General features: G+C 36.1%; 1 protein-coding gene and 1 pseudogene across 4 annotated transcripts; both read left to right on the plus strand.

Moving 5' to 3' along the window:
- Positions 1-1,980: 1,980 nt before the first annotated feature.
- ABCA6 (ATP binding cassette subfamily A member 6) lies at positions 1,981-66,167 on the plus strand. 4 transcript variants are annotated; one of them, XM_012453823.3, is made up of 39 exons: positions 1,981-2,221; positions 4,802-4,902; positions 6,188-6,392; positions 7,435-7,596; positions 8,929-9,032; positions 9,764-9,990; positions 14,157-14,298; positions 15,102-15,287; positions 18,881-19,028; positions 20,532-20,700; positions 28,444-28,502; positions 30,880-30,990; positions 31,372-31,547; positions 31,759-31,878; positions 32,131-32,269; positions 33,215-33,305; positions 34,844-34,983; positions 37,907-38,023; positions 39,515-39,698; positions 40,098-40,264; positions 42,453-42,586; positions 44,756-44,893; positions 47,469-47,576; positions 48,664-48,837; positions 49,061-49,174; positions 52,915-53,034; positions 54,577-54,654; positions 55,851-55,942; positions 56,633-56,753; positions 57,384-57,501; positions 58,387-58,478; positions 58,902-59,092; positions 59,618-59,693; positions 59,769-59,863; positions 60,789-60,908; positions 61,105-61,245; positions 63,156-63,235; positions 65,026-65,081; positions 65,218-66,167. In XM_012453823.3, the coding sequence occupies exons 2-39, from the start codon at positions 4,807-4,809 to the stop codon at positions 65,317-65,319; spliced, it is 4,893 nt and encodes a 1,630-aa protein (XP_012309246.2). In that variant the 5' UTR covers positions 1,981-2,221; positions 4,802-4,806; the 3' UTR covers positions 65,320-66,167. The 4 variants fall into 4 exon arrangements, with proteins under 4 accessions (XP_012309246.2, XP_012309244.2, XP_012309245.2 ...); XM_012453821.3 differs by lacking the exon at positions 1,981-2,221 and adding an exon at positions 3,548-3,767 and having other exon boundaries at positions 4,762-4,902; XM_012453822.3 differs by lacking the exon at positions 1,981-2,221 and adding an exon at positions 3,548-3,767.
- A 17,497-nt stretch (positions 66,168-83,664) lies between these two features.
- Positions 83,665-118,174, plus strand: LOC105718283 (ATP-binding cassette sub-family A member 9-like; annotated as a pseudogene).
- The last annotated feature ends 1,732 nt before the right edge of the window (positions 118,175-119,906 follow it).

Raw genomic sequence — 119,906 nt, forward strand, 5'->3', positions numbered from 1 at the left:
AGAATGTCTGAGTCATTGTGTGGAGTTGTACCAATGCATTCTATCCCTAGTTTTCCAGAAATTTACTCAGAGGGGAAGGAATTAGAAACTGTTGGCAATAATGCCAAGTGAAGTGTTCATTTCCATAAACAAAAAATGATGGCAGAAATATACAGCTAAAATGGAACTAAGGAAGGTCCCAGGCTCTTACTATAATCCCCAGATAATAACACATACCCCTCCAATCTGTGATTAGATTGGGAAAGGTGGAAAGTGAAGAGAAATTTGAAAGCCTGTCATATTATGTTCTTCTACCTTGGCTGGGGGAGTTATAAATCATGATCCAACTAAGGGAAAGCCTGTTATATCACTGAACAGAACAGAGAAGTTAGTCAAGGAAGAAAATGCTCAGTCTAATGATCATTCTACCATATGGTTTCATTTTGTTGTTGTGTTTATTTTTTCACTTGCAACCAGCCCAGGGTGGGTCACACAGAAAGAAAAAAGTCTTACCAAGAACCTTGGCTACTCAGCCAAAACGATCTCCAGGCTGTGGTAGTAACTGAAGTGAAGAGCACCTTTGTTTCTGAGGAATCCTGTATCTCTTACAGAGGGAAATGAAAGAGAATGAAAAAAAGAGGTTAGCTTGTCAGAAAAAACAAAAGGAAAAAGAAGAAAGAAAAAGTATCACTGACCTAATCAGTTGCCAACAGAGTCCAACCACCATGCTGATGAATCTAGACTTCTTTAGTTTAAGTCACTAATGGGAGAAAAGTTATTGGCCAGATGAGAAAAATTAGACTACAGAATAATGAAATCCAAGTGCAATTATCAACAAAGTTCTCCAAAGAAACACACATAATTATTTAATAAGGAGAAGATCTTAAAAATAATACTACTTAGAATTTTGTATGAGTCACATTTGGAAGAGGTAATTTCCTCCTTAGTTTCTAATAGTCTAATTTGTTTGGTCTGCTGATTTGTTTTCATGATAGGCTTTTGATTATGAGTTTATCTTCTGGGAAGAATATTTCTTTTAACTCTGTTTCTTTGTGTTTTGAAATTTGGATGTATCTTTAAGGATTTTTTTGTGTTTACTCTGTGACACTCCAGGATAGTAAGAGGAGGAGGAGGAGGGAGGAGGAGGAGGGGAAGTATCAGCCGTAAGTAACATTTTTTGAACTTTTACAATTTTCCCTAATTGTTCTATGTACTTTAGTTACATAGATGAATTTAATCCCTATAATAAACTTATATATGTTAATACTGTTATTTCTCCACTTTTGGGGGGTAAAAAAACCTGAGGAGGTAAGAGTTAAATGGATTGGGCAAGGTCACACCGCTGGTACATGGTAGAGCCAGAATTTGAATACAAATTTGGCTCCAGAGTATATACACTAACTGCTATGATATATCTCTGGACATGTTATTATGCTAGGAGAATAAATTCAGATTCCTCTCCTGTCTCTTTTACCTGACACAGGCTCTATGTGCTTTGGGATTTCATTTTCTATGGGCGATCTCTCTCTCTCTCTCTCTTCTCTCTCTCTCTCTCTTTCTCTCTCTCTCTCTTTCTCTCTCTCTCTCTCTCTCTCCTCCTCTCTCTCTCTCTCTCTCTCTCTCTCTCTCTCTCTCTCTCTCTCACTATCTGTCTGTCTGTCTTCGAGAATTTGGGCAGAGAATACAGCTATATCTTCCCTGAGATTGTAGGTGAAATTTTCCTAGTTATTCGTTTGTTATTTTAAGCACTGGACAGTCCTATAAACCCTCTAGATTCCTGCAGGAATATGCACTCCAGCTTTCCAAACTTTCAAGGAACAAGTTCAGGTCAGAGGGTCATTAAAACACCTGAGGGCTGGTTTTCAGTTCAATATATCCTTGAACTGCTAGAGCATATGAAATGCCACTCACAGCTTAAGGGAAACTTTAAATTCCTTTTCAGTTTTAATACCTGGAAACATGTCTTTCTGTCTTTTTTGGTCTCTTCCAGTGTTGTTTACATTCTTTATCTTTTTTTCTTCCTTTTTTGAATTTGACTATATATTTGAAATTCAATTTGGAGGTATATTTTACTCACCATTTCCATGCCCTTCTAGCTGGAGACTGGGCACTTCAGTGTATTAGGTCACCATTTGTGGGGAAATTGTCACATTACATAAGGAAAATGGCCTCCCCAAAATGAAAATAAATGAAAGACAACAGGTCAAGAAAACGGAAGAGAAAGCATACACAGGAAACAATGGTAAGAAATTTAAGTAATATATATATATATTTAATCTAAATAATTATCATTGATATTATAGCTGTGAATTTTAACACAATTATAAGAGTGGCAGAATGAAAATAATTCCTAAAATAAAGTACAAAGGGTCTAAAACAATAACAAACAATGATAACACAAAAATTCATTAAAACCTTAACTGTATTCCAGTTGGTTTAAAAGTAACTATGAATTTTGTTGTATTACTAATACAAAATGTTAAGAGTGTTTATGACTTACCTTCCCACAGCCCATGAGAACTTTAGAACACTTTTATCAACTGTGTTTGTGCCAATTTTCAGTGTAAAAAAAGTGGCATTTTACTGTTGACTATTTTTAAAAACAGAAGTAATTTTCAAGGAGAGAAATTTTATATGTGTGTATATATGTATATACGCATATACATATATGCATATATATGTATATATGTGTGTGTATATATATATTTATATGTATATATATGTGTGTGGGGGGGGTGTGTGTATAAATTTTATATGTATATATGTGTGTGTGTGTGTGTGTGTGTGTGGTGTGTGTGGCTGTAGTAGATGTTGTTTAAATTATCTGCTTTACTCCAGAAAGTTTCTCAGCTTTATGATTATTAACATCTGTGGATTGGGAGCCATGTCAAATATTTGAGATTTCCCAATTCATGGACTTTGGTTTCCTGTTTTGCCATTTACTGTGGCAGGTCAAAAAAAGTTTGCAACTCTTTACAGAGCAAAGAGAGACAGACTATGCTATATGAATTGAGCATGTTTCAGTTTGTTCTAGTCTTCATGCACAAAAATTTATCTGAATATTTTTATATGTTTTGTAGACCTTGGCAATACACTGACTTATTTTGTTCTTACATATTATGAAATCCTGCATCCACTATGATGAGGGTGGGAGAAATAAATTTGTTAAAAATTCTTCATTTGTCTATCATAGGAGTTTCTCCAAGGCATACTATGGATTGCTTAGCTTTATTAGGAAAAAAAAATCAGCTCCAGAATATTCTGCTAATGTAGTCTGAATTAGTTAAATATACAACTAACTGGCAACTATGTTTATTCATCAGTAGTGAAAAGAAAATAGATACAGATTTATCACACAAATTTAACTGCTTTGTTTGGTTAGTTATTGTCTTTACTCTTTCCTGTTCCTGCCTCCCTCTGGGTCTCGTATTTTTGAAGAACTAGTTCCATTTTCCTTGTTTACCATTTTCCCCCTTATCCCTGTAGTTGAAAGGCCAATTGAACAAACACAGAATTTGTTTTAGTCCCAACCAACCACGGAGCAGTCATTTCCTTGCAGAATAATTGGCTTAGGGAGAAAGAGACACAGAAAAAAAGAGTTCATCATGTGCAGCTTGGTCTGGCTACACCCCTTTCCAGAAACCAGCCTGTGTAAGAGCTGCTGGAGTAGGCACCCATTTAAAGAATAAATGAAGAAGCAGCAATAAAGAAGTTGTAATCGTAACCTAGACAAAAGAGAACTGGGTTTTCACAGTGTTTCTAGAGTGCTTTTTATTATTTTCCTGACAGTAAGTAAAGCTCTATTTTGTTGTACTGTGCCAAATATGTGGGTGGACACTGCTAAAATCAATCTATTTTTCAGATGTTTCCCAATTCTTATGTGTTTTATGTTAAAGACCTAAGACTAAATTTTTCTGTTTTTTTTCAACCATTTTTTGTGTAGATTGTAACATAGAAAAATGGAAAAAAAATTGCTTCTGTGCTAGCTGAGGGAGAATTATCTGAATATTTTGATGTGAAAATATGAAAGAATTTCATTTTGAGGTTACAGAAACTAAAACAAATTGTTTATGTTTCTTTATTTGCAAAACTTTGGGCAAAATTACTTTCCCATGTGATTCTTTTTGCTTATTTTTAAACTAATTTTGTGGTTTCCTGAGTTATTCAGAGACTTCTGAATTCAGAAGAGTAAGAAAAATTGCTTTATTTTTCCTGTATCTCAGATCAAGTTTCAAGTAGTTTGAGCCTGGTTTATGATTTACAACCTAACGCTTTTGATAAAAGTTGATTCAATCTGAAGGTAAAACTACAAGAAAATGCTTTATTGAGGTTGTATCTAATGGATGTAATTTATTATTCAGACAAATTTAAGTAATCAGACTCTTGATGTTAATTTGATTAGCACTGTGATTTCTATTTAAATGTAAAGAACAAGAAATGGCTCCTAACAGGATGAAATTAATTTAATTACTCTATTCATGTACCTAAAATTCTGTCATAGAAGGCCAAAAATGTGAAATTATCTTATAGGTTCTGAACTTGAATTACAGCTTTTCCATGTTGGTATTCCAAGTTATTGCAAAATTGTGGTAATAATCACTCTGTCTTCCCACTATCACCCACTTCCCTAAAAAGCTTAAAGCAAATATATTTGAGTTGAAATTTTATAGTCAAAAATTATTAAAATAATATTTTAAATTTATGTTTATACTTTTTAAAGGTAGTAAATATTTTTCTCAAGAGTATCATCAAGGTTTTTCTTATTATACTTATTTTTTCTAGGTTGTGTTTCACCATGATTACTTTCTCCTTCAATAAATAGGCTAAATGAATATGAAACAGAGAAGTGTGTATCAGCAAACTAAAGCACTTCTGTGCAGGAATTTTCTTATGAAATGGAGGATGAAAAGAGAGAGCTTATTGGTAGGTTCAAAAATTTGTCTCTTTCCACAGTTAGCGCTCTTACAGTGTCTCATTACCTATTGATTCTCTTATGCGCTTTTTTAATTAGCAGACTGGATTTATCGATTTTACAGTTCTCTCTAGTTGTATTTGTTGAATTGAGACACAACAGTCTCTGAAGAATAACATAAAATTATTAAAGACTAAAAGAATTACTCATATGAAAAGAGATTAAGTGAACATTTAATTATATGGTAAATTACAGCAACTGCTAGAGCTACTATCACATTATACACTTAGAGCCAAGAAGTAAAAAAAAAATGTTGCCAGAAGAAATGGAGAAATTTTAATTTTGTGGATTTATTTTCAAGGACATGAATTTTCTACACAAAGATTGTTTTTAAGAATTATGACCAACTAACAACACTGATAGTTTGTATCAAGCAGGTGGGCTAACTACAGATGACTAGCCCAAATCTCAGTGGCTTAACATAGCAAATACTTGTTTTTAACTCCTCATGGTCTAATGAAAGTTAGTGGAAGAAAAGTAGGTTGGGTGGGTGAAGAAATCTTCTCCACACAAGTCATTCAGGGACCTATGCTACATCCAGGGCCTCCACCGTCACACTGGGCCTTGGAGACCTCTAGAGTATCCACTGCATCCAGTCAGAAGATCAGGAAACAGTGGGACCAAGACTGTGAGAATATAGAAAGTTGTGTATATTCACAAACCAGGTCTGGAAGTGTCACTTCTGCCCATATCCTGTGGGCCAGGAAATCATTTAGTTCCACTTAATTTCAGTAGGCTAAAAATGTAGTCTAGCATGGTGTCAAGGAGGAAAGGAAAGGTGATTGACACTGGTGAACAGCAATAGTAGTAGCCTCCACCAGCCAGTTCCTTTTCATGTTCTTTAGTTTATAATACAAATATATAACAACTGGCAAAAACATTGCTATTTGCCACCATGAACTCTATCTAGAATACTCCACTTCTTATAAATTTTATAGTCAACTGCCCATGCATATAGAGATTGTCATTTTTTATTCACTCCATTAGTTTCTAAGAGGGCTTCTGCAGGAGTTCGTGATTTAATGCATAAGTTGTGTTCTAGTATTAGAGAATGATAAATGTGGCTACTGTCTCAGTATTTATCTTTCATTCGATTCTCCATGCTCTGAGGCATGGAGAGCAGAAAGAACGTAATTGTATAGCACAACTGGAATTTGTTTTCAGCAGTATTTGATATTAACTGAGATCTTTAAGTGAATGCAACCTAAATTTATTCTTTTTTTTAATGCATTACAGGAATGGGGCCTCTCAATACTTCTAGGACTGAATGTTGCTCTGTTTTCCAGTGGCATGAGAAATGTCCAGTTTCCTGGAATGGCTCCTCAGGATCTGGGAAGGGTAGATCAATTTAATAGTTCTTCTTTAATGATTGTGTATACACCAATATCTAATTTAACCCAACAGATAATGAATAAAACAGCACATACTCCTTTTTTGAAAGGTAGGTGTACTCATGGCAAAAAAAAGAATTACTGATATGTTTATATACTTTTGATAAGATGTCTACACATTAATTTGAAGTTACAGTCATTTATTACACTAATAATTTAAGTATGTAAATAGCATACAAATCTGTTTAGGTTTTTGCTTTCTCTCACAACAATTAGCCTTTGAAATACTTTCAGCTTGATGGGAGTCCAGTTTAGGGAGGTCCATATCTCTATTGGACTATAACTAAATGCAGATTTATACTTTTAGATCTGCAGGATAGTATCTAGAAGGAATGTAGTCATTGAAAGTTGTGTGTGTTTTTAACATGGAATACAATGATTAAGATTTATATCTCAGGAAAAAACATGTAAATAAATACAATAGGTCATGGTTATTGAACAATAATTTCATAACTTTGAAAAGTAAAAATGAATAATCTGATGATTATTCTGTTCTGAATATAGTACAATCAGTAAACATCTTTAAAGGTCTTTATTCTAAATGAGATAATTACGTAACCAAAATAAGCAAAATGCATATTTCATTAATGGGCAAATTGGATGCAATTTGACTATTTACTCTTTAATCCTCCATTCCTGACAAGTGAAATTCCTGGCTATTAAAAGTAGAGTCACTTTTTTAAACTATTGTTTTCTACATAAGGCAAAGGTCACGTAAATTGTCTTTGCTTCAGTAAGTCTGAAATAAGGAATCCATGACTGTATAGTAACTACAGCAATTACTTGTTTTTGTACTCTGATTCTCTTATGCATATTTAATCTGGCACGTTTTTTTATGTACCTAAAACTTGTCCTGATGCTTGTCATTATGAAAAGAAAACATGTACTTCTCATGCATGTCTTCTGATTGTAGAATCTAAACCATTAAAAGAAAATTTCCCCCCTAGCATTTGGGTTCAAGTTTGATTTAAATGGAAAATGATTTTAATTTAAGTCTAATTAAATTATACAGGGAAACAGTTCAATATCACATTCTTTTTGGTAAAACTCTGTTACAATTTTCTATGTCTATTTTTACCTTGTAATTCACAGGAAGCAATATCATTGGGGCACCAAATAAAACATTCATGGAAGAAATACTTCTGGAAAATTTACCATTTGCTATGGGAATCATCTTTAATGAAACTTTCTCTTATAAGTTAAGAGTTTTTCAGGGATATAGCATTCCACTTTGGAAAGAAGAAGATTTCTCAGGTGACTTTCCATATCAAATATCATTATGGCATTTTTCATGTTTTCAACATAAAGAACAGATGAGAGTGGGCAACAGAGATGCTTTCAATGACACATGAAAAAATAGAGAAAGCCATTTCATTGCTGAACTTATTTCAAGGTCAATCGTATGTTCTTACTACAGGATGACTGCAAAAATTGTAGAGTCATCCAACATATATGTGTTGAGCACGTAGATGCATATGTCAAAGGACACATGAGTAACCAAGACTGACCCAGCTTCAGGTGAGATTCCAGTTTAGCAGCAAAGAAAGACATTGAACTATTAATGACAAGTACAAGAAAAAGTGTTTCATGGGCGCTTAGATCAGGGGTTCCTAATAGTGGGTTTAGAGAAGTCCTACCTGGGGAAATAATGTTTAAAGGGAAACCAGAATGAATAGCAGGTGTGAGGTGTAGAGGCCTTGTGTTTCAGATAGAAGAAAGGTAATTGTGAAGGCCCTGAGGTGAGAAAGGACATCTGTTCGTAAATCTGGAAGAAGAGCAGTTAACTGAACAAGAAACATGAAAAGGAATGTAATGGGAGAGTGAAACTGAAGTCACTCAAGTGCTACATCCTGTGGCATCTTGTAAATCTAGGCAAGGAATAGCCACCAAGTCACTTTAATCAGTGCAAAATGTAATTTGGTTTCCAAGATTAGGGGAGCACTCTGGATATAGCCCAGAAAACAGATTGCAGAGAGTCTATGGAGAATGTCAAGAAACAAGGAGTACATTATGGCTGGAGCAGAGTGTTTGCTTTCATCTCGTTTTTATTTTCGAAGACTTTCTAAGCATGCTGTGGTCTGCAAGAATAAAGTTGCTGTATTAAAAACTTTCATTTGCTCCCTTTTTCTATGTGGTTAAAAGTCTCCTTGTGGGCTGGGTATGGTGGCCCATGCCTGTAATCCCAGCATTTTGAGAGGCCAAGGTGCACGGACCACCTGAGGTCAGGAGTTCGAGACCAGCCTGGCCAACATAGTGAAACTCTGTTTCTACTAAAAGTACAAAAATTAGCTGGGTGATGTGGCCTGTACCTGTAATCCCAGCTACTCAGGAGGCTGAGGTAGGAGAATCGCTTGAACCCAGGAGGTGGAGGTTGCAGTGAGCTGAGATCACATCACTGCACTCCAGCCTGGGCAACAGAGTGAGACTCCATCTCAAAAAAAAAAAAAAAAAAAAAAAAAAAGAAGAAGACAACAAACAAAAACAAAACAAAAAAAAGTCTACTGGTAGAGTCTCCTCTATATTGTTTCATATTCTCCAACTGCCCTCATCCCATAATGTTGGCTATGCTTTTCTTTGTGTTTACAGCTCATTGCTGGGATGGATATGGTGAGCTTTGGTGTACATTGACCAAATACTGGAATGAAGGATTTGTGGCTTTACAAACAGCTATTAATACTGCCATTATAGAAGTAAGTTCTTGATTGAAAAATTCTACTAATTAATGTCAGCTACTTCCAGAGACCTCAAGATTTTGATGAAAGATAATCGTCTTAGTCTGTTTGTACCGTTACAATATAGCTCAGGCTGAGTAATTCGTAAAGGACAGAAATTTATTTCTCACAGCTCTGGAGGCTGAGAAGTACAAGATCAAGGTGTTGGCAGGCTCAAAGTCTGGTGAAGGTCCATTCCTCATAGTGTCTAAGTGTCCTCACGTGATGGAAGAACGGAGAGCAAAAACTGCCTCAGCTACTTCCCTTTAGTCTTTTATAAGACACTAATCCGTTCCTGAGGGCTCCACCCTCATGACCCAAACACTGCCCCAAAGGCCCTGCCTCCTAATACCATCACAATGGGAATTAAGTTTCAACAGGAATTTAGGAGCAAACCATAGCGATGCTATATAATCAGGTTTTCCTGTGGTTATAAAATGAAGCAGATATTCAGACCAAGGAACACATTGCATATCTATTTTAAAACTTTAAAACCAGTTTCGAAATGGTTGTAGAGTTACAGGAGGCTGCAAATATAATGCACAGGGAAGTTCATGTACTCTTCATCCAGTTGCCTTTACTTACCTAACTACAGTACAGTAAAAAAAAAAAATCAGAGAACTGACATTAGTAAATATACAGAGCTTACTCATAGTTCACCAGTTTCTATCCTTTAAATAATAATAATGTTTGTTTAAACTCTACTGTAGATCACAACCAATCAACCTGTGATGGAGGAGTTGATGTCAGTTACTGCTATAACTATGAAGACATTACCTTTCATAACTAAAGATTTCCTTCACAATGAGATATTTATTTTATTCTCCTTGCTTTGTTTCTCCCCACTTGTATATTTTGTATCACTCAATGTAACAAAAGAGAGAAAAAAGTGTAAGAATTTGATGAAAATGATGGGTCTCCAAGATTCAGCATTCTGGTGAGTGACTAAGTCAAGTAGTGCAAATTAATAAACAGGAAAACTAAGAAGCCATGAAAAAGTGTTATTGTTTCAGAGCATCATGGTTTAAACTTGATGCATTGGCTACTTTTTCTTTTGTTCTGAGATTTGTATTTAGTCTGTTAAATTTTTCCATGCAAAATAGTGCTTATAATGTGCTGAGCACGTTTTCTGTGTTATAAATGTCTTAAGCCAACTCAACCCTGACATAGAGGAACTGTCATTCATTTTATAAGCAAGGAAAATGAAGTTCAAAGAGAGTAAGAGAATTGCCCAATGTCAGATGGAGGGTAAGTGCTGGAGCTGAAACTCCAACCCAAGTTCCCTGACTGCAGCTTGTTTGCTTGCCTTGTCTCCTTACAGTTAACAGTTGATTTCTTCAGACTTTCTCATGTTGAAGAGCATATAATTATATAAAAGTTGACTTGTGTTCAGGGGTTTGGCCACAAGGCATAGATTTTTTTGGAGCAAGTAAATACTATAATGTTGGAATTAAATGAGAGAACCCACATAATATACCCAGGACATACAACACATAGGCTGGCATGTACAAAGGCCTTAGTAAGGTCATTTGCTTTATATATTGATATTTATGTCTTACCCCCCACTCCACATATACTTTTAAGTGAAATAATGAGTGTGTACACATATATATGTAATATATATACATATATACATACATTACATATGTATACATACTTGAGTGTGTGTACATACACACACACACATATATATGTACACACATATATATGTGTATATATGTAGGTAGATATAGGTATTTGTATTATAATAAAGACAAATAATTAGGAGTAGAAATAAAGACCTAACAAATAGGCCAGTTACGCTGGCTCACACCTGTAATCCTAGCACTTTGGGAGGCCGAGGCAGGTGGATCACCTGAGGTCAGGAGTTTGAGACCAGCCTGGCCAACATGGTGAAACCTTGTCTTTACTAAAAATACAAAAATTAGCCAGGTGTGGTGACACATGCCTGTAAGCCCGGCTACCTGGCAGGCTGAGGCAGGAGAATTGCTGGAATCTGGGAGGTAGAGGCTGCAGTGAGCTGAGATTGTGCCACTGCACTCCAGTCTGGGTGACCAAGCGAGACTTCATCTCAAAAAACAAAAAAAGACCTAGCAAATAATCAGTAGGTAAGATTAGCAGATAAGAATGCAAAGCATACAAGCTCCAAGCTTCCAAAAGGCCAAAGCAGAGAATTTTGAAATACTATCAGTGACAAAATCCATACTGGCTAGAAAAAGTAAAACAGGAAAAAAAAGTCTGCTAATTTTACCCCAAAAGAAATATAACATTTGTTATATTAAATCCTGGGAGATGTTTTTCTGTCTACTCCCTGTATCAAGCAAATACTCTTTATGGTTTTGGAACTACCTGGAATGAATGATAAATTACATATTGAACAATTCCTTGTGAGCCACGTGTTACCTGAAATAAAACTATGGTCCAGCAAATTTTTAATTTTCTAAAAAATATATTTTATTAATGGAGAGAATCTTAATTCTAATATGCATAAATTGTAAGATAGAAAAAGAGGAACCTATGTCTTCAAATAAAGAAGAGAGAAGGAGAAGTTTTTGCAGTAGAACTTTGGGAAGTACCAAAGAATGGACTTAGAGCCTCCCATGGAGTCTGTAGGAGGGAACCCCTGTAAAAGGGGCCTCTTTACTGATCAGGGAATGTCCTATGGGACAGTGTCCCTGCAGTCACCTGAGACCAGGGAGGCATGAGTCAACTCTATATTAAAGTGAGGAAGGTATGGGACATTTGGGTGTGAATTCATTCTCAGGATAATTGATTCTTAGCATGTATGCAATCTAAATACTTAGCAAAATAAATTCATATATACATCCTTTAAACTAAAAAGAAAGCACTTTGGGAGGCCGAGGCGGGTGGATCACGAGGTCAAGAGATCAAGACCATCCTGGTCAACATGGTGAAACCCCGTCTCTACTAAAAATACAAAAAAATTAGCTGGGCACGGTGGCGTGTGCCTGTAATCCCAGCTACTCAGGAGGCTGAGGCAGGAGAATTGCCTGAACCCAGGAGGCGGAGGTTGCAGTGGGCCGAGATCGCGCCATTGCACTCCAGCCTGGGTAACAAAAACGAAACTCCGTCTCCAAAAAATAAAAATAAAAAAATAAAATAAAAAATAAAAAAATAAAAAGAAAAAAGATTCTGAAATGTTTCTACTAAGTGCAGGGTATCTAGTGAAAATAAACTTTATGACAATTTTTTTTACTAATGTAATAAATGTGAAATGTAATCAGTATTTATTCTTTAAGCATAATGTCTGAATTGCTTTGTTTTTAGCAAAATGGTTTTTATGTACTTATTAACATCTGTCTTTGAACTCCACGCCTGCAAGTGGTTCCTTTTTCTAAGTAGTGGTAATTTCTAGGTAATTTCTTTCATTTGTAATTTTCATATCCTGTGGTTTTTCAATTCCTACCTAAAGTAGTTCCCTCCTGAATTGAGGAAGTGGGTTCTGCAGAATGTGATATGCTTTTTAAAAATGCTGATGTTTCTAACACAGGCTTAAACATTGTAATGGCATGAAATTTAAAAAGAAGTCAAATAAGCAGTAAATTCAGTGTAAACATGTTTTACTGGGACATATTGGCACAAGGTCCTGGTTTTAATAGTTGTGCTATATGCTTCAGCTTTTGAATTCTCATTTAATTAGTCAATGACAAGTAGAGGAAAGCTCTCTGGACAGAGATAAGGCCTGCAACTTCATGAACTTTGTGACAAATTTATTTTGTGACCTTGGGTTTAACCCCTTAACTAATAATAGGGATTGCAGTTTCCTTATTTTTAAAATGAGACACAGGCTAAATCACACTACAGTCTTGTTAGATCTAAGATTGAATACTCTTTCTTAATAACCACTTCATAAAAATATCAACTCTAGCCCATTGAAAGCAAAATAGTGCAAATATTTAAAGGTGAAGCTACTTTATACAAGTTTAAGTGAAGAAATCATGACTAGGAATAGAGAGAATAGAATGGGCTTAGTAGAATTGTGAAATTTCGATTTTCCGCTACGAAAGAGACTGGAGGTGCTACCTGCTGGGATCCTCATGAATAGTCAGATTATTAACTGCCACAGTATTCATAGAGTTACTTGATTGATCAGAGGTTTAAGTTGCTTCCAATTCTACAATTAGAACGGTATCGCAATATCTAACAAAACTGAAGATACAAAATGCTTAGAAACACTCTTGTACATTTTTCTCAAAAAAGACAAGTATGAGAATGTTCTTGGCATTGTAATAGAAAAAAAATGGAAACAACCTAAATTTCCACAGGCAGCAGAATTTTGGGTCATATTCTAATAATGAAATATTATACAGCGGTGTATAATATTGTTAATGTTGATTGATAAAGACAATGTGCAGAAGAATACATACATATGATATTTTCGGTACTGTTTAATACAATAGTCATACTATTTATACAATACATGCACACAGAGCTGTTGCCTAATGCATAATTACCAACAAGGCACAAGGACCCAGCTGTGCTAATAGTCATTTAATTGATTTTGGCATCCTTTTTTTTTGAGATAGAGTCTTGCTCTGTTGCCCAGGCTGGAGTGCCATAGCACTATCTCGGCTTACTGCAGCTTCTGCCTCTCAAGTTCAAGTGATTCTCCTGCCTCAGCCTCCTGAGTAGCTAGGACTACAAGCATGCACCACCACGCCCTGCTAACTTTTTTTTGTATTTTTAGTAGAGATGGGTTTTACCATGTTGGTGAGGCTGGTCTGGAACTCCTGGCCTCAAATGATCCACCCGCCTCGGCTTTCTAAAGTGCTAGGATTAAAGACATGAGCCATCATGCCTGGCCTTGGCACCCTTTTTTATTGGTTGGTACCTTTACCAGTGTTCAGTATCTATCACCTCTGTGTGCATTTGTGGTTAAGGTAATGAAAATGAATGGCAATTATGAAGGAGAATTGCCATTGAAAAAATGTATGCAATGAACTTCTGCTGTCAGATTAACAGTAGAGTTATTAATTGAAGGTGCAAGCGTAGTCGTTACATTGTTCTTTAGATGCTTTTGTATATATTAAATATTTTGTAAATAAGTTAACATAATTTGCATAACTTTTTGTTTTTATTTAGGTTATCCTGGGGTTTAATCTATGCTGGCTTCATCTTTATTATTTCCATATTCATTACAATGATCATAACACTCACCCAAATTGTAATCATGACTGGCTTCATGGTCATATTTATACTGTTTTTCTTATATGGCTTATCTTTGGTAAGTTCATACATTTATTACCACTTTCTCTGCTTTAGATCTTAGCTATATGTAGCTAATATTAATGCCCTAATAGGTTACTACAATCACTACTTTTATGTTCGTCATGTGTATGCAAAAGTGTGTATGCCCTTGCATGTACTTGAGATAGTTTCTATGGAGTGAAAAAATTATGTAATCCAAATAAAATTTGACCTGTTTTTGCATAAGGGTCTGAACTAATGAAATTACATATCAAAAAGAAAAAAATGATGCTGACTCTAAAAATATCAAAGGCTTTTCTGTATGATTATTGAGGTTATTTTTGAGGGGTGGACCCATTTTTTTTCCCATAAGGGTGCCCATCACATGGTTGCTGATCACAATATCTCTTCTCCCTCTAATATTCTGTTTCATACTCCTCATTTCACTCCCCTCTCCCTTCTCTGAATAAGGGCTTCTAATTTCCACCCTCCAGGATGTTTTCTACAGAGTGTGTAGAGGCCTCCTCTTACATTAATTTAGCTTCATTACATTAATTTAGCTCCAAGTCTGCATTTCTACTCCATCCTCGGCTCTTATTCCAGCTTTTTCCCCACCCTTTCCTCAACAACAAAAGCCCAGCATTTGAGTAGAACGAATAAGGATCCTCTTTAAAAAGAGGTTGAGGAAAGAACAGACTCATTCTACCATAATATTTTCACCATTTTCTCACTGATAAATATTTATGTTATGATATAAAAATCATTATTTGATTAGGCTGCCAATGATTCTCAGTGAGCTAAATACATATATAACAGCTGAATGTCTTTTCTCTCTTGCAGGTAGCTTTGGTGTTCCTGATGAGTGTGTTGTTGAAGAAAGCTGTCCTCACCAATTTGGTTGTGTTTCTCCTTAACCTCTGTTGGGGATGTATGGGGTTCACTGTATTGTATGAACAACTTCCTTCATCTCTGGAGTGGATTTTGAGTATTTGTAGCCCTTTTGCCTTTACTGCTGGAATGACTCAGGTAGTTAATTGGTTTATTACTGAAATTTCAAAAGAATTAGATACTTTATACCCTCCAGGATCAGCACTACTCAAACTAAGAGCTTCTATTCTAAGCAATTTTTCTAAAGTTAAACTTTAAAATGTTACTATTACATTGTAGAAAAATTGTCATCTCACAAAGAAACTTAAATTTTTAAAAAATCCTCCAGATTTCACCTCTCAGATGTATTTTCATTTTGAAGTATTTTCTTCCAGGTTTTTTCCCCGATATACAAATATTTACTTTTATTGCTATTCATTTAACATAATAAAAAATCTGCTAGTTTATTAAAAATTGTTACATAAACCTACTTTTAAAATATTTTATTGTGTGACCTGTGAATATGAAGAACTTTCCAAACACAAGTATAGTTTAACAGATAATTATAAAGTAAATCAAAATATCCATGAAATAGAATGTTGCCACCAGTCACAAACCCCTCAGAACACTCCTTCTTCCTAAAGGTAAAAATTCTATGATATTCACTTCTTTGCTTTTCATTACCACCTAAGTATGTGTTTTTAAATAGAAGTTTTGGTTTTGCATGTTTTAAACTCCATAAAAGTGATGTTGCACAAAGTTTATTTTTGAAAATCTCTCTTTTCTGCACTCAACATGATGTTTTTAGGTGGCAGCATAGTTTTTGTGTCACTGTAGTGTGGTGTTATTAGCATTGTGTTATTAGCATTAGCATACTATCAATTTTCTTATTGATAGATGATGATAATATTTAGTTTTTGACTATATCTAATAAAACTGCCACAAATATTTGAGTACACATTTTCTACTGAATATGGACATTCCATTCTGTTCATTATGTTAATGTAACAACAGAATAGTGTGGTTGAATATACAAATATTAATCTTCGTAGCTACCACCAAATATTTTTCCAAAGTGGTTGCATCAATTTAGTTTTACACCTACAGTGTTTCAGAATTCCAGTTTTTCCAATGCTTCACCAGGATTTGGTATTGCCAGTCTCTCAAATTTCAGTCATTCTGATAGTTAGGCAATAATATATCCTTTATCATTAAGTTGTGTTTCCCCGACTATTGATGAAGCTGAATACCTTTGTATATGCTTAGTGGATTATGAATTTTCTTTTTTTGTAAATTACCTATCCAGGTCTTTGGCCCGTTTTTCCTCTGAGTTTTCTATCTTCCTGTTATTGCTTTGTAAGAATTCCTTACACATGCTGAACATTCGACATTTTTTCGTTATTTATTTGCTAGCTTTTTTCCTCTCTTAATGGTACCTGTGATGAACAGAGATAAATAATTTTTATAAGGTCCAATTTTTCAAGTTTCTCTTTTCTCTAGAGAAAAAAATCAGTTTTTTCTTTTCAAAAAACTCAGTTTAAGGAATCATTGCCTACATCAAGTTTACAAAGATATTTTCTGGCTGTTTTTCTAGAGTATTGACTGGTTTAGCTTTTACATTAAGATATAAAATCCATATCAATATAACTTTTGTATGTGTATAGGCAGAGGCAATATAATTTTGCTACACAAATATCCAATTTCTCCAGCTCAATTTATCAAATAGACTATCTTCCCCTTGAATGAATTGCAATCTTTCTTTTATCGTAACTCAATCAATCATGTATTGGCCAAAATGCCTGTCCTTGCACTGTGGCCACACTGTCCTAATTGTTTTGCTTTATCATATGTCTTGATATCTTGCAGTAGCAATTTTACCTATTTAATCTCCTTTTCAAGAGAGTTTTGTCTAGTCTAATTTCTTTGCAATGATGTAAATTTTAGAATTAGCTTATCAAGTTACATAATCACACACATATATGCCTGTACAAAGGTATTAAGAATGTGATGCAGTTGAATATTTTAATCAATTTGAAGAAAATTGTCATCTTTTCTTCAGCATGAACATAATATATCTTTGCATTCATTTAAGTGATCTTCAATTTTCTTTAATAATTATTTTATTTTTATTTTTATTTTGAGACAAAGTCTTTCTCTGTCACCCCAGCTGGAGTGTGCAAACACAGCTCACTGCAGCATCGGCTTCCTGGGCTTAAGTGATCTTCCCTTCTCAGCCTCACAAGTAACTAGGACTATAGGCACACACCACCACACCTGACTAATTTTTAATTTTTGTAGAGAGTTGGTCTCACTGTGTTGCTTAGGCTAGTCTCAACCTCCTGGGTTCAAAAAAACGATCCTCCCAACTCAGCCTACCAAAGTGCTGGGATTACAGGTATAATGAATGTACCTGGCCTGTTTTAGTTTTCCTTGTAAAGGTCTCACTCATTTTTATTAGATTTGTTCCAATGCTTTTGATATTTTTCATGCTATTATAAATAGCATCTATGTCTAAATTCTTCTTTTTAAATATTTTTTGTTAATGTAGAGAGATGAAACTAATTTCTGTACATTGGCATTATAGCCAGCATACTTGTTATATTCTCTCATTAAACCCAATATTTTTCTGAGTTTTATGCTGGGATTATGTATAATCGTGTCATCTGCAGATAATGATGGCTTATATTTTTCCCATCACAATCCTTATGCTTTTTATTTCTTTTTCCTACTTTCCTGCACAGGCCCAGACCTCTATTAAAGTAAAGAATAGAAATGCAGGCAAAATAAAAGCTTTTGACATTGTAACATTAAGCATGACACTTATTGTTAATCTCAGTACATGTAATTCACCAAATTAAGGAATATTCATCTTCTTAGTTTGTGAAGATACTTTCTTTATTATGAATAGATACTGAATTTTACCAAACGGTTTTTCTGTGTCTATTATATGGATCACATTATTTTCCTATTTTGTCTGTTTTATGTTGAATTACATTGATAGATTTTCAAATATTGACCCAATTTGGGATTCCTAGAATAAATTCAACTTTATCGTGAAAATGTTAACGTTTTAACATAGACTGAGAGGGTATATAGTGTGCAGGGTAAGGAAATGGACTTAGGAGTAAGACTTTCTCTGTTCTAATTTCACTTAGCCACTTTTGGTTACTCGACTTCGCTGTGCCTTAGTTTCATCATAAGTGAAATGAAGATTAAAAGCTCATTATTTTTATATGCCTTATTGCTTATCTGATAGGGTTTTGAGCAAGATTGAATGGGATAATATACAAAACATGTAGAACAGTGCCTAGAACATAATCATTGTTATTATATGGCAAAATTCTAAATACAAACTTTTATTTGAAATAATAACTAGAAAAAGAGGTAAGTTCTCTTTTTATCTAATTAGAGGCTTCCAAGAATTTCTCATATTCTTTCCAAACTTTGTATTTCCTTTGTTGCCCAGAATAGATATTTGTGTTATTGCAATGATTTTTATAAAAACAAATGAATTATAATTTAAATTCTTATACTTAGAACATTGTATTTATTAAATAAATGTTTCCTTCTAGTTTTTTTCACTATAAAATAGAAATATTTTGATCAGTACCTTTATTTACTTATTTATGTATTTAAGTAGTAACTACTAAGTGCCTCTTGAAAAAGCTAGCTAATAAATTAATACTTTTTGCTACTTTGTCAAATTATTTACTTATTTAATTTAAACATTTATTATTATTTTTGAATCTTAGGTGATCAAACTGGATTATAACTTGAATGATCTAAGTTTTCCTGACTCTTCAGGAGACTCATATACAATGATAGCAACTTTTTCCATATTGCTTTTGGATGGTCTCATCTACTTGCTATTGACATTATACTTTGACAAAATTTTACCCTGTAAGTAATAGTGAGTTTTTCTCTGACCGCTACAGTTATTAATTACATTAAACATATATTTTTAAGATTATATAGACTTTTTAAATGAATATTTCCCATTTCAAACTAATTATTTATTTCTACTTCATAATTTTAATGGTCTGATGACATTTTTATGTAAAAACAATTATTCTTATGACTTTACTATAACAATATATTATATTTATGTGACAACAATAATTATAATATATCTTGTAATTATGCAATAATTAAGTAATATTAGGTTTTCATGTATCCCTGAAAGCGTTTTGAAAGGGTCATTTTAGGATTTGTGTCAGAACAAGATAAAATAAATTAATTCTTATGATGGTTAGCATGGCAGAAGGCCATTATACTATGGAAGTGCTTCCTAGTGAATATTTGTTCAGCATTATTCTCAAAATGTTTTATATACTGTTTATATTTACAGAAGTATATTAATTTCCCAGTTGGATTACCTTGCAAACAACAAAAAGTTTCACCTAAACCAGAATTTTTTCACACATACTAGAATCAGAAAGCTTTTTTCTTGGCACAATTTTCCTGTTTATCCTCTTATTTTATATGTACCTTCCACTTTGACTATATTTAAGGTTGTCTTGTAGGTTTTCTATGTATTTACTGGTACATATTCCTGTCTTCCTGTGACTTCTGGTTGATACGTGAAGGCCCTTGATAATAAATTCAACTTCATTTTTTAAACTGGAAAAATATATTTAAAATATCACTATACATTTATTCTAAACAAATACATTTTCTCCATGTAGTCATGCCTAAGCAGGAATATATAGATTTCAATATTATATTCAATTATATTGCTGTGGTCAAATTACTTAAGTTCACAAACATGTCTACAGTTATTTTTATGCACCATATTGAGGCTTCGTGTTTTCCCAAATATTTGGTTTCATTCCATCTCCTAAATTCCTTTTAGATCACATTTTTAAAAATTTTTAATAAATATGTTTATTGGGTGATGCAAATCTGTTTTTCATAAGCCTATCATCAAGGCTACTGCAACCTATTGTTAGGACTGGAAAAAAAAGGACATATGTTGGTTTCCTTGATGGGTGTCCGTTTCTACAGATGTAGATGACAGAGGCTCTAAGATCTGTGCTAAGGTCTTGATCAGGGAAAAGCTGGAACCCAGCTCAGCTGGTCATACACGTGATATTTTATTTGAACCTCATTTTCCTATTGACTTTCTTTTTTTCTTTTAGATCACATTTTATTCAAACATTTTATTTATACTTTGTTGAAAGCTCTATTATATTGTCTAACTTTTGTAATATGTTATTTCCTTTGAATTCTCATTGTTTATGTCATCATCAAGTTGTCTTCTTAATAATAAATAGGATTTTAGAAGAAAAAATTTCTCTATGATGCTTAAAAGTTCAAGACATTCTGCATTGTTGTGAGCAAGGCATCTTTGCTCATTGTTTTGCTATTACTGTTCTCATATTTTGTTGCTTCTTGGTTAATTAGATGGAGATGAGCGCCATTATTCGCCATTATTTTTCTTGAATTCCTCATCTCATTTCCAACACCAAAGGACTGATAATAAGGTTATTGAGAAAGAAGTAGAACTGGAGCATCCCTCTGATGATTATTTTGAACCAGTAGCTCCTGAATTTCAAGGAAAAGAAGCCATCAGGTAATCACACTTATAATTAATACTAACACATGAGCACAAGGCTACAGAATTATTAACCAAGAGCAGCAGGGTGAGCTTGAGGCAAAATATTGAAGGAGAAGACATTTGTTTTTGTCAGTGTCACTTCGAACTGCTCCATTTCCATGACCATCAATTTTTTGTTACTTGAAAGGAAAATTCTCCTTGATTATCAGTTCCATATTATATTATCCAGCCACACTTCATCTTGCCCCTCTTTCTTCTTCTTTCTCTTGTCCCCACCTCTCTTTTATACTTGCTCCTTTCATTCTGTGAACCCCTCTCTCCCTAGTTTCATCTGGCTTATATGGTAAGTTGGAAGAAGTAAGAAATTCTGAATCAGAAATTCTTAGATCCTAATACTCTTGTCTCTTATTTGATGTGTAATCTTGGAAAAACGAAATCTTATGAGTCTCAGTGTCTTCTATGAAACAAGAGTAATACTGACTTTGTAGAGTTGTTGTGGGATTTGGTATATAACAGAATTGTATGAGGAGCACTTAGAGTATATTCTTAGCCAGGGATTCTAACTCAGCAGTTTTGGGATTGAACCCAAGTATCATGGATTTCAAAACAGCTCTGTAGATTTTTCTACAAAGTTTGGTACAAAGTTAATGAATCAGAGCTTTAAATAGCAATCGTTTATTTATTAACAGACATTTACTTAGTGCTAAGTACCTGACTTGCATATAATTCCCACAAAAAGTTTACAAGGCAGGTATCTTTATTTAACCCATTTTGAGAATATGAAAAGTGAAGTAATGAAAGCTTAAGTCTTTTAGCCAATATCACACAACTTGTATATGGGGAACTGGAATTGTAATCCAGTCTGGCTCTACAGTCTATGCTCTTAACATACTGTTGAGATGTCAGGAGGCAAAGGAGAATTAATAAATAGGGAACCATAGCTAGCAAGTGAAATATTTCCAAGACAAAGAGGTCTAATCCATATACCTAAGCTTCTTCCATCTAATTCTTAATCAATTTTTTGTTTAAGTTTCCTGAGGGGGGCAACAGGCATTCCTCTGCTCCAGCTAGGAATATACCAGCTATATAGAAAATATCTATCCAAGCGAGAAAGGCCAAGTGAGGAATAATTCCGTAAAACTCAGTTCCGGTGTCATCAATCCTTCTTTGCCAGTTGAGGGCACAAAATAATATTATATATATATTATTATTCAAATTATGGTAATTCTCAGATCCAATATTCTAACAAAATCTATTACTTACAAAGTTCCGAAATTTTTCTTTGTTCTTCTACTGCTACCTAGTGGACAAAAAAAAGAAAGTAAAATGTACTCCATCCTCACCTTCCCCCTACTTTCCCCTCTCCTCCCACACCCCCACTATGCCTCCAACCCTAGCCAATGTATATATTGTTGACTGGGCATACCTGTCACTTGTTCTGTATTCTTAGCTCAGGTGGAGATCTGAGGCTACTGACAAACCAGGGAAAGAAAGTCATTTGATGCAAGGCCTACTCACTAAAACTTTTGGCTCCATGGTGGGGCACCTCACCCCATATCCACACCAAAGCAGGAAAGTAGGTGTAGGAGTCCAATGTTGTAGCTCTTTAGTGACAAGGTGGTACATAGTCACTCACTGTTAAAGCAGGTCTGGGGCTGCAAAGCAGTCTAAGACTGCCTTTCGACCACCCAACAGTAGATACAGTTTCCAATCCACAAATTTTATCTCTTTCTTCTTCACAGTGATTGTTTCTTAGTAGCATCATTGCCCTTCCCCATCTCTAGACAATGTCAAATCTTTTTCAATCAATTCCAACCTGTGAATTCTGTTTTGTATGGATATAAAAGGCACTAAGGTATTGATTTCTTTCTTCCTAGGTGATCTCAGCTTTATATAAAAATGAACTCTTCCCCTTATGTACAAATGCTTTATATACAAAGGAATTCTTCCCCTAAGATACATAGAGCTTACAGGATATGAAACCTTTAAGCTCTATGTATCAGGGATATGGATGAAAGCTTGTAGAATTCTAACCAGATCATGATTCTGGATTTGTCAAAATATACATTTTTTAAATTCACAACTGGCTTTTCCTCATTTATAACCCCTAAGTCACATTCTCTCTGGGGGCAATTGTGTACACATACGTACATTCTTGTAACTATAGACCATTCAGGCAATATTCCCAGAACACAGATAGGATGTCTGCCCAAAATGTAAATGACTGATTTCATGTCTAAAGTCTGGAAATGCCAGATACTCCTAAATGGAATTTTCTTTATTAAAATAAAACATTAAAGTTTCACTTCAACAGCCATTCCATTTTACAAAGAAATGCTGAAATAAAATACCTCGTCATACTCATCACCTTTTAACTTTGCTTAATTTATTCAGTCATTCAATAAACATATTGTAGCATTTGCTAGGTTCTTTACTAATCTTTAGGGCTACAAAGATGAACAATAAACTGTCTTTCAAGGAACACACAGCCTAGGGAAGAAGATAAATAGGTACATGAAATTCAATCTGATAAATGTAGGGATAGAGATAGTAACTGTTATGTAAACAATAGGAGTCTTAACTACCCTAGTTTAGGGAAATCAAAGAAGAGAACATATATTTTCTTTTTTTTATTATTATTTTTTATTGCATTTTAGGGTACATGTGAAGAACATGCAAGATTGTTGCATAGGTACACACATGGCAGCATGATTTGCCGCCTTCCTCCCCATCACCTATATCTGGCATTTCTCCCCAACTCCCCACCCCTCACTGTCCCTCTCCTATTTCCCCCTGACAGACCCCAGTGTGTGATGCTCCCCTCCCTGTGTCCATGTGTTCTCATTGTTCAATACCCAGCTATGAGTGAGAACATGCAGTGTTTGATTTTCTGTTCTTGTGTCAGTTTGCTGAGAATGATAGTTTCCAGGTTCATCCATGTCCCTACAGAGGACATGAACTCATTGTTTTTGATGGCTGCATAATATTCCATGGTGTATATGTGCCACATTTTCCCTGTCAAGTCTATCATCCATGGGCATTTGGGTTGGTTCTAGGTCTTTGCTATTGTAAATGGTGCTGCAGTGAACATTCGTGTGCATGTGTCCTTATAGTAGAACGATTTATAATCCTTTGGATATACACCCAGTAATGGAATTGCTGGGTCAAATGGAATTTCTATTTCTAGGTCAAATGGAATTTCTATTTCTAGGTCCTTGTGGAATCGCCACACTGTCTTCCACAATAGTCGAACTAATTTACACTCTCACCAACAGTGTAAAAGTGTTCCTATTTCTCCACAGTCTCTCCAGCATCTGTTGTCTCCAGATTTTTTAATGATCGCCATTCTAACTGGTGTGAGATGGTATCTCAAGGTAGTTTTGATTTGCATTTCTCTAATGACCAGTGATGATGAGCATTTTTTCATATGTTTGTTGGCCTCATGTATGTCTTCTTTTGTAAAGTGTCTGTTCATATCCTTTGCCCACTTTTGAATGGCTTGTTTGTTTTTTTCTTGTAAATCTGTTTTAGTTCTTTGTAGATTCTGGATATCAGCCCTTTGTCAGATGGGTAGACTGAAAAAATTTTTTCCATTCTGTTGGTTGCTGATTCACTCTAATGACTGTTTCTTTTGCCGTGCAGAAGCTGTGGAGTTTGATTAGGTCCCATTTGTCTATTTTGGCTTTTGTTGCCAGTGCTTTTGGTGTTTTGGTCATGAAGTCCTTGCCTATGCCTATGTCCTGAATGGTTTTGCCTAGATTTTCTTCTAGGGTTTTTATGGTGTTAGGCCTTATATTTAAATCTTTAATCCATCTGGAGTTAATTTTAGTGTAAGGTGTCAGGAAGGGGTCCAGTTTCTGCTTTCTGCACATGGCTAGCCAGTTTTCCCAATACCATTTATTAAACAGGGAATCCTTTCCCCATTGCTTGTTTTTGTCAGCTTTGTCAAAGATCGGATGGTTGTAGATGTGTTGCGTTGCCTCCAAGGCATCTGTTCTGTTCCATTAGTCTATATGTCTGTTTTGGTACCAGTACCATGCTGTTTTGATTACTGTAGCCTTGTAGTAGAGTTTGAAGTCCGGTAGTGTGATGCCTCCAGCTTTGTTCTTTTCACTTAGAATTGACTTGGCTATGTGGGCTCTCTTTTGGTTCCATATGAAGTTTAAGGTGTTTTTTTCCAGTTCTGTGAAGAAGGTCATTGGTAGCTTGATGGGGATAGCATTGAATCTGTAAATTACTTTGAGCAGTATGGCCGTTTTCATGATATTGATTCTTCCTAACCATGAACATGGAATGTTTCTCCATCTGTTTGTGTCCTCTCTTATTTCGTTGAGCAGTGGTTTATAGTTCTCCTTGAAGAGATCCTTTACGTTCCTTGTTAGTTGTATTCCTAGGTATTTTATTCTCTTTGTAGCAATTGTGAATGGCAGTTCATTCTTGATTTGGCTCTCTTTAAGTCTGTTATTGGTGTATAGGAATGCTTGTGATTTTTGCACATTGATTTTGTATCCTGAGACTTTGCTGAAGGTGCTTATCAGTTTCAGGAGATTTTGGACTGAGATGATGGGGTCTTGTTGATATACAATCATGTCATCTGCAAATAGAGACAATTTGACTTACTCCTTTCCTAATTGAATACCCTTTTTTTTTTCTTGCCTGATTGCTCTGGCTAGAACTTCCAGTACTATATTGCATAGGAGTGGTGAGAGAGGGCATCCTTGTCTAGTGCCAGATTTCAAAGGGAATGCTTCCAGTTTTTGCCCATTCAGTATGATATTAGCTGTGGGTTTGTTGTAAATAGCTTTTATTACTTTGAGATACATTCCATCAATACCTAGTGTATTGATAGTTTTTAGCATAAAATGCTGTTGAATTTTGTCAAAGGCCTTCTCTGCATCTATTGAGATAATCATGTGGTTTTTGTCTTTGGTTCTGTTTATGTGGTGAGTTATGTTTATAGACTTGTGTATGTTGAACCAGCCTTGCATCCCCAGGATGAAGCCTACTTGATCATGATGGATACGCTTTTTGATGTGCTGTTACAATTGGTTTGCCTGTTTTTTATTGAAGATTTTGGCATCTATGCTCATCATGGATATTGGCCTGAAGTTTTCTTTTCTTGCTGAGTCTTTGCTGGGTTTTGGTATCAGGATGATGTTTGTCTCATAAAATGATTTGGGAAGGATTCCCTCTTTTTGGATTGTTTGGAATAGTTTCATTAGGAGCGGTACCAGCTCCTCTTTTTATGTCTGGTAGAATTTGGCTGTGAACCCATCTGGACCTGGGCTTTTTTTGGGTGGTAGGCTCTTAACTGCTGCCTCAACTTCAGACGTTGTTATTGGTCTATTCAGGGTTTCAACTTCTTCCTGGTTTAGGCTTGGAAGGATGCAAGTGTCCAGGAATTTATTAATTTCTTCCAGGTTTACTAGTTTATGTGCATCGAGTTGCTTATAATAATCTCTGATGATGGTTTGTATTTCTGTGGAATCTGTGGTGATATCCCCTTTATCATTTTTTATTGCATCTATTTTATTATTCTCTCTTTTCTTTTTTATAATCTGGCTAGTAGTCTGTCTATTTTGTTGATCTTTTCGAAACCAGCTCCTGGATTTACTGATTTTTCGGAAGTTTTTTTGTGTCTTTATCTCCTTCAGTTCTGCTCTGATCTTAGTTATGTCTTGTCTTCTGCTAGGTTTTGAGGTTTTTGGATCTTGCTCCTCTAGCTCTTTCAATTTTCACGATAGGGTGTCAATTTTAGATATCTCCTTGCTTCTCATGTGGGCACTTATTGCTATATATTTTCCTCTAGAGACTGCTTTAAATGTGTCCCAGAGATTCTGGTATGTTGTGTCTTAATTCTTGTTGGTTTCGAAGAACATCTTTATTTCTGCCTTCATTTCATTGTTTATCCAGTCAACATTCAAGAGCCAGTTCTTCAGTTTCCATGAAGCTGTGCAGTTCTGAGTGGACATACATGTGCATGTGTCTTTATAATAGAAAGATTTATAATCCTTTGGGTATATACCCAGTAATGAGATTGCTGAAACTGGACCCATTCCTTACACCTTATACAAAAATTAACTCCAGGTGGATTAAAGATTTAAATGTAAGACCTAACACCATAAAAACCCTAGAAGAAAACCTAAGCAATACCATTCAGGACACAGGCATAGGCAAGAGCTTCATGACTAAAACACCAAAAGCAATGGCAACAAAAGCCAAAATAGACAAATGGGATCTAATTAAACTTAAGAGCTTCTGCACAACAAAAGAAACTATCATTAGAGTGAACCAACAACCAACAGAATGGGCAAAAAATTTTTACAATCTACCCATCTGACAAAGGGCTAATATCCAGAATCTACAAAGAACTTAAACAAATTTACAAGAAAAAAACAACCCCATCAAAAAGTGGGCAAAGGATATGCAGTTTTAGAACAGTTAATTATCAAACCTGGCTTCATATTAGACTCATTTGGAAGAACATTTAAAATATCCCAATCCTCAGCCTTCACTGCTAAGAAAAAGTCATCACCCCAGATCAATTAATGTCAATCTTTTTTGTGTGTGAAATCTGCAGAGAAGTAATTAATATGAATCTAATATGAATCGCTGAGGGTCGTTTGCAGGCATCAGTTCCTTTTGGAATTCTAATGTGTATTCACCACAGATAACCACTGATTAAGAGCAGAGAGAGAGAGAGAGAGAGAGAGAATGTGTGTGTGTGTGTGTGTGTGTGTGTGTGGGTGTGGGTGTAACAGAGAGAGAGAAAAAAAGAGAAAGAGAAAGACTATCTAGCAAATCATTAGATGTGTGAGTCTAAAGATCAATGAAAAGGGTGGGATCAACATTAGGTTGATGCTAAAACAAAAAATCCAATGAGAAAACTTCTGGAGAGAGTCTCAAATGAGAAGATCCATCATATACATGAAGAACCCTGTGGAACACCAAGATGATGTATCTGATGAAAGAAGAGAACTTTATTAGGAAACAGAGAAGGAACATTTAGAAAAATAGGAAGCAAAGCAAGTAAGTCTGGAAGGCAGACACCAGTAACAAAGAGAAAGTCATCAACAGTGACTTAAAATCCAATATGTAAGAATGGAAAAGTATTTGTTGTATTTTATAATTAGGAGATCACTAATGATTTCATTATGAAGTGGTTTACTGGAGTGGTGAGTTCAGAAATCAGAGTGCAATTGAAGAGGAATTAAAGGTCAGGAAGTGAAAATGGCAAGTTTACAAAGGCAGGTTTACTTTGAGAATTTCGTAAAATACAGGGAGAGAGAAATTAAATTGTGTTAAAGCAGAAGTGAGCTCAAAGAGGAGCTATTAGAGAGGACACTATAAAAGATGCAGGTAACAGAGTATCTGACTAATAAATAAATAAGCAAGACTTGGAAAGGCTGCAGGATGCCAATTCAAGAACCCCTGGTAAATGAGCTGATCTTCAAGAGGGTGAAGAACCAACTATTCTAAAGCTAGAGGAAGAAAGTCAGGATAATTACACAGCGATCTTCTCTTCTAGGCAAAATACTAGTAGTTTAATTGTAACTTTTGAGAGAGACTCCTTTATTTTCTTTCTCAGTGAAAATGATTAATCAAAAATAGGTCTTTTTCTTTCTGAACAGACTTTATGCCATCCTTTATTTCACATAAAGTGGTTGGCTGTGGATATCACTATGACTAGGGCTACTAATGGCCTATGATATTTTCACTTCTGTGTTGGCTAAATAAGCACCCTTTCTGTTATTTCAGAATCAGAAATGTTAAGAAAGAATATAAAGGAAAGTCTGGAAAAGTGGAAGCATTGAAAGGTAAAGAAAAATATTTACACATTTCATTATTTCACTGACTTCTTTATTACAAAAAACAGAAAACAATTCAATGTGAAAAAATTTGAAATACATAGATAAGCAAAAGAAAAAAGAATACAAATGACCTAACACTATCACTTGGACATTAATCATGATTAAGAATATGCTGTAAAATTATTCCAGATATTTCATGGATCTATTAATTTACAAAAATGGTATCATACAATGAAGGATGCAATTTCACCTTGTTTTTAAAGATTAATCTACTATGAACAATATTTTACATATTGTCACTGTGAGGAAAGACCATCTAGACTTAAATCTGATAAAGGTTTTATACTAGCCACTGAATTTACATAGTTTATATGTACTGGTGAGGTTAACTAAAGCAAGATGAGTAAACCTTCTTTCACAAGTCAATATCCTATAACAAACGTAATTTATAATTTGAAATGAAAAAACACATTTTGATACAAAACATTCTAACAGATACAGTTTCTATAATGGACATTTAGGCAAACATCAAAGTGAGTAGCAACATTTCATGGAGGACAATTTACTTTTATTAAAAATAACTTTTAGGGGAAATAAACATGATTTTTATGAGAGACCAAAGCCTTAAAAGCTAAAAAAGAAGAGCCATGAACCTTCCAGAAGTGGTGAATTCTCCCACCATTGTGTTTATATTGCATATATTTTCTAATAAATGCAGCATCCTTTAATTCAATCTTATTTGTTGCTTTAAGATTAGGTCTTTGAGCAACTTTATTCTCTCTCTAGGTTTCTCTCATCAAATACCATCTAGATCTGTGATTTCTTTTCTCTAATTTTTAGCTCAGGATAGATTGAAGTAATTTTAAATTGATTACTTTTTTGGAGCACATTTTGGACTACCTTTGCACTCATCAAGTCATGAACTTCTTTTCGTCTAACAAAAAACTTCTTTAAGAATTTTGTTCATCTTAAAAATAGCAGCACCTTAAAAAAATTAAAAGCATTGGACATCAATACATTAAAAACATGAATATGAATTCAAACAAGTGTAGCTGCTCTTTGGGAAATCAGGGAAGAAGTTGCATTCCCTCAGCCTCATCTTCCTTCCTCATGGAGTTAGTCCCTGGAGCACATCTGCAACACCTTTGGGACACACTTCTGAAATCTCTTATCTACGGCCTATTTTTCGGAAGCAAAATAGTATTCCATTATATGGATACCATGATTAACTTATTAACACACCAGTGTATGGGATTCAGTTTGTTTCCAATTCTTAGTGTAATAAAAAATACTAGAATGAACAGCCTTGTTCAATCTTTGTAAATATCACAAATTGTTTCTTGAATATAAATTTCTAGAAGCAGAATTATTCAAATGAAACATACTTTCAAGATTCTTGATTCATATTTCAAGTTATTTCCCTCTAAAATTATAAAAATTTATACTCCCACAGCAATACATAATGAATAATAATGACAATGACAATAATAGCAACAAACATTTAGATTTCATTGAGGACTTGGTGTGTGCTGTGAACTATGCTAAGTGATTTACATGTACCATTTTACATTTAGGCCTGTGAAAGACATATTAATATATCTCTCACTTCGCAGATGAAGAAACTGGGGCTTCTATTTCATTTTTCCAGTTACTAAGGGTCAGTCCCAACAGCCAGTATCACTTCCCTCTTACTCTGGAAAACACTGTATACTTTCCATTTAAAAATTACAGACCAGGCATGGTGGCTCACACCTGTAAATCCCAAAGTGGGTGGATTACTTGAACTCAGGAGTTGGAGACCAGCCTGGGCAACATGACAAAACCCTGTCTCTACTAAAAATACAAAAATTAGCCAAGTGTGGTGGCGTGGGCCCATAGTCTCAGCTACAAGGGCCTGAGGTGGGAGGATTTCTTAAGCGTGGGAGATTGAGGCTGCAGTGAGCTGTGATCGCTCCATTGCACTCCAGTCTAGGTGGCAGAGCAAGATCTTTTCTCAAAAAAAAAAAAAAAAAAAATTACAAACATAAAATTTGTTAATGTATTTCTTTAGTTGTCCCAATATTATTTATTAAATACACCATCTTTTTAATAAATTTGAAAGGTCATTTTATTAATCTTTATTTTTATATTCACTTTGGCCCATATTAGACTTCTACTCTGTTCCATTGGTCACTATATCCTACCCAAGTAACATATTATTTTAATTATTATAGTTCTAACATGTATTATTTTGGCAATTAGGAAAATATTGAACATTGTGTATTTTAAAGTATTGAAATGCTAAGAAACACACCACTAAACTAAATAGCCTTGTTCTATGTTGAGACCAGACCTGTCTAATGCCCTTTCTGTTTATAATGTTAATAATTTGTTCTAAAAATAGACTTGCACTTTGACATATATGAAGGTCAAATCACAGCCATTCTGGGTCACGATGGAGCTGGCAAATCTTCACTGCTAAATATTCTTAATGGATTGTCTGTTCCAACAGAAGGTGAGTAAAAAGAAATTTCTCAAAGGCAAGATGTCTTATAATATAGAATGAAGTCAAGCGTATGCCTCTCATTTTAAATTTTAAATTTGATGGCTTAAGAGAAATAATGTCTATCTAAAGTTGTTTCCAAGAGCTACATAATTTTGAATATACTTTATATTTCTGTAATTTTTATAAAAATTATTATCTTTATTCCATTGTGTGACATTTAAAGGGAAATGTGCAGTTCTATAAGCATGTGTTTATGTCAAGAATACTTAGTAGTTGTTCACCAATCATTTTAGACATTTGTGAATATATGCCAATTTTTTCTTAAATGAGATCTATGAATATCAATAAAATGCATTATCTGCCAATTTTATTTTTAACTTCTATTCTTAGGATCTGTTATGATCTATAATAAAAATCTTTTTGAAATGCAAGACTTGGAGGAAATCAGAAAGATAACTGGTGTCTGTCCTCAATTAAATGTTCAATTTGACACACTTACTGTGAAGGAAAACCTCAGCCTGTTTGCTAAAATAAAAGGGATTCATCCACAGGAAGTGGAACAAGAGGTAGGAGGGCATGCTTGGATTAACTGGTCTGCCAACCACTTACCAAGTTAAATAATGACCACAGAATTCTCTTCAATGATTTATCTGCCCTGTTATGAATAAAATTTAGGCAAAGATGTCCCATAATAAATATGTACTGCTTTAATGAGCAGTTAAAATTGCATAATATGAATCATGTTGGATTTTAAAAGTTGTAAATTTTCTTATATAGGTACAACGAATATTATTGGAATTGGACATGCAAATCATTCAAGATAGCCTTGCTAAACATTTAAGTGAAGGACAGAAAAGAAAGCTGACTTTTGGGATTGCCATTTTAGGAGATCCTCAAGTAAGTGAGATTATGCATGAGGAAGGAAGCAAGTTGAATGTCTGTAAAACGTCAAGTTCTTTTACCACTAAAAGTGGCAGAGCTTTCATTGTAATGTGTCAAGAGAGAACCTGATATGTTAAACTATAAATAGAAGTATATCGGAGGAAAATGGCTGGTTATTATTATTTTATGGTATTTACTCTTTTTCATGCTATCATCTGGATACAGTTAATATGAAAGACATATTTTATCTGTCTTCATTCTCTGTAGGTTTTGCTCTTAGATGAACCAACTACTGGATTGGATCCCTTTTCCAGAGATCAAGTGTGGAGCCTCCTGAGAGAGCGTAGAGCAAATCGTGTGATCCTTTTCAGTACCCAGTCCATGGATGAGGCTGACATCCTGGCTGGTAATTGTTGGTTTTATCTCAGTTTCACCATGATGCGATTGGGGAATTTAGAAGCAAGGTCTAGTCCCAGGGCAAAAGCCCTGTTCTCATTACAGTAATGTTTCTACATTCCATAGCAGTCAGGAGGATGACAAAAGGCTAGTTTCCACTATGGAATTCCTTTCTGGTTGTATGTTTGCTAGGTTGTGACTGCTAATAAAAAATTCTGAGTGCCTTTTCTTTTAAGATCAGCTATCAATTAATTTAAACATTCAAATCTTCTTTTATACAAATTTAGTTGAAAAATAGCCACTCATTCTTTAGCATCAGAGTATACAGTACACCATGTAATTTATGTTTTTTCTTTCCAGGAAGTATTGGAAGGTGCAGATAGACTGGGGTTCATGAGCTTATTTTATTTTTAATTTAACTTATTTGTATAAATTTAATGAGTACAAGTACAGTTTTGTTACATGGATATATTAGGTAGTGGCAACGTCTGGGCTTTTGGCGTATTCATCACCAGATAATGTACATTGTACCCATTAAATAATTTCTCATTCCCCATTCCCATCTGACTCTCCCACCCTTCTGAGTCTTCAGTATCTATTATTCCACAGTGTATGTCCATGTGTACCCATTATTTAGCTCCCACTTATAAATGAGAACATGCTGTATTTGACTTTTTGTTTCTGTGTTGTTTCACTTAGGATAATGAACTCAGGTTCCATCCACATTGCTGCAAAAGACATGGCCTCATTCTTTTTTGTGGCTGAATAGTATGAGTTCATTTTAAATGCATTGATTTTAATGTGTATTTCAAATATTAAAATGCACACTAGATTTAGTTACACCCCACTGAATACTTCTCCTTTGCATTTCTGAGCTTTGGCTCCTCATCTTTCTTTTCTAGAGAGGGAAGAAATGACCCCCAATATCCTTTCTCACTTGATTTCTTTTATTCAGATAGAAAAGTGATCATGTCCAATGGGAGACTGAAGTGTGCAGGTTCTTCTATCTTTTTGAAAAGAAGATGGGGTCTTGGATATCACCTAAGGTAAAGACATTGGGAATAGACTGGATTTATGTGTTTTCAATACTGGTATATGAAAAAGATGGGCAATTATGAAAGAGAACTGGCCTCATGCTTCATTTCTACCATACTGGATTGATCAGTGTTTCCTGAATACTTTTCCTACTTTCCTTCCTCCTGTGTCTTTACAATGTTAATCGTTGGCAACATTTCAACATGATAAAACAAACCTGACTTTTCACAGCAGGACTACTTCATGTGCCACTTTTCCAAGTAGCTGTTCTGTGCAGCCTAAACCTCTACCTTCTTGCCATGCTCATTTTCCTCCGCTGATCCATAAAATTCTGGAATATGTTTTCATTCTTCATAGGGCAAAAAGGCAATTAATTTCAGAAGCCATTATGAACAAGGAGAAAAATCTAGGGGCAGAGAGTAACAATAACTGTGGCTAATAAGAAAGTGTATATATTAGTTTGTTCTCATGCTGCTAATGAAGACATGGACCCAAGACTGGGTAATTTATAAAGGAAAGAGGTTTAATTGACTCACAGTTCAGTGTGGCTGGGGAGGCCTCAGGAAACTTAAAATCATGGCAGAAGGGAAAGCAGACACATCCTTCTTCACATGGTGGCAACAAGGAGAAATGCAGAGTGAAGGCAGGGAAAAGCCCCTTATAAAACCATCAGATCTTGTGAGAACTCATTATCATGAGAACAGCATGAAGGTAACCACCCCTATGATTCAATTACCTTCCACCAGGTCCCTTCCACAACATGTGGGAATTATGGGAACTACAACTCAAAATGACATTTGGGTGGGGACACAGCCAAACCATATCAGTGTATATCCAGGCTAATATATATATATATTTTTGAGACAGAGTGTCACTTTGTTGCCTAGGCTGAAGTGCAATGGTGCTATCTTGGCTCACTGAAACCTCCACCTCCCAGGTCAAGGGATTCTCCTGCCTCAGCCTTCTGAGTAGCTGGGATTACAGGCACATACCACCACACCCGGCTAATTTTTGTATTTTTGGTAGAGACCAGGTTTCGCCATGTTGGTCAGGCTGGTCTTGAACTCCTGATCTTGTGATCCACCCACCTCAGCCTCCCAAAGTGCTGGGATTACAGGCATGAGCCACCACATCTGGCCTAATAATTGTTTTAAAAAACCCTATAGCCTAACAAAATATGCATGTGGGCCAAATTTTCTCTACTAGCTAATGGTATGGTCTGGCATACAAATTATTTTCCCTAAGAAGTCTCTTCTTCCTAACATTCTCACCTTCCTCTGTTTATCTATAACTATACATATAAAACTAGGTATATAGTTGCAATTACATTATGTATTTGTTTGTATATTTGTAATTGTTCTGAGTTTATACATTTCTATGTATAGATTGCAAGATTTTCAAACTGATAGATTACTATCATGTTGTTATTTACTCATTTTGTTGTTCCATAAAGCCAAGTAGAGTAGGTCTCAACAGTTCAATAAAAGCTCTTCTTTTGTGGTAGCAGTGAAGAAAATGCAAATGACTTATCTTTTCTTTTAAATATTAGTTTGTATAGGAATGAAATATGTAATCCAGAACAAATAACATCCTTCATTACTCATCACATCCCCGATGCTAAATTAAAAACAGAAAACAGAAAAAAGCTTGTATATACTTTGCCATTGGAAAGGACAAATACATTTCCAGGTAACTTATGTATGATTACAATGAAGTGAAATTTGGGAAAAAATGTTCACATTATTATTATAATAATTTTCTTTGCCTAATGAATTTAGACTTTGTCTTAGGTTTGGCCACCTGAGAAGCAGAACTCAAGATGAAAGATTCAGTGCCATTAATTTATTGGGTAGTTGCTTTTTGGAAGCACCAGCAGATAATGGGGACAAGAGAGAGGGAAGGGAAGGCAGCTAGGGATGTCTGAATTCTGGAGGAGATTACTGTGGTAGGCAGTTGAGGTGCAATGCCCACTGGAGGGAAATAAATGAAGTAAGTGGGCTCAGGGTTTTGTCACCAGAGGGGTGAGTAAGCTGCGGTTCTTACCCACTGTTTCCTCCCCATTGTTGATTAAGGGATGCCTACAAGAGCATTAATGTCCTCATCCTTCTGGTTTACTCTGAACATGAGCTTAGAATACTTCCAAGTCCAGAAAAAGGACCTCAGGCAGGTGTTTTCAATAAGCACATTTACTGTTACAGGGGAATGCAGAAGAGATGTTGGTGGGGCATAAAGGTTTCTGCTACAGGTTTCTCTTTGTAAGGTAGTCCCCCATTATTCATGGGAGATATATGGTTCCATGACCTCCAGTTCATGCCTGAAACTGTGCATAGAACCAAACTAATTGCCATCAATCAGAAGACATTTCTGTTCATGTCTTCCACCTACACATTGAATGCCTTTTCCATCTTAACTAAGCACTTACCATGCACTGTGGCTGCAACTTTTGCAGTTTGAGGTGCGACAAAAGTAGCATGAATTTCTTTTGCCTTCTTCACAATTTCAGAGACAGAAGATTCATTCTTACCATAGATCTTAGCATCAGCATACGATTTTTTTTCTTCCTTGTTGAGAAATTTCACCTTTTCACTTACAGGAAGCATTTTATGGCTTTTCTTTGGCATATCCAAATTGCCAGCATCATTACTCTTGCACTTTGGGGCCATTATTAAGTAAAATAGGGGTGACTTGAACCATAATACCATGCCAGTTGCTCTGATTTCCCAGAGGGCTACTAAGTGACAGGCAAGTATAATATAGTTCTGCTAGACAGGGGATGATTCACGTCCTGAATCTAAGAAAGATGGAGTGAGATAGCGAAGGATTTCATCACACTACTTACAAAGACACTCAACTGAAAGCTTATGAATTCTTTATGGAATTTTCCATTTTAAGTTTTCAGACATCAGTTGATGGTGGGTAATTGAAGCTGTGGAAAATGAAACTGGATAAGGCAGGATTACTCTATTTTAATTGTGCATCTATTATATTGCAGAGGAAAACAACTTATACAGTCTACAAAAGTGTTCAATCATGGCTTCCCTGCCAACTGGGTAGCAGTACCCACTCAGACTTCGTTTGATAAGCAATCCTAAAGATTACTAACTCTTTGTGCAATGCTTTCTACATGTTAGGCACTGTTCTAATGGTTGCATATATATCAACTCATTTAGTTCTCACAACTGTTCTTTCTATGAGGTGGGTGCTATAATTCGCCCTATCTTACAAATGAGGAAATTTGATTTCAGTCTCTTCTGATTTAAACAGTTTCCCTTTTGTTTAAACATTTAGTTTGTTAAAGTTGTAACTCCCTATAGGCCTACCTTAAATAAGCTCTTTTGAATGATTCGGTTTCATTAGGCAAACACTCAGGAATTCAGATTTTAGCTTCACCCCCGAATATGGCAGCTCTCTATGTCCTTGCAGTAGCATAGAAGATAGTGTTCTTCTCAGATCAAGTGGACTATGCTATGTTATTTTGTTCTTGGACTAAGGCCCTGTGAGGTGCAACTGGTCCACTTTCTTTTTTGGTCAGAGAAGGAGAATAAGGAATTGTATATTGGTGCCACCACTGGAATATGTTACTTTGCCAGAGTCTCTGGTGTTGACATCTTGGCTCATGGCAGCCTCTTTACACAGATCCTAGACTCTGCTAGTCTAATGGCATGCTTATGTCCATTTCAGGACATGGGACTCCTAGGTCCTTTGCTGCCATGTGCAGGTCATAGGGAAACACAGTGTTTGCTGCAGTCTCATCCACCTAGTTCCTCTCAATAATGTCCTTGGTCTATCTTCCCACCCAAAGTAGAAAGTAGCATGTAAGAGTCTTCTCCTAGAATCCTGCAGTCTCATCCAAGTATCGCCATGGAAGTTACCCAATAAATGTGTATTGAGAAATATTATATAAAAGGCACTGCTCTAGGGACTAGAAATACTGCATTAAATAAGATATATGTGTCTCTACTCTCATGGAGCCTACATCTAACTAGATAGGGAAAAGCAGACACACAAAATAAACAAAATTTTTCTGCAATCGTACACTAAAATAATAAACAAAGCCAGGTGAATTAGAGTGTTGTCTGGTGTCTGGCTGAGGTTTATATAGAGTGGTCACTGGAGGCCACAAGAAGAAAATGGTTAAGAGCACTCCAAGTAGAGGGGAGAGGAGGATGTCTGGAGGAAAATGAGCGAGGGAGCAGAATGGCAAATGGGGGTGGGTAATGTTGTGTGGATAGATGGAGATGGGCTCTTATGGAGCCTCAGAGGCTATGTTTTTTATTTTAAATGCATTGAGAAACCATTGAAAGACTCATATACAAAGAAGACCCAGAATATAGGTAGAGATACATGTGGGTTTACAGTATGGAGGTGAGAAGATAATGGTCTTTCTGATTGTTCATATTTCTGCAGAGAAGTCTGAGGATAGAGGAAGAGGTCTTCCTTAGTCATTTCAGAGGAGAGTATTCTAATGAAATTTTGCTTTTGACTACTGTGATACCCCAAAGACATAATTTTATTAACAATATTATATATCGTCTTTTAAATAAGTACTAATTTACTTGGTTTAATCCTTGATGTGGTTTTTCAAAGTATCTATCCATATTTTTTGCCTTAGATCTTTTCAGTGATCTGGATAAGTGTTGTGGCCAGGGAGTGACAGGTTATGACATTTCCATGTCAACTCTGAATGAAGTCTTTATGAAACTGGAAGGACAGACAACTATCGAACAAGGTAAAGCCATTTGTATAATTCACAGAAAACCAATTCTCAAATGATCATGTGTCAATTTAGTATTTATAATTTCTTATGGGTGATTCAAACTAAGAATTCAAAGTAAGAATTTCATTCCAAATTTGGCTCTGCTATTTGAGATGGGCTGTCATTTCTTACCATCATTACTAAGATAGATCGCAGATCCCTTCATGGAGTCTACCAAGTTTCCTTTTGGAATCTATTTCCTATCCTCAGATGTTCCCTGCTTCTTAGATACCACCAGGCTGTGAAAGGCTCTTAATTACAGAATGAGGTCTGAACGGATTTTTTAAAAATAAAAATTGCTCTTAACTTGTTAATATACAAAATTCCACTAAGGTCTTAGTGGAGAGAATTCTCAGTATCCACTTTTGTATATTTTAATGGGTGAAAGTCATCATTGTCATTAGGGAGCTCCTCTTATGCCAGACACTTAGATTAATGTATGGATATACATTGATATATATGCCTTCAACATTATCTTCCTATAATAACCTTTCTAAGATGCTTCATTGGCACCAGTTTACAAATAAGAAAATAATACCCAAGAGCAGTTAAGTGATCTTCCCCAATCACGCCACTTGTAAGTCACAGATGTTGGATTTATGTACAGATCTGGTAGTTCAGCACTGATGATCTTTCCCCTACACTACTAAATGATTGATACCTTAGTAGTAGATATTTAGGTGGTAGTGATTGGCAATTTTTACGTAGAAGATTTCTTAAAATCCCTTAGAGTAATGATACTCTTGGGAATTTCTTTGCTTTTTAAAGATTGGGCATAATGAGATCACCATTTTTGTGAATTCTTTTGGTATGAATTCAGTGTATTTTCTCACTGACTATGGAATATGGACATCATAACATGTTTCTTATATTGTTTGTACTGTAACCACAAGCATTCTAAAACTTTGTTTTATTTAAAATTTTAATTTTTTATCACCATTGGCAATTATAAAACTTAACTATAGAAAGAAAACATAGATGGCAGTGGTGAAGTATAAACTTAAGAAATACTGAAAAATGTTGTCTAAATAATTCCTTTGAATTGGTTATAAAAATAAAAACAAATGTAAAACTATTTTTTTTTTTTGAGATGGAGTCTTGCTCTGTCTCCTAGGCTGGAGTACAGTGGCACCCTCTCGGCTCACAGCAACCTCTGCCTCGCGGGTTCATGTGATTCTCTTACCTCAGCCTTCCGAGGAGCTGGGATTACAGGCATCTGTCACCACGCCCGGCTAAGTTTTGTATTTTTAGTAGAGATATGGTTTTGCCATGTTGGCCAGGCTGGTCTTAAAATTCTGATCTCAGGTGATCTGCCAGCCTCGGCCTCCCAGAGTGCTGGGATTATAGGCATAAGCCACCGTGCCTGACCATGTAATACTATTTTTAATATTACTAAGGAAAATCTGTGATGCCCCCAGTATGGCATTAATATTATAACATGTATGTTTGTGTATGTGTGTATAGATTTCGAACAAGTGGAGATGATAAGAGACTCAGAAAGCCTCAATGAAATGGAGCTGGCTCACTCTTCCTTCTCTGAAATGCAGACAGCTGTGAGTGACATGGGCCTCTGGAGAATGCAAGTCCGTGCCATGGCACGGCTCCGTTTCTTAAAGTTAAAACGTCAGACCAAAGTATTATTGACCCTGTAAGTAGCAGAGTAATGTGGTTTTGTTAGATCATGAGTTTCAAAAGAGGTTCAAACCAGAAGATAATTTAAAACCGGAACACAATATCTGGCATTCCTGCCTCGGGATGGATAAATTCAGCATTTAATTTTTCAGACAGTGGGAATACCTGTATGTTAACACTTGATTAGGCTTATACATGCAGATGTGTTTTGTTTTCATGGTTTGATAACCTGGTGTTTATATAGTAATGCCTTTTGGTACCGTGTAGCATGCCAGGGTATTACCTTCAGAATTTTAGCACCTAGAATCATGATTGGCATAAGGCAGGCTTGGTACTCAACAAATACTTGTGGAATGTCTTACTAAATAAATAAAATTGCTAGAGAGTCATATGCTAATTTTTCTTTATTGTTTAGATTATTGGTATTTGGAATTGCAACATTCCCTTTGATTGTGGAAAATATAATTTATGCTATGTTAAATGAAAAGAGTGATCGGGAATTTAAAACCGAATTGTATTTTCTCTCTCCTGGACAACTTCCCCAGGAATCCCGTACCAGCCTGTTGATCATCAATAACACAGGTGAAAAGAAAAATAAAATTTAAATCCAGAAATAAGTTATGTTTATTGTTGAATAGCACAGGACTGGGGGAAAGTAAATCATAAGAGAAGAAAATGTGTATTTAGACTTCATTTATAGAAAACACCTATGAGGAACAGTGCATATTTACTCTGATTTTGGAGATGAGAGGGATGACGAGGACAAGAGAAAGGGAACTTGGGTCACTGTATAACCTGGGAGAGTAAAGGCGTCTATCTACCTGACTACCCTAAGCTATTACGTGACAAATAAACTTCTCTATTGGCAGACCCACTGTATTTTGAGATCCCTTTGTTATACAGAAGACTATCCTATATCACAAATATAATACACACTGGTTACTATGTGAAGATGGCATATCTATCCTCCATGCCACTTCATTAAGTACAAGATACAGGAAGATGCTTTATTTTGTTATTCCCAAACAATGGGTAGTTGGTTTTCTGTTTTGTTTTGTTTTGAGACAGAGTCTTGCTCTGTTACCCAGGTTGGAATGCAGTGGTGCGATCTCGGTTCAAAGCAACCTCTGTCTCCCAGGTTCAAGCAATTCTCCTGCCTCAGCCTCCTGAGTAGCTGGGATTACAGGCATGTGCCACCATGCCTGGCTAATTTTTTTTTTTTTTTTTTTTTTTTTTTTAGTAGAAATGGAATTTTGCCGTGTTGGCCAGGCTGGTCTTGAATTCCTGGCCTCAAGTGATTTGTCCTCTTTGGCCTCCCAAAGTGCTGGGATTATAGGTGTGAGTCACAGTGCCTGGCCAGTAATTGCTTTTTTTCTAACTGCTTAATTAACTTTGAAGAAGCAATTTTATGTTAGCACCTCAGATGTTTTTTAAAAAATCACAGTAAGAGTCTTTTCTTGCAGAGTTCCTCACTCATTTGATTTTTCCCATGGATTTGCAATTCAGGACTGCGGTGTATGCTCTTTAAACAAAGATGGTCTTTTTCTTTCGTTTCTCATTCTTCTTGTTTTCCATTTGGGTTTTGGAAAGTAAAGTTTATTCACCTTGCTACCTTAAATGCTAATTGTAAGCTTAATTTCTGAGATCTAGAAAGGTGTCTTTACTTATAAGCTCATAAGATAAGTAAATGAGGTCTGTCTTTTTCTCTTCAGTCACTCTTGAGGACAATGGGCTTGTGTTAATTAATTTATTTTTGTCTCTGTACTTAGGTATTTTGTGGTTCTGTGCCGTTTTGTTCCTCTTTTCTCAAATGTGAGCATCCCTATCTGCCTAGGTGAATGTGGGTCACCATATGGCATTCTACCTCAAGTGACTGTGGAGGTGGAGTGGGGTGTGTGGCTGTTCAAGGTGCATGGAAAGCTTATTTTCTGTGTGCATGTCCCTGTATCACTTGGTGATAGGATCCTAATTCATCTAGGGTTTGGCCTTATTTTTCCAATCCCAGAGCCCACTATAAACTCCCACTTCAAGGGAAAAAAAATCCTTCCTTTCCTCTTATTCATTCCATCATTCACTCTGAGTTGAGGTATCCTGGAAACTGGTTTTACCTTAGTTGTTTGCTCCTATGTGCTCTAGGCTGTGGATTTTTCTCAGCTCGTATTTATTTCCCTGTCAGACATTCTCATCTGCTTTCTTCTTTAGGGCCATATCCAAAAGTTTGATCTGATGATGGCATCCTTTTCCATTTCCTAAGAAAGATTATATTTATATAATATATATGTATGTAATATGTATGTAAACATTTAAAATAAAGTAAACATATGTTATGTGTTATACAGACACATACATATTTACTTGTCTATTATTTGAAAGAATAAGGGAGAGAGAAAAGTGTTATCATTGGCTGTTTTAGGCTGGACAATCTGAAGTACTCCTCATAAAATTATTGTATCACCTCAGATTATTCAATTCAAATATTGTTGTTTTTTATCAAAAGTCATACAATAGAATTAGCTTATTTTTATGATCACATGTTAATTTTCATTAAACAGATTTATAAAGCTAATTAATTGTGACATAAGATTTGTTAAATAGGAGGTGGTAGAGTGATTTTTCTTTCATAGGTCAATGTTATTGTGATACCCAAAGAAGGACACTTATATATAGTATTCCATAAATATTAACTTGAATTATGTATAGGATTTATTTTAAAAGTTTAACATGTATTTTCTTGCTTTTTTATGACCTTCTCTTATTAACTTCATTTTAGAATCAAATATTGAAGATTTTATAAAGTCACTGAAGCATCAAAATATACTTTTAGAAGTAGATGACTTTGAAAACAGAAATGGTACTGATAGCATCTCATACAATGGAGCTATCATAGTTTCTGGTAAACAAAAGGTATGTTTGCCTTTTTGCTTTTATGAAAAAAAAAGTACTACATTTGAACTGTTTTAAAATTGCAGAAAGTTAAAGCTAGTATAAAGCAACCAGACTCAGCAAAACATTCTGGGTTGTTATTTAACAAATTGTGAGGTTTACCCTAGTTTTTATAAAACATTTTCTATCTTAGCTTTGTTTTGAATTAGGTAATTTTTACATTTGAAAGAATCTAAATTTAATTGTATTATTTAGACTCAATAAAAATATAGCTTATAATTATTAACTAATATAATTATGTATTTAAAGAATTTTATTCAGTAGCTAACTACCTGAATAATGTTTTTATATATTGAGAAAATGTATTAAATACTATAATATGTACATGAAATCCCTGAGAAAAAAGTATTCTCAGTCTGCCAGCTTAGTATATGTCAATTTGGGTAAAAGAGTCAAGCCATAGAGATTCATCAGAGAACAAGACTATTGAAAATACTTCTTTTTTTTTTTTTTGAGACAGAGTCTTGCCCTGTCACCCAGGCTGGAGTGCAGTGGCATGATCTCAGCTCACTACAACCTCTGCCTCCCAGGTTCAAGTGATTCTCCTGCCTCAGCCATCAAAGTAGCTGGGATCACAGGCAGGTGCCACAATCCCCAGCTAATTATTGTATATTTGGTAGAGACGGGGGTTTTATCATCTTGGCCAGGCTGGGCTTGAACTCCTGACATCAGGTGATCCTCCCGCCGTGGCCTCTCAAAAATGCTGGGTTTACAGGCATAAGCCATGGCGCTTGGGCTAAAAATACATCTTAATTTTAAGAACTCTTCAGTCTTATTTGCATTCTAATAAAAGCAAGGGTCTAATTAAGTGAAGCTACCTCTTTATTTCTTGCTACAAAGTAAATTTTTTTAGAAAAGAAAAGCCTTTGAAGATGTATTATTGAATTCAGTTCTACCTAAACTAGATAAACTATAAAAAATGTAATCCTTTTGTACCAAGTTTGGGAAACTACTTTGTCAGCTACTGTGTTACCTATTTCACATATTTACTATATGAACTAGTGGCAAGATTTAAACAATAAACCTCCTGATAGATGCATGCATATTTTCCTAAACATGAAGTACGTAGATACTGCTTTAGGAAGTGGGGGAATGCTTCTTTGGCAGTGTAAGCATGAATATTTAATGAATTCCATGCTTATCTCCTGTCCAGAAGACCAGCATTTCTTTTGCTGCTTTTTTTTAAGACAGAGTCTCACTCTGTCACCCAGGCTGGAGTGCAGTTGTGTGATCTCAGCTCACTACAACCTCCGCCTTCTGAATTCAGAGGATTCTTCTGCCTCAGTCTCCCAAGTAGCTGGGATTACAGCTACTTGTACCACCACACCTGGCTAATTTTTGTATTTTTTAATAAAGATGGGGTTTCCAGGTTCATCCATGTCCCTACAAACCCCATCTTTATTAAAAAATACAAAAATTAGCCAGGACACAGGGAGAGGAGCACTATACACTGGGGTCTGTTGGGGGGAAATAGGGGAGGGACAGCAGGGGGTGGGGAGGTAGGGAGAGATAGCATGGGGAGAAATGCCAGATATAGGTGAAGGGGAGAAAGGCAGCAAATCACACTGCCATGTGTGTACCTATACAACAAATTTGCATGTTCTCCACATGTACCCCAAAACCTAAAATGCAATAAAATAAAATAAAGATGGGGTTTTGCTATGTTGGCCAGGCTGGTCTTGAACTCCTGACCTCATGTGATCTGCCTGCCTCAGCCTCCCAAACTGCTGGAATTATAGGTGTGAGCCACCATGCCCTATCTTCCTTTGCTTCTTTATCATAAGCTTACCGTGTCTCCTTGTCAAGGAGACTTTTAAACTCCACTAACTGAAATTTTCCCATCAGCAAAATAGAGACAAAATTATCCAAAATTAGTAATATTAATAAAAATTCGTATTAGTGTATGCGGACTCTGTGCTAGGGCCTAATGTACATGAATATAGTCTCATTTAAACCCTATAACAAGTATCTGCTTTTCAGAGATGAGGAAAGTAAAACTCAGAAAGTTTAGTTAACTTGAAGATGGACACATGGCAAGCATATGGCACTGTTAGGATATTTTATGCATAAACCTTGTCTTTGTTTTTTAAGAATTTAGCATTAACATTATTTATTTGTTTCTGTTTTAAGGATTATAGATTTTCAATTGTGTGTAATACCAAGAGATTGCACTGTTTTCCGATCCTTATGAATATTATCAGCAACGGGTTACTTCGAATGTTTAATCACACACAACATATTCGAATTGAGTCAAGCCCATTTGCTGTTGTAAGTATTAAATTTGCTAAGTCTAAAAAATTAAGAATTGGACAAGTAGCCTATTTTTTCTCTTTAGCTTTTAAATATCTGTAAGTGATTGTTAAGCCTGAAAATTATTATTTTGTCCTAATGTTTTGAATGGGTTATAGAAACACAACAGGATTTTTTTTCTTGCCAAGTTATCAGATAATTCTCATGAGGGAATACTTTTCAGTATTTTTTCAGTCTTCTAGGGAATGTTTTGAAAAGCTTGATTGTGGAAATATATGAGAGAGAGAAACAGAAGAAAGAAAACACTGACTTAGAAATCAGGAACACTTGTAACCCTGGTTACATATAAATCTAATATAATTTGTTAGTGGACCCTCCATTGACTAAATGTGTAGTAGACAGACTAATATGAAGGAGAATCTGCCAGTTCTGGGTCTGTTGATTTATTTCTTCACCTACTCATAGTTGCTCTATGTTGGGAGGGTGTCTAACACACACCAGCTGCATTGGATTCTGTGTCAGTTGTCTGTAGTCTGGCTTCAGACAGTTTAGGCATTAGAAAGCAGTGATGGGAGACAGAAGAGCAGGGGACTCCCTACTTTGGGCTGCAGTCACATCACCTCTTTCTGTTGTTTCTGCGGCCCAGAAGCAACAGTGGCTTGCTTCTCACTTCATCATCCTTGTGGAATGTTCATCACCCATCTAATCATGTCATAAAGAATTGCAATCTATTTTAAGCACTTAAGGTAGTCACGGTTTTCTGGTTAGACCCTGCGTGATACCAACAGGGGTCTCTCAAAACTGACTCCAACTGAACTTCACACCAGAAGTCTGAAACATCAGTAAGCAGGATTAGAAATGAAACCATCCAAAGGGAAGTCCATTTTGTGACAAAAGTGTGAAGTTCAGTCTTAACTTCACTGAATCAGGGGTGCTGGGAGTATATGCAAGTGCAGATTTTCTGCAAGCCATGGGGACAACAGGGAAGAAATATACAGTACTTGAGATATTCGTGACAGACATATACCTCCGTGAGTGGAGGATGACCAACTGACCATGTAAACAGGTCTGATGCACAGGATGACTTGAGGGAAGGGGCGTCTAAAGGGAATTCTCCATAAAGTGGAAGCAGAAAGAGACAGTGATTACCACTCCTCTCTGTTCCTTAGTTTCCTAATGTCATTGTGTTTGCTTAGGATGCAAATGGACTGAGGCCCATAGTTACTCTACAAGGCAGCCTGTTCCCCACTCCCACTTCCCCCTGGCTCACACCTTTCCTCCCTCATTCCTATGATGAAAAACGGAATTTATAGACATAGCCCTTAAAGCTCTAAATAAAGTTAAAGAATTGCGGAATTCTTTTGAGACAGGCTCATGCTGCTGTCCTCTAATTATATCCATGAGGTGGTCCTAGACGCTGCTTAGGTGTCCACTTGGCCTAGCCTCAAGTGGATGCTGATTTGGGGGTAGTGATTTAACGTTCCTTTCCCTGAAGGTAAGATCAGCAGCAACAAGTTTTCTTCTTAGTTCTGTGCTTCAGAACACATCCACTCAGCTACTGAGGTTTCCATTTCTGGGTTTGCTGAGAAAGACATGTTGCTCAGGCCTGAATTATATGTTCCTCAAAGGTCCTAACTTCTGAATTATTATTTTTTTGTTGTGGTAAAAATGCATGATATAAAATTGACCATTTTAGCTGTTTGCAAGTGTACAGTTGAGTAGTATTAAGTATATTCACATTGTTGTGAAATGGATCTCCAGAACTTTTCCGTCTTGCAGAATTGAAACTTGATGACCATTAAACATTTCCCCCTCCCTCATCCTAGAAACCACCATCCTACTTTCTGTTTCTATGAATATTACTAGTTTAGATACCTTATATAAGTGGAATATTTGTCTTTTTGTAACTGGTTTATTTCACTTAGCATGTTTTTCAGGTTCATCCATGTTGTAGTATGTGACAGAATTTTCTTCCTTTTTTGTTGAGATGAAGTTTTGCTGTTGTCACTCAGACTGGAGTGCAATGGCTTGATCTCAGCTCACTGCAACATCTGTCTCCTGGATTCAAGCAATTCTCCTGCCTCAGCCTTCCAAGTAGTTGGGATTACAGGCGTCCACCACCACGCCTGAATGATTTTGTATTTTTAGTGGGGACGGGGTTTCACCATGCTGGTCAGGCTGGTTCAAACTCCTGACCTCAAGTGATCCGTTTCAAGGTTGAATACTATTCCATTGTTTGTATATACATACACATTTTGTTTATCCATTAATTTGGACTTTTGTGTTGCTTCCACTTGTGAGTATTGTTGGTATGATTATGAATGTGCGGGTGTCTCTTTGAGAGCTTGCTTTCAATTCTTTTGGAAATATCCTCAGAAGTAGGTCCTAAATGACTTTTGACTCCTCTTTGTTCTCTGAGTTAAAGATCAGAAGTCATTTTCCCTCCCACCTCTGTGCATAGATGACGATGAGCTACACCTTTACTTTGATTTTGATTTTTCAACATTTCAAAAATAAATACATTTTTGTGGCTATAATTATTTGTTTCATTTAACAAATATTCACTACTTTAAGCTACTCTTTATATTTTCAGAGCCATGTAAGATTTGCAACAGGGCTGCCAGATGGTTCCATTTTCTTAATTTTGGTTCTATGTAGCACTTCTCCTTACATCACCATGGGCAGCATCAGTGATTACAAGGTAAGAAAAAGAGGGGGAAAGAAGTTTCGGGAATTTCAGTATCTGTATTTTGAATGCCATGTATTCAAAATGTTTTCTTTTGAGAAAAACATTGGAATGTACGTTTAATTTAGATATTGCAGTTAAACCTTATTCTTAGCAAGTCAGAAAATTTACTTCTAAAAACTCAAAATGCTTTTTATTCCAAAGTCACCTGAAAAGTACAATGATTTTTTCAGAGACTCCAGTTAATCTAAACCTTCAAAGGGAAATATTATAAACCTTTTGACCATGTTATTTCCCAACTAAAAGAAGGAAATCATTGATGTTGAAATTGAAGGCCAAATTTAAGACTTGAATTTCTTTTCCACTCTGGAAATTGCAATTCTGTATTTGTACTTGATTATGCCCATTATCCAGACAAAACAGTTAAATCTATCAGTGTCCACCATCCTGAGCTAGTAACTCTCCGAGATGTTTAGACAAAGGTAAATGTTTTATGTCCTCCACGTCACAAAATAATACTTTTTTTTTTGAGACAGAGTCTCGCTCTGTCACCAGGCTGGAGTGCAGGGGTGCAATCTTGGCTCATTGCAACCTCTGCTTCCCGGGTTCAAGCACTTCTCTTGCCTCAGCCTCCCAAGTGGATGGGATTACAGGCACCCACCCTCACACCTGGCTAATTTTTGTATTTTTAATATTCATCATGTTAGCCAGGATGGTCTTGATCTCCTGACCTTGTGATCTGCCCGCCTCAGCCTCCCAAAGTGCTGGGATTAAAGGTGTGAGCCACCAGCCCTGGCCAATAATTCTTTTCATAGAATTTAATGACATGAACATTATGAGGTCTATTTTTCTATTCATGAGCTGAGTAGTGTTGCAAGTCAAGCCTATCACAATATACATTTTTAAAAAAATAGACAGCTTATAAACCATGAAACTGGCTCTATAAGCCTCAGGTTACAAAACAGTATATGCATACTTTTTTTATTATTAGAAGATTAGATTATATTTATCTTAAAAAATTCTTCCAATGTGTTTGTGTTTATTTTGGAGTTGCATTTTAATTAAATCTATATACACTTCTGTTGTTGTTTTTTTTAATCAGAAAAAAGCAAAGTCCCAGCTATGGATTTCGGGCCTCTACACTTCTGCTTACTGGTGTGGGCAGGCACTAGTGGACGTTAATGTCTTCATTTTAATTCTCCTTTCAATGTATTTAATTGTCTACATAGAAAACATGCAGTACCTTTATATTACAAGCGAAATTGTGTTTGCTTTGGTAAGTAGCACAGTACATAAACCAAATTCCATAAAGTAATTAATAATAAATTTAAAATTGTTATTTTATGTAGTTAAGATGTTCTAATTCATATTTTGTAATAAACCAAAACATAAAACATGCAAAGTGCATGTATGATAAGATGGTTTTTAAAATTTGTAATCAATTTTTCCCTTAGTAATATTTTATTTTCTGACTATATTATTATTTGTATTATCCTCAGGCTATAGTTACTCCTGGTTATGCAGCTTCTCTTGTCTTCTTGATGTATGTGATATCATTTATTTTTCGCAGAAGGAGAAAAAACAGTGGCCTTTGGTCATTTTGCTTCTTTTTTGTAAGTACATATACATACATACAAATAGAGAAATAGAGTTATTTTTTAAACTTTCAATGTAATCTTAAATACAGATGTTTGCCTTAAGAAGTAGGAAAAATTAATAATACTTTAAAATTACAGCATAGAAAAGAGAGAGAAGCATGATGCTGTTACTGAATCAATAATATTTCTGAAGAAAACAGGTGCTATGCTTTGAACAGAATTTATGGAGACTCTTACAGAAGACCTCATGTCTAAAATATCCTGTTAATATAGGGCTTCCTGCAACACTAGAACAAAAACTGGCTTCCTAACATTTGACAGTACAATCCATCTCTACAGTCTTCAAGGTGGTCTTTCTTAACGTTAGCTGCTAATAGCTTCAGATACCAAAGATGTTTTATACTTATGCCAGGTTACTTATTAGTATAAAAGTAAAGAGCTTGTCCAAAATCAAGGAATACTTTGCTGGAAATGTTTACTGAAACTCTAGAGACACCAGAGTACCTTGGGTCCTATACTTCAGGCCTCCATTAACTGATATCCTCAACTGGTGATTGAATGTCTGTCTGGAAAACAGCTTTCAACTCTTGGAATGGGAATCTTGAACCCAAGCAAAGATCAGATATAAGAACTGATATATTTAATATTAGATGGCTGCAAAAGTAATTGTGGTTTTTGCTATTTAAAATAAGGGCAAAACCCCAATTACTTTTGCACCAACTTATACCACCCACTGGCTTCTACAAAAAATTAGTCTGGGACTCTTTTGGCCAGCAGGTAGCTATTGTTCCTTCTCAGTGGACTGAACTTAGGTTTGACTTGTCTGGGTTGTATTTCTTTGTATTCTGCAAAAGTGTCTGTATCTAGATCTTTTACTACCATTAGCACAATCCAGTTGAAGTATAGAAGCTACAGAAAGAACATTAGGGTTACCTCACTCAGAAAACTGAGTGAGATGCTCCTTCAGCAGCTTGTCCTTCAGTCTTAAGTAAACAGCATCATGGAATCGTGGTTCCTTTGGTGGCTTTTCCTACTCTTTGTGTTGACACTTATTACACAGAAATCATTCCAAAATTCACATCTAGATGGACAAATTTTTGCTATGTGTCACATGAAATAGTTGCCCCTGGTTTACCATATACTCACAACTTACCCCAGTTTGTATAGAGTTGGAAATTTCTCAGACAAGGTAGCATTCAATATCAGTGGTAGAAACATACCTCAGCCCTTGCCCTTTAGCTTTTAGTGGAAAAGCTGAGTAGGAATGATTTCCTCATGGCTGCTGGCTCCGTAGTGATGCTTTAGTTTGGAAAACAATATAGACAAGATTTTCTTAACCAGGTTCCAGGAGTTCAAATCTGTGCATCAATTCCATAGACTGTGACAGATCTTCTATAACTTAATATGTCAGAATCTTTCAAAACAATGCACTTCATCTCTAGGCTTAAAGAGCAGAGACCATTTTCCCATTGCAGGGTAAGGAGTGAGAGTCCAATGAAAGCAACCTTCCTTCAAAACATGGCAGAAGACAGAATCTGCATTATCATATTATGAATTCCCCTTGTTTATATAGCAGCAGTTGAATAGATGGACAGGAGAAGAAATTTGACTTTGTTCTTTCTAAGAAAAGTCATGATAATGCAGAATAGCTTCTTTCTTAGGCTTGTGGACTAACGTGGCGATTTAGGTGTTCTCACTGTGATTTGAAAAAAATGGTCACAAATAAAAGATCACAGAAGAAAATCAAACATGACACTGAGAAACACTGTATTTTAAAAATCAAAACACATATACTTAGGATTGCATGCCTTTTATCCTTCGCTGCCAATTATGCTTAAGTTGTTATGGATTCAAATAAGGCAAGACCATATCCCAGAGGCAGGTACATTTTGCAAAATAAAGACTATTCAAAATGTAAAAACAAAATTACACCACAGTGTAGTAGTACAATACATATTTGCATATTTGTAATATCTGATTAGTTTTCCTTTGCCTTATTTATTTCAGTGTTTTTATTTACTGTATTTTTCTATCATTGAACGGAGTCTACAAATTTCTAGAATGGTGGAATGTCAGACTTGAAATAAAATCAAAATTGTCTAGTATGATTCACCTAATTTTATAGAGGAAAAAATTTAAGTAACTTACTCAGGAAAACATGAAGAATAGTGACAGGCTCAGGAATAAACATGAAGTCTTTCAAGTTTATTCAGTCAACCTTATGTCAGTGTCATTCCTCATGTTAAAAAATATGAGACAGTAGCATGGTTGGTGATACTGATTCATAACTTGTGCTGAATAACACATCTTGATTTCAGTAGGCTAAAAGGTTTCAAAATTATACATTTTCACAAAGATCTCAAGCAATTTGCACTAAAATTTGCATTTGCATACAAATAACATAATTTATTTATAAATATATATTGAAAATGTATGTTGTGAGAATTTATCTTTCATTATGCAGCTAGTATCAACTTAAACCATGCTAATCCTAGGACTAAGGTAATTTGTTTACTCCTCACAGGATTGTATGTCAGAAGGTATTGTATATTGATATTCAGTGCAGTTGTTCTTTGGTGATTTGGGCTCCATTCAGAAGGACAGTGTAGGCAATGTCTCTCCATCACTGAGTGAAGTCACAGTCAGCAGTTAATTTGCTTCTAGAGTCCAGTGGACTTCTGTACCCCCAGGGTTGTGGTACTTCATGGGTACCCTAGACCCTGGTCTGATAAAGAAGTACCTGTTCAGCCTATTATGCTGGGTGGTGGAGGTATAGTAGCACATCTTAGCACATAGAGTTCTGGAGTATCCTCTGGCACTGTTAAAGTTTAGACTCCTCTCTTGTCCCAGTGGATGAGAAGAGAGGAAAGAAATTGTAGAAATTTGGAGGTCTAGTAGAGTAAGAGGAGTCAGCTAAATGAATTAAAGGACTTAGAGTGAACCATAGATTTCTCACATGTAAGGGGAGAGATAATAAAAGTAGCTACATTATGGAGTTGTGAGGAGTAAAGTAAATAATTCATACTAAATTATTAATACCTGGCATTTATGTAATATTTAGTGAATTTAGCAATTATGATTCTATTTTTATTATAATCAGTACATTAATAAGATCTGGCAAAGGGTAGTGCTCAATACATATTTGATTGACCAATTGATCCTTAAAACAGAAAAATAAACAATGATCTTTATTCCTTCCAATTTGCCAATAAAAAAATTCTGAAATAAGGCAAGTCCATCACAATAAAAACATACAATCTCAGAAAAGTCATTTGTTTGGTATGGGAAAGAAATGGAGCAGGAAGGACAATGAGAAAGCTCCACAGTAGTCTAGCTGAGAGACAGTATGGATTGTTTGTTTTTGTATAATTGCTATGTAACTTTCAACATATATAGGTTTTTATTCATTAGCAATATTGTTACTTTAGCTATAAAAAGGTAACTCCTCTATCTTCTTGTCTTGGCTTGAATTTAATAATACACTGGCTTAAGAAGCCTATTTGGTCATTTTAGCTTTCACCTTAGTTACCAGTCTTTATCCATTAAGAGTTTTCTATTGGGGATCATATATATTCTTGTTAACAAAAGCTCCTTTTCTACTCCCTCTAAAAGGAGAAATTATCATGACTAAATGGGTATATCTGCATATGGGAACATTATGATATACATCATGAGAACACCTGTATCTTAAATGTTTTACAGAATATCAATGGGTTGAGTATGTCTGAAACAACATATTTGAATTTGCCTTGTAGGCCTCCGTCACCATGTTTTCCATCACTTTAATCAATTATTTTGACCTAAGTGTATTGATTTCCACCATAGTATTGGTTCCTTCGTATACTTTGCTTGGATTTCAAACATTTTTGGAAATGGTAAGAAATGTTAGCAACTGTGTCATTAATTTTGAATATGAAGCATATTAAAGTGCTTTTCCCAGATCAAGAGAGACAGAAAGTAGTGGAACTGGGGAGTGACAGCAAATGGGCATAAGGGATTTTGGGGGAGATGATGAAAATGTTCAAAAGGTGAATTGTGATGATTCTTGCACAACTCTGTAAGCTTGCTAAACATCCTTCAATTCTACTCTTAAAATGAGTGAATTTTATCACAGGCAAAATGAAATCTCAATAAAACATCTAAAATTTTTCCCTATTCACTTTGCAAAATATAGGCATTGTCAAATGCTATTCAAATCTAATGCCAGATTGGGAGAAAAAGTGTACCTGATTTGACAGGTATTTGTTAGCCACTGAGGATAAACTCATATGCAATTCCATTCAATCATTCAAAAATATATAGAAATACTATTTTATATTAGTCACCGTGCTAGTAATTGAGGACATCTGATGAGCAAGATAGCACAGTCCTGACTTTCCCAAAGCTTACTGGAGGCAAAAACAGACCAAACTTACTCAAGTCAATGCAAGGAACTTAAAAGTTACAAAGGACAAGGGCAAAGTGCCAATGGAGGACACACAATGTACAGCTGGTATGTTCTAGCAAGTCAGATAATTCTTCTGGGGAAGTTATATTTAAGTACATTGCTAAAGGCTGAATAAGAATTAATTAATAGGACAGGAAAGTAAGCATGTTCTGCAGAGGAAAGCAAAGGCATTGAAGCAGGAAATGCCAGGAAGCATTAAAGAAACTGAATGTGATTTAAGTGGAGAAAAGTATACGATGATGCCAGGGCAAGATAGTTCAGTGGAGAACACACTTTTTGGAGCTCTGTACCATCCTGGAGGAAATGGCTTTAAGGAAAGTAAAGAGGACATCCATAATCAGGGGTGTCCTTGGCAAACTGAAAAAGCCTTCCATCTGCAAAAATATATCTCCATTAGCTGAGCAATGCCTGAAATTCTTGATTAGAAACTAATCCCTTTGCTTAAAGCATTTTCCTCCTAAGTAGACCTACAAGGTGAGATACATTCATCTAGATCTGTCATGTGTTATTTATGAGGAATGAGTAACTTTCTGAATGAATTGATTGACGAAGAAAGAATAACATGCTGGAACTAATTATTATGATGAGAAAATAGTCACCATTGAGTTAAGAAGGGACTCTGAAAAGTCTTGTCTGGGGCACTTAAAAAAAATACCGTCAACTCCCAGAAATTTTACCAGTGCTAACACTTCTCTCTGCTATGCTTTCAGTAGACTTTCTGCAAATGTTAAAACCAATTAAAAAAAAAATTGGAAGAGAGGAACAGACATAGGTTACTTGCTTATTGAGAGACAGTAAGAGTAGAGTAGGAGGTTCTCCTTCTCTATGGAGAATTATTTTGTCACTTGTGGACACAGAGAAATTGAGCTTGATGAGGGAAAAGTCAATATATAAATTTTATATTATTTAAATGCAGATCATAAAGCAGATAAATTGTCATTTGTGTGTGTGTCTTGTTTTGTCTTTTCAGAGAGACCAGCCGCACCAGAGAGAATTTCCAGAGGCACATTTTGAATTGAGTGCCACCGATTTTCTAGTCAGCTTTATAGTAAGAAGACCTTTCCACCTCGGCACACATTCTTTTGGATGACTGTCAATCACTATAACAATTTGGTCTTGTCCCAAGTGTGCCACTATAAAAGTGTTTTTAAGATGATCTTAGATAAAGCAATTACATTCAGACATGTTTCTGAACCTTAGAGTTACCTTTTACATGCTTGGATGGGCTGTAGTATCCAAAATTTAATATTAAATTTTTTTTGTTTGCTTATCCTATTTACTGTTCCTTCTCTAAATTTGAGAGAGCTTGTGAAAAATAGAGATGCAATATAATTTAATTCTTTTGAATAATAGATAAAAAGGCAAGAATTGAATAAAAGTGAAAGGGAAAATGATTGTTTTGGTGTATTCAGGCTGAAGAGAACTACTGTCTTTGAATCCTATGTGTCAGTACTTTTCTAGGCACAGGAGAAATATAGACAGAAGTCTCTGCCCTTGTGGAGCTTATATTCTGGTGGAAGGAGACAAATAATAAATTAAATAGATAATATATATGGTGTCAGATGGGTGGTCAGGAAAGGCTTCGAGACGAGCACTTCAGTCGTAAGTGACAAGAGTGACCCTGGCTCAATCCAGGGTCAGTCAGGCCAAGGTGGTTGTGACTGAATGACCAAGGAAGAGAGTGATAGGAAAGATGGCCACAGAAGTCATGGGATAAAGGGTGAGGCCAGGAGAAAGGGTTATACAGGGTAATCTAGATTACTCTAAAGGCTTTGACTATTCTGAGTGATGGAAGAGGAGTAATTGGAGGGTTTTAAGCACTGTGATAAGTTCAAACTTAAGTATTTAAAAAGTAGCTCTGGATACTGTGTTGAGAACAGATGTTTAGAGAAAGAGGGGCAGAGATAGTCTAGGTAGGAAGGGGTTACAACAATCCAGGTGAGACAAAATAATGACTTAGGCCTAGATGGGAGTAGCATGAGTAGGGGTGAGAAATAATTGGGTTATGGATAATTTTGAAGATAGAGCAGATAGAATTTACTTACAAACTTAATATGGGTGGTGAGAAGAAAGGAGAGAGGTTTCACTAACCTGGATTGTGAATGTATAGCTACATTTCTTCCCCAATGTATGAGAATGATTCACAACTATTTACCTAAGGACAAAATACCACCAACTTAATTCAAATATTTAAATAATATTTGTGAACTTATACCTAAATGTAACTGTATTTTTTGCTTGTAGCCCTACTTTCAGGCTTTGCTATTCATTTTTGTTCTAAGATGCATGGAACTAAAATATGGAAAGAAAAGAATGCGAAAAGATCCTGTTTTCAGGTTGGGATGAAATTTAACTTTATACTTAATATCATATTTTAACATTCCTAGATGGTGTCTATGTTATTATCCTGTTAATACAGATTTATATTTACAATGGAAGCACATGTTGATTGTCATTAGAGAAGGTGGATTGCTGCCTTATTGCCAAGAAATAGAACTCCCAGGCAGAGTTCTGGCTATAAGCATCTGTAAGAAACCTTCACTCCATCAAAAATGTAATAAAGACCCAAATATGCCATTCTCTCATCAGAGATAATTGTGCATCCTTGAAAAGAAAAGATGGGAAGGAATTGATTTTGCAACATAGTTGAGTGTTTTAAAAATGGAGGGCTGTAGAAAGGATGAGCAGCGAATGATGCTGAAAAAAAAATCTGATGTTATGAAGATGGGTTCAGACTGAGTAGAGAAAATGAGAGTGACACGAATTTTAAAGAGAACGAAGCAGTACTTGCTGACAGATCTGAAAGGGTCAAAGATTCTTACTGGAAGAATGGCAACAACACCAAGAAAGGGATTCTGGCTAGTGGGGCAGGAGTTCTTGGCAAAAGCAGAAGCAATGTTGACAGTCATCATCACATCATCACCTGCACATTAAAGATGACAATAGTAAAATCACAGGAATGCTAATTTTAACACATCTTTTAACAGCTAGAATGCCACATGTAACACATTTCATTTTCTCCATAGAATTTCCCCCCAGATTAGAAATGCTAAACCAAATCCAGAAGAACCCATAGATGAAGATGAAGATGTTCAAGTAGAAAGAATAAGAACAGCAGCTGCTCTGACCACTTCAAATGTGGATGAGGTAAAAAAAAAAAAAAAAAAGCCAAGGACAAAATGGATGTTAATGGATACATTCAAGAACTGTCAAGAACATAATTTGATACACTGGGTTTCATTCTGGAAGTTTGGTGTTCGGTGCATTTTTATATTATGAGTCCAGGACACTCCAAAGAAGTGCCTGCATAATCAAGGCAATTCTTTGGAGTGTCCTGAAGCTAAAAAGAGCATGAAGTCTAATGGTTTTATTTTTCTTTTGAGAAAAGTGGGCTTTTTAAATTAGGGCTATAATTTCAAGACCAATAAAGACCTCATGAGTTAAAGAACTTAAGTTAGATTTGTTGAAGAATGCTAAAAAGCAATTAAAACGTTAAGAGTTACTCTATTTGACTTAGATGTGATAGTTTCATGATGTTAGCCACTCCTCTTCTGACAAGACAATGAGCTGCTTCCATGAAACTAGGCTTCTGTGAAACTCAGTCCATTTAGAAGCAAGAGATATTTTCTACATCAATGAATGCATAATACATTTAGCAGCATGAATTACTCGCAACTCAAAATGCAGTTTGGTTTATGACAGAGGGCATGAAAGGTTCCAGCAGGGACCTAAAGTCTCTGAAATTTAAGAGGAAAACCATGCTGTCATCTCTTCTAGAAACCTGTTATAATTGCCAGCTGTCTACACAAAGAATATGCAGGCCAGAAGAAAAGTTGCTTTTTAAAGAGGAAGAAGAAAATAGCAGCAAGAAATATCTCTTTCTGTGTTCAAGAAGGTCTGTAATCATCACTTTTGAAACTCACCATTATTTTTAGCACTACCTACTAAACTTCCGTGTCATAGGCATAATTTTACTTGTTGAAACATTCATTCGTTTATTCAACATATATATTTTTTAGTGTGCTAGGGAGTGTTTGAGACTCTGGAAATGCAATTATGAAGGAACTAGACAAAGAATATCCAGGTAGAGGAAACAGTGAGGGCAAAGGCTCAGACACATTTAGAAAGGTTGACTCTCTAACCCAGAGGCCAGTGGGTGCATCCACAAATGGAAGGAATAAAGCTATAGAGCTGAGCAGAGCCAGATTAGGTACAGCTTTTGAAAACAGCAATGAGTTTGTGTTTTATACAAGTTAGTGGAATGTCATTGGAGAAATTTTAGTGGACTTGTGTCATATTTAATTTATATTTTGAAAAGATTATAGACTAGCTATTGTTTGTCAGTTTGGGTTGGTGGGGGCAAGTTCAGAGGCTTTTATATCAGTTGAGATGAAAGATGATGGTAACTTGGACACAGGTGGTTGAATTTGGGATGAAGAAAATATCTCTAACTTCTCACATTTGAAAATCATTCATACACATACTCAGTGCATCAGCCATCTATTATGGAAAACAATTGGGCACATTTCCAAATAAAACAAGTAATCTGGGGGGGAAAGACAGATGTATTGACATCAAATTCACAAGCTTTGCAGTAACATTTGGTATAATTACAGAAAATAAAGGACATGCTTTGGTGACGTGGATTGCATATATGTTATAAATCTCAAAATGGTACTAACTGAAGGGTGTAGAGATCTCAGAAGATTTCATCGGAGCAAAAGGTTTATGTTGTTCAGTATTTCACTTCCAATATTCATAGTCCTATTCTTTCTTTCAGGTGAAATTTTGGGATTGCTAGGACCCAATGGTGCTGGAAAAAGCTCATCTATTAGAATGATATCTGGGATCACAAAGCCAACTGCTGGAGAGGTAGTAAGGAAATGGTTTCATTTCCAAAATAGAAATTTCATGATACATATAGATTATGTATTTGTAAAACTATACTTTTTTTTTTTTGCCTTCGGATAAATTTTGTTCTTTTTCCTCTTTAAATTTTTACTGGGCATCAGGTGTTTATAAAAGGACTTGGAATATTACCGGAAACCAATACCTTTCCTTATCAGTTTCTCAGGAACCACCTGAGCTTATTAGGTCTCTTTTCTCCTTTGCACGCAAAACTATATTTTTATATTAGTACTTTAAATCATTTTCTGTAATAAATATATGAAGTAATTTTTATAGTATTTATTTTATGCCTAAACAATTTAGGCACTTATATATGTCAGTTTCTGGAATAATTGCACTATTGGAAAAAAGGCTGCATGTCTTTCTAAAGCTCTTTTGTTTTTTTAGGTGGAACTGAAAGGCTGCAGTTCAGTTTTGGATAAACAGGGGGATGGTGGGGACAGCAAGTTTGTCAAGTTCCTGGGGTACTGCCCTCAGGAGAATGTGCTGTGGCCCATGTTGACTGTGAGGGAGCACCTGGAGGTATATGCTGCTGTGAAGGGGCTCAGGAAAGGGGACGCGAGGCTCGCCATTGCAAGGTACAGATGGGACCTGTGATTCCTTTGTTTCAGAAGGCAGGGAGGTTGTAGCACTGATGATGAATTCACTAATAAAGAATGAGAAGCGGATATGGTATCTCCACCTTTCCAGGGTGTCAGTGGCAGAGCAGGGATGAGGAACAAAATGTGACTTCCTGCATCCCTGAATGAGAGATCTTTAAAAAATGATTGTATAAAATAATTGACAAGGAATAAGTGAACAAAACGCCGTGAATCATCATCCATTTCAGTTTTCTAATTTAAAAAACCTGGAAATGAAATACATCCATTTTCAGTTTCTCATTCAGAATTCTAGTTTTCCTTAAAACTGTTTATGAGGCAAAAAAAAAAACAAAAAAAAACTTTCATGTTCCAAAATAAGCCAATCTCTTTTTTCTTTAATCATGAGTTAGGATTTTGACAATAATATTGCTAAACTTCCCTCCAATACTGGTACTGTTCTGTGTGCTTGGATTTTCCAAAAACCTTCTCTTGACCAGATATTCTCAATCTGTCTTCTATCAGATTGGCAAGTGCTTTCAAATTGCATGAGAAGCTGAATGTTCCAGTGCAGAAATTAGCAGCAGGAACCACGAGAAAGGTATGTGTGGTGTGTGATGCTCTCTGGAGTGCTGGTGTGGTGTGGCAGCAAACAGGGTGTTTTTCTGCATTACAGTTGTGTTTTGTGCTGAGCCTCCTGGGAAACTCACCTGTCTTGCTCCTGGATGAACCGTCTACTGGCATAGACCCTACAGGGCAGCAGCAAATGTGGTGAGCATCATTACAGCCCAGAGCTGCGAGCATGTGCATTAGGGAAGGTTGCATATTTTAACTGATCTTGGAAAATGGTCCTCAAACCCACTGGTTCCTGATTCAGGGATGTAATTTATATTGTCAGGAAAACAAATATTTAATCAATAGATGATCTAATCTGCACATATTCATGTGATATTCAGGTTAAAAAAAACCCAACATATTATTGGAGTTTTAGATTTTTAACGTGGACTGTTAAAATACAAAAATATTTTGCCTTTTAATTATTGAGATGTCTATAACTGTTTCCTACTTTTTTTCTTCTACTTTGTTTCCTTGGAGACTATTAACTTCCTGACACAATTTTCCGATTTTTTTTTTCCTTTTTAATGTGACTTGTCAAATTTGTTCCTCCAGTTTTTCTTGGGTTTATTCTTCTTCTTACTTTCTTATCTAGGATTTACCCTTCGGAATAATAAAATCTTCAATCTAGTTTCATATTTTGTCTGTCCAATACTTTTCCAACTTTAACAAAAACTTTGTTATGGCAATTTTATACAAATGTAGAGAATCGCTGATGAATCCATTATTCCCATCAACCCGTTTAAGCAGGTATCAATAGAACCAATCTCCTTTCATCTCCACCCACTTCCTTTCTCCATCCTATAATTATTTTGAAGGAAATACAAAGTTGCATATTCTTTAATTTATAAATATTTCAGTTAGTACCTCCAGAAGATAAGGAGTCTTCACTTTATTAATTCAACTACAATGTGATTAGCACATCTAAAAATATTTAAAAATTTTCTTTGTTATCAGAAGTCTAGCCAGTATTTACATTGCACTATTTTTTGCATTTGGATCCGAATATGATTCATATATTGTATTTTATCTTTCTACACTTTGTTATTTTAAATACTGTTAATTTTTTTGCTCACTTTAGGCAGGCAATCAAGGCAGTTGTTAAAAACACAGAGAGGAGTGTCCTCCTGACCACCCATAACCTGGCTGAGGCAGAGGCCTTGTGTGACCGTGTGGCCATCATGGTGTCTGGAAGGCTTAGGTAGGTGTCTCTCGAAAGCCTGCATCTGATGCTCAGAATGAGATTTCTCATAGAAAGGGCAAAATCTCTGTGTATGGCTGGAGGCCTTCTGTTTGGTTTCCTTGGTGACACCTTTTCTTCTACATTTAAAATTTAAGAATAACATTAAAAAATTAGGGGAGTATTTTTTCCAACATATTCTCTTTCTTGCCCATAGATGCATTGGATCCATCCAACACCTGAAAAGCAAACTTGGCAAGAATTACACTCTAGAGCTAAAAGTGAAGGAACCTTCTGAAGTGACTTTGGTCCACACTGAGATTCTGAAGCTTTTCCCACAGGCTGCAAGACAGGAAAGGTGAGACTTTTTTTGTTTTTTTGTTTTTTTTGAGACAGTTTCACTCTTGTTGCCCAGGCTGGAGTGCAATGGCACAATCTCGACTCACTGCAACCTCCACCTCCTGGGTTCAAGCGATTCTCCTACCTCAGCCTCCTGAGTAGCTGGGATTACAGGCATGCACCACCATGCCAAAACAGGTTTTTGATTATAGAGAAATACATAGGCTTTATCCACTCACTGGTTTCCTTTTTGCTGTGTGAGAACTTCATGGTGATTTGACTTTATAATAAAAGTTAGGGACCTCAGAAACTGATTTGTTCAGTAACAGATTCTAAGAGATTGAGACCTACTCAGGAAGCTGTGTCACCTGAGGCAGCCCAGGTACACCCTCCTCGGCCATCCCAGGTACACCCTCCTTGGCCATCCCAGGATGATTCCCAGCTCCAGAGGGGGACTTGGAAAGACTTGGGAGAAGGAACTGCTGATGACCCGAACCCACACAGGACCACAATGGCATCCTTCCCGGGCCTCCTCAGAAATGCTTAACATATATAAATATTTAAAATTTAAAAGATGTAAATATTGAGGGTGAATTTTCCCCATAGGAAACAAATGGCAATTGAGATAATCAAAGAGTCTCTCTTTAATGGAATTTTCATACCTTTCCAATGGAGACTGGAAAGGAGTGTGTGTGTGTGTGTGTGTGTGTGTGTGTGTGGTGTGGTGTATGTGCGTGCATGTGCACATATCTGTATGTGTGTGTTTTTGTGTATGTCTGAATGTTATTTGGCAGAGGGCAAGAAGGTGGGGTGGAAACTGAATTTGAAATTCCCATGGAGATATTAGCACATCAAAAAATAGGACATAAAAACTACTATTTTATTTTAGCACAGTGTAAATGTAATTAAATTTTCTAAAATAGTTATCAGGACATGTAACTTAGTCCCATTTCCAGATATTTGTGTCACAAATCAGAGAAGTGGTTTTGATATTGGTGAGAAGATCAAAAATGATAAGACAGAAGGAGCAGAGGAAGATCTGAAGAGGGCCAATCCTGGATGTCTGGTCAACCTTAGTGCCACCTGGGAGCACAAAACCCCTGTTTGGGAATAAGCTGGGAATAGGGCGTGAGGGTTTATAGCCAAAAGTAGCACACAGAAACTAGATGCCCAAAATCAATTCCGGCTCTTCCTTAGAGGTCAGGGAAGTATTTAGTTAAAGTGTTTTATGTCCTTCCTCTACTGTTATCTCCCACTCTCTGAACCTCATATTATTCTTTACAAGTTAGACTTCTGGGAGGAGAAGAAATCAAGATTTGAGGTTTTCTGATTGGCAGCCCCAGCTCTATTGATTTCCTTACTTCTGGATGGCCTTATGGCCTAGAAAGAGTCTTCAAAATAAAAATGTCTTCCCTACAGATCTTTCACCAATATCAACCTCCATCTCCAAGACTTGACACTATTTATGGTTTTACAAAATATTCCTGAATTTATTTTTGTCTAAGTGTTCATATTTTCCATTATAAATATAATGCAAATTACTGGAAATACAAGAAATAAAGAAAAAATTCATTCATTAAAAAAATGAATTAGCTTTCTGATGACAAAGATGAACATTTATTTTGAGGCTAATTCCCAACCTAATTTGAACTAATCAAAGGGAACAGTTTAGAATATCTGGTTTTCAACATGCAAATTTTGCATAAGCTGAGCACATAAATAATTACACTGAGTTATTACCAGAAGAGTTGTCTGCAACAACCAGATACCAAAAATTATTTTTTAAAAATGCTGTGATTTCATATTTAAGCCATACCTTAATCTGCATTACTTTTAAGAAGAAAATTGTTGGTAATATCAATATTTACTTTGATGCTCATTTTCTCCCCTTGAAACTCAGAGTTGAATATGACATTTTCCTATTTTCAGGCATTCCTCCTTGTTAATCTATAAGCTGCCCATGGCAGACGTTTACCCTCTATCACAGACCTTTCACAAATTAGAGTCAGGTAAGAGTGACCACATTCAAATAAATCTTTTGAAGAATCAACTAATACTAAAATAATAATTTAATGGAAGCTAATTATATAACAATTTTTAAAAATAGGCCTGTAGGGCATGATTTTTAATAATTCTAATGGTAGGTAATGGTGGGATTTAATCCCAATTTAGGTTAATCTGACTATGAAAAGAAGTTAATCTGCAGTGCAGGAACTGAAGCTGCAGGAAACGCATGTGCATGACTGTTCTTACTGTGAAGCCATGACATTCCCCTCTAAAAGCCCCTTAGTGTGGCCTGCTTTGTCTACATGTATATAATCCATTCATACCAAGTGTCCCAAATTATTACTTTACTCCCTTTCTTTCCTTGCATATCCACCTCCTTCCCACTTTCTCCCTCAGTTGATTCCCTTGCTTTATATTTCACTAATAAAACAAAAGCAACAGAGAAAGTTTCCATCCATCCATCAACCTCCTTGTGTCTGTGCAGGTGTATTTGACCTTCCTCTATGAATGATAGCTTCGACCGTCCCCTGCATTGTGTGTAACTCCTCTTGGTGAATTGAAATTGTCTACACTCTCTCTTCTGTCATCATATTCTCTGCTTTCAACTGAATCATTTACAACAGCAAAACATCGCAATGTAATTTCTAAGCACAACATAATGGCAAAGAGCTCAAACTCTAGAGCCTGTCTTTCTGGGTTCTCAGCCCAGGACTGCTGCTTACCAGCTGTGACATTGGGTGAGGTACTCATTTCCTGCATATCTAAATGGTTCATCTCTACAACGATGGATACTATTAGGGCCCACTTGACCAAGTTATTAGGATTAAATGAGTAAATATTTTAAGTGCCTAGAACAGTACCTGGCTAATTGTGTTTGACATAATATACACCTCTGCTTTGTTCCATGCTAGACAGATGACTTTCTAGTTCTTCCTAAATGCTGCCAGACATGTAAGCTCCTGCCTCAGGACTTTGTACTTACTAATCCTTCTTCCTGAAATTCTTCCTCCCAAACATCCAGGCTTCTTCCTCACATTTTCAGGTGTCAGTTCAATGATTAATTTACTACTGTGGCCTTTTCTGACCATCTGGTAAAAAAGAGTGCCTAGTGCTCCGTATTTATTTTTACCAGCTTTATTTTTATTCAAAGCCCCTGCCATCAACTTTATTGTATATTTAAGTGTTTCTGTATTTAATGTTACTAGTTCATTTCACTAAAATGCAAACTACATCAAGGCAGGAGTATTTGCCTGTTTTCTTTACTGTTCTATTTCTGACATCTAAGAGTGTCTCACACATAGCAGATTCTTAGTATATAAATGGTGGAAATTAGTGTATAAATGGCTATGTGAATCTGGTGACAAGTGTCATGCAGACTTTTTGGTGGGGAAGTCCAGCAGAGAGATGATATAACAGATGAACTGGCTGAAGGGAGTATTGAGTTCTCTTAAAAAGGATGGGATAGGATCTTCCTCATGTGTAAGAATATTTTAATCAGTGATGTAGTTCTTCAAGGAACTTTTATATCTTCCAAAGACATGCACTCAATACCAAAACAAATATTATTGAAATATAATATGAGAAAATTATAATATCAATGTTAATATAGTATGTATTTCTATTAAATCTGTATGGCTTTCCTTGTTTCATCCTTACCTCAAGCACTTGCTTATTCAGCCTTATCTTCTATTTATATTTATGATTTACATTTTTATTCTTTATGATTTTGAAAAAATTCTTAGTAATAAATTGTAAGCATCTACTATTAATACTAGTCTTATTTATTCTTCAGTGAAGCATAACTTTAACTTGGAAGAATACAGCCTCTCTCAGTGCACATTGGAGAAGGTAAGTCAACTGGTTTGACTTTGTATCATCCTGGTAAATTTCACATGAAAGAAACATGCATTTTCCTGTTCATTTGGAAGACCAACAACTTGATAATCTCTCCTTTTTCTTTCCTTCTTCTCTATCTCCTATTTAGGTATTCTTAGAGCTTTCTAAAGAGCAGGAAGTGGAAAATTTTGATGAAGAAGTTGATACAACTATGAGATGGAAACTCCTCCCTCATTCAGATGAACCTTAAAACCTCAAACCTAATAATTTTTTGTTGATGTTTTATGTTTTATGTTATAATTAATAGTATGTTAGTATGTATAATTTTAAAGATCATTTAATATTAACATCAGGAATAGTTTGTATATTTAGTTAATAAATAAATAAATTTTAAAATTATTCTTTCTCTAAAGCATAGGGGTGATAGCAAACCTGTGATAAAGGCAATGCAAAATATTAGTAAAGTCACCTAAAGAGCCAGGCACTGAGTATTGTGGGAATAAAACTATAAACTTAGAATTTTACAAAATATGACTTTTTTATCTTTTACTAAAACATTCTCTCGTTGAAATATGTGGAGGGTATGTTCAGTAGCCAAGAACTCCAATGGCTACTTCATACCAGTTCATGATACAACAGGTATACAGGTTTTCTTTTATATACAAGTACAACTCAAGAGTCTTCTGAAAATGTTCCAGAAATTGCTTTAAAACTCACAAGTATTAGGAGGTCCTTGGACATACAAATAGACACACACATTGAAAAGTAGATCAAATATACTTTTCAAAAATAAAGGGAGTCAAGGTAGTATTTATTCAGATTTTTAAAAATTTGAATACTCTTAACAATATTAACTTACTATTTTCAGGGGGTGCTAATTTTCCTTGTCATCTTTGAATAGTTTTCTGGGATTTGATATTATTTTAAAATAATTTCTCTCTTATGTAAGTGTATGTGCATGTATGTATATCTATATATTTCCACATCTTTTATATTATTTAATTTAAAAATATCTGTCAATTTGACATATAACTTTGTTCTTTCCCTTAAAAATAGTTATTTCATTCTGAATATTACCAAAAACTTTTCAAAGACCAAGAGTACTCCTACTGTGATTTTTTGGTGTTCACTTATTGTACACAATGATAAGGGGTTCAATTCAACAAGAAGAGTTAACTGTCCTAAATATATATGCACCCAATATTAGAGCACCCAGATTCATAAAACAATGATTTCTAGACCTATGAAAAGACTTAGAGAGCCAAACAATAGTAGGAAACTTCAACACCCCACTGACAGTGTTAAACTTACCGTTGAGGTAGGAAACTAACAAAGAAATTTTGGACTTCAATTTGATACTTGACCAATTGGAATTAATAGACATCTAGAGAACACTCCACTGATCACCACAGAATATACATTCTTCTCGTCTGCACACAATACTCCAAGATTGGCCACATGCTCACATAAAGCAAGTCTCAATACGTTTTAAAAAATTGAAATCATACCACCCATATTATCAGACCACAGTGGAGTAAAAGTAGAAATCAATACCAAGAAGATCTCCCCAAATCATGGAATTACATGGAAATTTAAAACTTTCTCCTGAATGACTTTTGGGTAAATGATGAAATTAAGACAGAAAAAAATTTTTTTTTAAATAAATGAAAACAGAGACACAACATACCAAAATTTCTGAAATGCAGCAAAAGCAGTGTTAAGAGGGAAGTTTATATCACTAAATACCTACCTCAAAATATTAGAAAGATAGCAGATTAACAGTCTAACATAACACCCGGTGGAACAGAAGAACAAGAACAAAATAACCCCAAAACTAGCAGAAGAAAATGAATAACTAAAATCAGTGCAGAACTAAAAAAAATTGAGGCCCAAAAATCCACACGAAGAATAAATGAAACGAAAAATTGGTTTTTTGAAAGGATAAACAAGATCGATAGACAACTAGCTAGACTGAAAAAGAAAAAAAAGAGAAGATCCAAATAAGCACAATCAGAAATGACAAAGGTGACATTACAGCTCATAGAAATACAAAAGATCCTCTGAGACTATTATGAACACCCCAATGCACACAAACTAAAAAATCTAGAGGAAATGGATAAATTTCTGGAAACACGCAATCTCCCAAAATCCAACCAGGAATAAATTGAAACCCTGACAGACCAATACCAAGTTCCAGAATTGAACTAGTAATGAAAAACCTACTAACCAAGAAAAGCCCCAGACCAGATGGATTCACAACTGAATTCTATCAGACTTACAAAAGAGAGCTGAGAAATGTTACCGAAACTATTCTAAAAATTCAAAGATGAGTGACTAGTCCCTAACACATGTTATGAAGCCAGCATCACCCTAATAACAGAACCTGGCAAAGAAACAACAACAAAGAAAACTGCAGAATAATATGCCTGATGAATATAGATGCAAATATCCTCAGCAAAATATAAGCAAACTGAATTTAACAGCAAATCAAGAAGTTAATTTACCGTGATCAAGTTGCCTTAATTCCTAGGATGCAAGGTTGGTTCAACATATACAAACCAATAAATGTTATTTGCCACATAAAGGGAATTAAAAATAAAACCATATGAGTATATCTTTAGATGTGGGAAAAGCCTATGATTAAATCCAACATCCCTTCATGTTAAAAACCCTCAACAAAATAGAAATTGAAGGAACCTAACTCAAAATAATAGGAGCTATTAAGGACAAACCCATAGCCAACATCATACTGAATGGGCAAAAGATGGAATCATTCCCCTTGAGAATGAAACAAGACAAGGATGCCCACTTTCCTATTCAAAATAGTACTGAAGTCTTTGCCAGAGTAATGAGGCAAGAAAAAGAAATAAAAAGCATCCAAATAGATGGCCATACAAAAAATAAATACCTAGGAATACATCTAACCTATCTAACGAAGGAGGTGAAAGATCTCTGTAAGGAGAATTACAAAACACTGCTGAAAGAAATCATAGATGATGGCCAGGCACAGTGGCTCACACCTATAATCCCAGCACTTTGGGAGGCTGAGGTGGGTGGATCATTTGAGGTCAGGAGTTCAAGACCAGCCTGGCCAATATGGTGAAACCTCATCTCTACTAAAAATACAAAAATTACCTGGGTGAGGTATTGTGTCTGTAGTCCCAGCTACTCAGGAGGCTAAGAAAGAAGAATGGCTTGAACCCTGGAGGCAGAGGTGGCAGTGAGCACTCCAGCCTGAGTGACAGAGGAAGGTTCCATCTCAAAAAAAAGAAAAGAAATCACAGATGACATAGAAAAATATGACTTGCTTATGGATTGAAATAATAAATATAGTTAAAATGGCCATACTCCCCAAAGCAATCTACAGATTTGACACTATTTCTACCAAACTATTAATGCCATTTTCCATGGAACTAGAAAAAGTACTTTAAAATTTATATAAAAAGCCTGAATGGCCAAAACAACTCTAAGCAAAAAAGAACAAAGCCAGAAACATCACATTACTTGATTTCAAACAATATTATAAAGCTACAGTCATCAAAACAACATGATACTTGTACAAAAACAGAGATATAAACCAATGGAACAGAATAGAGAACCCAGAAATAAAAACATACACCAACAACCATCTGTTCTTTGACAAATAGACAAAAATAAGCAATTAGGAAAGGACTCCTTATTTAATAAATGGTGCTGGGATAGTTGGCTAGTAATATGCAAAATAATGAAAGTGGACTCCCGCCTTTCACCATATGCAAAATATAACTTAAGATAAATCAAAGATTTAAATGTAAGGCTTCAAACTATAAGAATCCTATGAGAAAATCTAGGAAACAACATTTTAGAATCTGCCTTAGGAAAGAATTTATGGCTAAGTCCTCAAAAGCAATTGCAGCAAAAATAATAATGGACCAGTGGGACCTAAGTAAACTAAAGAGCTTCTGCACAGCAAAATAAACTATCAACAGCATAAACATACAACCTAGAGAATGTGAGAAAATATTAACAATCTATTCATCTGACAAAACTCTAATATCAAGAATCTATAAGGAACTTAGTAAGCAAAAAACAAATAATCCCATTAAAAAGCAGGCAAAAACCAACAGACACTTCTCAAAGGATGACATACAAGCAGCTGACAAACATGAAAAAGTGCTCAACACTGCTAATCACCAGAGAAATGCAAATCAAATCCACAATGAGATACCATATTATACCAGGCAAAATTGTTCTTATTAAGAAGTTAAAAAACAGCAGATGCTGGCAAGGCTGTGGAGAAAGGGGAACACTGTCACTGTGGAAAGCAGTTTAGAGATTTCTTAAAGAACTTAAAATAGAACTACCATTTGACCCAGCAATCTTATTATTGAGTATATAACCAAAGGAAAATAAATCATTCTACCCAAAAAACACATGAATTCGTATGTTCATCACAGCAGTATTCACAATAACAAAGACATGGAATCAACCTAGATGCCCATTGGTGGTGGACTGGATAAAGAAAATGTAGTACATTTATACCATGGAATAAAAAGGAACACCCACCCATAAAATACACTCGGCCATGAAAAGGAACAAAATCATGTTCTTTACAACAACATGGATGCAGCTAGAAGCCATTATCCTAAGCAAAGTAATGCAGGAACAGAAAACCAAATGTCACATGTTCTCACTTTTAAGTGGGAGCTAAATGTTGAGTATTTATGGACATAAAGATGGCAACAATAGTCCCCCAGGAGACTAATAGACAGGGGAGAGAAGCAAGAGTTGAGAAACTAACCGTTGCATACTATACTTTTATACTTATTATAATTTAGGTTCTGGGATACATGTGCAGAACGTGCAGGTTTGTTACATAAGTATACACATGCCGTGGTGGTTTGCTGAACTCATGAACCCATCATCTACATTAGGTATTTCTCCAGATGCTATCCCTCACATTGCCCCCCAAAACCCAACAGGCCCTGGTGTATGATGTTCCCCTCCCTGTACCCATATATTCTCATTGTTCAACTCCCATTTATGAGTGAGAGCATTCAGTGTTTGGTTTTCTGTTCCTGTGTTAGTTTGCTGAGAATGATGGTTTCCAGCTTCATTCATGTCCCTACAATGGACATAAACTCATCATTTTTTATGGCTGCATGGTATTCCATGGTGTATATGTGCCACATTTTCTTTATCCAGTCTATCACTGCTGGGCATTTGGGTTGGTTCCAGGTCTTTGCTATTGTGAATAATGCTGCAATAAACATATGTTTGCATGTGTCTTTATAGTAGAATGATTTATAATCCTTGGGTATATACCCAATAATGGAATTGCGGGGTCAAGTGGTATTTCTAGTTCTAGATCCTCGAGGAATCACCACACTCTCTTCCACAATGGTTGAACTAATTTACACTCCCACCAACAATGTAAAAGTGTTTCTATTTCCCCACACCCTCTCCAGCATCTGTTGTTTCCTGATTTTTTTTTTTTTTTTTTTGAGACGGAGTTTCGCTCTTGTTACCCAGGCTGGAGTGCAATGGCGCGATCTCGGCTCACCACAACCTCTGCCTCCTGGGTTCAGGCAATTCTTCTGCCTCAGCCTCCCGAGTAGCTGGGACTACAGGCACGCGCCACCATGCCCAGCTAATTTTTTGTATTTTTAGTAGAGACGGGGTTTCACCATGTTGACCAGGATGGTCTCGATCTCTTGACCTTGTGATCCACCCGCCTTGGCCTCCCAATGTGTCCTGATGTTTTAATGATCACCATTCTAGCTGGTGTGAGATGGTATCTCATTGTGATTTTATTTTGCATTTCTCTAATGACCAGTGATGATGAGCTTTTTTTCATGTTTTTTGGCTGCATAAATGTCTTCTTTTGAGAAGTGTCTGTTCATATCCTTTGCCCACTTTTTGATGAGGTTGTTTGTTTTTTCTTGTAAATTTGTTTAAGTTCCTTGTAGATTCTGGATATTAGGCCTTTGTCAGATGGATAGACTACAAACATTTCTCTCATTCTGCAAGTTGCCTGTTCATTCTGATGATAGTTATTTTTGTTGTGCAGAAGCTTTTTAGTTTAATTAGATCCCATTTGTCAATTTTGGCTTCTTTTGCAATTGCTTTCAGTGTTTTAGTTATGAAGTCTTTGCCCATGCCTATGTCCTGAATGGTATTGTCTAGGTTTTCTTCTAAAATTTTTATGGTTTTAGGTGTTATGTTTAAATCTTTAATCCTTCTTTAGTTAATTTTTGTATAAGGTGTAAGGAAGGGGTCCAGTTTCAGTTTTCTGTATATGGCTAGCCAGTTTTCCCAACACCATTTATTAAATAGGGAATCCTTTCCCCATTGCTTGTTTTTGTCAGGTTTGTCAAAGATCATATGGTTGTAGATATATGGTGTTATTTCTTATGCCTCTGTTCTGTTCCATTGGTCTACATATCTGTTTTGGTACCAGTACCATAGTTTTGGTTACTGTTGCCTTGTACTATAGTTTGAAGTCAGGTAGCATAATGCCTCCAGCTTTGTTCTTTTTGCTTAGAATTGTCTTGACTATACAGGCTCTTTTTTGGTTCCATATGAAATTTAAAGTAGTTTTTCTAATTCTGTGAAGAAAGTACAAAAAAACCTCCTGCAGCTAGCTCAGTGTCTGCCTAAATGGCTGCCCAGTTTTGTGCTTGAAACTCAGGGCCCTTATGGTGTAGGCACTCAAGGGAATCTCCTGGTCTGTGGGTTGCAAAGACTGTGGGAAAAGTGTAGCACTGTCTCTCAAGGCACAGTCCCTCAAGGCTTCCCTTGGCTAGGGGATGGAGTTCCCAGACCCCCTGTGCTTCCTGGGTGAAGTGATGCCCCACCCGCTTCTGCTCACCTTCCATGGGCTGCACCCACTGTCTAACCAGTCCCAGTGAGGCGAACCAGGTACCTCAGTTGGAAATGCAGAGATCACCCATCTTCTGCATTGATCTTGCTGGGAGCTGCAGACTGGAACTGTTTCCTTTTGGCCATCTTGCCCAGGAGATGCATTTTTTTTTTAAATTATTTGTATTTTTTGTTCATTTATATTTGCACTTTAATCTTTTTCTTATCTATTATGTAAGCATTTTATGTAATTAAATATTTTACCTGTACATTTTACATATATCATAATTGTATCTGAAGAGTTACATTTCCAAACCTGTGACAAATAACCTATAATTTGTTCCTTCTGAAACCTTTAGTGCTTTATAAATGTAAATTTGTTTTATAGTGAGGGTTGAATTTATTTAAATTATTTCTACAACTCAAGCAATAAATTCTCCTGTCCTGCTCAACTGTATAACAAGACAATGCATATAACAGTTTTATATAACAGTATAATGAAATCTTTGCTTGTATTTTTGATAAACTAAATTTTCTTAAGTGTTGTGGAAATGTTTACAACATACTGAATAAACAATATCAGATGTAGTATAAATGTTTTAAAAGTATTAAAATGGACATAGTTTGCTAAAAATATTATAATATAGTTGTTTTTGAAGCTATTAACTTGGGTTTTTATTAGGATTATGTCTAAGAGAAGATTAATGAATATAAAAAGGGAAGATTAGAATAAAACAAAAGAAAGGATCAAAAGAAAAATGGAAAAGAGCTAAAATATTTCAACTCTTTTACAGAGAGATCTAGTGCTGGCTTTACTCTCTATTTCCCTAACACATCCCTTCTAGAAGAAGCTGAGCACTGTGTATTGCATCACCAATTCTCTTCTTTGATGCCTGGATTCTAGTTGGGTTTGATCAATCCAACAGGAAGTAGCAGCAACAGATGGAGGATAGAAGAAGCGGGACGTCAGACGCTCCTCCCCTGCTTTGGTACCAGAACTAGCAGTGAATGAATTCTTGAGCCCCAGAGCCTTTGCCTTTCTCCAGTTATACCCAACTGCTTCTGCCCATTAATGGTACCGACCCCAGGAATGTCTCCCCCTCACTACAGGCTACACTCAGCCTCCAGCAATTCATCAAAATTAGCATTTATGCATTCCATCCTACCAATTTCTGGCTCTAGTGACTTCTGCTCCAGATGAGTTGATCTTGGCTGTGATTCTCTGTATTCACTTGTTTCTCTGGATTTTAGGGTTGTAGTTGCCCTGAAACCTCAATCTCTGATGGGCCTAAGAAACATCACTGATTTTCAGTTTGTTTAGCTTTGTTTCTTGACTGCAAGAAAGAGAATAATGACTTCGAAGCTCTTTACATGTAGGAGGCGAAAAAACTGAATTTTAAATTTTATTGATTTTTTTAAATTAATTAAAATTTACATTTAAATACTCACCTGGGGCTAATGGCTACCTCATTGAAGAGTGCAGTTCTAAAGTTAATCATATCTTTGTCCTCTTCCTAAACTGTAAGATTTTTAGGGAACTTAGCTCTGATCATACCTCTCTCCTCCCATATGGCTGCTGTTTGACACTTAAGTTATCCATTGTGTGGACACTATGACACTGTCCCCTGCACTGTGGACAGTGCACATTGTGGACACTGTGACATTGCCCCCTGTACATTAGTCATTATCATCATTACTTTGCACAATCAATATTTATTTAGTTCACTAATATGTTTATTAGTTGCTAGTATTCAACTACTTCTTTCTGGGTTCAGTTTTTTTTCTTCTTGGAGAATATTTATTAGTACTTCTTTCAGAGATGTTCATAAAATAGAAATCTCATTTTTGGGGGGTAAAGATATATCTATTTTATCCTTACGCATGGAATTATATTTTAGTTGGTTTATCAATCAGCCTTTGCCAAACCACCTTAAAACTTACTGGCTTAAAATAGCAATCTTTTAGTTTTGTTTTCTTGTTTCATTTCTGGCATCTGGATATTTATTTTTCTTTTATGTGATCTCTGCTTTTGTTACTTCTTATTTAACCATTTTATTTTATCCTTGTTGAAGAAGCATTCCATCAGCATAGTTCCGCAATAGAAATAGCAATAAAAATTTTGCTATTATCTTATAAGATTCCACTGTGTGATATTTTGGTGCAAATAAATTGAAAGGTAACTGGCTTGATATCTTCTTAAGTTTTTTAAGTTGTATGATAAATACACTAGAAAAATTACATAAAATACCCACAGGATGGGCTCAGAGGAGTAATGATTGTGTATTGGAAACAATACTTTTAGATAATCAAATACATGTTTGTTTGAAGTTTTAACTGAATGTTTATAAAAAGGCTGAACACCTCAGATTCCTATATAATAGCAAATAATTTCTATGGCTAAAAAAGACCTAGGCAAAATCAAACATATATTAATTTAATCAAACATCTTAAAACAAATATAGAAAGAATTAATGCCCCCAAATACTGTGGAGTGGGATGTAGCTTTCCTAGTCTATGAGATAAGGAGCTAAGATTTCCCAGTGTTTCTGTTTAGGTATCCTGCACAGGGATGAGCATCTACTATAACAAAATAAATGCTTTGTTTTTATATACTACCCCCAACAGAAGCTGACAAGAAATGTAATGGCAGCAATGTTTACTTTTTCAAACCCAATGAGCTCTGTGCAGCCTCTGAACTCTTGACTATAACTTGTAATTGTAATTGTTGGTGATGTTTGAGGAGCCCAAGCTTACTAGTTAGTCTTATATAAGGTAAGAATAAAAAAAAAAACCCTGTATAAGCAAATGACTTTTTTTTTTTTTTTTTTTTTTGAGACAGGATCTTACTCTGTTGCCCAGGCTGGAGTGCTGTGGCATGATCTCAGCTCACTGCAACATCCACCTCCCAGGCTCAAGGCCTCAACCTATCTGGAATAGCTGGGACTACAGGTATGTACTACCACATCTGGCTGACTTGTTTGTATTTTTTGTAGAGACAGGGTTTCCCCATGTTACCCAGGCTGGTCTCGAACTCCTGGACTCAAATGATCCTCTCACTTTGGCCTCCCAAAGTACTGGGATTACAGGGCACAATGACTTTCTTTTATAAATGCAAAGTTGAAGAATACAAATTTTAAAAATATTAAATTATATTTAATTATGCATCAAGCAAATTACCATTAGTAAAAAGCAAAAGTATTCAAAAATTTAGCATTAAATATATCAATTCTTTTCTTTTTCATTGCTCTTTTTGTGTTGGTACTGATATCTTGGATATGAATAACTCGGTTTATTCAGTAACTATGGCTTTTCTCTTACACAGGTAAAGCATTTTTTTGGTCAATTCTTTAAGTCATTCATTATTTATCAGTTCGAGTAGCTATCAATGCCTTTCTTGATCCATCAATGATTTTAATTAATGATAAACGACTTTTAAAAATATGTTGTTTTGAGCCATCAGTTCAGAGACAAACCTTACAAATTTTCCTTTGGTTTCAAGGAACACTTCTTAAGGCAGCAGGACTTAAGCGTTCCTGACCTGTCTAAGGCAATCTTCCATTCTCCTTGACACCTATTTTAAGACTCCTCACAGTATACTCAAGTGCCCAGCACATCTGTTGGTTTGTTCTTAGAATTTGCTTCCTACTTTACAGAAAAATAACTTAACCCTGAGGACTGAAATATTTACTTCATGTCGTCATGTTTTTAAATTCTCTCAGCTTTCACTGGCACTTCATTTTTTTCTTGTGACAGAGAAAAAACCCCTGTCCCTTCTGATCCAATCCCTTCTTATCCAGTCCCTCCAAAAAAGCAGCACTCCACCTGTTACTGCATTTCTCCTGTGTGTTCAGCGTTCCCCTCTGCACTTTCCCTTCTTAAATGTTGTCTTAGAAGAAAAAAAAAACCTTCCCTTGACAAAAACAACTCATTTAAACTACCATCCAACCTACAACCTTTCTTTTATAACTAAGCTTCTTGAAAAAAGATACTTTTTTCTTTTTTCTTTCCTACCTCACATTCAACATTATACATTTAAAACTTAAAACATATTTATTGAGCAATCTTCATGTTCCAGGCTCTGTGAGGTACACAGCAATGATGATTTTGTACCATTCAGTTGTTTACAACCTATGGTTGGGGAGAAATGAGTATAATTAGCCTAAAAGACAGTAAGGTACAACAGCAGTAACCACAGCATGCTACGGGGCACCTGGAAGGGGCACGGAACCCATATGTGATGAGAGCAAGGGTATTAGTTCATTCTCACGCTGCTAATGAAGACATATTTGAGACTAAGTAATTTATAAAGGAAAGAGGTTTAATTGACTTGCAGTTCATGGTGGCTGGGGAAGCCTCAGGAAACTTACAATCACAGTGGAAGGGGAAGCAGACACATCCTTCTTCACAGGGCAGCAGGAAAGACAAGTGCTGAGCAAAAGAGGAAAAAGCCCCTTGTAAAACCATCAGATCTCATGAGAACTCACTCTCTATCATGAAAACAGCATGAGGGTAACTGGCCTCATGATTCAATTACCTCCCATGAGGTCTCTCCCACAACACATGGGGATTATGGGAACTATAATTTAAGATGATATTTGTGGGGGATACAACCAAACCATATCAGCAAGGAAGACAGCCTTGTGGGAGAAGAGATCAGAGCTGAAACCTGAAGGAAAAGTATGAGCTGGGTAGATAGATGTAGTCACTAAACAAATCCAGTTGCGAGCAGGAGTTCATTACAGGAGAGCAAAGAGAGGTAAATGAGAACATGATGTACTTATTAAAAAGGAAAATCATGTAGAAGTATCTGACTAGAGTTGGAGGAAGGAGACAACGCAAGGGAAGAGTGGAAAGAGAAGAAAGGACCAGATAATTTTTAAAAATATCCTTGCACATTTGCAAAGAGACCAGGACACAGTCAAGGCAGCCGTGGGAATGATATCATAAAAATTGTATATCAGAAAGATAGTTTATATGTGATGTGGAAATGGATTGATTTCCCATTTCAAGATTGTAGATAAGCAAAGGGTAGAGACAGGGACAACATTGCTCGATATCTAATAAACTTTCAAGAGAAAAGACTAGAGACACTAGAAGGGAAGCAAATTTGATGAAACTATTAGCTAAATTTTCCCCAGAACTTAAAAAGGAGACACAAGTTCTTTGATTGCAAGTGAACACAAAGTGCTGTGTAGAACAAAACCCAAAAGCTATACCTGAGCAAACTGTTGTGAAATTTCCTACGCTTGTATTTAAAGAGAAAACCCTAAAATGTCTTTGCAATAAAAAGAAAATACCTCAAATTTAAGGGTACCAAAAGTGTTTTTATCATCATATCTGGATGAGAAAGCAATAGCAATAACATGCTATTTTTAAAGTGAGAGATAAAAGACATTTTCAGTCAGAACAATAAACAAAAACAGAAAACAATAATGGCATAGCAGAGTAACAAAAATGCAGATGGAGAAAATGAAGAGATTTGTTATAGTTAAAAAAATTTACAAATGGCCAAAAATTATATTAAAATATGCTTGACACCACTAAGAAAAATATGTAAATGATCAAGATGATACTATTTTTTATTAATCAGACTGATAATATTTACAAATGCCTGTAATGTCCAGTTTTGACATGGCTGTGGAGAGTATAATCTCTAGCATTTAGTGAGTCATCCCTCATTGCAAGATACTACACTTAATACTTTACATATGTTATTTCCTTTATTCCCTACCATTTCCCCTCCACCCCAATCCTGAATTTCTAAATTCTAAAAAAACCTTATTAGATATTATTGTGTCCTCTGGATCTCACAGATGAGGAAACTGAAGCTTCCTGGGTAAGTCACTGTGCTCTAGGGTAAGTTACTTGCCCTGCATTGCAGTGAGTAAGGAGTAGAGGTAACGTTTTAAGTTCAAATATGCTAATGGGTTTATCCCATAAGGAGCAGGAAGATGGGGGAGAAAGATGGATAGAGATATAGGCTGATTTTTTATGTTGCCAGAGTCGTGTAGGTTCTGATAGATTTGTTAACATTTGAGGGTAATAGTAGTAGAACAAAATACTGATCCAGAACTTTCTAGATGTTGGGGAGGGGAAAAGGAAAAGGGGAACTTGAAAAAAGGAACAGAGAAAACACAGTATAGAAATGGAGAAATGGGAAATAACAGGAAAGCGTAATTTAAAGAGATCACAAAATAAGATTACTGGAGGAAAAGGATTGGGTAATCTGAGGACTTATATCCCCTTCCCTGTCCTGTCCATGGAAAGCAGAAGATTTGCAGATAAAGTAAAAAGAGAATTGCAATTATACTATTTCAAGAGGCATGCTTTAGGCAGGTAATAGAAATTTGTCAAAAATATATCTGAGAAATGCAAATTGCAAATAAAAGTGGAGGGCAGGAATATATCACACAAATAATATTTCAAGGCAAAAAAAAAGCACAAAACAAGATCAAGTAGAATTTGTTTATTGTATTTTTAAGAAACAGAGAAATGTTTGGAGGATATCTAACAAAACCCACATGCAGGCAGAGAAGAATGGAAAGCAAGAAGATAAAATCCCCTGGGAAACAAGCAGACATTCTGTCTTTCTTTATCAGGCAGCTGGATCACTTCATCCTTCTCTCTTTGCAGATCAAGTTTTTCTGTTTTTGTAGTGTTGAGAAGGGCTGCACACAAGTCTTGGGATAACAAGTCCTCCTTACAAACAGCTAGCAAGGATTCCAAGAGGAATGTTTTAGACTAGTGCAAAACACATCACATGAAATTTATAAGGTTCTGGCACTGGAGAATATTGCTGCAAAATAAATGAAGCAAAAGGCAAGGAAAATTGTAAAATATGTGCACTTAAAGTAAGAATAATTGAACAAACAGAAACGTGCAAATGAAACAGCATAGCATTTGTAATTTGAGCTCATAGACTCTGCAGATGGTCTGAATTTTAAACCACTTTCTGCTACTCACCATCTGTGTGAATTTGAGCAAGTTATATAACTCCCTGGGCCTTACCTCTCTGGTCCGTAAAATGGGCTGATTAGAATAATACCTACCTCATGGGATTATTATGCATATTAAATGTTTTAATATTTAAATGTGTCTTAGACATAATAAATGCTATATGTAGTTGCTAAAAAATATACATTATGGTATAAAATCAGTGCCATTCCATATTTGAACTCCCATGGGATTATTTTTGAATTGGTAAACAAAAGCTTCTTTAGAAGAGTAAATAGGTCAGGCACAGTGACTCATGCCTGAAATCCCAGCACTTTGGGGGGCCGAGGCAAGCAGATCATTTGAGGTCAAGAGTTCCAGACCAGCTTGACAATCATGGTGAAACCCCATCTCTACTACAAATACAAAAAATTAGCTGGGCATGGTGGCAGGCACCTGTAATCCCAGCTACTCTGGAGACTGAGGCAGGAGACTCTCTTGAACCCGGGAGGCAGATGTTCCAGTGAGCCGAGATTGCACCACTGCACTCCAGCCTAGGCGACAGAGTGAGACTATGTCTCAAAAAAAAAAAAGAAAAGAAAAAGAAAAAGTAAATAAATATAGAAAATACTTTTAAAAAGAACAACAAGAGGGAGCTTGCTCTGTTATAGTGTCACAGAGATTGCAGTGTGGTATATTGAAGCAAATATATTGAAAACAGAATTTAGAACCAAAAGTCAAAGTTGACTAGGGCCAGAACTCATAAGCTCTAACCTAGGTACAAAGTTCTTCTAGGAAACAAGTTACTGAAAAAAATTTCTAAATTGTATTCTCTGGCACAAAATGTTGGTGATATTATTAAATATATTAAATGTGATAATTTTGTATTTTCTGCAGAAAATACAACCATCCAACCTACAACCTTTTCTGTAGACATACAGAAACAATCAGATGTCTGTTTGTAAAGTTTGACACTCAGTCTCATGGATTCATGAGTTCAGCCTATTTCCACAGACTGCTTGCTGAGCAACTTCTGGATCGCATATAATTAGAAAAAGGATAAATATAATTGAATAAATATTAAGAGAATGGGAAATGGGTAAGGAAGATTTCATTTGGTTATTATGGTCCATGGGACACAGATAAGAGGTTGATTTAAGAATTGCATGCATTTATTGTTTCCCTTTCAGCTGTGTGTTCAGGAAGTAATTACAGAACAGAAGAATTTAACAGACTTACTGGCTGTAAGCAAAAAGACAGTGGTCCTTCCCCCTGTCTTGTTCAGCCAAAGATAAACTCCATGAATTATAAGAATTTTGGAACATACTTGTCTTCTACTTACACAAGATGCTCAAAAATAGACAGAATGACAACCAGTTAAAAATGTTTCTCTAACAATACTGAAAAGTAGAATATGCTAAAGTTCGGTAGTTACTGGTGGAGAAAGTAGTTTGTTTCATGGGAACTGTTGCAGAAATGACAAACCTGCAGGCCTTGGGAGCACAGATAATTGTTATGTGACATTTCTCTAAAGATTCTCCTGTTTTCACTTTCATGAAAGATGCAACAGTTAGTATTCACACAATGAAACTGAAATGCAGATGAAAACTCAGAGTTTCCTTTGTTACCCTGAAAAAAATTACATTGCTTTACTGCCGTATTTCTGGATTCAGGTTTTAAGAAGATGTCGAAGGTTTTGAAGTAGTTTCTAACCCAATTTGTATGTATTTACTTGTCATTAAAAAAATAAATATATATAACATATATATATTTATAAATATATATATAAATTTTAAATATATTTATATATAAATATATATAATATATAAATATAATATATTTTAATATATAATATATAAATATATTTTAAATTTATATATCTATGTATAAATATGTATTTATATATATATGTTATATATAATTATGTATTTTCCACTTTGTTCTGCTTTACTCTTCTCTGGATTGGCTTCTTATCTTTGTTTAAATCATTTGTGTTGGGATCAACTATCAATTAGGACCTCATATGAAAAGACTGATTGAGAAAGACTAGATTCTCCTTGGTTTGATAGCTCCTAATGTTTTGATGTGTCCAACCAACCATCTGCAACTACAAACTCCCTGCTGAGTAACGAGCGTGAGACAAAGAAATGGAAAACAGCAAAGAAATCACCATGTGAGCAGAAGACATTTTGGCAGCCTAGTTGAACTGAAACCAAATTCTCCTCAGAAATCAGTATAAAACAGAACTATTCACAATGAACATGAAATTAAAAGGATGATTTAGTTGTGACCCAAAAGGAATGTGAATTCTTCTCCAGAACATGCAGAGACCCATGGATGAACTGTGTTTCTAGATTTTTCCTCCAACTTTCCTGAGAGTAAGTTAACCTCTAAAACTGTGGTTATTTTGCATATAGAAATATAACATAAGACTATAAATAGGAATGCCAGATATTCAGGTAGAAACCATCAAATGCAGTAAGTTATTAACGAGTCATTTTGACTTTTCAAATCATTTATTTTATTTTGTGTGACTAAATAACCAATTAAAGAACTAAAAATTTGTATTTTTACCCCATAAATAAAACATGTTTGGACAAATAGCATACATTATCTAAAAGACTATTGAATAAATCAAAGGAAATGTAATGTTATGTTGCTGCTTTACAAGTATGAACTATTTCCAAAGTTATTTGAATTACTTACTCTTCTTTGTTCATTTTTAATTTTACTGCCAGAGGAATTCTAAGCATTGCAGGATGCACAATTTTCTGAGTTTTGAATTGTTTTTAACTGGCTTGGGAATATTTTCATCAAGAAAACTTAGGGAAATATTTTTATTGATCTTGTTTGTTATACTAACTACATAAAAATTTTGATCTAATTTGTTGCCCAGTGTAACAAATTAGAAAAATTTGTTCTGTGAATAACAGGAATTTTATCTGACTGGGAAATAATTGACTTTTTATAACCAATTTTTTATTTCTAAATTATACAATTTCCTATTCAGAACAATTTAAGCTAAGTTTTATGTTATTATGGTGGGTGGTATATTTTTTCTCTGATATTTACACCAAAGCATTCACAGGGGGGAAAAAAATCAGTTTTAATGCTCAGAGACAAATAACCACATTCATGACAATGAGATTATGTAATTGTTTTTATTCATAAATATTTTCTAGCACATACATTAATTCACAGAAAGAAAGAAGAGTAGTCACCTGAGGTTGGTCACAGCATTGATTCTTAGTTGGAAATGTTGCAGTTTGGTTTGAGTCAGGATTTCCAGGCTATCACAGCCTGCTCTGATGGCATGATTATCAGGAGCCCGCATCGCTGGTGAATCTCTTTGGTCACTTTTGCACAGTTTTTAAACGTAAGTCCATGCCTTCCTTTGTTCTGCTGATGAGGCATGTCATAAAAGGAATGTCCAGCAATGTCTTCCTGTGTTGTCTTCAGGTCTCAGGCTCTTGGAATCTTTCCCTCCACCCTGCCCCCATATTAACGTTCTATTGCTGCTGTAAAAAAACAAAAACAAAAACCACAAACTTAATAATGATTTAGAACAAAACAGAGTTATCATCTTACAGCTTTGGAAGTCAGAAGTGTGATGCAGGTCTCACTGGGTTAACATCAAGGGGTCGGCCAGGCTGTGTCTCTTTCTGGAGGCTGTAGGGGAGAATCTGTTTTCTTACCCTGTATAGCTTCTAGAGGCTTCTTGCATTCTTTGGTTCATGGTCTTCTTCCTCCATCTTCAAAGCCAGCAGCAGCAGATTGAATCCTTCTTCCACCACCTTACTCTAATCTCTCTATCTGCCTTCCTGTTTTACTTCTTAGGACCCTTGAGATTACAAGTGGTCTGCCCAGATAATCCAGGATGATCTCCCTATTTCAAACTCAGCTGATTAGCAACCTTAATTCCATCTACTACCTTAATTCCCCTTTGTTATGTACTGTAACATATTCACAAATTCCAGGATTAGAATGGGACCTTATTCTGCCTATCACATTCCTTTCAACTCTGCCTTGTGATATGGTCTTGCTCTGTCCCCACCCCCTTCTCATCTTGAATTCTAACTCCCATAATCCCCATGTGACATGGGAGGGACCCAGGGGGAGGTAGCTAAATCATGGAGGCAGGTTGATGTGAATAAGTCTCATGAGATCTGATGGTATTATAAAGGGGAGTTCCCCTACACAAGTTCTCTTGCCTGCTGCCGTGTAAGACATTAACTTTGCTCCTCATTTGCCTTCAGCTATGATTGTGTGGCCTCCCTAGCCATGTAGAACTGTGAGTCAATTAAACCTCTTTCCTTTATGGATTACCCAGTCTCAGGTATGTTTTGTTTTGTTTTTTTTTTGTTTTTTTTGACAGAGTCTTACACTGTCGGCTGGGCTGGAGTGCAGTGGCGTGATCTCGGCTTACTGCAACCTCTGCCTCCCAGGTTCAAGTGATTCTCCTGCCTCAGCCTCCCAAGTAGCTAATTTTTTGTATTTTTAGTAGAGACGGGGTTTCACCATGTTGGCCAGGCTGGCCTTGTGATTCACCTGCCTTGGCCTCTTAAAGTGCTGGGATTACAAGTGTGAGCTGCTCGCCCTCAGGTATGTCTTTATTAGCAATGTGAGAACAATCTAATACACCTTGCCTTTCAAACTTCAGTATCAGCACAATATTCCCTGCAATAGACCATAGATAGGCTCCATCTCTGGCAATACCCCCTTGGAGATGACTTGAATTAATTATCTTCCCACTTGAGCTGTCTCTTGAATACCAGAAGGGGTCAGCATATTTGCTCCTGCCATAATTATGGTAGGATGGACCATGAACCTAGGATCCAGGAGCACCCTTATCAGTAAACCCATTGAAAGGACAATAGAAACCTTATGATTGCCACCGCTGTTCAATATAGCACCAAAAGAGGATACCACTGACGTGAAACACACAGGTCTTATTAGTCAACTGGCCTTGTGCTCCATTGTATCAACGCTTGAACTACTACTACCTTTGAATCAATTTTTGTGTGAGTTTCCCATCCTAGAATGTTGGGTTCTGTTAGCTAAGATTAGGTCTTATATTTTCTTTATCAGTTAAAACAGTTCATGGTCATTAAAGCTCTATAACTTTCAGAGCATTTTTGTTATTCTGCCTTATATATGACACCATTATGTAAAATGGTGTCATATTTGCATTTAACCTACCCATACTATCCAATGTTCTTTAAATCATCTCTAGCTTATTTACAATACCTAATGCAATGTAAATTCTAAGTAATTGTTATACTTTATTGTTTCAGGAATAATGACAAGAAAAACAAAACTTCTACATGTTCAGTATAAACCCAGCCATCCTTTTTTTCTGAGCATTTTCTACTGGCAGTTGGTTGAATCCACAAGTGCAGAACCCACAAATGCAAATAGCTGGCTATAGCTTTTAAGCTGTGCTAACATGTAAGAGTATAAATAATTAGATTATACCCCACACTACCACACTGAAATTGTCATATCTGAAATAAGTTACCTTCACTATGTTGTAGTAGGTCAGTTAATGGCTTTTGGACAGACGTGTCCTGAATTCTTTGTTTGTTCTCTGCAAACAATTCTATAAAGACTTACTAAAGCCTTGGCCCATGTTTTAGAAAGTGAAAGTCTGGCTGACTAGGGGATCTGTGTGCAAGGCTGAAGGCTACTCTCTCTCTCTCTGTAAGCCTGGGCCCTTGTGTGGATTACCCTTAAGGCCAAGGCTGAACCCATAAGCAGACAGGCATGGGTGATTGTCTCTCATTGAAAATGGCAGAACGCCACTGGCGCCTACAAATAATTATCCCTATATTGATTTCAATAATATAATATTAGAATAAAGTACCTATTTAAGTACCTTCAAGCACAATTTTATATGATTTGTTTATCGATATTTGGTTGATTCATTATCCCTAACTTTACCTCCCGCCTATTCACATATGTGTAGGCAGGTTATAGCCACTGTGGATGTGAAGATTAGTTTGGGTGCTCTTTTCTACCTTCAGTAAAAGTGGGCCATCTACTTTGCAAGAATAAAGTTTTTCTATAATAACACCAAACCTATTCCTTGACTCAACAGTCTTTTCTACATTAATTACATTTTTATGCCCATACCGTCTCCCCAGAATGCATTTTCACACCACTGAGTGCTAGTTAAAACTGAGTTCCAAGTCTCCCTACTTCTTGGCATGTTTCATAGGAAAATCTCCATTGACCAAGTGACACAGTTCTGGCTTTTGTTTCTTTTCATCACCACATATTCAACTATTCCAAAATAATTATTACCACCATCACTCTACTCTAGTTCCTTCTGCTCATTATCTCTTACACAGTATATCCTATCTAATTGGGCTTCACCTGATAAAGTAGGCTTTTGTAAATATCCAGAGGATGAAGGACGGGGAGTTGAAAGATACAGAACTAAGATTCCAAATTTTATTTCATTTCCTCTGCTTCTAGCTTCTGAAAGAGATTGTAGAGTGTTGGTACAATTTCTTCCTTAACAGTTTGATAGAATTCCCAGTGAACCTATTCACTGAGGAACCACCAGTGATGCATTCTGTTTTGAAGATTATTGATTATTAAATCAGTTTATTTTACAGATGTAGGCTAATTCAGATTGTCTGTTTATTCTTGTGTGAGTTTTGATAGATTATCCCTTTGAAGGAACTGATTCATTTCATCTAGGCTATCGAATTTGTGAGCATAGCATTGTTCATAATATTCCTTGATTGTCTTGTTAATGTCTTTGAGATCTGTAGTAATATCCCCTCTTTCATTTCTAACATTAGCAACTTGTGCTCTCTCTCTTTTTTCTTAGTTAGCCTTGGTAGATGTCTATTGATTTTATTGATCTCAGAGAACCAGCTTTTGGTTTATTGATTTTTCTCTATTGATTTCCTGTTTTCAATTTCATTGATTTCTTTCACAATGTTTACTATTTCTTTTATTTTGTTTACTTTGAATTTAATTTGCTTTTTGTTTTGTTTGAATTTAATTTGAATTTAAGCTTGAATTTAATTGCTTTAAGTTGAATTTAATTTGAATTTAAATTAAGTTTGAATTTATTTGCTTTTTGTTTTCTAATATCCTAAGGTGTAAGCTTAGATTATTTACTTTAGATCTTTCTTCTTCTTCTTCTTCTTTTTTTAAGGGTTAATATGTTCAATTTATTTTTGCAAAGTCACCAGAAAGACTGAAAAGATGAGCATCCGCCCCCTGTATGGGATGGGACAGGTGAGGCAGTGGAGAAAAGTGAGGGATGCTGTGCTGGTGAAGATTCTTTCCTATAGAAGAAGGATTAGGAGTGGAGAAGACACAGTCCCAAGCTAGGAGGCATCATTTTCCTGTTGATGATTTCTTCTGCCTTTTCTAGAGAGATAATTCTCTGGAAGGAGAAGGCAGAAATGATAGGAGTTAAGAGATTTTGCTGCTGTTTAACTATCATTTGTCAGTAGCTTGCTATATTTTCCATCATTGGAGATCATTCCTTCGGTGGTTTCCTTCCATTGTTCTTTTTTTTTTATTGCATTTTAGGTTTTGGGGTACATGTGAAGAACATGCAAGATTGTTGCATAGGTGCATACATGGCAGTGTGATTTGCTGCCTTCCTCCTCTTCACCTATATCTGGCATTTCTCCCCATGCTATCTCTCCCCAACGCCCCACCCCCTGCTGTTCCTCCCCTATTTCCCCCCAACAGACCCCAGTGTATAGTGCTCCCCTCCCTGTGTCCATTTGTTCTCATTGTTCAACACCCACCTATGAGTGAAAACATGCGGTGTTTGATTTTCTGTTCTTGTGTCAGTTTGCTGAGAATGATGGTTTCCAGGTTCATCCATGTCCCTACAGAGGACACTAACTCATCGTTTTTGATGGCTGCATAATATTCCATGGTGTATATATGCCACATTTTCCCTGTCCAGTCTATCATCGATGGGCATTTGGGTTGGTTCCAGATCTTTGCTATTGTAAACTGTGCTGCAATGAACATTCGTGTGCATGTGTCCTTGTAGTAGAATGATTTATAATCCTTTGGATATATACCCAGTAATGGGATTGCTGGGTCAAATGGAATTTCTATTTCTAGGTCCTTGAGGAATCACCACACTGTCTTCCACAATGGTTGAACTAATTTACACTCCCACCAACAGTGTAAAAGTGTTCCTATTTCTTCACATCCTCTCCAGCATCTGTTTTCTCCAGATTTTTTAATGATCGCCATTCTAACTGGCGTGAGATGGTATCTTAATGTGGTTTTGATTTGCATTTCTCTAATGACCAGTGATCATGAGCATTTTTTCATATGTTTGTTGGTCTCGTGTATGTTTTCTTTTGTAAAGCGTCTGTTCATATCCTTCGCCCACTTTTGAATGGGCTTGTTTGTTTTTTTCTTGTAAATCTGTTTTAGTTCTTTGTAAATTCTGGATATCAGCCCTTTGTCAGATGGGTAAAATATTATTTATTTTTATCTGAGTAATCTCTTTTATTAGTCTTTCAAAATACACATATACAACTTTATTATCACACTAATTTTTACCCTGCTTTCCTTTCTTGCATTTGAAACAATCGTTAGTTAACTGAATTTGCACTGATCTAACTAGAATGTCATTTTGCTTGAAAAATACATATAAGCTATTTTCCTAAATGAATATGAAGTTTTATAGAGTGATTAAAGTTTGCTTTAACAAGAAAATGACTGTCTCTCAAAAAACAATGTAAGTTACCTAAAAGTAAACTCAGAAAATGTACTTAACTCAATTTTCTTTATTGTTTAGTGAAAACTTCTGTAGCTCATTCATAATTTGCTTTCCTCTGTCATTTTTAGTTTTTTCTAGTTCTTTTAATATCCTGTTTGTGCTAAGATTAATGACGATCAAAAGCTGTGTTTATATTAATAAGAATTACCACCAGGAAGCACTTCACTTTGCTCTGTCATTAATGCATATTTGCCCCATTTCTTTCATTCTTAAGAAGTTGCACCTAAGTTCTGTGTCTCCTCTAGGTTCCCTGGGAAGCCTTACATTGTAGAATCACCAGATGCTTATTGGCTTGATAAAATACTGCCAGTGCAATGACCCACACCTGTTTCTAAGCATAGCCAGCAGCTCTGGGAAACACATTCTTTGAGTATCTGACTAAACTGAAGTGAAAGTTGTTATTTTGCTTTTATTTTATTTTATTTTGCTTTTATTATTATTTGTAATGAAGACATAATAATGGTACATATTTGTGGGATACAGTGTAATATTCCGATACATGTGTACAATGTACAATGATCAAATCAGAGTAATTTGCATATCTGTCACCTCAAACATGTATTATTTCTTTGTGTTGGAGACATTTAAAATCTGTTCTTCTAGGCATTTGAAAACATACAATATAGTTTGTTATTTATAATCCCCTACAGTGGTATAGGACAAGTTTGTCAAGTCCATAATAAATCAAATGAGATATGTAATCAGGATTGCATTAAATTTACAGATTAATTTGGGGGAAATTACCATCTTGTTAATATTATGTCTTTCTAAGTTGATCTCATAAATGTAGAGAGCTGAATAGTGATTCCAGAGGCAGGTAAGGGTGGAGGGAAGTATACCCAAAGGTTGGTTAAAGGGCACAAGGCCGGGTGCAGTGGTTCATGCCTTTAATCTCAGCACTTTGGGAGGCCGAGGCAGATGGATCACTTGAGGTGAGGAGTTTGTGACCAGCCTGGGCAACATGGTGAAACCTTATTATCTCTACTAAAAATGCAAAAATTAGCCAGGCCTGGTGGCAGGCGCCTGTAATCCCAGCTACTCGGGAGGCTGAGGCAGGAGAATTGCTTGAACCTGAGAGGCAGAGGTTGTAGTGAGCTGGCATCATGCCACTGCACTCCAACCTGGGTGGCAGAGCTAGACTCCATCTCAAAATAAATAAATAAGAAGGACACATAAGTACAGCTAGATAGAAAGTTGTTCTTAATTAGATTTAAATTCCTCCTGAGACATCTCCCTGCATTTTGACGAGCTTTTTAGTTAAACAATGCGACATGTTTCTCATGTTAGAGACATCGTATTAGCCATCTCCATGATTTTCTTCTCAGTGTTCTGTGTGTGTCAAAAACACATTAAAACAGTAATACCTTAATACGATAATGTGGGTTCAGATTTAATGTCAAAGGGGCTGCAGTGACATGCTGATGGAATGCTTGAAGTGATGACTGACCCAGTATTCAGTTGCCTCCTGCTCACATAGCTGAATATGGATGTTGATATTCTCCCTTGTTTTTCCTGAAATCTTTTCTTTTTTGGTTTCAACACGGAAGGACTAATCATGTGGTCCTTGAGAATGAAACAGATTCTGATCCTACACCTAATGACTCTTTTGAACCAGGGTCTCCAGAATTCTGTGGGAAAGAAGCCATCAGGTAACCAATAAATTACTTGAAGGCACAAATGGAGAACAGGCAGAAATCAGGGATCCGTCAGGTGACATACTAGGTGCAAAGATCGCCATCTGTGCTCTCTATACCCACCTACGGCCAGCCTGCTGCACTCATGAAAGGCTACACTCATTCTTCACAGCACATTATTTCTCACATTCTCAGCATTTACATTTACCGGTATTTCATGGTATAGTAACAACCATTCACAAGTAAATAGTTTTCAAATTTCCATTTTCCATATTATCTTTCTCATTCTCCTCTTCATGTTTTTCTCTCCCTTGGTTGCTCTCTTTGTGACAAACACTGCCATTGTCTCCCTTGCTATTTTTCTCAACCCCTTTTTTTGGTAATTCACTTTGTCCCCCTCATCTTCCCTTCCTGGTTTATAACTAGATGAGAAAGAGGCAAGTGATGCAGGCACAGGAGAGAGATGGGAAGGAAACATGAGCAATCGGAACTGTTAGTGCCACACCCATCTTCCCTCTTAGGTGATGGACATGATTTATTCAATGCTGGTTGCTTTGATTTCCAAACAGCTAGAAATCTCCAATACTCCAGATCTTTACTCAAGTCTTGTTCATCATTCAATGTTGTATTCATCTCACTCTTCAATAATACCTTTCTGATATACCTCTTTCAGTAATATTTTAACTTAGAACACTTATGGTACAGTCTCTGAATATAGGTCCAATATGAACATAAAACAAAGAGCATTATTCTCTCATTCCCTATGAGCATGTAAACACAGCAATGTTCTCAAGAATCATGACATCCTTCTAAGCTGAAACTCTAAGTTTTATGTTGTTTCCAGTGCCTATATCCAAATTAAGTTCTATCAGAGAGATCATAAAAAACCTTGAATGATGAAATAAGGTGTTTTTATTTACCCAGTGGGCAAGAAGGAGGGTATTGATGATTTGTGAATTGTGGGTAACAAGATTAGTCTTATGCTCTAGAAAAATTATCCCCAGCAACGGGTGGAGCAACTGTTAGGAAAGCGTAGATTTTATTTATGGCATGGCTACTCAAGACTGCCAGTCCTGCGGCGTCATTACTGTGTCTGGCACTGCATCCAACAGACCAGTGCACAGAGTTCTGAAGCCTGGGCTGTTCTATCCCAGAGGTCAAGCCAGCAGAGCTCATAATCGCCTCTCAGTATAGAAGGTAGAAAAGTGAAAGGCCCATTAAAGGGTATTATACCAATCACAGAGTAGATTCTACCTAATCTAGAAATAGTATTTGAATCCATATATGCTCAACTTGAATGTCATTGCATCTGAATGTCCAGCCTCTTCAGTTACTTCCATATTTAAGTGGATTGTACCTATTCAATAAATTGAATTATATCCCCTCAAAATTTATACATTGAAACCCTAACCCTTAAAATAATGGTATTTGAAGATAAAGCCTTAGGAAGTAATTAGGGTTAGATGAGATCATGAGGGTGGAGCCTTCCTGATGGAATTAGAGTATTTATAAGAAGAGGAATAAGAGGGCTTGCACTCTTTCCCTCTCTCTGCCATGTGATGACACAGCAAGAAAGCGGCTTTTTGCAAGCCAGGAAGAGAGCCCTCATCAGAAGCCACACCTATTGACATCTTAATCTTGGAATTCCCATCCTTCAGAACTCTGAGATAAATGTCTATTCTTTAAGCCACCCAGTCTATGGTATTTTGTTATAGCAGCCCAAGCAGGCTAATACAACCTACCTGCTGGTTTGCTGTGATAATATAAGTAAAAAAAAGTAGATAAAATGCACTGGATCTGGCTTATAGTAAGTCATCCTTCAACTCACTTAAAATTTTATTTCTTTTCTTTTAAACTTCTATTTTAAGTTCGGGGTACATGTGCAGGTTCATTACGTAGGTAAACCTGTGTCATGGGGATTTTTTCTACAGACTATTTCATCACCTAGGTATTAAGCCTAGTACCCATAAGTTATTTTTCTTGATAAAATATGTTTCTATGCCCTCTTTTAAAAATCTTTCTTTGTTTCAAATCCTTTTTCCTTCTCTCTCATCTTCTTTGGAAGTTTACTATGTTCCAAGTATTTTGTGTTCTGGTTATATTATTTACTCTACAATCCAACTCTGTATGATAATTAATGCCATCCTCATATCACTGTTGAAGAACTGAACTCTGAGTCTTGAGTACACAGCATTTGTAACAGAGCTAGTGTGTAGCACAACTGGGATTTCATCAGTTGTGAATCATTCAATGATTAGATTTTAAAGCCCTAATATTTCTATTATGGTGTGTTTTTCTCTTCTTTTTTCCACCATGTTATCTCCTCACCATTTATTTTATCTCCAGCTTTCCTCATATCCTGTCATTTATCACAATTCTTATAATAACGTATTTCCATGTGCTGGCTGTGCCCTCCATATTTTGGCCTGTTCATTTTGCAAAGATCAGGGATGCTGCTTCTAATTAGGTGCCCTGGTTGCTTCTGCCAGTGCCCATGTGAAAGAAAAGAATCCCCAGATTTTCTTTGAGGCTTTGAAATAAAAGAATCCCAGATTTTCTTTGAGGCTTTGCTTCAGCCTCAAAGACTTGACTTATCAATCCTCTGTACATTTTCACAATTTTATGAAAACATTCCCCTCTTTTTTTTTTTTCAGAATCAAAAATCTTACAAAAGAATATGCACGGAAGCATGAGAAAGTAGAAGATTTGAGAGGTAATAAAATAACATTTTATTTAATAGGGCTGCTTGATTTAGTGACTGCCTCACTGTTGTAACTTCTTGGTAGGGATTAAGCTGAGTTCCAGATATGTCTCTCCTTTATTTGAACACATTATATTTCTTCAAAGTTGATAAAAACCATGTAACTATTTTTAAAAGTAGGATGTATCATTAAAAATCATGTGAGTTTGAAAGATATATGATAGTATCACGAAATTCTTTGTTTTCAACTCATCTTATTCTTCAGTACTAAAGCTCCCTTTATTATAGGTAGCCTTTCTTGATAAAACTGCTTTTATAAAAAAAATTAATTGCACAATAACATATTGACCATTTTATCACCATAAAATGTTGAAATTCAGTTTTAAAAGAAATAATTATAAGATGAATTTTATTTCAAATATTGGTAGCTCAATCTATTCATGCTGCAAAACATTACAACAGTTTCAGAGAATGTAAAGTTAATATGTAGGCTCTGAGTGTAATTTTTTTTTTTAATTATGGCAGGTCTGGTGTTTGACATATATGAAGGCCAGATCACTGCCCTTCTTAGTCACAGTGGAGCTGGGAAAACCACCCTGTTAAACATACTTAGTGGGCTATCAGTTCCAACATCAGATAAGAAGACAGTTATCCAAGGACAAGTATCTGGACAAACGTATTAACTATGCATTTAATTAATTGTTTTCATTAATTAACCTCAGTAGTTTCATTACCCATTACACCCAGGGTTTAAGAGAAAAAGTTAGAAGTTTTTCTCATCCTTTCATTGAATTGTATTATACCTATTTTAAAAAATGTTATTCTTGTTTTAAATATGTCATAAGTAATTTTATGATTATTCATTTACTAAGCGGTATTCCAGCTGGATCAGATGTTATTGTGAACGTTACATTTTTAATCAGTTAACCGTGTATTCCTTACAGGTAAACAATGTTGAAATGAGTCTAATAATTGGTACAGTGTTTTCCATTTTAAAGGATCTTCAATGAAGCATGACACATTTTCCTAATGTTAACTCTCTGCCTTCTGCTTTCAGGTTCAGTCACTATCTATAATCACACACTTTCAGGAATGGCTGACATAGAAAATATCAGCAAGCTCACTGGATTTTGTCCACAATCCAATGGGTAATTTGGATTTCTCACTGTGATGAAACCTCAGGGTGTTTGCTAAAATAAAAGGGATTTTGCCTCATGAAGTAGAGAAAGAGGTATGTGAACATATTAGATGTCACACAGTCATGAAAATGAGATTGTTTACCTAGAAAATGTGTTAAGTTATTTCTACACAATTCCTCATCTAAATGTTAGGCAAAAAGACCCTTTGTAAAGAACAGAAAAATGATAGTGTTTTAAAAATAAACTTTCTGGGTTTTGGACTAAATATCCTTTATTTGGTTAGGTACAACAAGTTGTACGGGACTTAGAAATGGAAAATATTCAAGACGTCCTTGTTCAAAACTTAACTGGTGGACAAAATAGGAAACTAACTTTTGGGATTGCCATTTTAGGAGATCCTCAGGTAAGTCAAACTAAAATTACTGGTGAAATCAGATTGAAGACTATAAAATTATTTTATTAGGTCAAACAATTTGTAAATGATAAATGTAAGAGAACTTTTAGAATGAAATATTAAGTACTAACAAATTTCCCCCAAATACTTTTAAAAGTATAGTGCTTTTTAAAAGGATCTTGGCCTGGTGCGGTGACTTATGCTTGTAATCCCAGCACTTTGGGAGGCCAAGGTGGGTGGATCATGAGGTCAGGAGATCAAGACCAGCCTGGCCAATTTGGTGAAACCCCATCTCTACTAAAAATACCAAAAACGTAGCAGGGCAGGGTGGCAGGCACCTGTAATCCCAGCTACTCTGGAGGCTAAAGCAGAGAATTGCTTGAACCCGGGAGGCAGTGGTTGCAGTGAGCCGAGATCACACCACTGCCCTGTAGCCTGGGCCACAAAGCGAGACTCCACCTCAATAAATAAATAAATAAATAAAATTTAAAAAGGATCTTACGTGAAAGGGAGAAATTACCTTATGACTTTTCTCCTGTCCAGGTTTTGCTATTGGCTGAACCAGCTGCTGGACTGGATCTTCTTTCAAGGCACCGAGTACGGAATCTCCTGAAAGAGGGGAAAACAGACAGAGTAATTCTCTTCAGCATCCAGTTTATGGGTGAGGCTGATATTCTGGCAGGTAATTTTTTGTTTCTCTTACGTATCTTAGTGAGAAATTAGAGACAGTGTGGAATATTAACAGGTATGCTCCGCAGCTGTATCTCCCTGGAACTGCCATGCCCAAGACAGGAGAATTTTGCTCTTATTCATTTGAGGGTCTGCATCCCAGAGTAATTGGTCCCATGGAAGTATTCTGAGGCCATTGCAGAGCAGCTTTCTGGTTGTAAACTACACATCACACTCTCAAAGATATAATTTGTTTTAGGCAGTCTTGATGTAGGTTTACCTGAAACATATTCTTCAGATGTATAGTTTTTCTCAAATGCTAGATAATAAGTTGACATAATTTATCATTTGAGCTGTTGGATGACAAGAATTAAGTGGTTTACATATGGCCAGAATTAGAATGTATCTATTTTAGTGTGTCATGCTGCTGCAATACATTGTTAATAGTTTGCATTTTGTGAATAGTAAAGAAATAAGTCCTTCCTGTAATTTATCTGTTGATTATTTCTAAATAGACAGGAAGGTGTTCATATCCAGTGGGAGGCTGACATGTGCAGGCTCTTCTCTGTTCCTGAAGAAGAAATGGAGCACAGGCTGCCCTTTAAGGTACAGCCCTGAGTGTTGGAAACATGTTGACACATGCTGAAAATGCTAGGAGCAGGTGGTATCAGCATCAATATGTCAAAGTTGGTTCTATAACCACCAAATTCATTTTAAGAGAGCTATGGTAGAACTAAGGCATAAGTGCTTTGTTTTTTAGCTAGAATGCAGGATATATGAGATTATAGACATTGAACATGTAAGGACGATTAATCTAGGTTTAAATAAAATTTTTGAAAAATATTTTCACAATGTTTTGCTCGCTAAGAGTAATTTGTTGATATTCCGGCCCTTTTTCTTCTCATATTTTAGATGCTTATTTCTGTTCACCTTGACAATCTCAATACCCTGTATTCTCCCTGACTTTATTTTTTTCACCATCCTTTTGTGTTTTTCTTCTGTTATTGATAATAATTATTATCATTATTAAGTAATGTCAACTACTTCTTAAGTATTGGCTGTTTTAGGTACTTGCTAAGATATTTACATATAGAATATTCATATTATTGTAGTTAATCCTCTAAATAACTCTAAGAAGATACTGTTTTTATCCCCTTTTGGCAAGTGAAAATGCCACTTCAGATGGTTTTAATAATCTGTCAATCTCACACGGCTTGTAAATGGTAGTCTTTGGATCAAAATTACAGGTGTGATATGAATGGCTTTCTATATTTTGCACTACAATGTTAATATTTTTTTTAAAATAATTCAAATCACTTTACCCTTGTGGCCAAATGGATTCCCCAATTATTTACTCAAAGTGCCTAATCTGATCAAATCTATCAATCCATCATTACTGCTAGTTACCATCTAATAGAATCAATACCCTCTAACTAAAATCAGTCACTCACTATTCTCTAGGTATGTTCCATAGTTCAGTTGTCTTGTTTCTGCTTGAGGGAGGATGTCTGTCTAACATGTTCTTTTTCAATCCATTTAACCATGTCCAAGTCTTAACCATTTCTGAAAGTATTTTCTGAATCTTTTCTCCTTAATGAGTATCCTCTTTTCTGGAACCCTGAAAGCACTATTTTGAACTGTTACCTTAGGCAACTTAATTATCTTCTTTGATCCTCAGTAACTTCAATTATGTAATAGCAGTAATAATATCTACTTTGCAGTTCAGGCTAAGAAATATTGAGTGAATAAATACTTGACAAGGTGCAAAGTACTTAACTGAGTTAACTCCCTTCTCCCTCACATTTTCTATCATAGGCTTCTTGATATTATTTTTGTTTTAAGCTTCTTTTTTATTATACTTTAAGTTCTGAGGTACATGTGCAGAACATGCAGGTTTGTTACATAGTTATACACGTGACATGGTGGTTTAGAGAAGCTACTGTATTCTTCCTTTTTAGTTTTCTTGATAGCACTTGTAAGTACTAGGCCTTGTAAGTACAGACTAGCCTTTTCTTCTTCTAAAATTGATTTTTTTTTTGACAGCCACGTATACATTTTTATTTAGCTTTCTTTAAATTCTCAAAAGCATCTGTACCACAAAAAAGAGTAAGAACTTCTATTTCTACTTTAGTTCTCTAAGGTATCAGCTTCTGATTCTGTGCTTTGGCTTTCTTAGGTTTGTGTCGTCAGTCAATTGTGATCTTCTCACCACTCTGTCACTTCAGCACCTTTCAGTGTATGTGATTAATAGTAGAGTTTCAAAAATTGAATATTTTCTTGAGTAACTATGTATTCTTAACAAAGACAGACCAGATTTCACTTGAATAAATTTTGGACCCCAAAATGATAAAATTAGCTTTAGTAGAACCTGCATTAGCATGACATGGGGACCACATTCTTAATGACTATATCACATTACCTCCATTTTTTTGTTTTCTCATGCTCAAGACTTAATTTTTGCAGAACTCATACATTACTACAAAGGGAAAATTCAAGGCTGGGAGGTTGGGTTTTTGAGTAGATGCTCACAAATTAAGCATTTCCCATTATCTCACCCCAGGCAAGGTCTGGCTTAATATCTCTTTTCTCCAAATAAGAGTCCTTGAGTTACCTCATCTGACTCTAATCATCCATTATACTAATCCCTCTGCCATGTTGTATAGATTAAACGGTTTGAACTTTATTAGTAGTTTTACATCTTACTTTGTCTAGTAAACTATACATTGTTTTGTCTCATAAATATTAATAAAGTGGCAAGCACATACTACATAATTAGGAAATTGTTTTAGAGACAGAGTTGGAAAAAAATAACTTTTATTCTTTTAAAATGTTAGTTTGCATCTGAATGAATGGTGTGATCCAGAGAGTATAACATCACTGGTTAAGCAGCATACCTCTAATGCCAAATTGACAGCACAAAGTGAAAAAAAACTTGTATATATTTTGCCTTTGGAAAGGACAAAAAAATTTCCAGGTAACAAAATGTAGAGACAACAGAATGATTTGGGAATGGTGTTATTAGCAATAACAGTGGTGATAAGAATGATGGCTAGTTTTACTGCTTGCTAGATGCATGGCACAATGCATTTACTCATTAATATTCCCAGTTCCAAGGTCACTTATAATATTATCCCCTAGTATTATCCCCATGTTATTTGTGAGTATACCAAGGCATGTAGATGTTAAATATGCTTCAAGTCCAACATGTGCAATTAAGAGGTGCAGGCTAGCAGCAAGATACAATTAGAATTATTTGGAAAATTTGTTTTAGGAGTGAATGAGAGAGTGTGGTCAGAGCAGGAACAGGCATGTAAATACAGTGGCAGACTATTGAAGAAGACTATTGTGTACAGACTATTATTGTACACAATAAATAGATTGTTTTAGAGAAACCATCACATAATGATATAATCTAAGTTATTGAACATAATTTGGATTGGCCTGCATTCTGCCAAACACTTTGATTCGTAACTTTGCTGCAAACACAGAAGCTTGGAGGACCACCGCTGTTATAACTTTTCTGTGGCATCTCCCAATGCACTGTTTCATTTCTTAACCGTTTTGAGGTAGATCGCTTTTTTAAAAAATTTTGTTATGTATATTTTTTGAGACAGAGTCTCACTTTGTAGCCTGGGCTGGAATGCAGTGGTGCAATCTCAGCTCACTGCAATCTCCACCTCCCAGGTCCCAGTTCAAGCAATTCTCCTGCCTCAGCCTCCCAAATAGCTGGAATTATAGGCATGTGCCACCATGCTCAGCTAATTCTTGTATTTTCAGTAGAGACAGTGTTTCGCTATGTTGGCCAGGCTGGTCTTGAACTCCTGACCTTGTGATCCGCTCAAAGTGCCTTGGCCTCCCAAAGTGCTGGGATTACAGGCATAAGCCACCACACCTTGCCAGTAGATTGCTTTTTAAGCTTACTCTGTAAAAATGTGTTTGCCATATCAAGTTCAAGAAATTATACTGGGGCCATTGCTCCATGCTTGAATCAATAAGCATGCCATAATCTCGGTCCATAAAGAAACACAGAACCAGACAATAAAGTGCAGAGATCGAAACTCAGTGGTAGAGTCAGACAGTCTAGATTCAAATGACCACTATGCCATTATCAGTGCTACAATCCTTAACAGGTTATAGTACTTTTCTGTATCTCAGTTTCCTGACTTGTGAAAAGAAATTCGAAATAGTACTCTAGCATTGTTTTGAGGATTAAGTCATTTAATACCTTCAAATTTATTAAAATATTAAATATAAATAAAGTACCTGGAATAATATCTGACATGTAGAACCCAGGGTATTTCATCAGGTGTAAGAAACCCTCAACTACAGGATGTACCACTAAGAAAAAAACAAAGAAATAATGCTGCCATTTAAAATATGATCTACTATTATTTAGGGTCCATTCTTATTTCAGATATATTAAAAGGTGATGAAATATGTCTGTCTTAGAATCAGTTAAAGAATGGTTCACAATGTATACACAATGTCTTAGAGATAGGTATCACTTATAAAAACAAAAATCTTTGTGAAGACCATACAGCAAAGTTTTAGCTGATTGCTTATTAAACGCATTCCAAAGTGGATGAGAAATTTAGAGAAAGACTGAAAAACAACTAACACTTATGTGGATTTAAGGACTCATTGGAAATTTTAACTACATCTCTATTTTTCTTTATCCAACATATAATTAAGATTGAAGTCTAATTTATCCCAATATTGAATTAGTTTATCTTTTATCCACCTTTCAGTTTTCCTTAACTGCCCAAGGATCATTCTCAACCTATTTTTTACTTATAATCTCTCAAAAGGACATGCTAATCCCTTATAATAACCTAATCACTTTCAAGGCTCCTATGTAATTTTCACACCATGGTCAGAAGCTGAAAAAGAGAGACAGAGACAGAGAGAGAGAGAGAGTAATCCCAGCACTTTGGGAGTCTGAGGTGGGTGGATCACTTGAGATCAGGAGTTCAAGACCAGCTTGGCTAACTTGGTGAAATTGTCTCTACTAAACACACACACACACATAACACACAAATTAGCCAGGCAAGGTGTTGTGCACCTGTAACCCCAGCCACTTGGGAGGCTGAAGCAGGAGAATCACTTGAATCTGGGAGGTGCAGCTTGCTGTGAACCAAAATTGAGCCACTGCATTCCAGCCTGGTCAATAGAGCAAGACTCTGTCTCAAAAAAAAAGAAAGAAATTTTACATGTTTTTAAACTAGCAAAGATTCTATTTTTAATTATTTCTATAAACATTAGTTCTTTTACATTTGTTATTATAATTCCCTAATAATCACAACATGAAAGTACAAATCTCTATTCTCTGGAAAATATTTTTTAATTAGTTGGAATTTAGAATTAAACACTCCCTGTAATATAACAAAAATAAATTTTTTAAAATGTTAAAAATTTAAATATAGAATTAAGTAAAACATATTTTACTTAAGTATAAAATTAAGTAAAATATATATTTTTTGAAAAACACAGACGTTTTCTAAGAATGAAAAAATAAATGTTTAGATTAGACTTTGATCTCAAAAAGACATGGAAAGTAACATACCATATGGATCATTTTGGAAATGAGATCATCTGTATAACAACTTTGTTTCTGATTAGCGCATTTGGCCTATCACCAATATTTTATACTTTCAAGAAACATGATTCTCATTATAAATTATATTCTTTTAATCTGCTTTTGCGTTCACTTTTAGAACTTTACAGGGATCTTGACAGATGTTCTAACCAAGGCCTTGATGATTACGGTGTTTCCATAACAACTTTGAATGAGGTGTTCCTGAAATTAGAAGAAAAATCAACAATTAATGAATCAGGTAACAAAAAATAAGAGAGAGAGAGAAAGAACGAAAGAGAAGGAAGGAAGGAAAGAAGGAAGGGAGGGAGGGAGGGAAGGAAGGAAAGAAGGGAGGGAGGAAAGAAGGAAGGGAAGGCGGGAGGGAAGGAGGGAGGGGAATTTTATCTTTGTGTGCAATATTTTACCTTGAAAATATGCCTGAATGATAAGATTATATACTTTTGTTGGTGCAATGATTCAGGCTTGTCTTGGGAAAACTTAGAGAAGAAATGTATCTTTGTGTAATATAGTAATGTACAGCACTAGTTCTTTATGCAACAAACAATAAATAGATGCTATGATATTACCTGAATATACATGCTATAGAGAAAAGAAAATTAGAGTTGACATTGACAATTCCTTTTCTGGTAGCATTTAGATGATTTTATTTCAATGTCTTTAGGATTTAGTTGTTGCTTTTGGGAAGTTTGCTCTCTGTCTCATCTTTATTCCTTGGGAAGCAGTCTGTCTTTCATCTCTTATTGCTGCTAAGATATGTCATTTCTCTGGGTCACTATCATCTTATGGTGTTTACTCTTTACTGTGCTCTTTATTTTCATTTTTGCAATTTTCTGGGGGTCTTTTTGGATTGATCAAGTATTTTTTCTTAATCCTCCTTTTTCTCTTTTATTCATTTTTGAAGTTATATACTTGTTCCATTTTTCAGTGTTATACTTAACTTTTAATGTATGTACACATTTTATAGTTTTCTAGAAGTTAGAGTTAGTCATTTTCTCTAGGCTTCTCCTCAAAAGAGGTAACTTTTATCTTGCTTTTAACCATGACTTTATTTTAAAAATATTGTTTCTCCCATTTTTATGTTCTTGAAGGGGAGAGGAGGGGTTTCTTTGTGTACTAACTCTTCCACCTGTGTCAGAAATACTAAGTAGTTCATCTTTTACAACAAATGGATTTCTTAATGAGTTTTTTTTCCATTGATTTCCTTAGAGTAAATAAAGTCCTGTAAAGCTGCAGACAGAGGACATTTAAAATCAGAAAACATAAGATTTTCTTTTATTATATTAGTACTTTCTGCTTCTTTTTAATTTCTTCCATAGTTGCTCTAATAATGCCATATATTAGATTACTTGCATCTTGGCCCAAGAGGGTAACTTTGACACCTTTGGAAGAAAATATGTCATAGGAAAAGCTAAATAATACACAACTGAAATGACAGTTTATAAAACATTGATATTATGTTTTAGATATTGGAATTTGGGGACAATTACAAACTGATGGGGCAAAAGATATAGGAAGCCTTGTTGAGCTGGACCAAGTTTTGTCTTCCCTCCATGAAACAAGGAAAACAATCAGCGGCATGGCTCTCTAGAGGCAGCAGGTCTATGCAATAGCAAAAGTTTGCTTCCTAAAGTTAAAGAATGAAAGAAAAAGCCTGTTGACTGTGTGAGTATCTGAGTGTTTCAGATCTGTTTTGTCTGTGAACTAAAAATAAATTTAAGGGAGCAAAACATAAAAGAAACTCAGATAAAATAAATTCCAGCAAATCCATATTGTCCTTTAAACAAAGAAATCACTTTTAAATTAAAGAAACTGTTTTTAATCATGTGGATATTTAATTAAAACAGATAAAGGTTGGGATTGCCCTTTTTAAAAAATTTCACACAGATTTTCTTCTTACCTTTGGGTTGAAGTAGTTCTTCGAAAGCACGTGGATATTAGTACTTAGGTCCAATCCTAAAGGCCTCATTTCCTCTTTCCCCAAGGTATCTAAATCTGTAGCTGTCAGAATTCGCTAGGGAAATGGAATAGGATATACTTATATAAATATACTTATTTTAAGAAATTTCATGATGTAATTGCGGGGGCTGACAAGTCTGAAATCCACAGGGCAGAATGTCAAGTTAGAAACTCAGTTTAGAGTTAATGTAGTTGGAAGACTGGAAACTTAGGCACAATTTCCATGTTACAGTCTTGAGGCTTCATGACAGTCTGCCTTGGCTTCACGATCATATCTGGAGCCCACTGTAAGGTTCACATGTACCCTAGAGCTTCAGCCTCATCATCAGGAACACTCATTCACTGAGAACATTCGTTCATCCAAAAATATTAGTGAGCACCTCTATGCAACACTCTATTATTAAGTGATTGTAACATACATCAAAATAAATCAGACATGACAGTCTGCCCTTGAGGGTGATTAGACATACAGTAAGTAGCGGATAATCCTGTAAACTATGGCATTTAGTAGAAAGGCGATTATGTCAAAATAGAGGCATCAGAGTAAAAGCTCAGGGAGATTTTGAATTTAGTGTGGAAAAATGGAACTTTAGCTAAGAAGAGAGAGGAGGACGGAAATTCAGGCCAAGGGAGTAGTACTGAGTATGGGGATACATGAGGAATCTAAAGAACATTAATCTGAGTTAATTGAAACATAGAGTGTATGAAAAAGTAGAAATATTTTAAAAATATATTCATAGAGCTAAAGAGTTTGCATTTTGTGAATAATAAGTAACCATAAAGATTTTATTTTTTATTTTTAACAGGTAATTAACATAATTTGAACAAAATGTTCAGAAGCTTAATTAGGTAATGGTGCAAAATTGTTTGGTAATAGTAGAATTTGGTGACAATAAAAACAAACATTTAGAACAATATTGAAAAGAGTCAGAAGGAGTTAATAAAAGCCCAACTTAAGAAGAGGGAGAGAGAACAAGGTTTGGAGGCAAGCAATAAAGATGCTATGATAGAGAGGAATTTCCAAGTATTAGAGAAGAAACTTAAGTGAGAGAAATGGATGGAAAATGATTGAGCTCTGGAGCCCAGGGGAATGAGAAAATACTGTAATTTACAGAAATTGGAAACAGGATGGGATAAAGTTCAGAGTGTATTAAGTATGGGTGTTATTGATATGCCAAGTTTCAGTAGTGCAGAAAAAGAAAGAAATGCAGGGCTGAAATAAGGCAATAAAGTAGGGATTGGAAAGAGAAATCTTAAGAGTCATAATCCACAGACTTCATAAACCCGAAGCCAAGGTGTCCTACTTGGCACTTGAGAGAGAGAAAAAGACTAAAGATAGATACATATGACCCATCTTCATTTTAGAAACAAGAAAATGGGGCAAAGTATGATTCAAATGTTTGGTTACTGGTAATATATTTCTATTAGTATGTTCATTATCCCCTCAAACTTAAAAACCCACAAAAGTTGCTAAAATTATTTTTTTCTTTTACATTTTCTTCTGCATAGATTATTGCTTTTTGGTATTAACTTTATCCTTCAACTTTTAACTGTAATTTGTCACAGTTAATTTTTAGGAATAAATTCCATGCCAATAATAAAGTAAGAAATTACCTTCAAGATAGTTCTCATTTTATCTTACCTTATTTTTCAGTATACTCAATAAAATCGTTTTAACATCAATAAACATTGCTTTAGGTAATTAGATTAAATAAAATACACTTTATTTATTTATAATTGCAAAAATGTGTCCTCAAAGCTTGCCCACATTTTGGGCAATATGGATAATTTACTTATATTTTTCTTTGAGGAAAATATAATCACATTATATACATGCACACACACACACACACACACACACACACAGATTATTTTAAAAGAGACTTTACAAGTAAGCACAGAATTTATGAAAACCTATGCTTTCATTACAACTTTCTGCCTGCTTCCTATTTCTCAAGTATCCAAACATTATTTACTCATCAAATGAATGTGTCACATTTTGAAACGAAGTCTATAGCCAGGTTAAACTGAGGTTGTACTATGGAGATTCATAGTGTTGCTGCTAAATATCATTTGAAGTATTTTGTTTTGTGAAGTTTGGGCATAAATAGCCACATGGTTGATGTTGTGGTGGGTAGAAACCAAAATACTGGATTCTTTAAGTATACCAAGAATTAATCAAATAATATGAGTGATAATGATATTAATCACATTCAGTGCACAGGCCTTTTATATTATCCATAACTTGAATGATTTTCTAACATGTTCACTCGGTAAATTTTGTATTTGCTTTATGAAGACTTAGAATTGGTATTTGCTGTATTTCGGGATCACAGATTTTCAATAGCATGTAATACAAAATGGCTGAATTGCTTTCCTGTCCTCCTGGATGTCATTAGCAATGGGATACTTGGAATGTTTAATTCTTCAGAACACATTCAGACTAACAGAAGCACATTTTTTGAAGTAAGTATAATTACATCTCACTTATACTGAGCCTCCTAAGTTTTCAAGAAAATTCTTGAAATGCTAAAATATTTTATTACTTTTTGTGAACCTATTCTTAAATAAGCTTGTGTACATATACATATATAATATATATATTTGTGTGCAATATTATGTATATATATAAAAATCACTGTATATGTAGTATATATATATACACATACACACGCTATTTAGAAATGATGACACAACATTATAACCTTATTCAGATGACTTGGTGTCAATGGAGCAACAGCAAATACAATTAATTATAGCTTTTGGTCTAGATCTATCACCATCTGTGGCCCTAGGTAGTGGGACATTATTGAAATAGACTTAAAGGTCAGACTATGTGGCCTTCTTAAGCATCTTGACTTCTATAGGCTATAGTTCACCAATCTACAAAAAAAATAATTAAAGACTTTAATCACAAAAGTTTCTTAAGAAGTAAATGAGGGTTAGGGTTAGGGTACAGGGAGGGGAGCACTATACACTGGGGTCTGTTGGGGGGGAGTGGGGGGGACAGCGAGGAGGGGGGAGTTGGGGAGAGATAGCATGGGGAGAAATGCCAGATATAGGTGAAGGGGAGGAAGGCAGCAAATCACACTGCCACGTATGCACCTATGCAACAACCTTGCATGTTTTTCACATGTAACCCAAAACCTAAAATGCAATAAAGAAAAAAGAAGTAAATGAGGGAATGTGAGCACCTGGCTAAGTTGGACCAGTTATTGTAGGAACGAGTGATGAGGCATGTAAACATAGGATAACTGCAGGTGCTCAGAAAATTGTATGTCTAATTATTATTTCTATTAAAACTATTTTTCTTGGGATGCATCAAAAGAAGTTTCCATTAAAGAATGCTCAGCTTTATTAGATCTGGGGACTGGGTGAATGTGAACTAGGGCAGTTCTTGTTTAAAATATAATTTCTCAGGCCTGCTTAGATGCTCTGAGGCAAAAGATCCAGGGTAGAGATGTGCGTATGCACTTCTGTGTCTTCAGGTCACCTCTTTCATCTTGTTATGTTTCATCATCCTTTGTCTGGTTTAAATGACACCCTGGGTGTATTCTGTAGCTTCTTTGTCACTTTTTGTTATGAAGAATCATTCTAGTGCAGTCCTAAACTTCAATTTTCTATTCAATTTAAACTTTGCAGGGTCAAATTGTGGCCTAAGGGGGCATGGAAGGTGGTGGGTGGTGGTGGTGTGATTTGCTCTTCCATTCCCCTTTGCAGTCTAACACCTTGGAATAGAAACAGGAGGATGTCCCAGCTCTGAAACAATCTCCCTTTCCCCCCTTCTGAGTAAAGCACTGCTGTGCTGGAGGCAGAATGGAAGGATGGAGAGATGGAGCTCTTCCTATGGAAATGGTGCTGGGGAGATATCATGTATTCTCTAGTTATATCTCTTGCTAGTAGTTTCTATGTATGTGGTCAGCACAGCCCAGGTGACCCATGTAATTGTCTTGGGGCATTGTTTAGCTTGGCCCCAGACCCTTCTGTAGGTGATGACGCACTCAGGACTGCAGATTCTCTTTAGACTGCTTCAGGAAAGTCCACACCATCAAACTTTCTCCAGTCTACATTGTTCTTTGTTTGATGTGTCCATCCTCTAGGCAATTCAGCAACTTCTGCCCAGCTTTAACCTCTGTGCTTTCTCAGAAAGAGCTATGAGAACTGTTGAGTGCTTCTTGCATGCTGCCTGAAAGCTACATAGGTTTGGGGTATAAAGGGGGTTGCCCTGTCTTCTCCGAAGCACCTCATACCATTATCCTTTCAAGCCACATTTCAGCAGTCCTCCTTCCTTCAAAAATCTCTAGGGCAAAAGCAGATATCTCCCATGTGATTTATATGTATTAGCATGTTTAAATGTCCCAAGTGGTCTTTGAGATAGTTATTACTATTTCTATTATAGATTGAACATCCCTTATCTGAAGTGTTTGGGACCAGAAATGTTTCGGATTCTGGATTTTTTTCAGATTTTGCATTTACATAATGAGATATCTTGGGGATGGGACCCAACTGTAAACATGAAATTCATTTATGTTTCATGTGCACCTTATACACATAGCCTGAAGATAATTTTATTCAATGTTTTAAATAAACTATGTGTTGTGTGCCTATGTTTTGACTGTGACCCTTCACATGAGATCAGGTATAGAATTTTCCACTTATAGTGTCATGTTGGCACTCAAAACATTTTGAATTTTGGAGCATTTCAGATTTTCAGATTAGAGATTCTCAACTTGTGTTATTAGATAGCTGAGGAAACCGTAGCCCACTGAGATGTCACTGTGTTTCATTATCTATTATATTTGAGTAGACAAGCCAATTATCTGGATGACAAAACATAGGATGTTCCCAAGAATGAGCAAGTGACCTGAACTCCCACCCTTAAAAAGCTGCCTTCACTACAGAGTATTTGCTACCCACCAGCCTCGCTGACCTTGATTTCATATGTAGACAAGTTCTCTCTCTTTGATTTGCCACCTCTAGTTTCCCCACCTAGCTCCTGGCATTCTCTCTTACAATTCTGTAAGCCTATTCTACTTGATCCTAAAACACAAGTCTCACTGTAGCTCAGGCCTTGCTGTCGACCTCTCTCAATAATTTTTATCATCTATCAGAGTATCCTAAAGTACTCTCATCCAGCTGCTCCAGCAAGTCCTCACCTGGCCAAACTACCCAGGAGGCATCAAGGGTCTTTCAGCTTAGGAATGACCCCATGAGGCTGAGCCACATCAAACTCTGACTGTGGGGGGATATGGTCTAACATGGACATAATATGCCATTTATGAACCCAGTCATGGGTAAGGAAGCTGGCTGTCAAGATGAATTTTCCCCCCTCAGAGGCTTTCCAAATCAGGAAAATCAACAACAGTATCCACAGACAAAGATATGAGATGGGGGATAAAGTCTTTGGTGCTTTTTCTTCCCCTCCCAGGGCCTTATCTACAGATATACATCTTAGTCAAGCAAGTTTTATATGCTGTGAGATCTCAGAGGGGTGCCAAGTTTAAGAAGACAGTAAGAGAACAGAGAAGTAAAGAAACTTCGAAACTCATCATACCAGGTGACTTGCAATGTAGTGAGGTAACTGATAATAGATCACATTAAGGTTTGTGCTACCATACAATCCATCAATCTCACCTTTGCTGTCCCCAAAAAGAAAATAAGTTTATCAAAGAGATATCTGCACTCTCATGTTGGTTATGGCAATGTTCACAATAGCCAAGATTTGGAAGAAACCTAAGTGTCCATCAACAGATGAATGAAAGAAAATGAGGTACATATACACCAATGGAGTACTATTCAGCCATGAAAAAGAATGAGATCCTGTCATTTGCAGCAACATAGATGGAACTGGAGCTCATTATGTTAAATAAAATAAGCCAGGCACAGAAAGACAAACATCACATGTTCTCATTTATTTGTGGAATCTGAAAATCAAAACAGTTGAACTCATGGACATAGTCAAACGATGGTTACCAGAGGCTGTGAAAGGGAGTGGGGAGTGGGAGTGGGAACAGTTAATAGGTACAAAAATTAGTTACACAAAGAATGAATAAGGCCTAGTATTTTATAGCATAACAGGGTGACTTTAGTCGATAATAATTTAATTGTACATTTTAAAATAACTGAAAGAGTATAATTGGATTGTAACGCAAAGAATAAATGCTTGAGGGGATGGATACCCCATTCTCTGTGATGTGCTTACTTTGCATTGCATGCCTTCATCAAAACATCTCGTGTATCCCATAAATATAGACACCTACTATGTACCCACAAAAATTAAAAAATTAATTTTTAAAAAATATTAAGGCTTTTATAGCAAAACTCAAAATCTTCTTTAACATGTATAGGGTTTTGATTTTTCTAATGTAATGCCTTACATGGAGGGTGTGCTGACCATTTTTCGCTTAGCCCTTCTATTGACAGTCCACAGTCTCTACTGTCTCTTAAAACACCAGCCTTGATGTATATAAGATTGTAACCATAAAGTCAGAGAGCAGACGTTTCATGCCTCACAAGTTATTAACTGCGTGGCCTTAGACAATTCATATCACTTGGTTGAATTTGCTTCTTCATAAGTAAATCAGGCTACATGTTCAGAAGGTCCTAGTTGCTGCAACACAGGATTGAAAATGAATGTGGGTAAGAAGTCTGCACGTAGGACCTTGAGAAGTGCTTTGAGTGATCAGCCCAATGCATTTATTTGAGTGATTTAGTTAAGAAAGTACAGATGAAACAGATGTCCAATTGCCATCAGCTCACCATATTCCACATGATTTCAGGAGCATATGGATTATGAGTATGCGTACCTAAGTAACACCTTCTTCTGGATACTGGTGGCAGCCTGTTTCACTCCATGCATTGCAATGAGCAGCACTGGTGACGACAAAGTAAGAAGAGTTAAAGTCTTCACATGTTTTTTTATATCTAGAAAACCCTTCACCCACCCTTATGATTATAGATTTACATGCAAGTGATAAATCTAATTTTTATACTTGATGCAATGAATAATCAAGCACTTTAATAATAATTGCCAAATATGAAGAAAATGCTATCTTTCTTAAACAAATGTGAGCCTCAGGAAGGACAGCTTAGATGTCCTTAGATTCTGCTAACAGGGAATGACAACTTTCGACTGTATCTCACTTAAAATTTTACTCATAAGACTTACCCACAGACATAATCACATCTCATCTCTCAGTGGTGGTTTCTGCTTTCCAGATGGTGGTAAATCTACTCAGTATTAAAGCCCTGACCACTCACCACAGCACTTTGACTTGTTGTTGGAAAATATTGTCCCTTTAAAGCTCCATTTTTGTGATTTTTTAAAAAAATAAAATTCAAGAAGCTTGTGGTAGAGTTTATCTGCCACTTTCCTATGTCTTTATGTCCTTGACATCATCTACTGCTGCTCAGGACATATTTCTGAAGGGTTTGACCTAATTTTTATTTATTCTGTTCTTAAACGGTCTCTATTTTTGGTGACTTCTCCCATGAGAAATATGAAATACGATTTTTCCTTTACTCTTATAAGATCACACATTCACCGTCTTCTTCCTCCTGCTCTTGTCACTCTTTCTCACGCTTTTTGGGGGGTAAACTGAGTTCAAATCTCAATCCTTCCATTGTGAAGCTGCACAAATCTCAAAAGTTACTTAATTACTCCATGCCTCACTTTTATCACCTATAAAATGGGATACTAATTACATCTATTTGAAATAGGTTTCTGTGAGGATGTGGTAAAATGATACCAATGAATCACTTAGAACCATACTTGTTATATAGTAACTTTCCCATAAATGTCAATGCTTGATGTCTAAATGTCCAGGGTTTAGTCCTAGGGCCCTATTCAGCTAGTACCAGAGTTCTTGACTTCTATATATATAGTAGCCTATATGATATCACCATCTAGCTGAGTAATAGATATTTCACACATAGGCAAAATAAAACTTTTTATTTTCCTAACCAGATAGGCTCATCTCATGACTTTCCTGTTTCAGTGAATGGCACTATTATCTACAGTCGCTCTAGCATAAAATTTTGGCATTATCGTTGTCTCTTTCTTTTATCTCTTTTGTTTCATCTATTGGAAATTGTTTTAAGTTCTACTTCAAACCCATCAATTTCTCTCCCTCTTCATTATTTTCTTCCTGGTCTAAGTCATCATCATTCCTTGCCTAAACCACTGCAATAGCTACCCATTGGTTTCCTTACTTGTAATAAATTCCTTTCATACAACCAGAGCAAACTTTTAGAAGTTTAAATTAGGTCATCTCATTACCTTGTTTAACAACCCCAGCAGTTTGTCTTGCAGCTAGAATGAAATTCTAATTCTCTATGTTGTCTGGCAGAACCTTCCCTGACTCATTTGTCTGTTGTTTATCTCCTACCTTTCCTCATTGTAGTCTCCTCCAACTACCCCACTTTTCCTTCTGGTTTTCAGATATGCCAGTATCACCTGGGTCTTTACGGTGGCCATTTCTTCTGGCTGGAATGCTCTTTCTTCTGTTCTTTCTACAGCTGGCTTCTTATAATTCAGATCTCAGCACAAATGTTTCAGCCAAGACCCCTTCTCTGCTTATCCAGTCTGAAATAGATTTTCCATCAATATTATGTGAGTTTATCTTAAAAATCTACGCATAGTACTTATCATTATCTGAACCTTTGCTTTTCTGTCATTGTTAATCATCTCCTGTCAACTAGGAATAAACATCATCAGCACAGGAATATTTTTCTCTAATTTTTACTTACTTCATTGTTACTCATCTCTATAAATAATGGATCACCTTTCATTCTTTCACTCTTGACTGAAACCTAGGAACTATTTTTGTTAGGATTGCCAGAGTTAAGCAAATAAAATTACAGATACCAAGTTAAACTTTAATATCAGATAAACAATACTTTTTTGTAGTATAAACATTTTCCAGATATTGCATGGGACATGCTTATACCCAAAAGGTTGTGTATCTAAAATTCAAATTTAACTGGCAACCCCACAATGTCAATGTCTTTCTTTTTCTCTCATCTTCATAGCAGATTAATGGTGAAGTCACAGAGTATACTTCTGAAATATTCCTGGAATCTTTCTGTTTTCCTCCATTTCTCCTACAATGCACCAGCCAGAGCCATCATCATCTCTCTTCTGGATGAGCACAACAGCCACCCTGTAAATCCATATTAGTCTTTTCTATTTTTCATCCAGAGCAACAGAATAATACCTTAGAAACACAAAGCTGACCAGGTTAATTCTCTGTCTAAAGGCTTCAGTTGTTTTTCATCATACCAAGGAGCAGGAATAAAATTCTTGCCATAGTCTGAAAGCTATGAGTGATCTGGACCCAGGTGTATCTTTCTCCCTTAATCTGATGCCACTGTCACCTTGATAACCATACTCCAGCCACACTGGCTTCTTTCCAGTTTCCCAGAACATCAGCCTCTTTCCACAGAAGGGTTTTGGCTCCTGCTATTCTCTGTGTCCACCATGCTTTCTGACCTGTCACCTAGATACATCCTATTCACTGTCCATACCCTAACTGATGGCTTCAGAAGGGAACCGTCTCTGACCTGACCCTAGATTACAATTCATTTCTCTTTGAAACACTGTAATACAACCCTGAATACTTCTTAACACATACACAACTTTACTTAGGTAGCTATCACTATATTTATTTGCTTATTTATTTCCTTTATTTCCTCTTCCCCTACTACTTAAATTTATAGGTATCCCATGACCAACATGAAGCTAGCCATATGGTATACATTCTATAAATATATATTAAATAAGTTGATGAATAGAAAATATCAAGCTCTCTCACAGTCCTCACTATCATCCCCTTTCCTGCTTCCTTCCATATGTACTCTCCTTTCCAGAATTATCTGCATCCCAGCTTTTTTCTAATGAATCTCCTTATATAGACTCAATTTTAAATTTTAAATTTTAATTGCCTTCATGCTTTACTGTTTAAAATAGTCCATGTCATGTTTTCAAGACCTTGTGTTATGACAATCACTACAATAATGTGACTTATAGTAGTCACAATAGCAGAATCCACTCATTAGTTTTCACAGTGTGATAATGAAACATACGACTTATATCAAGACAGTAAGAATAGTACAACATTTTAAAGGAAATCTTGCTTATTCTAACCTAAAGAGTTTTTAAATGAAATCAACTAGAGGACCATTTCTTAGACCCATTGGAAGCAAAGAAGACATACTCCACAGTCTGAAATTAACTTTTACATGATACCCAAAGGAGCATCAGATAGAATGGTTGTAAGGACATAGAATAGGGAAGGTTCGCCTGAATATACTAACTGTTCATTTTACCGATTTCTCCTGACTCCATGGATTCTTTAGGAGCTTCAGAATCTGACATTGTATTCCTGGCACTGCTAATAGTAAGAATACATTTTTTTCAACATTCTTGCATGAGGGAACACAACCTTTGTATGTTTTGAGTTTCTCTGAACTGCATCAAATGAAGGTTTGGACATTTTAGGCATTTGAAGCAAAACACGAGCATGTGTACAAACACATGCGCACGTGCACGTGCACACACACACACACACACACACACACACATGCACACACACAATGGCTTTTGACCTGGACCTCTATTTTTATTTTTTTGAGACAGAGTTTTGCAATTGTCCAGGCTAGATGCAATGATGTGATCTCGGCTCACCACAACCTCTGCCTCCCAGGTTCAAGTGATTCTCCTGCCTCAGCCTCCCAAGTAGCTGGGATTATGGGCATGCACCACCATGGCTAGCTAATTTTGTATTTTTAGTAGAGACAGGGTTTCTCGATGTTGGTCAGGCTGGTCTCAAACTCCCAATCTCAGGTGATCCACCCACCTCGGCCTCCCAGAGTGCTGGGATTACAGGTGTGAGCCAAGGCGCCTGGCCCTGGACCCCTATCTTTACAACAATCATCTGTCATGGGTAGTACTGGTTTCACTTGCTACTACTATATTTCTGTTAGGCTCTCTCTGAATAGCAGTGAAGCTAACTTTGACAGTTTCAAAGAATATTACATAAATTGTCTTTCAGCCTTGTAAAAATGAATGTTATCAAATCGAATTTTTATATAATCAAACTCCTTAAATCAATTCCAATATTGAAATCATTGAATTTATAGTGATACTAAGTTTGATTGTCTTTCTTTTTCCCTAGCCTTACCTTCATTTTCTCATTTTCCTTTTCATTCTGTGATGCCTGGAAATGAACTGCAGGAAGAAATCAATGAGAAAGGATCTGGTATTCAGGTTGATTAAATCAAATCGAATTTCAAGTTTCATTTTGATATTCATTCTTTAAGGACTTTTAAAATACCCTGAATTAATTAAGTAAAAGGCACTTCACAGGATGGTTTTTAAAGACTGTGATATACAAAATTTATAACCCATAGAATAGGAATATATACTGAGCTTACAAGCTAGAGAGAACCACACTAGCACATATCAGACACTGGAAAATTAAGGCAGACCATAATTTCACTGTAGAGGAAAGTTATACTTAAGAGGCAGAATCTCTAAAATAATAGGTAAATATAGATAAGCATTGTAAAAGTTAAGCCAACCCAGAAAGGAAGAGTAGTCTGTGCAACAAGACCAAGGATGAGATGAAGGGAGCAGAAGCTCCCTTATAGGCTTGTGTTGGGCGATAATGAAAAACAAAGTGAGGCTAGATATTGAAGAGTCTTAAAACAGAAAAGAATAGGGAAGGTTTTGCAGATTACATATGGGAAACCAAGACACCAATATGTCTTGAACACTTGGCCTACCATACAAAATATAAACCAAGCTTAAGTCTAACGTTTGTGGTAGCAGAGAAGAGGGACAAGGTGACAGCCATGTTTTAGGAAACCAACGGACAACAGAAATGTCAGAGCATGGCACGAGGGAGAAATAAAAGAATGAGGAGGAATCAACAGTGGGATGATGAAAGCAAGAACTAGATCTGTAGTAGGGAGGAAAGAGTGATTCCGTCACATATTCCCAAGAAATGACTGTGGTCAGTAACTGATTAGACATTGGTATGGTGATTGAATATCCTGGATTTTCTGGAACACATCCTTGATTCCAAATCTTTGGACACATGGTTCTCACAAAGACCTCAGAGTTCCAAAATACCTGTTGTCAAAACTACAGTTCCTAGATTCCTTTCTTCATGCAACTCTGCTTCAAAATCCTTTGCCAGAGGGTGTATATGACTTTCTTCTTTGAAAGAAAACTGTCACCATAGACAAGGAGGATTAAGCTTATGTTAAAAAGCAAAGATGATATAAGGGTATCACAACTTGACTCACTGATGGAAACTAGGCTGTTTGAAAGGCAGATGGTGCAAGTAGAAGAATAGAGAGGATGTTGCGCTCAGAATGAATCTACTCAAAAAATTGGTAGCAGTATAGGAAAAACTCATTAATTTTGACACAAGATTTTTAACGAGAAGTTTATAATTATCACTCTGTTTTGATTTCAGAATTTCTCCAAGAAACCCAGAAGAACCTGAAGGAGAGGAGGAAGATATCCAGATGGAAAGAATGAGAACAGCAAATGCTGTGGCTCTCCGAGACTTTGAGGAGGTAGAACTCAGAAATGTTTTTCATCAAATATTTTTTCCTCACTGTGGGATCTCTGGGTTTGATCTTCCTGTGGGTAGAGTGCCCTTCCGTTGGCTCCTCACGTGCTTGGCTGTCTCCTTCTCACCACTTAAAAGTTTATCTCCCCAAAATGCCTTTTCCTGACTACACTGTCAGCTAAATTAAATCCTCCCTGTTATTCTTTAGCACATCTATTTCCTTGACAGCACAAAGCAGAGGCTACAATTTGTTCACTTATGTATTTACTTATTACTTATATTTTCTGTTTCCTTCTTTACAATGAAAGCTCTATGGGGCAAGTTTAGCTAGTTCTCTCCCTCTTTGTACTGGGGGAGACAATATAGCATCAAGGTCAAGGACTTGGATTCTGAAGGTAGATCCCAGCTTCAAGTTCCAGGTCTACCTTGTTGTGACCTTGTACAAGTTTCATAATCTATGCTTGTGTTCGTTTTCTGTATGTAAAACATCAGTGATAAAACTAACACCTCACACATACAGGGGTTCTGCAGATAGGATAATGTAATTAAAAATATACCATATGCTTCGATTCTGGCACATAGCAAGCACTGAGGACACATTAGATGTTCTTATTATAAAGCATAGCCTGGCTCATAAAAATAACAAATGCTATCGTGTATATATTGGATCCTATGGGCCAGATACAGTGCTAAGGGCACTGTATATTGTTTATTACTTAGTTCAGGATTTCTCGATCTTGACATTATGGTCTTGATAACTTTTGTTGTGGGGAGGTGTTCTGTGCATGGTAGGATGTTTGGCAGCACCCTTGTCCTTTACTTACTAGATGCCAGTAATACTGTTTTCCCAAAGCATACACACATGAATTGTGACAACCAAATATGTCTCCAGACATTGTCGAATATCCCCTGGGAGGAAGATTCCCCTGGCTGAGAACCACTACCTTATTGCAAGATAAATCCTATAATTATAACTATCACTGGCAAAACAGAATTGTCCACAAATATCTATTCCTTTGAATGTTTGGATCAATGAATGAAGCCAAGTGAAAGACACTCAAATAAGCAATCTTGAATTCAATCATGGTGATGGAATTGGTAATAAAGTCTAAACTGCAATGGACAACAATGGAGTGTCTGACTTTTAAAGTGGGTTTTTACCATCTTTTCCCCAGAACTAAGTGATGGCTGATTTCCATTTGTGGACTTAGCACCTGTGTGTGTAAAGAGAAGGGCATCACTGAAGTAAATGCTTAAATGCACATACATATACGTAACATTTGGGATAGAATCTGAGAATGAACTTATTTTGTGTAGGTGATTTTGAAAGGGAGCGGCGGAGAGGACACCCTGGGCTTCCTGGGGTACTGCCCTCAGGAGAACGCGCTGTGCCAACCTGACAGTGAGGCAGCACCTGGAGGTGTACGCCGCCATGAAAGGGCTCAGGAAAGGGGACGCGACAATCACCATCACAGGGCACCTGGGGCTGGGGGCACTCCCCTTCTTTGCTGAGGGGATGTTGTAGTAATGGCATACACACAAAATGAAGACAGGAGGGTTTTGACTGATGACCCCATGCTTGTGGGAGAAAATTTGGTCATCTAGAACTCCATTCAGTGTTGTTTTCTCTCATTTTGAGCCTGGAGAGAAAAAAGGTTATTGATTATTCTTTTTTTTTTTTGACAGATTCTGGCTCTGCCACTCAGGCTGGAGTGCTTACTGCAAGCTCTGCCTCTTGGGTTCAAGTGATTCTCATGCCTCAGTCTCGTGAGTAGCTGGGATTACAGGCATCTGCCATCATGCCTGGCTAATTTTTGTATTTTTGTATTTCTGTAGAGACGGGGTTTCTGCATGTTGGCCAGGTTGGTCTTCTTGATCCCAGGTAATCTACCCACCTTGGCCTCCCAAAGTGCTGGATTACAGGTGTGAACCATAGCGCCCAGCCTGATTTGTATTTACTTTTGTTTGCTATTTTTGAGATGGAGTCTCGCTCTGTCACCAGGCTGGAGAGCAATGGTGCGATCTTGGCTTACTGCAACTTTCGCCTCCCGAGTTCGAGCGATTCTCCTGCCTCAGCCTCCTGAGTAGCTGGGACTACAGGCATGTGCCACCATACCTAGCTAATTTTTGTATTTTTAGTAGAGTCAGGGTTTCACCATGTTGGCCAAGTTAGTCTCGATCTCTTAACCTCATGATCCACCTGCCTCGGCCTCCCAAAGTGCTGGGATTACAGGTGTGAGCCACCGCATCTGGCCCAGCCTGATTATTCTTAATATGGAAAGACATCATTGAAAATATGAGTTGATGACCATGAAAGGTTCATAACATACCCTGGATGGCTTAAATTTTATGACCACTCTTAAACATGTCCCCCATCGTTGTGTTTCTCCTGATTTGCTTATTCTCCCATGTACATTCACCAGTGTTGGCGTTGTGTGAATTGACTCTGTTTCCTTCAGGTTAGTGGATGCGCTCAAGCTGCAGGACCAGCTGAAGGCTCCCGTGAAGACCTTGTCAGAGGGAATAAAGAGAAAGGTACGTGCAGGGCTTGGTGTTGCTCTGCAAGTGCCATAGATGGGAACCAGAAGGGCTGTTCCTCCTGTTGCAGCTGTGCTTTGTGCTGAGCATCCTGGGGAACCCATCAGTGGTGCTTCTGGATGAGCCGTCGACTGGAATGGACCCAGAGAGGCAGCAGCAAATGTGGTGAGCTACTATCATGAGCAACCTCTATGTGAATGTATTGATCCTGTGACAACTGGCCTGTAAAATTATTTACTTAGAAAGGGAAAGACACTCACAATATCAGGGAAAGCAATATTTTAGGAAAAAAATGATCTGACTTCAAATCACAACCAGCTTTTGTTGAGATGAAAAAGCAAAATTATCTCATTCTAATATTTGCTCAAATAATTTTTGTGTCTGTGCCTACATGAAACATTTTCATACAGTCAAATCAATCTATAATTAAGCTTTAAATCTTTCTGCAATATCACCTGATATACAATTCTTATGGAGAAAAAAAAGAAACATTCTAAGTCTTCGATATATTTTTTAGTTGGTTTAGGAAATTTCTGAGTTCTGTCATTTTGTATCTATAGGGTATATGTCATCATTATCAATCTTTTTAATAAATTCTCCTAATTTTATTTCTTCCCACTGCATTCTCATAAATATTCCTGAACTCAGTATTTTTATAAACAGCATTTTACCCAATATCATTTTCTATGTTCTGAATTATATACTCTAACCAATAGTTTGGTTATTTCCATGCCTGTCATCCCTACACACACTCCTTCTTCATATAGTCTGAATTCACTACATGTTTCATCTGTGCGTCAATGGAAACTTCTTTTAAAAAATTCCAAATACCTTGAGCATTCCCATGAGTTTACGTTTTCCCTTGACTTAACTTTAGGCAGGCGATTCGGGCCACCTTTAGAAACATGGAGAGGGGCGCCCTCCTGACCACCCACTACATGGCAGAGGCCGAGACGGTGTGTGACCAAGTGGCCATCATGGTGTTGGGAAGGCTGAGATGAGCATCTGTCAAAACCTGCACTCAGCCCTCCAGGTTGTGTGCTATAAAGGAAGTTTATTGCCCTGCACCAGTCTACCCGTGGTGTGGAGCTAGCATGGTTTCTCCCATCTCAACGTGGCCTTACCCCGGCCTCCAGAAACTGAACATCACAAGTCATACGTTTTTCTGTCTTCTTGCTTGACCTTATCCTTCTCTTACCTTCAGATGTATCGGTTCCATCCAACGCCTGAAAAGCAAATTTGGCAAAGTTTACCTGCTGGAAATGAAGGTGAAGAACCTGGACAAATGGAGTCCCTCCATGAAGAGATCCTGAGGCTTTTCCCTCAGGCTGCTCGGCAGGAAAGGTAGACACAGGTGTTTTGTTTTATCACAGTCCTTGGTTTATGTTTCTGTACTTCTATTACGATGACAGAATAAGAGCTTTATCCTCTCATTCTTTAACTCTATGGTAATTGTGAGTATTTTACTTAGAGAAAGTCATTCCAAGGGCTCCCACCAGAGGAAATAAGAGAACAAAGTGCTGATTTGAAAGCTGACTCTTGTAAGAGAATCCGTATTCATGGGGGTTCTAATATGTGCCAGATACTGATGCATGCATGCACTTAGGTCATCTCAGGATTTCCTTCCAGAGGGTAAAACCATCCCTCATTAAAGGAGATCACCTGCATAAAGCCCATGCCAGAGTGCCAGGCATCAGTCAAAGCTCAGTGAAAGGTGTCTCTTAACATTTCTATATATTATTATCAGTATAAGCAACTGAGACTCAGAGTAGGGGAGATAGGAGTAGAATCTAGTTCCTTTGACTGAAATGCTACTCTCTTCTCACTAAGAAGAAGGATAAGTAGTTCTGCTTCTTCCCTTCATAAGGCATAGGGACTATTAATTTCCTTCCCTTTGTCTTTCATTCCTCCTCTTAGCAAATTGACTTCTGTTGATCAAAGAGCACTTACATCTCTCTAGCACTATACAGATGTGTATATTTAAACAAATTGTTGATGATATTGTTGCTCCTTTCTTATTTTTTGAGACAGGGTCTCACTCTCTATTTGAATAGGTATTTCTATTGAATATCTATTCAAATTCTCTATTGGAATAGCTATTTCTATGGAGAAGATACACAAATGGCCAGTAAGCACATAAAAGAGGATCAATAAAAAAATCTGATATCTATAATGTCCTGTTATAGACTGCACAAAAAGTATGCTTAACCAGGATCAATATCAACTGGAACCAGAAATTCAAAATTTGGTATTCAGGAGGTCAGTTAAAGAGAGAAGAAAGACAATCACCTTTGGCTATGGTAGTTAAAGAATCCCTGTAGTTTCACTGGCAGGGAGACTATCCTGAATTTTAATCCTCTGCCTTCAGTCTGGGTTCCTGGTTTGTATTTCCTACTCCTCCATGGAAATTGCTGGTGAAGCAAAACTATGCGTGTAAATCTACATCTGCCATAAGCTGCTTGTCCAAAAAAGCAGCAAAGCATCTCTGTGGAATACCTCTGTATGAATCTGTAAAGAAGAGTACCATTTCAATCAAAGACAGAAGACTGTGAGGTAAGATAACACATGTGTAGTTTTTAAGACACTTTTACACTGTTGGTAGGAGTGTAAATTAGTGCAACCATTGTGGAAGATAGTGTGGCGATTCCTCAAGGACCTAGAAATAGAAATTCCATTTGACCCAGCAATCCCATTATTGGGTATATACCCAAAGGACTATAAAGAAAAGAAATATCTATTCAAATTCTTTGCTCAGCTTTAATTGTTTTTTTTATTATATAATTGTAAGAGTTCTTTATATATTCTGGATACTAGATTTTTATTACATAAAATATTTGCAAATACTTTCCCCAACTCTAGGTTTTAATTTTCTTTTTTTTAATTGTACTTTAGGTTCTGGGGTACATGTGCAGATCATAGAGGATTGTTGCACACATACATAAATGGCAAGGTGGTTTGCTGCCTCCATCCCTCCATCACCTATACCTGGCATTTTTCCCCATGTTATCCCTCCCCCCATCCCTCCCCTAGCCCCCTTCAACAGATCCCAGTGTGTGATGCTCCCCTCCCTGTGTCCACGT

Source organism: Aotus nancymaae, unplaced genomic scaffold (assembly GCF_030222135.1).
Source record: "Aotus nancymaae isolate 86718 unplaced genomic scaffold, 86718_ANA_hifiasm-v0.15.2.pri h1tg000089l, whole genome shotgun sequence".
Classification (NCBI taxonomy): domain Eukaryota; kingdom Metazoa; phylum Chordata; class Mammalia; order Primates; family Aotidae; genus Aotus; species Aotus nancymaae.

Bases quoted from the DNA above. Each gene is read 5' to 3' on its own strand.
- ABCA6 (XM_012453823.3), top strand. From the start codon at position 4,807: ATGAATATGAAACAGAGAAGTGTGTATCAGCAAACTAAAGCACTTCTG. The intron at 59,694-59,768 runs GTATGTGTGGTG...TCTGCATTACAG, and splicing joins CAGCAGGAACCACGAGAAAG to TTGTGTTTTGTGCTGAGCCT. The intron at 59,864-60,788 runs GTGAGCATCATT...TGCTCACTTTAG, and splicing joins ACAGGGCAGCAGCAAATGTG to GCAGGCAATCAAGGCAGTTG.